At 40.0% G+C, this 144,179-nt stretch overlaps 1 protein-coding gene and 1 long non-coding RNA gene across 2 annotated transcripts; one reads left to right on the forward strand and one right to left on the reverse strand.

Moving 5' to 3' along the window:
* Positions 1–45,167: 45,167 nt before the first annotated feature.
* Positions 45,168–104,165, reverse strand: KCNK5 (potassium two pore domain channel subfamily K member 5). The gene is made up of 5 exons (XM_074236850.1): positions 103,954–104,165; positions 54,399–54,510; positions 53,557–53,723; positions 52,952–53,120; positions 45,168–50,228 (listed from the first exon to the last, which is right to left on the reverse strand). The coding sequence occupies exons 1-5, from the start codon at positions 104,137–104,139 to the stop codon at positions 49,354–49,356; spliced, it is 1,509 nt and encodes a 502-aa protein (XP_074092951.1). The 5' UTR covers positions 104,140–104,165; the 3' UTR covers positions 45,168–49,353.
* An 802-nt stretch (positions 104,166–104,967) lies between these two features.
* Positions 104,968–119,143, forward strand: LOC141523571 (uncharacterized). Its single transcript, XR_012478514.1, has 5 exons — positions 104,968–105,977; positions 114,078–114,143; positions 114,453–114,538; positions 117,862–117,949; positions 118,788–119,143. It is a non-coding gene; the product is annotated as an uncharacterized LOC141523571 (long non-coding RNA).
* The last annotated feature ends 25,036 nt before the right edge of the window (positions 119,144–144,179 follow it).

Raw genomic sequence — 144,179 nt, forward strand, 5'->3', positions numbered from 1 at the left:
CACACTGATAAAAAACATAGACTCTTAAAGTAAATACTATTTTTAAAAAAACCATAGCAGCTACCTTACAACAGGTACAGGACTTAATATGCAGAATAAGGCAGACATTTTTGGACATGGCCAATCTGGTCATTTGTTTTGTTTAATTCTGCGTATTTTTTAAATTCCTTTTTCTTTCTCAATGGCAGGAAAAAAGTGGGATGAAAAGAAAATAAATGCTTGTTAATTGGAAAATAGTTTTAAATAAATAGAATGAAGAGAATTGGATCAGATGATGGCTAAGATTCTACCAGCTCTAAATTTAAGATTTCATTATTCTATGAACCTGAGAGGCGCCTCTCCAAGACTACATATGTTACAAAACAAGTGCCAGCATGCATTAGTAGAGGGAGTTTTCTTACTGGTTGTTCCTAACATAGATGAAATCTCAGATCTGGTTTAAAAAAAATATGGTGGGAGGTTACAGTAATTTATTTAAAGTGATCATCTCTTAGGGCAGGAGGACCCGAGTTCAAATCCGACCTTAGTCACTTAAGAATTGCCTGACTGTGTGACCTTGGGCAAGTCACTTAAACCCATTGCTTTTCAAAAGAAAAATAATAAAGTGATCATCTCTTTCTCTAAGCCTTAGTTCTGTTATACAAGGAGAGTGGATGGTACAGTACATTATGAAGGGACTTTCTCTGGAGATAGAACCAGAGCTCAGCTCCTGCCTTTGATGTTACTTATTACCTATTTGATCTTGAACAAATCAAATAATCTTCTTAGGCCTCAACTTTCCCATATCTAAAATGAGATTTGGACTAACTTGTCTTTTGAAGACCTTTCCTGCTCTTAGATTTATGATTCTATTTGTGAATATATACAAGTTTCAGCCTGGAGAATTCTTTTTTTTTTTAAAAAGACAATTACAGTACTTATTTCTCTAAGAATGGCTAGGTGGCACAGTGGATAGATAGGCCCTGGAGTCAGGAGTACCTGAGTTCAAATCCAGCCTCAGATACTTAGTAATTACCTAGCTCTGTGGCTTTGGGCAAGTCATTTAACCCCATTTGCCTTGCAAAAACCTTTTTAAAAGATGGTGAGAAGAAGAATCATAGGAGAAGGGAATGGATGAAGTACTCTTCTATGCCTGTAATGTACTTCCTCCTTTCTTCTACCTCCTAAAATCCTGAAGTATCATTGAAGTATAACTCATATACTGCCTCATATAAAATCTTTCCTTATACCCCTTATTAATAGCGCTTAATCCTCCTCTCTCTTTTTTCTTTTTTTAGGATAAGATCTAGAGCTCAGAAGTCATCATGATCAATCACTTTATCTTATAAATGAGAAAACTGAGACTCAGAGAGGCTAAGTTACTTGGTCATACAATAAGTGTCTCATTTGGGATTTGAACCTAAGTTTAATGCCCTAGCTATCATCCTATGTCCTTGACAATTCTGATACCATAAGTTCAATACCTCTATGTTACAGATATTTTCACATTTACAGTCAAGTCTTGTCTTATGCAAATGCTACAAAGAGCTAAAATGAGTTCTTTTTAAGGTCCTCCTCCAGACTCTCTAGCTGAACCCTGACTTTTTTATGTGTCTCATTCTCAGAGACAACCCTCCAGAGATTATCCAGATCTTGGTTTTGAGCCAGCGTGTTGGGTTAGTAAGGAAACAGATATTCCAGCTCCCTGGAGTCTACATGTCTTTGCCCATTCTTGTCAATTCCACACCTACATTCTCTCCACTCACAAGACAACCACCTCAGTTCAAAACTACATCCTCCTGGTTGACCTCCCTAGTTTCTCCCTTCTCTACTTCTCCACAAACTAAGCTGCCAAAATCATCTTGCTAAGGAACAAGTCTCATCCTGAAACTTCATTATTAAAAAAGAAAATCTTCACTGGGCCCATGTTGTTTCTAGAATTAATAAAACAAACCCCTCACTCTGGCATTTAAGGAACCTCTCTAATTTAGCTTCAACCAACCTTTCCAAAACATTTCATATTGAATTCCATCATGCATTTCATATTCCAGCCAACGGCCTACAAGTTAATCATTTAAAGCATAAAACATCTATCCTCTACCATGGTGCTTTTGCATAGGTTAATGCCAAAATATATTCCCTTCTTATTCCTGCTCATTAAGATTAAGTTCCTCTGTCACCTACAGGAATCTTTTCCTAGACCCCCCCCCCCAATAATTAAAGTTCTCTCTTTACCTTCCAATTTGTATTTCCATAGCTCCTTACAGACTTAAAGTCATGGAAAGCGGCATATTATTTTCTATTAAGTTTGCTCCATATAGCTCAAGCCCCACCCCACTGTAAAACTGGGACCTTCTAAAAATGAACTCAGGTCTAAAAGCTAACAGAAACCTAGGCAACCAATGACACAGAATCAACAACAAGCATTTAATTGGAATGGAAAAGGAAATGAAAAAAAATTAATTAGAGATCTCAGGAACCCTTCTCCTAAACGAGTAAATTCTCCTGACCTTATAACTCCAACATTATCCCAACCCTAGCTTCCTATGGGCAGGCAATGCATGTGTGGGAAGGGGGAAAGTGAGTTCTTAGCAGCTTTGAGTCTCCAACATATAGTCATCATTCTACCCACCTTGTAGCTCTAGGTAGCTCTCTCTCTGTCTCTCTGTCTGTCTCTCTTTGTCTGTCTGTCTGTCTGTCTGTCTGTCTGTCTCTCTCTCTCTCTCTCTCTCTCTCTTTAGTCCTTTACAAAATATTAGAAGATCTTGGCAGTTTCCTTAACTAGGCTAAACTGCCTCAGTTTCCATTTCTTCTTCCTACTTACCCCCAAGGAATTCAAAGTTTCAGTCCCAACTTTTACTGCCTGGATCTGCATGAGAAATGAATTTCCTACCTAGATAGAAAAGTGTTTATGAATCACATACAGGGAAATAGAATACAGAGTTCCCCTCCTCTACTCTCCATTACATAAGTAGCTGTCTATATGGTATTCCATCCCCTACCTGAATATAATTTCCTTGAAGGTGGGAATTATTTGACTTTTTTCCTTTGTATCCTTGTAGTGCTTTATCACAGTGTATTCTCTATTTAATCTTCTTGAGCCTCAATTTCCTCATTTATAAAATGAGAGGGCTTAATTAGACGATTTCTGAGACCCCTTCCAACTCTAGAGCTATCATACTGTGATAAAATGGTAAGCCTAAAAAAATACTCATTTGTCAAATTGAATTTTATTCTTCATTTGCAACTTTAGTCCAATTCAACAAAATTATAGACAAGGTATTGTTTTAGGTGCTAATGCTGCAATGAAGGAAAACTAAATAGCCCCTCCCCTCAGGGAGCTTACAATTGACACAAAAACATAATAACTACAATACAAAGTAAGGTATTATAGGAACAAAGGAAAGATACAGGAAAAGTTTTTTAGGAAAATATGAGGAAAGAGAGATCACTTTCAGGGGCCAGGGAGGTAGGGTAAGGATCAGGGAAGAAAGGCTTCATGGTAAAGATGGATTTCTGAGTTGGATATTAAAGGAAGAGAAGGATTTAAGCTGTGATGAGAAAAAAAAATTGTTTCAGATGGGGGCAGTCAGGTTTAACTGGAATGTAGAATGTATGAAGGGATTGGTGGGGAGGGGGGAGGGGGAGCAATGAATTTTAGCCAAGTCAAAGTTCTCCCATATTCATCCTTCCTCTTTTATTCTCTTTCCAACCCCTTTTACATCCACCTTAGTTTTTGCCCCAAGTATTATTTTTCTTCAACTTCCCCCAGGTCTCTCTACTTCCAGTCTCTGCCTGGGTTCTTAAGTTTTTGAACTGTGCAAGTCATTTTAGCTTCTCTAAATCCTGATTTATTCATCTATAAAATAAGGAAAATACTTATTAACTTACTTCCTTGGTTTTTGTGGGGTATTTTTCACATGATTGCCCCCCCCCATGCTTGGAACTCTCTCCCCCTTCATCTCTGCCTTCTGGTGTCTCTGGCTTCCTTCAAATCTCCACTAAAATTCTATCTTTTACAAGAAGCCTTTCCCAGTCCTCCTTAAACTTATTGATTTCCCTCTGAGACTATTCTTTTTAGTTTGTTTTTTTTGTTAGCAAATGATTCCCAGGACCCATGAAGGGACTTGTATCCAATATACCACTTAAATGCATTTATGGTCTAAGAAAAGGTTTGAATGGGAGACAAGATACTATAAGAGAGCAGAGAGGTACAATTTTTAGCTGCTCACTGGGGAGAGAAAGGGGGTGAGATAATACAGTTTCTAGAGGCTTTCAGAAGGGGAGGAGGATTTAAGGGAGAAGACATCTGCAGATATGATAAATTAGGGAGTAAGGTGTCTGGAGAGTCCCAAGTCTACAGCTACTTCTCAATTGTCTTGAGCTAAGCAAGGCCTCTCTGACCTCTGCAGCTATCTTCAAGTTCACCTAGAGTCTACTTAGCAAAGGATCACTGGTACATTAAGAAGATCAGAATCACAGGTATATTAAGTCTCCAAAATCCTGTTCCCCTGCAAATTCTAGCATATAGTATAGTCATTAAAGAACTCATTTTCATACTTTGTTTTAGTTTTTTGGGAGGCAATGGAGGTCAAATGACTTACTCAGGGTTACACAGCTAGTAAGTATTTGAGATCAAACTTGAACTCAGGTCCTGACTTTGGGACTAGGGCACCACTGAGACTACTTTCAATTTATCCTGACCTTATCTTGTTTTTATATTGTTGTTTGCAGTCCATTAGACTGTGAATTCCTTAAAACAAGAACTGTTTTTTCCTTTTCTTTGTATGGTATTTAGCACAGTGCCTAACAGAAATGCTTGTTAACTTTATGAACTTTATAAACCTTAAATTGATATATTAGTTATTATTATTGTTCATCCTGCTGTATTGTTATAATCATGTCACTCCATTTTAACAGTTTCCTATTGCTCAGCAAAAGGAAACTACTCCTCAGTCTGGCATATAAGGTTATTCATAACCCGGTCCCAACCTACCTCTCCAACCCTATCCACTACTGGTCCTTTACATTTTCCTATGTTTCAGCCAAAGTGGAATCCTCAGAGTATGTGGTGTACTTTCCCACCTTGTTCTCATACATTTACATCCAACTAAAATGCCATTCTTGATGTCTCTAAAAAAGTTCAAGTCTTGCCCATCCTTTATTACCCAGTTTGAATGTTCCCACCTCCAGGAAGCCTTGACTACAACCATTTCCCAGTTCAAAGTAATTTCCCCCTTGTATGAATTCTTAGAACATCTTACTAATTATACTTACTTTTTCCAAGACAGTATTTGTGACTATATCTATCTTCCCCTGAACTAGACTATAAACTCCATAAGGGTAAAGACTATGCCTTATTTTTCTGTCTGGTCTTGTACTCCTGCCACTTAATAGGACTCCCATAAGCACATGCTAAGTGAATTAACTGAGAAACTGGGGCCCCATCTCAGGAAATTGCCCCATTGCCTTGGCAGCCTCAGAAGTGAAACTTTTCCAGGTCCCAAAAAAGAAAGACCAAAAACCAAAGCAGACAGCAAGCAGCCAAATGTTCAGTCTGACTCAGGAGAATAAAACAAAATGAAATAAAGTCTAATTAGTTTGCTTTAAAAATATATTAAATACAAGAGGAAAACACAACATTGGCCCTATTGACATTATTGCTGAGTCTGAGAGGGGCCAGGCAATTATATTAAGGGAAAACAGATAAGCTTGCTGGGTTGCCAAATAAAGAAGCAGTCATAGAAATAAAAGGGAAGTATTCCCCAAACAGGAGATAGAACCAAATCATTTATCAAGTCCTTTTGAAATGTACCCCTACCTGATCTGAAGACAAATAAGGCAGTGATTTTTTTATAATGGTGTTATCTTCCAAGACTTGGTTTCTTTGCCTGGTAGCCAATTTAGAGTGATCTATCTATTTTAAGAAAACTTTCAAAATCTATAAAGTTCTTCCTTTTCCCTATGCCTTTGTAGTCACAGTCATCTGCTTAAAGAATTTGAAGTGGTTCCTTACTCTCTGTTTTAGGAAATGTGAAGAGAACAGGGTATTAGAGAGAACAAAGCAAAGGAGAGGATAGTATTCATTTTCGTTCTGAAGTCACGACACATTTTGACTGGTCTGGTATTTTGTTCCCTCAGAAACTAAGATTCTTGGGGGGCAGCTAGGTAGCTCAGTGGATAGAACACTGGCCCTGGAATCAGGAGTACCTGAGTTCAAATCTGGCCTCAGACACTTAATAATTACCTAGCTGTGTGGCCTTGGGCAAGCCACTTAACCCCACTTCCTTGCAAAAACTTTAAAAAAATAAAAGAAAAAAAGATTCTTTCTTAGATTCTCTCTACCTTTAAGGGTTATTTCTTCTTCTCCTTGCTATCTTTTCTCCAGATGTGAAAAAGGGAGAAGACACTCAGTTTTGTTTCAGTCAGTGGATATGGGGTTAGATGCGATCACCATAAGCAATCCTTTCTACTACAAATCACATTCCCAGTTTACACTCTCAAGCCCAGAGGCAAATCAGATCTTTGACATGCTATCCCTGGAATATATTGACAAAACTAATTCCCTGTGGTTGAAATCCCATGGGAGGAACCCACAAAAATGTCTCCATAAGAGGCAAAGACTAGCAAACCCAATATACCATTTATTGTTGCTGAGTTTCAGTCATGTCTCAGCAGATACTGGAATGGTTTGCTGTTTTCTTTTCCAATTCATTTCATAGATGAGAAACTGAGGCAAACAAAGTTAAGTAACTTGTCTAGGGTCACTAAGCTAGTAAATATCTGATGCATGATTTGAATTCATGAAGACTCATGAGGATGAATCTTCCTGGTTTCAAACCCAGTGCTCTATCCACTTTTCCATTGGGCCCCAATTTTTTCAGCCTCATCTGCTGCTGCCCCACTACACAAATAGTACTTTGCCCAGATATAAAGAATGAGGGAAAGAGAGTACTTGTTTTTGTTGATCAGTTGTTTCAGTTATGTCTGACTCTCCCCATTCCCATTTGGCAAAGATATTGAAGTAATTTGCCATTTCTTTCTCTGGTTCATTTTTTAAAGTTTTTGCAAGGTAATGGGGTTAAGTGATTTACCCAAAATCACACAGTTGGGTAATTATTAAGTGTCTGAGGCTGGATTTGAACTCAGGTTCTCCTGACTCCAGGGCCAGTGCTCTATCCACTGTGCCACCTAGCTGCCCCTCTCCAGTTCATTTTAAAGATGAGGAACTGAGGGGAAGAGGGTTAAGTGACTTGCACAGGGTCACATAACAAGTAAATGTCCAAGGCTGGATTTGAACTCCCAAAGATGAGTCTTCTTGACCCCTGACCCAGCACTATATCCATTGTACCACTTATCTGTCCCCAGTATCCCTGTGGGTATTCAAAAATAACATAGTTTATTCATTTGAATAAAAAAAGCTATTTAGCTTTTTTAAACCCTAGAATTACTTATTAAAATAGTTTTGCATCATAAAGTTAACTAGCATTAAGCCCCTTTCTATAGAGGTTTTTCGTCACAGCAGCTCAAGAAGACCATTTATTAAGGATAAGGCCACCCATTCCAGTGAAATCATGGATCACTGCAGTATAGAAAAGGTTGTTTTGTGTTTGATTTAATTCCTGTTACCTACCAAACTCTGCCAAAGAGAGCATACTTTGATTCCTTATTTATGTCTCAGATTATAATTGTCTCTTATTTATCTTTGAATCTCCTCTAGCACCTTGCATAAAGTAGATTCTCCAGTGTGTTTTGAATGAATGAATAGCAATTGAAGAGGTGTAGAGACCCAAGGAGGGCATTCTAGACAAGGGTTTGATATGACCAAAGACACACACACACACACACACACACACACACACACACACACACACACACACAAGACTTTTAGCTTTTTAGCTTTTCAGTTATTCATTTAAATGTACCATTCATGTAGGGAGCAGCAGGACATGAGGCTGAAAAAATTTAGCCCAACTTGGAAAGGCTTTGAATGCTATACTAAATAATGTAGACCTTACTAAGTGACAAGGGACACACAGATTTTTGAGTGGTAAAGTGACATGATTGAAAAATAGTGTTTGCTTCTACAAAAAGTTTACTAAAAATACCTTTGAATGGCCTGGAATAAAAAGATTAAATGTGCAACGATCTGACACATGACTCTAGCAATAGTCTAGATAATTGAGTGGTTAATATTTAAATGAGGGTGGCAGCTGTTAAAATGTAAAAATGGATTCTCTACCTTAATATGTTGTGAGTTATAATATTTTATTCTCACATCAACCCTGAGAGGTAGATGTTATTATTATTCTCATTTTACAAAAGAGGAGATTGAGATATCAGAAATTAAGTGATTTACTTGGTCAGGATTTCAAGATAGAACGGCAAGATTTGAACTCAGGATTTTCTAATTCCAAGGGCAGCATTCTATCTGTGCCACACCTCACTGTCTCCATTTTATTCTACTTTGTTTATTTGCTACACAGGTTTTATTTTCCTTTTTTCAATGGAATGGGAAGATGGTGAAAAGAAAAAAATAGATTTTTATTCATTGAAAAATTATATTTTAAAAATAAGAACGTTTACCTCATTAAAAATTAGATGAAAATAGAGATAAATGTGAAATGATGGCTAGAGGCAGAATTCTTAACCAAACAAAGAATAGAAATGATCATAAAATACAAAATAAATCATTTTAGTTACTTGATATTAAACAGTTTTTATGTGAATAAAATCAATGTTGATAAAAAAGAAGAGAAAAGAAAAGAAGAAAAGAAGATTCTTTCTTAGAGTCTCTCTACCTTTAAGGGCTATTTCTTCTTCTCCTTGCTATTTTTCTCCAGATGTGAAAAAGGGAGAAGACACTCAGTTTTGTTTCAGAGGGGGGAAAATTCAAAATAGATATTTCTGATAACGTTCTGATATTCAAGATATGTAACAAGAAAAAAATTCTAATAAAGTATATGAACCTACAAGCTGTCAGTAAACATTTTTAAAGAATGTTTCAGTTAACTAAAAACAAGAAAAATATAAATTTAAAATAACTCTGAGGATTCACTTTATACTCATCAAATAAGCAAAGATGACAAATATAAAAATTTTAAATATTGAGAGGAGGGAACACTATTGGGAGCATTATGATTTGGTCTCAAATTACAAAAAATAATTTATATTATACTAGAAAAATCTCTAAAATATATATCATTTGATCAAATTGTCCTTTGAAAACCTTAAAACATGTTACAGATTGTTTTTATTATTTTACCGTTACTGGGGATTTTCCCCCAAGAATATAAAAGTTCCTAAAAATATAATAACATTAAAATGAAACTCTTCATATCATTTTCAAAAAAATTGGAAAAAAAGTAGATGCTTATTATTTGAGAAAGAGATAAATAAGAAGATAAAAATAGGGGAAAGGTTCTATAATAATGTATTGATGCCATATCATTTGTGAGAAATTGGAAAGAAAGTGGATGTTCAATAATTGAGAAAGATGAATGAATTGTGACATATGAAATAATTGGAGTAGCTAAGTGGTACAGTAGATAGCGCATGGAACTGTAATCAAGAGCATTCAAATCTGGCCTCAGATACTTGCTAGTTGTGTCACTTCACCCTGTTTCCTCAGTTTCCCCATCTGGCAAATGAGCCAGAGAAGGAAATGACAAACCACTCCAGGATCTTTGCCAAGAAAACTCCAAATGTGGGGTTATGAGGAGTTGTTGGACAAAACTGAACAGCAACCATATAAAAATATTACTAGTATAGAATATTACTACTATAGAAATGATAATTATGAAGAATTCAGAAAAACCTGGAAAGCCATATGAATTGGTATAAAGTGAAGTAAGCAGAACTAAGATAATACTTTACCCAGTGACCATAATACTATAAATAAATATAAACCATACTGAAAGTCTAATGCAATGATCATCATGATTTAAGATTAATGATTCTGCCTCTCAACACTTAAGTGGAAGAATGAAGGTGCTAAATGAGGCATATGCTATCAGAAATGGCCGATGTGTACTACTTCACTACTTTTTTTTGTTTCAATTTCTTTGGGGGGTTGGGATGGTTTGGGAGATGGTAAGGAAGAGACATTAGATAGAGACAGATGTTTAAAAAGAACATCTTGGGGCAGCTAGGTGGCACAGTGAATACAGCACCGGCCCTGGTGTCAGGAGTACCTGAGTTCAAATCCAGCCTCAGACACTTAATCATTACCTACCTTGGGCAAGCCAGTTAACCCCATTGCCTTGCAAAAACCTTTAAAAAAAAGTACTTTCTGTAGAAGTAAAGAGGCAGAAAAAACTAGATGCCCATAGATTGGGAAATGGCTAAACAAATTATAGTACATGAATATACCACATGTATTTGTGCCAAAAGAAAGTTCTAGGATGAATCATCATGCTGTGGTTAGCAATGAATGAAATGAAACATTTCACTCATTGTTAAGACATGATGAATATGATGATATTGAGAAGCATGGAAAGACATATGAATTGATGAAAAGTAAAGTAAGCAGAGCCAAAGACAATAGGTGGGGGGAAGGAAAAGAAACCATCTATAATTACAACAATGTAAGTGGAAAGAACAACAATCACAAAGTAATCAACACTAAATGTTGCAAAATTACAAAGATCTAGCTTGGCTGCAGAGAAGAGATATGAGTGATATCTCCTCCCACTCCTTTGTAGAAGAGATGTGGGACAAGGGAGGGGAAGGAAGATATTGCATATTTTTTTCCTAATACATTGATTTATTTTACTGATTTTTCTCTCTCTATCTCTGTCTCTCTCTGACTCCTTCTACTAAAAAAATTCTTTGTCATCAGGGATAACTGTCCAAAAAAGAAGGAAAGAGAAAACAAGTAATATAAAAATTATGTTAAAAAGAAAAAGTACTGAATTTAGGGTCAGGACTTGAGTCCAAATCCCTGCTCTGCCAGTTGCTAACTGTGACATTGGACAGGTATCCTCACCTCAGAATAGGTTTCTCTATCTATAAAACAGGGCTAATATTGTCATATAGTGGCAAGAGCACTGACTTTGGAATCATAGGACTGCTATTTACTTCTTATATGATCTTGGGCAAGTCTACTCTCTGTACCTCATTTAAAGTAACTTTAATTTCTTCAAATAGAAATGAAGATGTTGTATTAAATGAACTCAATGGTTCATTCTACTTTTAAATTAAAATGGTCAACTCATGCCATCAACAGTAAAAGACCAGGAAAAGAAGCTTGCTAGGAAACTTTGACATGTTGATTTTGAAGTATCAGTATGAAGATTTTCAGCAGGTAATTGAAAGGAAAAAAATCAAACATTAAACCCTGGCCATGTTCCAAGCACTTTACAAATATCATCTTTTTGATCCTCACAACAAACTTAGGAGGTGGTGCTATTAATATTTGTATTTAATAATTGAGGAAACTGAGGCAGGTAGATTGAGTGCCATGGGCAGAGTCACAGAGTTACTAAGTATCTGAGGCTTGGTTTGAACTCAATTTTTTCCAGGTCCAGAGTTCTATCCTTACTAAAGCTCATGAGAGAAAGGTGAACCTGAAGACATCAATTTGGAACTATATGATTTCAGATAATAATCAAAGTCTCATGGGTAAGTGAAATCTCATTCATTTGGTCATTCGCTAAACATTTTATTAAGCGCCATGTGTCAGACAATATGACTGATGCTAGAGATAAAAGGACAAAAACAAATTAATCCATGATCTCAAGGAGCTTTCATTCTTCTGGGGGAAAACTATGTACAATGAGATAAGGAAAAACACAAATAAATAAAAGTAATTGCTGGGATGTACAGTATACTATTGCCTAGGAGTATCAGTAAGACTAGCATGGATATGGTAACTGGGCAGAGTCAAGTCTTTAAAAAGCAACTGTCCCTTTTTGGATCTATTTCTTTTTAATCTTTGTATTCTCAGCACTCAGCATAGTGCCTGGTTCTTAATTAATACAATGTTGATTAATACTTGTTGATTGATTTGATGGATGCAGATAGGAGGTGGTATGTAATGGATGGGGAAACAGCAATTAGACAGTTTGGCCATAGAAAGAATAGTAAGGTAATAATGTTCAATGATACTCAAAAGGTAGTCTAGAGACATTATAGAATCATTTATAAATGTACTTGATCCTAGAGAAAATAGGGAACCATCGAAGTTTCATGAGCAAAGGCATGTTCATTCCTGTACTTGGCATTCCTTAGCATTTGAGTTAAGGATAAATTGGAGAAGGTAAGAAAATATTAAAAGAGAGAGAGAGAGAGAGAGAGAGAGAGAGAGAGAGAGAGAGAGAGAGATACCTAGAAAAATTAAAAGTACAGTCTTGCATTAAGGAACTACTGTGAAGCCCAAAAGGCTGTGCCATTTCTCCAAATCCCTTTCTCTAAGGGTCCCTCTCTGTTCTGGATCCAGATGCCTGGAATCTCAGGCAGGATCAGTGCCTGGAAACCTGATCACTAATAAGAGAAGGACTATGCTCCCTTTTTTCACACTCTTTGGTTTGTTAAACCAAGAGGTCAAGGACAAATAATTTAAAACTTGATTTTAAACTCATGTCAAAGGCTCCCTAAAATAAGGAGTAACAAACACATAACATTAATAGCATGAATCAGGTAAAGGACTAGTATTTATTTCCTTCACACAGAGGAAAGCATGTAAGTTGCCCAGTAGATAGAGAAAGCTCTGGACCAGTCATCAGACTCAAAGGTCAAATTTGAATTTGAGTTCAAATCTAACTCCAGCTCTGTGACTTGGGCAAATTTCTTAACCTTTATTTCTCAGTTTTCTCAATCATAAAATGGGTTTCTCAGTTTCCTCAATCATAAAATAATATTGCCTACCTACCATGGTGGTTGTGAAAATCAAGCAAGTTAATATTTTTAAATATTTAACATAGTGCCTGGAACAACATAAATATATAAATGCCAGCTATTATTATTTCTATAAAATGCTAAAACACAAAAGACTTTCACAATTTTGAAGTGACAGAAAAACTTTAAACAAGATTCAATACTTAATTTACAACTACTCTAATAATCTCTTCTAAGAAATTAACAATTAAACTTCATCATATCATAGAGCAATTTATGGGCTCATCAAATAGAAACAGTCACAGTTACCTTAACTCTGAATTATACGAACATCTCCTGGTTGGTAGTGAACAAACTCCCCTTGCTACCAATGGATCTTTGGACTTCTTGCACCTACAAGGTCACCTGCTTAACATTCCATCTGAACATACCATCTCAAGATTGATGATTGGCTATCCACCAAGAAAAGGAAATACAAAGTAGAAAAGGTAGCCAGGGTCCCAAAGCTATGTCTGCCTAGTGTAATCCTCATTCTCTAGTTGTCTTACGAAAGTGGTTATACCCTTCACTGGAAGACTCACTGGAGTTAACACGATGCCACCTGGAGATTTAAAGGAAGCCCTTTCTTTTAACTGACACAATACCCCACCTTTCCAGTCATTCCCTTGTTGTCATAGGACAGAGAGAGATCAAGAAACACTGAGGGTTTTCTGAGACATATCAAAATAGACAAATCTTTTCATCATGGCTCACCATATGACTGGAAGCAGCCAGGTAGCTGTCATTTCCCCAAAGGCCCAATAACTGAGTCCCTAGAGTCCCCAAAAGTTTCCAGGGGAGTTCTAGGCACACATTTTAAATTATTCGAATAAAGTATGTTGCTTCTTAATACAGAGGATAATTCAATCTCCTATACAACTGTATAAATAAGGAAATACTATTAGCATTAATATTAGCTTATTAGTAGTGCTAGGACAAGGTGAGTATTTCAGGATGATGGGAGTGGGAAGTGTGTTGGGAGCAGAAAACATAATCCCCATAAGATAATTTGCAGGGATAAGAATTTGTAGGGATGGGGAAGATGAGGTAGGCTTGCCAAAAATCTCTCTATCTTCAGCAGGGGTGGGAGAAAATGAAATAAAGCTCTGACATTGAGAGAGTTATCATGGTAAGGATGTTTTTCTCTTTGTTCTCTTCCCTAATCATGTTTCTCTTTATAGAGAGAAAACTTCACTGGTTTGAGGGTCAAAAAGATTGAGTTTGAATCCTATCTCATCACTCTGTGTTACCTTGGATAAATTACTTTTCCTCTCTGGGTCTCAGTTTCCTTCTTTTTTTATTTATTTAAAGCAATGAGGTTAAATGACTTGCCTAAGGTCATACATTAGGCAATAATTAAGTATCTGAGGCCAAATTTGAACTCAGATCCTCCTGACTCCAAGTCCAGTGCTCTATCCACTGCACCACTTATCACTTTACTTCTGTCAAATTTCAGTAACTTCTAAGTCCCTTTCCAACTCTAAATCTAGGATCCCATGGTCCTTTTTTTCCTCTCCTTCTAACTTTTCTTTTCCTTTCCTGCCAGTGAGATCTTAGGCAAGTCACATTTCTCCTTTGTCACAAGACGCAGGCACAAGAGGCAGAATGAAGCTGATGCTAACCATATGTAGCTGGTTCTGGTCTGCTAATTCCAGAGGAATTGTCTATGCAGCTAGAATTTTTTAAAAAAATTGATTGGAAATTTTTTATTATTATATATGTTGTCTTTTTTTAGAAAATATATTTATGGGGCAGCTAGTTGACGCAGTGGATAAAGCACTGGGCCTGGAGTCAGGAGTACCTGGGTTCAAATCCAGTCTCAGACACTTAATAATTACCTAGCCTTGTGGCCTTGGGCAAGCCACTTAACCCCATTTACCTTGCACAAAAAAAAAAGAAAAAAGAAAAAAAGAAAGAAAATATATTTATTTTTACCTTAAAGATAAAAGACACCCCAAAAATCACATGTCTATGTACACAGCATAACTAAAAAGAGAACTCAAAATAAAATCATGAATTTCTACTTCACACTATGCTTTTTAAAAAAAAAACCTATATAATAAATAATGCACATCATTTTCAACTGGCAGTACTTTTGATAGGTGCTGGTAGAGACAGTCTTATAAAGGATGAGTTTTCCCTTAGACTGTGAACTCCTTGAGGACAGGGAATATCTTTTGCTTTTCTCTGTATTCCTTATGATAAGCACAGAGATTGGTATATAGCTGGCACTTAATGTTTCCTGACTAACTTCTCTCCTTCAGTATGACCCTGTGAAAATACCCTAGATCCTTGGATTCATCATTTGTCCTTTCAATTTAGGTAGAGGAATTGGATGCTTTCTTGGTGGGTCTCAGTTTCCTCAGCTGAAAATGGGAATCAGAGGGTCACCAAGCTTCCTTCCAGCTACAACATGGTAGTTGATAGACCAAATCCTGATGAATTTGTTCTCATGAGCCAGGCATGCCAGAGAGGGTGCTGCAAGTTTGACTCTCCCAAGAGTTAACATAAGTAGCCTATCACAAAGAAATCCTGATTGTTTTCCTCCAACTTAGTATCCTCCAGTGGAGAAGAAAACAGTAGGTACACTGCCCAATTTTAACCACTAGATGTTCTCTTTGCAAACTCTAACCACACGAGGGCAGCAATGATTTGTATAAAAAGTAAGCATCTGCAAACAAGATTTGGGGCTCAATAGAGCTGGCTGGAAGGCTTTAACTAACTGTAGAGTTATAGGCTAGAATTTGCAGTTAGTTGTTGTTATTCAATTGTTTCAGTCATGTCTGACTCTTTGTGTCCTCATTTGGGGTTTTCTTGGCAAAAATACTGAAGTAGTTTGCCAGTCCTCCAGTTTATTTTACAGATGTGGAAACTGAGGCAAGCAGGGTTAAGTGATTTTCCCAAGTAAGTATCTGAGGTCATATTTGAACTCAGGAAGAGGAGGACCCCAGTCTCAGTGCTCTACCCACTGCCACCTAAGTACCCTTATGATTGGATTAGAGACCATCTTGTCCAATTTTATTATATGGATGAGAAAACTGAAACCCACAATGGGGAAAGAATTTGCCCACTGTCACAGAAGTAATAAGGATCAGAGGTGGAATTGAAACCTAAGCACTTTTGATTCTAAATCCAATCTGCTTTATACTGCCCTACTATGACTCTATGCAGATGTAACATCCCTACTCCCTTCATCTCGTAGTCATTTCCTGCAACTCCCTCTCCCACTGGTTACTTAGAATCCCCAGGAGATGACTGGTACTCATATCAGAGTTCTAGGATGATGCCTACTGATCATCAACCAGATTTATTTAGAGCTTAGAAAAGATATTTACTTAGTGGATTTAGTAAGGGCAGTTGTTACAGAAATAAACCCTTCAAACCAGGAGTACCCACCCCCTTAGCACACATTAAGTCCCTGGGACTCAACCTTGTAGTAAAATGGAAGTCAAGCATACATGTTGAGAATTTGTATGCTAAAGTGAGGAACACCCAGCTGTTCATGGAAACTTATTTCTCCCATTGTAGAGACCTCATGAAATTCTTAGGAGTAGTTCTGCTGAGTTCCAAAGATCAATACCTATCTGGAGTTCATGGCCTGTACTTTTCTCTGATGAGCAGCTGGATGGCATAGTATGTATGAGTGAGTGTCTGGAACCAGTAAGACCTGAGTTCAAATTTGACCCCAGATAAATTCTAGCTATGTGACCCTGGACAAGTCACTTTCACCCTATTTGCTTTAGTTTCCTGAACTGTAAAATGAGCTGGGGAAGAAAATGGCAAACCACTCTAGGATCTTGGCTAAGAAGTCCCCAAATAGGTCTATAAAGGGTCAGAGACAACTGAAGACTCAACCTTTCTCTGACATAAGAAATATAACTCCATGAAGTCAGTAATCAGGGGCAGGTAGGTGGTGCAGTGGATAGAGCACCAGCCCTGGAGTCAGGAGGACTTGAGTTCAAATCTGGCCTCATTTATTTAATACTTACTGAGATGTGTGACCTTGGGCAAGTCATTTAACCCCATTGCCCCCCCCCCTTTCTAAACCTGTCTTTTGGTTCTTCTATTCCTGGACCATTTTAAACTAGCCATCATGGCCTAGTCTCCTCTCACTGGTGTGACCTGTAATGGATCTCCTAAACTCTCATAATCACCTGTAAGCAGGGGTATGCTAGGGACAGCTGGAATTTATTAGGGAAAGCCTGTTAAATTTTTAGTGGAGGGGCATTTTAGAAATTCAGTAAAGGCTACAAAATCAAGGTTTCATTACCATTCTGTGAATTGTGGCTTAAAAAAGGTTTCTAAAGAGCTGATTGTTAAACATTTACCAACATACTACTTACTGGAGGGAGGAGTAGAAAGAGAATAGTAGAGGAAAGAAATTCACTCTCTTGATTCTTATGATTCCCTCTTGGGGATTTGGCTGCAGGCTGTCCACCATTAGACTGGTCTGTTTTAGGAACTTGTGATTCTACTCCAGTTTGCCTGGTTACACAGCCCAGAGGTGTGTCTAATTCTCTTAGCCAATCTCAAAGTATTTCCTGTATGACTTCATCTCTCTTTATCCAATGATCAAAACATTTTATTCTTGTTTCATACCTATTTTTTGACTTTTGATTAATCCAATCCAGTTGTCTGGCCTTCTGTAATTACATTAATTGAGGTAGCGGTGTACTCCTCCTATGCTCTCCACCCCCACCACATTTAAGAGGTTCCTGGTATTCTAACTCTCTTCCTCCTGTGTAAGAGAGAAAATATAGTAAATTAAATAAGGGCTCGCTGCGTTCAAGGAATTTGAAAAGGAAGAGGAGACTGAGTATAGTTCCTTCTGCCTATTTCCATTCTTGCATTTGGTGTCAAATACCTCTACAAATGAGTGATTATGTGGCAACCCTGCCTTAGGCATTAGGAAGGGGGAAAAGGAAACCTACACACAAGACTTACGTGTCTAAAGGAGATTCTTTACAGATCATTCTTTACAGCTGGCTGGATATAGAGATGGAATATTGCAGACTTCCAAATCAATATCAAGTTTGGAGCTATTGAGACTACAGATCCCCAAATGTTTCCTGACTTTCCCTTTTATTATAAGAAAAGTTTGGTTTCTGACATGTGTTAAGACATATTTTCTCCTTTTCAGGATTTCTGAGATGGTGATTGATAGGGACCCAGTCATTTAACCTTGCTCTGCCTACCTCAGTTTTCTTATTTGTGAAATGGGAATAACAACAGTACTTATCTCCCAAGGACTGTTGTAAAGATAGGATGAGATGATATTTGTAATTTTTTTTTGCAAGCTTTAAAGTACTATATCATCATCATTTACCATCTCTAAACATAGGGGTTTTGGAGGAGGAGGGTTGGTTTTTGCAAGACAATGGGGTTAAGTGACTTGCCCAAGGTCACACAACTAAGTAATTATTAAGTCTTTGAAGTTGGATTTTGAACTCAGGTCCTCCTGACTCCAGGGTCACTCACTGAGCTACCTACTTGTTCTGACTTAGGGGATTTTAAGTACAACATAAGGCTGAAGGAGAGGATAAGTGTACACAAGTTGATTGTTCCCTGACTTACCCAAGTTTAGCTAGCAAGGGAAATTGGAGGATTTTTTTTTTATTATGGCAAGTAAAAGATGAACAGTCTAGTCCCAGATATACATTTTTCTACAAAGCATTGATTGGGCAAAGATGAGGGATCTAGCCTGGTTTTAGGGGTAAAATTCAAAGCTAAAATTCAAAGATTAGTTTGCACCCATGGTATAAATGCCAATTATCTGTCAAGTGACAGAAGAATGACCTTGGACTGTTCACTCAAGCAAAAGATCAAAAGTCTTATACATGGGCTTATTTTCCCCCCTCTTCAATTCAACAGGTGAATGCTAACTCCTAAGGGGAGGAGAAATAAACCTCTCCTACACAAAACTCCTAACAAGGGGATAAAAGTCTAACTTGTCTGTGGTTGTTGAGTTGTTTTTCAGCCCTGTCTGACTCTTCCATGTGGGATTTTCTTGGCAAAGATACTGGTGCGCTTGCCATTTGCCTTCTCCAGTTCATTTTACAGTGGAAGAAACTGAGGCAAACAAGGTGAATGACTTATCCAGAGCCACACAACTATGAAGTTTCTGAGGCTGGATTTGAACTCAGAAAATGAGTCAGGAAGACTTTATCCACTGTGACACCTAGAATCCTTTGGCTCATTTCCTTCTCTCTTGAACATAAAAATCTAGAGGAGACAAAAAACATATGCCTCTTTTAGGCATATGCCTTTTGCATATGAGATCCCTGCAAAATCCACTGATTAGCCATGCCAAAGTCATTAGGAGGGGCTATACTGCAATGTAAAGGATGTTTGTCCAGAGCTTGATATCAGGGATTTCTTGGGACAGAAAGACCTTCAGGATATGCCTGACCTTGGGGCACAGAGATGCACCAGCAACCAGAGACTGCACTCTTCAGTCCTGGATTGTGTCCCAGAAACACTGTTTGGTGGCAAAACTTGATTGTTTCTTCCAAGGATTTGTGACATTAGTAAATGTGTATTAGGGGTGTGATACAGTGGATAGAGCACTGTATAGAGTTAGGAGGACAGGAGTTTGAATGTGGCTGAGACACTTGACCCTAACCAGCTATGTGACCCTGGGCAAGTCACTTAGTTCTGATTGCCTCACAGAGAGAATTATCTCCAATCATCCTGATTCCATCAGGCCACCGGACCCAGATGGCTCTGGAAGAGAAAGGGAGGCTGGTGACTTAGCCCAGCACCAGCTCACTCAAATCCAATTCATATGTTTGTCATGGCATCACCTCCACGATGTCCTAGTCTTCTTCCAGAATGAAGGACAAACATCATTATTTGGGGAGGGTAAAGCACAGAGGAAAGTATGATGAACCAGGTGATCAATGGCTGGTGGGAATTACCCTAAAACCACAGGTCAGACAAAAAAGGGGTTGTTGAGAGGTAACAAACTTTAGAGCCTTTGTTGCTATGATGATATTCCCCAACCCTGTTACCTTTATAGGGAGGAAGAATGGACAAGAATTGTATAGCCTGGGCCCTTAGGGACAGGAAGGACTATCCAGATTAGGGTAACTGTCCTGTTAATGAGTAACTCTAAACCTTTCTTCAACCTTAAACCTGATAATCTCAGATCTAGATTTATATTCCCTGTGGTTTGGCAAAGGCTTCTGAAGGCTGCCTCATTGTCTCCTTTTTTGGTCCATTTTATTTTTGCTTTTTCAGTTTATAAACATTTACTTTTTTCTCTCATTCCCCACCTCATTTATGGGGGTGGGGGGAAGGGATCTTATAACAAATAGATAATGAAAGAAGACAAATTCCAACATTGTCCACATCTGAAAATGTACATTTTTATTTTGTATCTTGACTCTATCACTTCTCTGTTGGGGGGGGGGGGGGGGGGGGAGTGAAGAGGAAGAGAGGGAGAGAGGGAGAGAGAGAGAGGGAGAGGGGGGGAGGGGAGGAAGGAGAGAGAATCTTGATTTATAATTTGTACTCTGAATTATGGTTGGTCGTTTCATTAATCAGAGTTCTGATGTTTTTGTATTTACTATCTTGTTATTGTATAAATCATTCTCTTGGTTCTATTCTCTCTACTCTGAATAAATTCATATGAATCCTCCCAAGTTTCTTTGAACTCATCCCTTTTCTTATGATATAATAGTGTTCTAAGGGGTGGCTAGGTGGCGTAGTGGATGGGAGCACCAGCCTTGGAGTCAGGAGTGCCTGGGTTCCGGTCCAGTCTCAGACAATAATTACCTAGCTGTGTGGCCTTGGGCAAGCCACTTAACCCCATTTGCCTTGCAAAAACTAAAAAAAAAAAAAAAAAAAAATAGTGTTCTAATGCATTCATGTTATTCAGTTGTTTCATTTGTGTCCTACTCTTCATGACTCCCTTTGGGTTTATTTTGGCAAAAATTCTAGAGTGGTTTGCCATTTCCTTCTCCATTTTATTTGATAGATGAGGAAACTGAAGCAAACAGAATCAAGTGACTTATCCAGTGTCTCACAGCTAGGAAGTCTCTAAGGCTGGATTTGAACTTAGAAAGAGGACTGTTCCTGACTCCGGGCTCAGTACTTTATCCATTGCATGTCCCTGCTGGCAGTTTATTTAACCATTTCCCAACTGATGAACATCCCCATTAGTTTCCAGTCCTTTGTCACCACAAAAAGAACTGCTATAAATATTTTTGTAGTTTACAAGTCTTTTTCCTCTTTCTTTGATCTTTTTGGGACATAGTCATAGTGGTGGTATCTTTGAGTCAAAGAATATGCAAAGTTTAGTCATTTGGGGGGCATAGTGCCAAATTCCTTTCCAGAATGGCTGGACCAATTCACCAGCAGTACATTAATATGCCTGTTTTCCTGCAGCCCTGCCAGCATTTGTCATTTTCCTTTTTGTTAATTTTTGCCAAACTTATGGGTGTGAACTTCAGAGTCTCTTTAATTTACATTTTTCTATTAGTGATTTGGAGATTTTTTTTTCCATATGACTGTTGGTAGCTTTGGTCTCTTCCTTTGGGAGCTTCCTGTTCATTTAACAATTGGAGAATCAATTGTCTAGTCTGAAGAGTCACTAGAGACTTTAATCCCAACAGCCTGAACACTTACAGGAAAATAGTTTAAGTATAGAATGACTGGGAGGGTGCCCAAGCATATCTATACATACACATATACACAGAGAACAAAAAACTCAACCTTAGTCTGGAAGAATTACACTCTAATGATGAGATATGATCCCTACACTCCTAGAGTTTCCAGTCTGAAAAGGCTTCCCTCAGGGATCCCTCAATCTGAAAAGACAGACAATTGCTACTCTCTGGACGGTCCCAGTGAGAGGGGTAAAAAGACCTACATCCACTCACATGCAAATTCATAGATTATCTATGTAAAACAAACAACCCAACCACAAATACAGATGAACAAAACAAACACTACATCCATATTACTGGAAGTCTGAGGGGAAGAGTGAACAAAGATGGAAACTGGCTAAGGCAGATCCTTAATTTCCAGGTTGAGTTTCTAAGTTAAGATTCCTTGACTCAAGTACAGTAAGATAGGATTTATCTGCATCCTCTGGGGCTATACTCCTTCATCAAATGATCAGAGATATAAAGCTGGAAAGGACCTTAGAGATCATGAGAGCTATAAAGAATTGTGTGGCTGGTTCAGTCATGTCTAATTCTTTGTGAATCCTTTTGGGGTTTTCTTGGCAAAGATATTGGAGTAGTTCCTCTTTCCTTCCGCTCAGTTTTACAGATGAGGAAACTGAAGCAAACAGAGTTACAGCTAGTGTTTGAGGTCAAATTTGAACTCAGTTCTTCCTGCTTCTAGGTCTAGTACTCTATCCACTGTACCAGAAGTTAAATTTCTGCCTTTGTCTCTTCCTCTCTGTCTCTGTTTCTCACTTCTCTTCCCTTCTCTTCCCTTCCCTTCCCTTCCCTTCTCTTCTCTTCTCTTCTCTTCTCTTCTCTTCTCTTCTCTTCTCTTCTCTTCTCTTCTCTTCTCTTCTCTTCTCTTCTCTTCTCTTCTCTTCTCTTTTCTCCTTTCTCCCTCTCTGTTTCTCTTCCCCTCCCCTTCTCTTCTCCCTTTTTCCTCTCTCTCTCTCTCTCTCTCTCTCTCTCTCTCTCTCTCTCTCTCTTCTCCCTCTCCTCTCTCATTCTCTCTTTGTGGCTCTTTTTTTTCTCTCTTCTCTCTCTTCTCAAAGAGCTTTTGTTTATGTGATTTATATGTATCAATATTTGCCATATTTGAAATTAAAACATCTTAATATTATTACAAAAATATGTAGTTTGGCTTCATGGATACCTTTCAGGGACCTCTGCCCTTTGAGAATTGATGGTTCTAGTCCAACCTGCCTCATGATATAAGAGCCCTCCATAGCATTCTTGAAATGTAGCTAGCCTTTCCTTGGATTGATGGGGAATTTATAACAATTTCAAATGTGGAACAACTATTGGACCCCAAAAAGTTTCCTGGTTTTTCTACGAATTTTTCTATAAGGCTAAAGGATTCCCTTTCCTTCAGCCTGAAGCTCTTCTGGTGAGGGGAGGGGGGCCAGGTGAGGTTTACATAAGAAGCCTCAGAGCCTTCCTGAAGGGATCCGGGAATTCTTCCTTCTTAAAGGAGATTTTGCTCTAAAATAGCTCCATTGTGCTCCTAGGTGGCGCCAGGGAGGTGGGGAGGAGGCGGTGGGAAAAGGATTGGTCAGGGAAAGGGAGAAGGGGAGGCAGGAGAGAGGAAAGCTGGTGTAGGCCCTGGGTGTAAGTAGGTGTGTACCAGTTCAGAGCTGCCTTGTTGGATCAACAGGGGCTGGTGGGCTGGCACCCAGGGACTGGCACCCTGCCTATAGGCCTTGGCATTTCCCACGCCCCAGGATTATAAATTGGCCAGAATTCCTGTGGCAGGGCCCAGTTATTCCTGAGCCCTGAGATGGAAAGTGGAGGATTGGTGAGGGGTGGCTCCATTTGTTCATTTGGAGGTAAGGTACAGAGAGGCGTTAGGAGGTCTTAGCTTCCAGAGCATCTTCCTCATCTCCACCCTCAGCACTCAAAAAGAGAATAAAAGTACTGTTACAAATGAATAGACAAGTGGGCTGGGTAATAAGATAACCTGCCCTTCTATATAAATACACACTGGTCTATGCAGACATAGATAGACACCTCCCCCCAACAGTTGCAGAAAGAGTTAACAGTCTGTCAAACTTTTAGACTTTCATTTTCTGTTCTAGAATTAAAAAGGATCTTAGAAGCCATCTTGTCCAACCTACTCATTTAACAGTTGAGGAAACTAAGGCACAAGAAGTCAATTAATTTGTTCAAGGTGACACAGGAGGGAAGAATCCAGGTCCTCTGTCCTTATCTACTATACCACAACTATCTGTGGAAATATAAACATATTCATAAAGGAATATCTATACATAAAAACACAAACATCTATATAGTTATACCCTCTGACACCTATAAATTGGGTTGGGGACAGAGTAGCTATAAAATAAAGGGGGGTGGGGTGTTGGGCAATGACCTTGGATGTCCCTCCCAGCTCTACATCTAAGATTCTGTGAATTTCTGATGTAACCTCCCTCCCTCTCAGCTAACAGGAGATTGAAGGGAAAAATAACCCTATCTGAACACATGTGCAGAGAGATGGCTTATGTCCAAGGTTGTCACAGCTGCTGTCAGTGGCAGAGTGGAGAAACTGCCTTAGGAGGGAGGGGTGACAGGGTTGCAGAGAAGAGAGGCGTGACTTGGGAGTCTGTGCCATGCCTAGTGGCATGAAGCCAGGTCCAGTGGCTTAGGTGATAATCCTGGGCATTGTGCTAGAAGGCAGCATGACTGAGTCCCTAGGGGAAGAAACAAAGAACTATGCTTCTCTGAATCAGAACCCAGGATAGGGATCCCAAGACTACTGACCCAAGTACAGAAGCAAATGCTGAAGGAAGGGAAGAAGGAGGTTCTCAAAAACCCAGAGATCTGCGATTAGGTGCTAGGTAGACAGTGTCTGAAGTTCTTGAGAATAACCTGGATCCCAAAGAGGGAGAAGGCTTACTGCAGTGGAGGACTCTAGGTGCTTGTTACCTCTGGCTCCAGATGAGACTTTACCCAAAGCCTCTCAGGTGGATGGGTATAATAATAATAACAATAATAATAATAATATAATTGTTATGGTAGCAGAATGTTTTGCATGTATGTATTATTTAATTTGGTTCCTACAACAATGAAGTCCAAATGGCTTGCCCAAGGTTAAACACCTGGGATGAGGCAAAACCAAGACTAGGATATAGGCCTTCTGACTCCAAATCTAGAGCTCCAGCCAGTCAATAATCATTTATTCCAGACATGGGGTATTGCCAGACACTATGCTAAGTACTGGGGATATGAAGAAAGCCAGAGAGAGAGAAAAGAGAAAGAGAGGGAGAGAAAAGGAGAAAGGAGAAGTGGAGTTAGTGAGGAAGAGAGAAAGCGAGAGAAGAGAAAGAGAGAGAGAGAGAGAGAGAGAGAGAGAGAGAGAGAGAGAGAGAGAGAAGGAGGAGGAGGAGGAGGAGGAGGAGGAGGAGGAAGAGAGAAATGATCTAAAGGAAAAAAGAGAGGGAGAAAAAAGAAGGAAGAAGGAGGAAGAAGAGAGGGGAGAGGAGAGAAAGAGAAAGGGGAAGAGAAAGGGGGAGAGAAGAAAAAAAGAAATAGAGGGATGAAGAAAGAGAAATAAAAGAAAAAGGGGAGGAAGAGAAAGGGAGAGAGAGAAAGGAAAAAAGAGAGGGAGAGAGAAGAGGGGGAGCAGGATAGGTAAGATGGGGAGAGAAAGAGGGACTAAGACTGGTGTGAGAAAAGACAGAAACAAGAAGCTTTGTGTGTTAATGCTATCTCTATATGCACAGAGCCTGGAACATAGAAGGTTGTTTAATAACTATTCCATCACCTTTCAGAGTAGTGAGTTCAAATAAAAACAACTTTAAAAGTTTTACTGATATCTTTTGTTTTTTGCAGTCATTTTCTAATGTGTCATCCCTCCATGGAACTATCCCTTGCAACAGAGAAAAATAGCTAATCAAAGGCATTCAATGCAGCTTTACCACCTAATGACATATACAATATTCTGCACCTCAAATGTTGTTCAGGACTGAGATTGGTCAATGAGTACAATTTAATACAAAGAACATTAACAAATGAGATATCCTTTGTGAAGTCCTTAGCACACTGCCCCATAAAACAGTAGCTCAATAAATACTGGTTTCCTTCTCATTAAGTACATCCCAAGAACAAGTCATTTGTGTTTGAAGCCTGGGAAAACAAATGAAAAACAACATAGTAGCCACCCTGATGAGTTTACTATCAATTGGGATGGAAGGGAAGATAAAACATTAATAAATAAAAGTCTGTTACAAGATAAAATGTGATAATAGAAAGTAGTGATCTAGACAAAGTTCTATTAGAAATATGGTGAGGAAAAGATCACTCAATGAGGAAGAGAGTCAGGTCTCAAAAAGGAGGTAATCCTGGGCTTCAAAGAAAGAAATGGATATTTATGAGGTGGCACTTTGCACAAATTTCTGGAATCAAGAAAGATTCAAGGTACTTAGAATTGTATCCTTTAGATAGTAGGGGAGCCAAGGTTGGTTGTAGAGCAAAGGGAATGGCATCTTCCCACCTGTGCATTAGGAAGATAATTTTGGTAGTTTGGATGGATTAGAGAAGGTCATGGATTATAGAAAAAGAAGGGATTTTAGACCTTATCTAGCTCAATGACCTGATTTTAGAGAGGATGAAACTCAAAGCAGAGAGGTTAAATTATTTTCATCACAGTCATACAGGTAGGAAGTGATAGAATTGTAAGTTAGTTAATTCCAAACCCAACCTTTTTCCCACTGCACCTAAACTACAGGAGAGACTAAAGATGAGGGTACCATTTAGGAGGCTGTTATAATAACCCAAATTGAAAGTACTGGGAACCTGAAGTAAGGTGGTAGCAGTAAGTGGAGGGAAGGAAATACACACTGTGGAGGGAAGGGACAAGGTGAGATTTCCAGCCTGGATGAGTGGGATATAAGTTAATGGTGCAACCAACAGAAGGAGGGAAGGTAGAAAGGGTGACAGGTTTTCTATGGGGCATATGTTAAAGTTTTAATAACAAAGAAATGTCCAACAGGCAATATTAAAATGCAGGACTGGAGTTCCATGGAGATATAAAATCCACAGACTTCCATGAATATGGAGATTTATTACTCAGGATTACCCATCCCCAACCCTCTCTTCTTTCTGGGTCAAGTGACCCAGTTCTAGATGTTGTTGCCCTAGAAACAAAGTGTTTTTACAGAGTTGAACTGTTAAGTAATTTGATATTTGTCATTTGGGGTAATAGTGGTCTTTTGGGCTACAGGGAGGTGTCCTTATTAGGGTTGTTTTATCATTTGCTATTTGCAGAATAAGGAGAAATTTGGGAGTCAGATAGTTCACAGTAGCAGCAACAAGGATAATGATAGCAGATAGAGACTATCACAGCCTATCTCATAGGGGACTTCTAGATAAGAAAACTACCAATGGAGAAACAGCACTTTCTCTACAGTTTATATTCTTGAGAGTTCTCTAGATCACTGAGAGTTCAGCATCTTGACCAGGATCACACAGCTAGTTTATACCAGAGAATGCATTTAAATCCAAGTCTTCCTGACTCAGATGCCAGCTCTCTAGCCTATTCCATACTACCTCTCATGATAATTAGTAATAATAATAATGGTAATAATAATTTATCATTATTAAGGAACTGGTGTAGATAAAGAGCTGATTTCTCTGAAGAATGAAGATCTGGATTCAAGTCCTGTCTTATATTTACTGGTTCCATGACCCTGGGTAAATCATCTATCTCTTATTGTCCAAGTCAATGATCTAGGACTGTCAGATGTAGAATAATTTCCTCTTCAAAACTGGTAGAGATGATCTCTTTACAAGGCATTCCATAACTATGAAATCATAAGTCTTTCTGGACAATATCATTATCATTGGCATTTTAATAGAGCTTGAAAGTTTGCATAGCATTTTAAATACAGGATCTGGTTTCAGTTTTACAACAAACCTTATGGTATATTACCCCCATCTTTTGTATGAAGAAACTGTGACTTAGAGAGATAGGGATCTGAGAAAAGGCATTTCTGAGCTCTCTCTAGAAAGATCTTTGTGTTGCATGACCTTTTCTTTCTCTCCCCCAGGAGAAGCAGGATAAGGCTTCAGAACAATGGGACTCATGCCTTGCTATAAAATTATAGCAATTTTCAATTGATGCTATAAACCCTTTCTCATGGTTAGAATGGCCAGAGCACTTGGACATTCTATCCCCAAAGATAAGACTAGGAAGGGAGATGTCCAACTAACTTTGGAAAGATTTATGGATTTCTCAACCTGAAACCATATCTTGCTTCAGTCTTACTTTGCTACCAAAAGCAATAGTTATCATTGAATGAATGCCAAACTAAGGAGCCCAATTATGTCGACCTCAGTAGAAAAAGGAAAGATAAAAAGAATTCCAGTAAGGTAGTGATCTTAGAAAACCAAGTTGATTCAAGCCCCACAAAAGTTCTGGAGACTTGGTGCCTCTAATTGTAGATTCCAGAATCAGAAAAAGTTTGGAAATTATCTTCAGTAGAGTCCTTACAGAGATAGGTAACTATGAGTGTAGAATTCTGAACAATCAAGCAGATTGCTTGGCTTTATTGAATTATTTTTCTCCCTGTCTTATTTCATCTTTTTTACATAGGTAGTGTTGGGAAGGAAGGGGTTTATGCCCAAAAAAATGTGATATAAAATAAAGGCAAGAAATTAGGAAGAATAAAATATTTTTTAAAAGAAAATAGTTTTTGTTGGGAAAATTGTAAGTTAGTATGGAAAAGACTTAGATTAGACCAATACCTCATACCCTATACCAAGATAAGATCAAAATGGATACAGAATTTAGACATAAAAAACAATATTATAAGCAAGCTTGAAGATCAAGGAGTAGTTTACCTGTCAGATCTATGGAAAGGGAAGCAGTTTATGACCAAGGAAGAGATAGAGAACATCATTAAAGACAAACCAGATAATGTTGATTAAATTAAATTTAAAACTTTTGCACAGATAAAACTACTGTAACAAAAATCAAAAGAAATGCAATAAATTGGGAAACAATTTTTACAACTAGTATTTCTGACAAAGGATTCATTTCTAAAATATACAGAGAACTGAGTCAAATTTTCAAAAGAAAAGTCATTCCCCAATTGACAAATAGTCAAAGGATATGCAAAGGCAATTTACAGATGAAGAAATCAAAGCAATCTATAGTCATATGAAAACTTGCTCTAAATCATTACTTATCAGAGAAATGCAAATTAAAGCATCTCTGAGATACTACCTCACACCTCTCAGACTGACCAATATGACCAGAAAGGACAACGATCATTGTTGAAAGGGTTATGGGAAATCTGGGACACTAATACATTGTTGGTGGGGCTGTGAATTCATCCAACCTTTCTGGAGAGCAATTTGGAATTACACTCGAAGGGCAACAAAAATGTGCACACCTTTTGATCCAGCAATACTACTACTGGGTCTATACCCTGAAGAGACGATGAAAAATGGTAAAAACACCACTTGTACAAAAATATTCACAGCGACCCTGTTTGTGGTGGCAAAGAATTGGAAATTGGGTAAATGTCCTTCAATTGGGGTGGTATATGTATGTCATGGAACACTATTGTTTTATTAGAAACCAGGAGGGATGGGAATTCAGGGAAGCTTGGAAGGATTTCCATGAGCTGATGCTGAGTGAGATGAGCAGAACCAGAAAGACATTGTACACCCTAACAGCAACATGGGAGTGATGACCAGCATTGATGGACTTGCTCATTCCATCAGTGCAACTATCAGGGACAATTTTGGGGTATCTGCTATGGAGAATACCATCTATATCCAGAGAAAGAATCGAGAAGTTTGAACAAAGACCAAAAACTATTACCTTTCATTTAGGAAAAAAAAAAAGCCCTGATATCTTATTATATAATTCTGCTATCTCTTTTACTTTATTTTTCTTCCTTAAGGATATGATTTCTCTTTCATCACATTCAACTTAGATCAATGTATACCATGGAAACAGTGTAAAGACTAACAGACGGCCTTCTGTGGTGGGGTGGGGAGGGAAGGAAGATTGAGGGGAAAATTATAAAACTCAAAATAAATAAAATCTTAAAAGAAAAAAGAAAATAGTTTGAAAAGAAAATCCTTGTGACCAAATGTAAAATTTCTCTGACCTGACTTCTGAATTGAGACTTTGACTCCTCCCAGAAGAAGGTAAGCTTCTTGAGGAGCAGGTTTTGTCTTTGTATTCCCACTGCTTATTTCATTCCCATGCACAGTTTATCTTTTTGTTTTTAAAAAAGACATGTGATTTTTAATGTTGCAGGGAATTCCTTATTAGGAAACTCCTATAAAGCAGATAGGTATGTTCTTTGAGATCTATAGGTTGATAAGCTGATGCACAGTGAAATGTTCTGTGTACAAAGTAACAGCAATATTGTAAGATGACCAGCTATGAATGATTTAGCTATTCCAGAAGTATAATGATCCAAGACAGGAAGGACTTATGATGAAAAATGCTATCCATCCCAAGAGAAAGAACTGGTGGTGTCTGAATATGGATTGAAGGAATTTTTTTTTATTTTTCTTGAAGGGTTTTTTTTTTGGTCTATGTTTTCTTTCATAATATGACTACAATGGAAATGTTTTACATGACTATGTATGTATAACCTACTTGTAATTGCTTGCCTTCTCAATGGGGGAAAGTGCATCTGGAGGAAAGGAGAGAATTTGGGAAGCAAAAAGTTTAAAAATAAATGTTAAAAATTGCTTTTACATGCAACTAGGGGAAAATAATATGCTAAATAAATTTTTTTAAAAAGAAAAACATTTATGGGTTTAAGTGGCTGCCCGGGAGCACTGAGAGGTCGCTTACTGCATGTCACTTAACCATCATGCCAGAGGCAAATCTGGAACCAAGGTCTCAGACCAGTTGTTTATCCACTATGCTAGACCACTTCTCAAACAAAGTCATATGAGAAATAAGAAATAGAAATTCAAACCTGAGTCTGTGGTCTTTTCACTACAACATGTGACAGAGAGGCCTTCTCTGCCTTCTAGTTAGCTTTCCTCTGAAGAGATGGGAAATGTCTTTCTGGTTTTTCCCCTAGGTAGAATTCAGTTGACTTTCCTGTCCTGTTTTTTGACCTTTCCCACTGTACCCATATCTAATCATTCCTCAGTCTGGACTTCGGTTTGTGCCTGTGGTCACTGCCCCTGAGTGATGTGCTAATCCCAGTCATCTTCTTAGGGGTTCCCTCTTTTGCTAGGAGTGGTTTGGCCTTAGGATTTTCTTCTCCTGCCTTAAGTAATCAGCTGTCATAGCCTCTCTTGATACTTTGGCTTCCTAGATTCAGAGAGCTTTCTACACTGGAACATCAATTACTTTTCTCCCCAGTTCTGCTGCTGCCACCATCATTGAATGCTCAAACTCAGTATCTACTTTCCATTTATCTTTATACTCCCCTCCCTTCATTCTTTATCATAAGAAGGCATGATTGAATGTCTATTGATGTAGAGGGGTTGAATTAGCCTATAGCATAATTGTCAACCTCACCATGCAAATGACAGAGTACCATAAGAATCAATTAAAATGTAATTGGGGGGGGGCGGCTAGGTGGCGCAGTGGATAGAGCACTGGCCTTGGAGTCAGGAGTAGCTGAGTTCAAATCCAGCCTCAGACACTTAATAATTACCTAGCTGTGTGGCCTTGGGCAAGCCACTTAACCCCACTGCCTTGCAAAAACTAAAAAAAAAAAAAGTGTAATTGGGAAATGTTTAAGAAAATAAATAAAAATATAATATAACATAGGCTATATTGAATTTATAGTTTACCAAGTCATTGAACAAACTGCACCTCCTTCTATTTGAATCTGATACCACTGATATCAACATCCCATGGAACAAACTCAGAGTTGCCATTCTGATCAACCCATGTGAGAACTTTTTAACCTGTTTCTACCTTCCTATTGATAAAATGACTTCAAATTTTGGTATAACCTAATAAACTATGAGTGAGTTCCTTGCCTCCCATTGGCAAAGTGCTGAGTCAGTTAAAAAGAAGAGTCAGATCCTGTTCTGTCTGTTGCCTTTTGTGGCAAATAGTATACTCTGTTTTTAGATTCACAGTGAAGGGATGGGGGAAAAAATGACTTTCCTCCAGTACTGTGTGCCCTGAACCTCTGGACTTAACAAAACAAACACACATGGGCTCCTGTTGGCCTTTTTGCCTTGGATTTCTTTTCCTGGGTAGGTGATGAACATTGGTAGTGAAGATAGAGATGGCTAGGTGGCTCAGTGGATAGAGCACCAGCCCTGGAGTCAGGAATACCTGAGTTCAAATCCAGCCTCAGACACTTAATAATTACCTAGCTGTGTGGCCTTAGGCAAGCCACTTAACCCCGTTTGCCTTGCAAAAACCTAAAAAAAAAAAAAAAAGGAGTGAAGATGGATGGCAGCAGGGGAAGCTTTGTGTAAGAGTGGGCAACCACTGATAAGATAATTGGTCCAAGTCAGGCCATTTCACCAGCTTATTGTCAAACCAAGATGAAATGCAAAAGGCTTGGTTAGCAGGCTTATAAATTTCTGAATGTTCTGATAAAGTTTAAGTATCAGCCTCTAAGCAGATTGTAATCGTGGTTATGAATTGCTGAGTACCGTTCTGTTAATATGCACTTGTAAATCTTTTATGTTGAATATTTATTGTGTATAGGAATAAATTACCTGCCATATACCTGATTTATATTGTATATTGAATACCTATTTTACTTTCCCCATTTTGAAGAAATAGTAAATGAGTGCCGTGCCATAAACAAGAAACAAAATATTTCTTAGGGTTTTAATGAGCAAAAGTTTGTGAGAAAAGGGAATCTTGGCCCCTTTTTATTAGATGAAAGGTTCCCTATGAATGAATCTGGTCCAAATGACATGTTTGAGTATAGAATCTGGAGAGATGCAGCACCCCATCTTCTCTGAACCCAGCAGTGGTTTGTCAAGGTTAGATTTACAAGGGAAAAGACAATATACAAATTCAAAAAAAATGCACTAACTTAAGGTAATTATAAGTTTCAACAAGTCCCAAACAAGCAAATCCTTAAACTTCCTAAACTGTTTTTGACCCTGCTAGTTTTCCAGTCTTAGCTCTGCTCTCTTTAGCTCAAGATCCCTACTTCATCATTGTTCCACCCCTAGTAACCCCCAAAGAGAAGGAATCGAGCTCCAGAAGACCTCCACCCATCTGAGACTGATCTATTTGAGTACTCAGTATGGAAGTCATTGATCCATTACACAATCTCAGCTAATCAGGAAGCCTTCTGATTACATGACCAGACTGTACGTGTTCCATCCACATTCCTGCGTCATCACTGATTAATTTATCCTCATTTCCCCTTCCTCCAATATCCCCCAAGCAAAAAAATGCAAACAGCCAAAAAACAGGGAAAGACAAAACCAGTAAAGACTGGGCTCCTCTCACTTTCAAAATAGAATATGACTCCCCTTAAACAAACCACAGAGGCAGTCAGGCATCCAACCCTCTTTATTTCTCAGCCTCCCAAAGAAAGCAGCTGAGAGTCTGAAACCCAAATGACTCCATTTTCCAGGCTCAGCCCCTTTCTCTACAATTTTGGTCCCAGACCTTAATGCCTTCATCAAGATCATGTGAGATGAGAAGTGAACGTCTTTCTAAGATATGACCCCAGAATGAAACAAGTCTAAGGCACAGTGAAGGTCATTTGGTCAATCTCTCCCGTCTTACAGATAAGGCAACTAAAGTCCAGGAGGTTAAATGACTGCTCTAAATGACACCTCTTCTCACCTCACCTCACCTCACCTTGAGTCTAGGAAGTTCTTCTACTGAGAAGTAGAGAATTCCTCATTGTCTCCAAAAAGTTAGAAAGATCATGTGGGCTGCAGAGCTCTCCTGGATTTGAGCTGAGTTGAACTAAATCTAATGGCTTCAGGTACTATTTCCTCTACCTTCTTCCTAAATTCCCTGTCAATGGAAATCCTACAGGCAGTATTGGTATGGTCTATATTAAGAGGCTCTATTTTAGCCAGATGATATTGGAGGGCAAGCAGGGAATTTGAAAGGACATTTCAGATCTCTTATTACTTTGTTCTTTCTCTTTGTTTTTTTCTATGGGGCATAATAGAAAAAAAGAGCCACAGAGTAGGGGAGTTGGGGAGTGAGGGGGTATATGTATGTGGGCGCAGTCCTAGCAGGAACATTCAGTGAGGGGGTGGCAGGTGAGGCTCAGCTCTTTTTCACCTTCCATCCCCTCAACCATACATCCCCAACTAGCACCCTACCCTGATACTAGCAAGCTGTTTGAGAGCAATCTCTGGTTGATTTTAATCATAAAGCCTATACATCAGTGTCCATCCATGTAGCCATGACATGGCTGACAGCTTGTGTATTTGTTCTCCAAGGACCAATATAGAGAGCAGGTCACCACGTCAGTTCTTTTTGGTGGGGTGGTCACAGCAATAAATGAAACTCATTTATGAAAACATGGAAGGATTTCTTGAAGCACATGTCAATAAATGTGCATGTTTATTTGTGTGTAGGGGTCCTAAATCATATATTCGAATGTTTAGGTTATTTCTTGACTGGATCTATGATTTCATCAGTGTAAAGAATTCACAATAATAAATTTCCTTCACCAATGCAGTTAGGCACTCTGGTCAAAAAAAATTATGGGATTGTCTCCTCATTTCTTGCTTGACAGTACTACCTCAAAATTTTTCTATCATGTCTCAGGAATTTCATTGCTAGAAAAAGTTCCTTTTTCTGTAAGTTTGGTACTCTATTACCCTCTATCCCTCTGAATGGAGGATGGAGTCATGCATTCTAAAACCTTGATTTAAGGTGAGAGCAAAGCTCATAACAGCATATTTCTTACTGGCTTCACTACTTTAGGATTTCTCTCTTTTCCACCATGTGCCCCTGGTTCCTTCCCCACCCCTTCCCTTTTAGCTTTTTACCCCAGTAGATTGTCAACTTCTTGAGGTTAGAGATTGTTTCTCTTTTGTATTTCATCTTCAAGCCTTAGAAGAGTGCCAATCATTCCATAGGTTCTGAATAAATGTTCATTGACTGACTGACTTGAGTTAGATAATTAGTGTGCATCAGAAGTGAGACTTTAACCAGGTCTTCATAATCTTCCAGGTCAACTCTCTAACCATTATATCATGCTGTCTCAGTATTCCCGACTTCCTTCAAGTCTTGCTCTAAACTCCACCTTCTATGTGCAACATATATAGCTACATATACTTATCATTTGAGGCAGATAGGTAACTAAGTAGATAGAACTTAAGTCAGGAAGACCTGAGTTCAAATGTGACCTCAGATACTAAACTGTGAGGTCCTGGACATGTCACTTAGCCTCTGTTTGCCTTCATCCATTGGAGAAGTAAAAAGCAAACAATTTCAGTATCTTTGCCAAGAAAAGCCCACTTCCTAGCATATTCTGGCACATAATAAAGAATTAATCAATTCTGATTGTGTGCATGTCTAAGTAAATGTACACATGTGTAAACACATGTACACATATATGTACATATTTTGATGAAGGTGTGCAGTGGGTATGGATGAAAGCCAGTCTGCTGTGGTAAGCAGAGCTGGCCTCTGAGCCTGGAAGATCTGAGTTTAAGCTCTGCTGTTAATAAAGTACATTTATATGACCCTGGGAAAGTCATTTGCCTTCAGTGCTACAAACAATTTCCTAATATAAAATGAGATCATATATATATATATATATATATATATATATATATATATATATAATGCATTTTGTGAAACCTTAAAAAATTATGTAAATACTAGATTTTATTACTGTTGTCATTATTATTAATAAACTTGTAAGTTGCATAATGGTTACAGTAGTAATGGGTTTTTCTCACAACCAGTTCTCTGTACTAATGAAAGCAAAAAATGAGAATATATGTAGGTTTATATATTTATGTACCTTCCAACTTCCCAATGACTTTGTAAACCTTTTTCCTGTAATTACCCCTCAGTGGTGGTAGCTCACTCAGACCTAGGTTCTAGAATTCCCTTCCTTCTATCTTCTTCAGGAAACCTTTCCTAACTCCTTTTAATTCTAGTGTTTCTCTTCTCTTATTTATTTCTTATTTATCCTGTCTATAGTTTGTTTGGGCATATTTGTTTGCTTGTTGTTGCTCTCATTAGATTGTAAACTCCTTGAGGGTAGGGACTGTCTTTTGCCTCTTTTTATATTCTCCAGTGTTTAGCACAGTATCTGTTACATAGTAGGTGCTTAATAGATGTTGATTGGGTATCCTCCTTCCCATCAAAACTTATACATACTATGTTCCATCTCTGTAGGATTATCCTTATAAATCAATTCATGCTGATACTTTAGTGCAAGGATGGGGAACCTCTGGTCCAGGAGTTTGGAGCTGGTACTGTCAAGGTAGCGGAAGGCAAGACTTGAAATCCAATAAATATAGGAACTTCTTAAGGGTGAATTAATTAAATGTTTAACTATTGTACACTGTGAATGATATTATAAATATCCAAATAGCCCTTGGCAGAAAAAAATGTTCCCTGTATTACCCTACTTTAGTGGGTGGCATGATGCAGGAGTTCTCTCTCCTAATGGGTTTCTCTTCCAGGTAATATATGTGAGATACAATGCCTTCATACATAGAAGTTTTCTCTAAAGGAAGGAATTTCAGGCAGTTGGGTAGGAGAGACAAGTTGGGGTCAGGAAGGGCCTTTGATGCTGCTGTACCAGGGAGGAGTTTCTCCCCACCACTTCACCCCCTCCTGCCTGTATGAAGGGCCAGACCAAGCTGGGAAGGTCAAGATGAGGATAGGAAACCTGGTACAGACAGGCTGTGTTTTCTTTACCTGCTTCTGTGCTGGGGGAGGCTCCTTACAGCCCAGTCAGGTAAACAGCAACCACTGGCAGGAGTTCTCTTTCTCACTGGATTGTCTGACCCTTTCAAGGCCAAAACCAACACCAAGTGGATTCCGGAGGCATGAGTACCGCCCACTGTCTGGGCTGCTCATCTTGGTCTGGTGGGTTGGTTCTTGGCTTTTTCTCACTCTTTTCCCGGTCTTCTTCAGTCTTCCTTTTCTTATTCTCATTCCTTCTCTGTCTCCCTCCCTTTCCTTCTTTCTTTCCTCTTCCTCCTCCCCTTTCTTCTCCTTCCTGTTCTCCTTTTTCTTCTTTTCTTTCTTCTTCTCCTTCCCTTCCTCCTTCTCCTGCTTCTCTTCCTTTTCTTTTCCCCTTCTCTTCCTCCTCTTCTCCTTTCCTCCTCTTCTTCTTCTCCTCCTCCTCTTCTCTTTCTCTTGCTCCTCCTCCTTTTTCTTCTTCTCCTTCTCTTCCTTTCCCCCTATTCTTTTCCTTCTTTTTCTCCTCCTTCTGCTCCTTCTCCTTCTTCTGTTTTTCCTCTTCTCTTTTTTCCTGCTCTTACTGCTTCTTTTGCTCTTCTCCTATTCTTCTTTCTCCTCCTCCTTTGTCTTCTTCTTCCCCTTCCTCCTCCTCTTCCTGCTTCTCCTCTTCCTTCTCCTGTTCTTCCTTCTCCTTCTCTCTTCCTTCTCCTCCTCCTCCTTCACCTGCTCCTGTCTCTCTCTCTCTCTCTCTCTCTCTCTCTCTCTCTCTCTCTCTCTCTCTCTCTCTCTCTCTCCCTCTCTCTGTCTCTCTCTGTCTCTCTGTTATCTCTCCTCTCCGTCTGTCTGTCTCTCTCCCCTTCTCTCTCCCCTCTTCCTCCTCTAGTTCTTTCCATTTCTTTCTATCTGAATTCTAACTAATTTCATATGTCCTCCCAACATTCTTGAGAATGAAAGCGAGAAAGAAGTAGGGTGGGTGAGTCAGAATAGCTTCCTATTTTATAAACATTTTATGGGAATAGGACTAATAGTTTACCTAAGGTCACATATATCTGAGAATTAGGTCTAGGAACACTGACAATGAGAGGCAAAAAAGAAAAGAAAGAGGAAAAGAAAGGGAGAAGAGAAAAGAAAATAAGAGATGCAGACAGATACAAACTATTAAGTCAATTCAATTCAATAAGTATTTTGGATAGAGTATTGGCCTCGAAGTCAGGAGGATGGGAATTTGAATGCAGCCTCAGACATTTGACACTTGCTGTGTGTCATTGGGCAAATCACTTAACCCTAATTGACTCGAATCCAGGGCCATCTCCAATTGTCCTGATTCATATCTGGCCACTAGACTCAAATGGCTCTGGAGGAGAAAGTGAGACTGGTGACTTAGTGCAGCCCCTCTCACTCAAATCCAATTCATGTGCTTGACTTAGTAGCACCTCCAGGAAGTCATGGTCTTCTTCAAGAATGAAGGACAAACATCATGAATTGGTACTATGTGCTAGCAATGTGCTAACAGATAGACTCAAATAAAACAGTCTCTGATTTCAAGGTGCTTAACTTCCGTTGGTCTTTCCCAGTCTACCTTTATTGGGAGCATAGCAGGGGAGGCATTATGAAAAGTAATTATGTTAGGATAATTTAGGAATATGATCAGAATAGGATTTCCTTCCCTGCCCCCCCACCATTGAAATGGTTAGACATACTCCCAGGAAATCAGAGTGCAATATCTTAGCATGGCTTCCTCTCACTCAGGTAAAGGATAATTTCTTCTAATCTTTCTGATTTGCCTGTTCTGAGGGGTTCCTTGTTCTTATAGGGATTCTTGAAGGTAGTTGGGGAAGACCCTGGGATTGGAATCCCAGATCTGCACCTATCTGTTTGGGAAATTTGAGAAGAAGCTTTAAATTTCTACTTTAGGTCTCTGTTTCTCACTATGGAGAGAAGACTGCTTATCTTTTTTTTTTAGGCAATTTACTTAGGAAATGATTGTATATATAAAGATGGTGGAGAGAAGTGAGATCAGTGAAGCAGTTCTATTATCCATTTCCAACCCCACACGTCACTAGCTCCTTCTTGGCCGGCTTCTACCCAAAATCCAGGAATGATGGTTATTTCAGGTGACTTACCATCACCACAAAGGCTGTCTATCAGTCAAAGTCTTTGTTCCTGCCCCCTGCAACTCCAGGCACAGTGGAGTGAAGATGGGGGGCTGGAATAGGAGTTTGTGATGGGAAGTATTCCTATTCACCCCCCATGACTCATAGATTCTCATTGTTTTCACATTTCACAAGACCCCTTCCTCCAGCCCCCCAGGAGACAACTTTCATCTGTTCTTTTGTTTACTCTATTGGGGGGGGCTATGTCCTTCCCTGACTTGCCCCCCCCCAACCCAGCTCTATCAATCCCAGGGGCTGTAGACTTCCTTGCCAAGGACTAGAGTGGGGGTGAGTGCGTGTGTGCGTGTGTGCGTGTGTTCGTGTGTTTGTGTGTGTGTGTGTGTGTGTGTGTGTGTGTGATGGGGAGGGGTTGGGGTAGATGTGGCCGGAAAAACCAGTCTCAAAATAGCCCTACCCTCTTCTCTTCCTACTTTAGAACAAAACTGGTGGTTGTGGATAAGGGAGTATTCCTGCTAATGGGGCTACCTTATGAAACTGAACTGAAGTATTCTCAGGTCCCTAGGAGGTAGAGGGGACAATATGAAGGTGTGAACAACAGCAAATAGGATGATTCTGGATTTAGTCTCATTCTATCTTTAAAGGCTCTCATTACCAGACCAATACCTTGACTGCTGCAATAGTGCTGAACCAATTTTCTAATCTCCTCTCTCCCTTCTAATCATAGCAATACCATAAGAATCTTCCTTAAAGCCATATCCATGTCATGCTATTCAAAAACCTTCAGTGGCTCCCCATTGCCAACCAAGTTCCAATTCCTTTATTTGGCATTCAAGGCTCTCTGTAAATGAGCACCACTCTACCTTTCCAGCTTTATCCGATATTAATAATATTAACTAGTATTAACTAGTAATAATATACCACATTAAGATTTTCAAAGCAATTAGTATCTCATTTGATCCCCCAATGGGAAGTATGTGTCATTTTTGTCTGATTTCATAGATGAGGAAATAGAGGCAGAAGTTAGGTGTCCTACCCAAGATCACACAGCTAATGAGTGTTTGAGGCTGGATTTAAATTCTGCTCTTTCTGCCTCCCAGTCTGTCAGTTTATCCATTCCTATATCATACTACCCTGACTGTCTTTCCCCAACCCAGCCTAATCTACCTTCAACACTCCAGCCTAACTGAACCACTCTCTGTCCCCCATTTATGCCCCATGAAAAGAGGATCTGGTTGGGGGGATTCCTTCTTGAAGAAAAGATACTAAGAGTTGATGATGCTGTAATGCTGAGAACTTTGAGACGTATTGAAGAAGAAAGAACATAAGACTTAGAACTGGAAGGGAAATAAAAGGCTTATGTAGGGTCATCCCCTCCTTTTATGCATAAGCAGAGAGATCTGATGGAGCTTTCTTATAACTTTGATATTTCTCTTCCTGAGACAAGTAGCTTTAGGTTCATTTCTTTAGGGAAGGGAATCAGGGGCTTGAGAAGAGAAGTAGGTGGGTTTTTAGGATGTTCTTCATCTTACTTCAATGGTTGGCAGTGAAATGAATCCAAAATCAGTGGACAAAATGTTCTAAGCACTCAACAGCTAGATGAATAGAGTGCTGAGTCTGCAGTCAGGAAGACTCATCTTCTGGAACTCAAGTCTGACCTCAGACATTACTGTGTGACTCTAGGCAAGTCACTTCACCCTGTTTGCCTCAGTTTCCTCATCTGTAAAACAGGTTGGAGAAGGAAATGGCAAGCCACCTCAGTATTTCTGCCAGAGACCCCAAATGGGGTCATGGAGAGTTGGACATAATTGAACAACATTCAACAAAAACTTGAGTTACATGGAATTGCATTTCTTGCCAACAGAGAACTGGGAAGAGGTAGTAGAGGGAATTTAGGACAAATGGAAGGAAGTCCTGTTGACACAGCTGGAATAAATATATAGAACTCACTACACCTCCAAAGGTTGTGTAGGATGAAAACAAACAAGGGATAGAATCACAAAAAGTCAGAACTGGGATGGGCCTGAGAACAAACTGTTCAAACAGAGCACTGAGTGCCAAAACTGGAGGAGGTGTTAGGATACAGAAAACAATAAAACCTCCAAAAAAGAAAAAGGACCACTCAGAGATACCTTCATTTTACAATTTTGTCTCTTAGAATCCCGCACTTCTTTCAAAGCTCAGCTCAAGCTACAACTCCTACATAAGACTTTTCTTCTATTCCTCTCTCCCACTCCCTATCCCCACCCCCACCTCCGATGCAATGCTTTTTCCCCCAACTCTAAAATCACCTCTCATCTACTAGGTATTTATTTTATATTCAATGATATGTGCCCATTTGTTTCCCTGTCAGGATGTAAGCTCCATGAGGGTACGTAATGATTAATTTTTATCTTTTATCTTTAGTATATAGCCAATTCTTGGTACATAGTAGGTGCTTAAAAATGCTTTTTGTTCGATGAGAAAACTGAGACTTGGAGGTAGAAAGTGATTTGCCCTATGTCACACAGAAAGTTGAGGTTAGAACTGAAGCAAGACTTGACTTCCAGAATGGAATCAGGAGACAAAAGGATAAAATCCTTTAAAACACCTGAAGAGCCAACCCCATGATTAATGCAATAAAGCCTCTCCACAGTCTGGTGGATTACTGGTTTACACTGACCAGAAGCAACTCACTTTGGAATGGGATTTGGCATCAGGTTACTGATGAGATTAAAAGATTAAGATCCACTTCCTGATATCACCAGGAAGCAGCTGATTTGAAATGTGATCAATGGAAAGTAAGCTGTGACCTTAAGAGGTGTGATACATAGTGAAGTATGTTGAAATGAGAAAGGGGGATGGTGTACTGATAGGAACAATCAGAAGAACAATGGTCTTTGGAGTGTCATGACCTGCTTGTCCTCCTGGTTCACCTCCAAGCTCTCCCACTATTGCCATCTTTCAGTAATCCTTCTTACTCCTTTGATAATCACTCAATCTTTTTCTTCCAAATGATCAAGATTCTGCTGGCTTTTGGTTACCAACTTTTCAGATACTTTCTTTCTTTAATAAGTTCAATGCTTGGTTCATAACCTCTCTTCCCCAATTCCTCCTCCAATTCCATATGTACCGACACTCCCTCAAACATACTAACCTGAGTTTCCTCAATTTGTTCATTTCCCATGACCTATTTCTCTACTCCATCTTAGCTACAGAGATGGTTATACCCTTAATCTTGCTATTCCCTGCAGATGCACTACTTCCATTTTTCATGAGCTCCAAAATTTATTTATCTTATCACAGTTGTCAATCCACTTGCTCTTTGCATTGCAGCTCAAAACCCTGTTCTTTATCCTCACTGTGACCTCCTGGTCATCACCCCCACATTAGGTATACTCCTCCCTTCCCCATCTTGACCTTTGATAAACCAGTACAATTCTATCCTGTCATCTTCTTTCAAAGTCCTTTGTCCCCTTTGTCCTTTGCTCTTGGCTAAGCTTCAATCCACAATTATTGTCACTTTCCACTGCCTTTGCCCCTACTCACATGATGCTAAACAAAGATGTCAAAACCATGCTGACTGGGTCCATTACAAATTTATTTGCAGAATCTCAATTTTGTCTTCAATGCAGCAAAGCAATCCTTTTATAATCCCCTAATTGACTCAATCCCTCTAACTACATAGTTGGTTTCATCCTTCCCCCCAACTTCCCACCTTCTCAGTTTACCTCAATGTTGTTCTGTCACTTAGTCGTATCTAACCCTTTATGATCTCACAGATCATAGTACTCCAGGCCCTTCTATCCATTGCCATTACCCAAAGTCTGTCCAAGTTTATGTTCACTGTCTCCATGACACTATCTAGCCAGTTCATCCTCTGCCATTTACGTTTCCTTTCAATCTTTCCCACCATCAAGGACTTTCCCAATCACTTCCGTCACCTCATTATGTAGTCAAAGTATTTAAGCTTCAGCTTAAATTTGTTCTTTTTTTTTTAAACTATTTAATGGTTTTATATTTCTTTTTCAAACTACAGATCATTATGGAGAAGCATAAAATTGCAAAGAGAAAAGTTAAAGAAGTCTTAAAGTTGAACTAATCCTCATCTTCTGAGATGTAGAGAATGCCCAGTTCTCTTCATTTTGCTTAGTTTCCCCTGTTGACATTAGAGCCTCTGTCTTCTAAATCTCATCCTTCAGATTTACTCAGTCCTATCTATATCTTTCATGGGTGTTGAGCCTATTGTGGGGTTTCTTTAGTAGTTGTTTAGTTGTTTCAGTCATGACTGATTCTTCATGACTCCATTTGGGGTTTTCTTGAAATACATATTGGAATGGTTTGCCATTTCCTTCTCCAGTTCATTTTACAGATGAGGTAAATGAGGAAAACATGGTGAAATGATTTGCCCAGGGTAACACAGCTAGTAAGTGTCTGAGGTCATATTTGAACTCAGGAAGAGTTCTCCTATAGGAGTTCTCTATCCCCTAAGCCATCTAGTTGTCCTATGGGTTCTTTAATCAAGGTCAAAATTGCATGGGATCATAGAGTAAAAGCTGTGATCTCAGAGTCCATCTGTTCCATCAGATAAGGTTTATCAAGGCTGTTTGGCTGCTTTAGAATCTGTTTTCCAATCCTAGCTCTGGATGTTTGCCCCACTGACTTGGAGAAGATCCCCTTTCTTCTAAACACAGCACAACTACCTTTTTACAGGAAACCCTTCTCTTAGGTCCCCAACTGATAATACCTTTCTTCCCAAACTACTTTGTGTATGTGTTTGCACATATATATATATATATATATATATATATATACGATACACACATGTGCATACATATATGTTCACATTTATAGGTGAAAATATGCATATGGGGGCAGCCAGGTGACAAAATGGATAGAGCACCGGCCCTGGAGTCAGGAGGACCTGAGTTCAAATGCAACTTCAGACACTTAATAATTACCTAGCTGTGTGACCTCGGGCAAGTCACTTAACCCCATTACCTTGCAAAAAAAAAAGAAAATATGCATACATATGTGTGTATATGTGCACACATAAACATACGTTATATACTTTATTTCTATTAAAATGTAAATTCTTTGAAAGTAGGGAATGCTTCTTCCTCTGTATTTCTATCCTTGACACATAGTAGGCACTAAAAAATCATTGTTGATTAATTCTTATGTGACTCAACCATCTAGTGTGATGGAGAGTACTAGACAGACCCAAATGGAGCTAGGAAGATCAGATGCTTATTGGTTGTATTATCTTCAACAAGCTTCTGTGCCTCAGTTTCCTCATCTGCAAAATGAGAGGGTTTGATTGGATGATCTCCAGGGTTCTTTCTAAAAGTTCTAAATTTAAGGTTTTTATGAACCCTAGAACCAGGCAGGGATTATTGATCAGGATAGCAAGCAAGAATGACATGTGCTTCAGCAGTTCATTAGAGGAACAATGAAAACTTCAGACAGAAGTGAAGTTGGGAAATATTTGGGCCCCTTCCTCTCCTTTATAATCCTACTTTATTGCACTAAAGGAATGGGAACCCTCCAAGACTCCAAAAAGCTCTGCATATAGATCACATCCAACAGGTCCACTTGCAGGAGCATCTCCCTTCCTTACCCCACCCCACTCCTTGAAGTTTTTGTAATGAAACGTCTGACAGTGCCAATTGGACATGGATATTAATATACGATTGCTTCTTTTGTGAGTTTGCTAACACCCGCACACCCACACAGAACACAAAATTCCCAAGCTGGGCTTCGGATGGACACCCTTGGGAGAAGATGAAGGGGTGGAGCAGAGCAAATGAGTCATCTGATTTGTGACCAGCCCGTGGCGTCAGCTGCTTGGGCTACTAGACAGGTTTGAATGTGTAATTAGAACTGACTTGAATCAGTCTTTCTCAGTTTCCCAAGTAGCTTTCCCTGATGAACCCCACTATTCATTTTCCTTACTAAGTATCCTTAATAAGTATGTGCAAACACATACACAAAGTAGTTTGGGAAGAAATGTAGTATCAGTTGGGGACCTAAGAGAAAGGCTTCCTGTAGAAAGGTAGTTGTGCTGTGTTTGGAAGAAAGAGGACTTTCTCCAAAGTATGCTTTATTCAACACTTCACACTTTTTGAACTTGAACCTCCTTTCATTCCTTCCTCTTTCCTTTCCCTTCCTTTGTTTCTTCCTGTCTTCCTCTATCTCTAGCTTCTCTATTGACTTTCTGATTCTTCCATTTTCCCCCAGTTCCCATATACTTCCACAGAATTTCTTGAGGGTAAAAACCAAATCTATTGACCAGATGGAGAGCTCTTCAAAGGGAAGGATTGCCTTTTCCGTCCTCTGCTCTACAGATAGGTGTCCAGAACAGTGTATGAATGACCTGACTAGACAATCTTATTTTGAGGGAAAGAAACTGACTGTTTGCCTTCCTTTTTTCTTTCCATTTATTTTATGGTATTGATTGCTAAGGTTGGACCTGACAGATTCTTTTTGTTGTAGTGTAGTTGTTCAGTCATGTCAGATGTCCCATGACCCCATTTGGAGTTTCCTGGAGTGTTTTTTCATTTCCTTCTTCAACTCATTTTACAGATGAGGAAAGCTGCAGCTAACATGGTGAAGTGACTTGCCCAGGGTCACATTGTTTAAGGTCATTGATCTCAAGATGAGTCTTCCTGACTCCTGGCCAGTGTTCTATCCACTGCTGTCATTGGGCAGGAGGTGGGGAGGGTTAATATCTAGAAATGACTGGTGAACAACAAAAAGCATTAATATAATTTATTGAGACAAAAAGACAAAGGAAGAGAGATACAGAGATATCAGACATTCAGTGTGGGTGAGAAGTAATTGGTATCTGGACAAAGAGAGGTGGAGAGAACCCAGGTGTGTTTTCTTCCCTCTCTTAAGGCAAGGACCACAACGTGGTTGTTCCCAATCTTACCCAAGAACTCAGCACCACCCAGGCAGCAGTAAATGCCCTCCCTTTAAACTGGAATACAAATGAGTTAGCAACATCTTTTTAGTTCCTTAGGGCCCAGCTTGTTTTCTTGTCTTTTGCCTAAGTATCTGGCTTACAGTAGATGCTTAATAAAAGCTGTTGAATTTAATCCCATTTGGGACAGGTCCCTGTACTATTCCCATCTCTTCCCAAAGATCATGGGCAATCATGGGCAAGTCATAACTTCCCACACTTCAATTTCCTCATCTGCAAAAATAGGGGTGACTCACCCCTGAATTAATGTCATATAATCCTAGCTAGTCTCTGGGTATCTAGTCTTTTCCTCTTCTAATCCATCTTGTGTGATGGCAGATGGAACTTGTTAAACACCATTTTGATCTCTCCCGCCTTGCTCAATTATTAATAAGGGCTCCCCTTGGTCAATGGGATCGATCCTAATAATTAGATTTCTGAGATACTTCATCATTTAGCTTCACCTTCCTATACAACTATTATCCTCTACTAGTTCCCTGATCTCTAGTCTGCCAAATTCCATCTTTTTTTGAACACACAATTTAGCTCATCTCTTCCAGAAAGGTGGAAGCTTTCTTTCTTGATTTGCCAGATACTGATATAGTAGGTGCTCATTAAATAGTTGACCCATCAGTCCTACCCTATTCTTACTGTACAGGTTGTTTTTGAGCCAAGTTCAAACAAGTAGCCTTCTCTGGTTTCTCTAAGTGAAAAAATGATTTAATACTTACTTTTCTCATGCATGTTTACACTTAATATTAGTAACTTGGGCATGTGCACCCCTCCTGCTAAAGCCAGGTCTTTTTCAGGAAACATAGTAGGTGTACAATTCTGTTACATTTTGGTCACACCACACCTTCATTTTGCTTTCCCTTGACAACCAGAAGCTCTCCCAGTTTCCTAAAATTCTTAGCTCCCTTTAGATGTCACCTGTTTCTGGCTATAGATTCACATTCCTTCATTTCCCAACCTTCCCATTTGCCCCCCCAATTTGCAAACATCAGGCTTAACTCTCCATCTCATTTTTTTTATTGAAAAAATGTTAAAATAAATTACACTTGACATTGACTCTGCCAATATTTACATACAGTGTGTAAGATTCCAGGGGCAGTCAGTGATAGGCAAGGTGATGAGACCATAAAACAAAGAAAATGCCATAATTATCAATCATATGAAAAGATGAGGACACTCCTTCCCATCCCCCTCAAACACTTGGAATTGAGGGTGGAGATGGGGGGTGGCATTTGAGGATCCACAGATCAGGGAGTTTCTAGCCCATTCACCCCCCCCCCCCAAGATGGTTCATATTTCTATGATGCTTCCAGGTTTACAAAAAAAATCACATTCCTCACAACAACCCTGTGAGATAGGTAGTGCCCCCATTTACAGTAACCCCATTTTACTGATCAACTTGAGCTACAGAGTCCAAAGCACTTGCCCAGGATCACACAGAGGAATTAAGTGTTGAGGATAGAATTTGAACCCAGATTCTCTTCAGATTCTCAAGTCCACTTTTCCACTACAAGACACTGCCTCCCACCACATATCAACCTGGGAGAACAAAGCCCCTCTGGGTCTTTGCATCTGTGGGTGATTGATTGGAAAATTGAATCAACCAGTTTCAAACAGAGTTAAGAACTAAAAGTTAGCCCTGGAAAGTAACCAGGGCGAGGAAAATAAAACCAAAGCAGCCTAGACGGCTCTCTAAAAGTGCTGTACATATCACTCGATCTCCTAACATGTTAGAAGGACTGAGCCATGGGGAAAGGAGGAGGGCAGGAATGTTCCCTCCATTGCTTTCCATTCAAGTTAAGATTCACTGACTTGTCAGATGGGTTCTCAGGGCAACCCAAACCTTCCTCTTTCTTTTGGATTTAAGATGCCATCAGTAGCCAACCACAGACTCCAGATATAGTTATTTTTAAAACTGCAAAAAAAAAATTATTTAAGAAATATTTAATTAAAAAAAAAACTATCCACAGAGAGCAGAAGAGTTCTGTCCCAGGGAGACATTGCACAGACACTGTCAGCCCTATCATCTCCCCTCACCACCCCCCATCCCCAAACAGTAAGGGGAATAGTTTTCTTTACAATTTTATATTCTAGCCAGGTTTCCCCATCCTCTTAAAAAAAATTAAAAACAGCAACTGGGGATTCCAGTTTGTGGAAGTTACATTCCTTCCAAGCCTATTAATATGCACTTTATTGCTTCCCAAAATGGAGCCAAGATCAATGAGACCAGGAGATCTGAACAGTGCTCCCCCTCCTCTGATTTTTCCACTTCTCCACTTCATCAAATGCAGGTAAGGTATACTATGGAGGTGAAAAAGGTCATGAAAGTCTTTGCTCTAGGGAAATGTCTGACAGAAACCAGACTCTGAGTTAGGATCTTCAGAGACAGGGGGCATTGGAGAGATGGGTAATAACATTCTGTTGAGGGCACTTAAATTCCAGGGAGTATGGAGTGTATGTTGTCATCTAGAGACTTTAGATTAATCCAAGAGTTTTGGTCTATCTAGCCCATCTGTTTTCTGGCCTCCCCAACTAAATACTCACTGGCATGGGACAGCAAAGGGGAGAGAAAGGAAGGTCTTGGGATACAGAAAGCTAAAGATAAGACCCAAGGTCCTCTTCTTCTACCAAAAACTTCAAGCTGATCTTCCAAATAGGAAGAGCTACTTGAAATGGATTCCAGGTTTCCCCATTCACTGAAGCAAACATTTAAATCCCTGGGGGTGGGACATACAAGGGTCGGAGTGCCAGAGATGGAGGGAGCAAGAAGCAAGTGGAGATGCAGATTCTTCTCTCCTCATCATTTCTTTCTGGGATTGGGGAGGTGGTGGTGGTAGAGAAGAAGACAAAGGAGGGGAGCTAAGACAACCAAAAAAGCCAAAGTTATAAGGAAAACACTTGGGGGATCATGGGGCTGGAAGGGTTCTTAAACCATTCCATACATAATTCCTTTTTCATTAGTCCCATCATACAGATGATGAAAATGAAACTGGAAGGGAAATGATTTGTCCAATGTCACCTAGGTACCTAAATGGCTAACACTGACTCCAGATTCAGCCTATATCCCACTACTCCACACTGCCCTTTATCTTGGTCCATCTGTTTCTCCCAAAACGGGTAAGTAATCCAAAATAGGGAAATCCGTGGTGATCCAAGACTTAGTTAACCCAACACTACTGTCAGTGAATTCACAAAGGGCCATTTTGGGGAAGGCTTGGTTTAGCTTGTGATGATAAAATATTGGCAACAGGGACCATGGGTCTGGGAGTGTTTTAGTTCGGATTCTAAATTGGACAGTCAATCTTCACCTTTTCCAAACCCCTAACAGCCCTTTTCTCATTAGAATGGGGGGTTCTTAACCTATTGTATTGAGCTTCCATTGTAATACCACTTTACCCCCCACACACACCCTTACTTTATCTTGTTCCACTAATTGTCTCACATTGTGTTGAGATCTGGAATCCCCAAATTGACCTTAAATTGTCTTGAAGACAAGGACAGATTGTCTCTAGTGCACTGCCTTTTAAGATATGAGTCCTACTGCTGGGTACCATACTAAAATCAAGCATTCTCTATATGGGTCCTTCCAGGATAGGAGATCCTGTCAAACAACTCATTCATAGATGTTGTTTGGCCCCACTATCATCTGTACACCATCAAAATTACAAATATAGTAAAACAAAATGAAACAATCAAAAAAGCCCAAAAAAAAACCAAGTTCCAGGAACCGAATCTCTTCCAACTTCAGGATCGTATCTGTTCAGCCATGATATCAAGGAAGCATGTGGAATCAGTCAATCTCAAAGTGGTCAGGCAGTGAGGGGGGTATGTGTGGTTGGTGGCATCTGGCCAGAGGGTCCAGAAATCTCAGCCACGGGATACCCCTGAAGGGAGATGAAGGGAAGCAAGAGGCCACAGGATTTGTGGGACACGTAAGGGGCAGAAAGAGGGGTCTCACGTGCCTCTGGGACTGTTCACTTTATTATATTCGTTCATCAACTGTTCATAAGGCACAGAGAGTTCAGATTCTGTGCTGGTAAAAGTGGAGTCATCAGAGGATGGGAACTCTCCCAGATTCAGTGGCATCTCTGCCCCGGGCTCCTCCCCCTCTCCCGGTTCCTCCTCTTCCTCCCCAGCTAAATTGTCATCCAGAGAGGATTTAGAAGTGTCCTCATCTGAGAGGCCTCCTTCCTCATTCACAAAGGTTATGTTGGCATTCTCAAAGATCAGTGGGCGGCAGTCCCGGGCATCCCAGGCTTCACTCTCTTCCTCACTGATCCTGTCTAGCTGGTTGACAAACACAGTTGAGGTGGTGTTGGTGCTATCACTGGGGGAACTCTCTCCAGTCTCCCCACTTTGAGACCTTGACACATGGCCTTTCATCCTAAGTGTCTGGGATACCTCTTCATAGCTGGGCACACGGGTTTTGGTATAGATTGCCATTGGACCCACAGGAGAAGCTGGGAGAGCAGACCTTACACTTTCAGGACCCACTGCTCTCTCTCCACCTCCTCCAGTTGTCTTCAGACCCTTCTTCCCAATCTGCTTGATAAGGTCATTGTAGGTCTCCTCCTTCTTGGATAAAAAGCTGAAAATATTGACATCTTTGACCCCTCCACTGGATGCCATCTGTAGGCCTTTCTTGGAGTGGGGGGAGCTTTCAAAGGACTCTTTCCGCCTCCGCCGACGTTTCTTGATGGCTTTGTGAACTTCCACAAACATGCTCACCTTCCAATTCACAAACAGGGATAGCCAGGCTAATCCTAGGTAAATCCATAATTCTACAAAGTATCGGTAGAGAGGATGGTAGTTGGCATCAGGATTGACCCCTGGAAGAAGAGATAGAGTCAAAAAGGTTAAATAAAAAAAGTCAGCCTTATCACTAGATTATAACTTAAAAGAGTTGGGAGGAACCTTGGAGACCAACAAGTCCAATACCTTCCCTTTTTGAGAAAACTGAAATAGAGTTTAAGTGACTTGTCTAGAGTTACAAAGCTAGAATCTGATCCCATGTCTTCTTGATATCAAGTTTAGTGCCAATTCACTATATCATCTGAATATCTTTAGTTCCACAGATCAAAATTCCACTTTTCATTCATAAGGGAGAAAAAAAGAAATTTACATACTTGTGGGGAAGGTAGTAAATTGGAGAGGATATGAGACTACAGGGTTGAGTTGCCAAAGTCTTTAACAACAACGCAACTGCAGCCAACCACTTTATGGGATTTTCCCACTCTTGTCAGTTTTACCTAAGCCTACCCATTCATCCAACTTCTTGTTATGTTCAACCTTGATCAAATTGTTTTGGTACTCAGCACATAAAGCCTCAACCAACTTTACATCCATAGGTTCATCAGTTAGAAACAAGAACACAAAGATGGGTTTGTCTAAGGCTTTGGCAGCTTCGTGAACAAAGGTTTCCTGTGTCCCTTCCACTTTCAATTTATAGAATTTTCTCATTCTAAAAGTCATGCCTGAGCATCCTAGGATTTAGGTGAGTCAAATGATATGGTTGAATCCAAAATGATTATGAAAATCTATGGATAAACTTCCCAAACTTCCACAACAACTTGGTCTTTGTTCTCCACTCAACCAAAGCCAAGAATGTGAAAAATTTTTTGATAAGTTATCTCTATTCTGAGCACCTGAGCAAAGTCCTGCATATTCACAGATTTTAGACTTGGAAAGATCACCAGAAACTGTCTAGTACAAACTATGAAACATTTTCAGGGGATCCTGAAAGTCAGAATCACTAAACATTTTTGCCTATTAAAATATTCCTTCCAATTTACCTAAAATACTCTTCCAATTACCTATCTGTGGGAATCTTTTCTTCATATATCTCATCCAAAACAACTTCCCAAAAGATTGAATACAGAAGGAGATGGAAGAGTCTAAGTGTCTTCTTTTAAAGTCAGATATGAAAGAGATTTACATAAATGTAAAAAAATGCCATCATCTTCTTGCTATATTTATCTTGGAAAATAATTATCTAGTTCAAACCATTCTTTAACAAGAACCTCTCCTCTCACACAACCCACACTAGTAATCCTCCTTTTAAGTACTCCTCCTTGAGTCTCCTATACTCTGCAGTTCTTTTTGATCAATTCTTAACATGGCAGAAGGCTTCTCTGGAGGTTTTCTGGCTTATCACATTCACATCCATCCACAAACCTCTTCCTAAGCTCCTTACCTCCTTCAAGATATGACTGAAGACTCCAACACATTCCTTCTAATTAACCTACACTTGACTTTGTTGACCCTCTGCTCCAAGTCCCTTCTCACTGCCTTGGTTTCCGCCTAGCATCTGAACATGCTAATATCTATTTAATGTGTAAGGGTCCTTCCTATTTCCAATGAGTGCATATCACACACAGATTGAGCATGGTTCCTTTTCAAGGTTCTCCAGAAAAGGGATGAAGTTCCCTGAATGATGAAAAATTTTTTTAATTAAAAACATTTTTCCAAGCATTTATTCTTCCCCTCTTCCAAAAAACAAAAACAAAATGTCTGCAACAATCAACAAGCATGTATTTAAGGATTTACTATGTACAAAGATCTTTTGCTATGTGACTAGTGACACAATCATACATAGTCAAATGAAATAAATTCAAGTTGGCACAAATTCAAAATTGAGATCCATTCTAGTAGCAAAACTCAGTGACTCTGAGCTTCCTCTACCTTAGTACTCATCCCTGATCCCTGAACCTGGATGATAAATTAAGCATTATCTAGGACACTGTGGGGTGGGGGGGAAATTCCTATTTGGATATGGGTTGGACTAATTGCCTTCTGAGGAACTTTCCTCTTGAGGTTCAGTAGAAGCTGTGACTCAGATGACCTATTCCTATCACCCTGGCCATCTACACTTTTATAAGGAAAGTCGGTATGGAATATTCCCTTTTTCTTTCCTGTCTTCCTCCTTAGTGTTCTACATAATAGCCCTGTGCAAAGGTGCTTACACTAGAAGAAGTTCAGAGGTCTACCTAGTTACAAAGAAAAGAGATAAGCACCAAATGGAGACTCAATTCAGAAAAATAAGCAATAAACAGATAAGATTAAAATGGTGTTTTGTACAAGACAAGGGTCAAGTACATTACAGGGAAGAAGGGGAGGATGGCAGGTACTACAGAGATTTACTATTGAGACAAAGGGCCCAGAGCTTTGTCATCAATCTGGATTAGTCTAGGAAGAGGAGGAGGTGCATATCAGCTAGATGGCCCAGTATTTTGTTTGATATAAGGGGAGGGAAAGGGAGGAAGTTAGAAGAAGGGGGTATCAAAGGAAGAAAGGGGGGGGAATGAGAGAAAGGAAGAGGGAGAAGGGAGTAGGGAATCTGTCCAACCAGCTATCAGAATAGGGGAAGGAGAGAGAAATGAAGAGAGAAAGAGAAAAGAGAGAGGCAGAAGAGGATAAGGAAAAACGACAAAGCTAAAAGAAACTTTGAATAGGGAAATGGGTAAGATATAGGGAAGGAAGAAAGAGAGAAGAAATCAAAGGAAGAATTGGAGAGAAAGCAGAATAGAAAGGGGGGGGGGGGGTTCCTACTCACCAGCCACATAGTCTCCAAAGCCAATGGTGGAGATAGTAATGAAGGAATAGTAGAGGCCTTCGATGTAATTCCACTCCTCAGTCACCATGAACACAAAGGGTGGGATCACCAGGTGCACCAACACCCCCCAAATGATGAAGATGGCAGTACATGTTATCTGAGCCTTCCTCTGTTTAAAGATAGAAGTCAGTTTATTCAAAATCTAGGAGACAAATTCCAGTACTCTCTGATGGGACTTCTCCTAGGCTGGTCCATGAGAGGGTCATTGGTTAACCCTTTTCATCAACTACTCACAACATGGATGGTAGATTCCTAATTCTAGAGTCAGAAGGTTTGAGTTCAAATCCCACATCTCCAGGGGAAAGGAATTTTATCACCAGGTCTCTGTTCCCTCATTTGTTAAATGAAGGAATTTCACCACACTATTTTAAGGATTCTGACCTTCTATGATCTCTTTCCAGTGCCTTAGAATTGGGGAGGTGGGTGTGGGTACTCCTCACAGCTCGAGCAGGAAATGGCAATAGGATTGGTCTCCCCTGTCATGCCCCAGCCAAGAGACCAGACTCATAAGACCTGGGGTCACTGTTCCCAAGGAGTATACATACCAGACTCACACCCCTCTTGGTGAGGAACTGCCCCAATCTCTTAGCCCGTCCTCCGAAGAACTTTCCCAAGGCATTGATCCAGGTCAAGCAGAGGGGAACCCCAAAGAGGCCATAGAAAATGCAGAAAAGGCGCCCAGCAGGGGTCTTGGGGGCTACATTTCCATAACCTTTGGAAGGAGAAATAAGAAAGGTCAGGGAAAAAAGAAAACTCCTTTCTATAAAAGAATTTGGTGAGGGAAGGTTGAGAGGAATGGGTATATGGCAGGAACAGATGAACTAATTTGAGAAGACTCCAAGACTTGATCAGCTCCAGCTATGAACTGAGTGATACATGTATCCCTCTCTTCCTCCTAATCCCCCCAATAGTTCTAGGCCCACTCAAGCCTTCCTGGATTTATACAGTTCATGTATCCTTCTGTCAATCAGAATCTCTGGCTAAGATTTAATCTCAACACCTGCTGCTAATTATTTATTTTGATAAATTACCCACATCTAATTTATCACGGGAGCTCTTAGAGGGTGGGGACAGCATCCTTAGCTCTGCCTTCCAAATAAGCAAGGGCCCATGCTGAGGTTCAGTAATTCCTTGTGAATTGTGTCAGTCACTCTGGGAAAAGTCCTTTCCTTAAAGTGCACCAGAGGGCATCAAAAGGACAAATGGTGACTAATCTTTTTGTCTGGTGATTAAGAGCTACTAGACCTTGCCTGGTCCTTCCACAAGCTAAGGACTGAGCTCAGGACACAGGATAGAGATGAATGTATACCTTTGGAGAATCCCCAAGAAACAGGAAGACAAGAGGTATGGGAGGCTCATATTGGCACCGACACACAGAATGACATACCAATGGTGGTGATGACTGTGGCAGCAAAGATGACAGCATTTGGCCAGTTCCAGTTATTGAAAGTTTGGTTTCCAGTGATAGCCACACCCTGATCAGCAGCATCAGATACAATCTGGGGGGAGAGGAGAGAGGAGAGAGCAAAATGTTGAGAATTCAGACAAGGAAGAGGGAGACAAAGGGAGACCAGGCTCAGACAGAGCTTTTCAGGGAGAGCGTCCTGACCTTGATATCTAGAAGCATTCTTTTGCTAAAGAACTTCATCACTTTTCTTTAAGGCCGGTAGGTTTAGCTCAGGTCTACAATGATAAATTGGGTCAGGATAAATGGAGAATAATCACTAGAGAGAAGGCACTAGCATAAAGAGGGATGAGAATTTACTCTGTAGAAGGTGAAATTCCAGGTATAGGGGACAACCAGTGAAAATACCTGGAGAAACAGCAAGAAGATCAAAATCACTGGATCCCAAAGAACTGCTGAGGATGGGCAAGTATAGTAGAAGAAAACTCAAAAAAGGGAGGAAGTGCTCAGATTATAAAGGGTTTTGAATAGCAACAGCTGATTTTACATTTGATTCTGGAAGGGATTTGAAACCAATAGTTTACTATTGGATAGAGAAGTGATACGGTCACTTTAGTAGCTGAGTGAAGGAGGGACTGGATTGCAGAAAGAATTATGGTTCAGAGACCAACCAGTGGATAGTAGTCCAGATATCAGCTAAAAAGGTCCTTGAAATTTGGGAGCAACTAGGTGGCACAATGAATAGAGCACTGGCTCTGAAATAAGGAGAACCCGAGTTCAAATCCAGACTCAGACACTTAATTTTAATTGCCTGTGTCCTTTGGCAAGTCACTTAAACCCATTGCCTTAAATAAATGATTTTTTTTTAAATGCCAAAAAAAAAAAAAAGAAGAAATTCCATCTTTGAAATTTACCATAACCTGGGTGACCTTGGACAAATCAACTGATCTTCCTACACCTCATCGCTTTGACACATAAAATAACTGTGGACAGACCAGTGATTTCATTCCTGGATTGAAATTTCCTATCTTTAAATGGGGAGATCTTAAGCTTTACATCATAAAATCATATGGAGAGCACTCTGTAAAGCTGAAGGCACTCTAAATTAGTGAGCTGTCACACTAGTTATTACTGGGGCAAGGGTCTGGGAGGGAGGACCTGGTATTTGTCTTTCAGGGAGGTTCAGAAGTAGGTCCTGATAAGATGGAGGAGATGTAGGTGAGAGGCAACTTAGGAGATCCTTGCTTCTGGCACAGGAGGAAAGAAAGGCTTAGGAATATCTAGAAAGATCATAGAATTTAGAGTTTGAAAGTACCTTAGATATTAACTTAGTCCAAATCATTTTTCTTTGATAACAATAGCTCGAATTTATATAGTTCCTTCACTATGGTGGATACTGTACTTAAATGTCTTACAATTATTATTTCAAAAGAAACCTGGCAGGAAGGTGCTATTATTCTCTCCATTTGATAGATGGAGAAAATGAGGTTGATACAGTTAAGTGACTTGTCCAGGGTTAGAGTTACCACTTGTCTGAGGCAGTTTTGGGGGGGCAGCTAGGTGGCATAGTGAATGGGGTCCAGAGTCAGGAAGACTCATCTCCCCAGGTTTGCATCTGGTCTCATATACTTACCAGCTGAATGACCCTGGGCAAGTTACCTCACCCTGTTTGTCTCAGTTGCCTTAAAATGAGTTGGAGAAAGAAATGTCAAACCACTCTCATATCTTTGCCAAGGAAACCCCAAATGTGGTCACAGAGAGAGGGGCACAACTGAAAAAAAAACAACTGAACAGCAAGAGGTCATATTTGAACACTCTATTCATTGCACCACCTGGCTACCACTAGCAATGGAATGCCAACCCTGCAGGATGAGTCCCAAATGGAAAGAGATCAACCAAGGTCTATGATGAACTCCAATCCCAGGGGTTCAAGATATAAACTCCTCTTTTCCTCTTTTAAGCCATCCCCAAATAAAATAGCTCAGTCTACAAAAGACTGGCTAAAGCATCAATCAGGAAGTTCAACAAAGGAAAAGGCAGAGTTTGAGGGGAGGAAGAAGGAGGGATATAGAATTCAGGGTGCAGAATGAGGTCGCAAAGAACTTTATCATGCTTCTCCCACCACCACACCCCAAGCTTATGTCAGCTCCAGCTCCACTGACGTGCATGGGGGAAAAAAGCAAAAGGGTGGATTTGTTGGATGGGAATGTGAAGTTTACAGATACAGTGAGGGAATCCATGTAAATGGATACAGTCTGTTCTTTAAGGAATTTTCCAATTTGATATGTTGGTCCCAACAGGCTATCAGCAGTGTTTATCATTCATTCTTCTACAGAGAGTCAACTGCTCAGTTCCTAAGTATGTCTAATGGTTAGGAAGACGGGGCAGGGATAGGGAAAAAGGGAGATTTGCAGTTTTCTTCTCCAGCTCATTTTACAGTTGAAGAAACTGAGGTAAACAGTATTCAATGACATGCTCAGGATCACACAGCTAGTAAGTATCTATAATCTGAACTTCCTGACTTCAGACCCAGTGCTCTATACTGAACCCCCTATAGCTGCCTTTTATGACATTATTATATATTAATGTCAGATTATGTTTGTATGTTATTAATATACTTTAATAACAAATATTTTAAACATACATGGAAGAGAGAGGGAGGGATAAGTGCAATGCTTGAGGCAAATGACATAATAGGGAGAAAACAGAACTGCTCAACTTTGGAATTCCTACTTTTCTATCAAGGAGGATCTTCAGGATGGAAGGGGTTGAACAAATGTATTTAAGAGAGAATTGCAGCCCAAGACAGGTAAGGAGATAGCCTTAATTTAAGTCTCCAGGATAGAACACTTACAACTTAGGGGATTCAGAGAACTTGGCAAATATGACCAAAGAACCAGTGACCTTTAAGGAAACAGAAAACAAAACAAAACAAAACTGGAGAAGGATCAGAAAAATCAGAGATAGTTTAATGTTCTCGTTCTCTCTCTCTCTCTCTCTCTCTCTCTCTCTCTCTCTCTCTCTCTCTCTCTCTCTCTCTCTCCATTCCCCAAGCTACTACATACTGGTGTGTTTGAGTTCTAGGAAAATAGCTGTTTAAACAAATAATCTGTTAATATTTAGATAGGAAAGTGTTGATCATTTGAACCAACAAGTTGAATCAATGTGGATTCACTGATATGGGTGAGTTTGAAAGAATTTTAGTAGACAGTCTTCCTGCTAATGTCAGAGATTGATTACTTTTCACATTCTCTATTTTTCCACCAGCAGACTTCTCTTCTGACTGGTCAGTCACTGGTCTGGACTTACTAAAGTACCTTTACTATCAGCTCTGCTTCTAACTTATTTTTTCATAGCAGCACTAATTTTACTTTTATTTAGTTCAAAATCCAGATAAAGAGTCTGCTAACTCTAGGGACTTCTCACTTCCTTATCATCCAGTCATATCCCCAAGGACATCCTTACCCCCTACTTTACTGATTCCCTTGTTTTGCAGTTTCCCTTTTTAGGTTGTCTTTCCCTCATTAAAATGATTAAGTTGTCTTTTTCTCTTTTATTTGTAACCTAGAACATAGCACAGTATCTAAAACACAGTATTGAATAAGTTCTTTATCTATCATCAGGTGGCCAAGCTTCTGGTTATGAGCTAGGCTGGTACTTGGATGAGAAACACACCCACATTCCACTACAAGGCCTGTATTTCTAGCTTGCTGGGACCTGTTGGTACTCTCCACTGGCAAGGCTATGAAGAGGCACCAGAGGTAGGTCTATAGTAGAGATCACTTAGAATAGGTCATACCAAAGAGGAAGAAGAAGGGTTTAATAGAATGAGTACTGGATAATGAAAAAAACACGGATTTTAGTTTTGGGTAAGTCACTGAGGTCACCCTTCCTTTAGATTAGGATCTCCCAATTCCAAATCTGATAAACCATGATCTTTTTCACCCACCTCACTTATCTGATAGGTGGCTGTTCATGGGATTTCCTCTGTACCACCCTGACTACTTCTCAAAGAAAAATGCCTTAGAATCTGGTAGCTAAGCTTTACTCCTTTTGGATTTGGGCACTGTCTTCAGTTTAAATATATATCTCACCTAGGAGGAATAATGCTTTAAACTTTCAGCAAGTAATTTACATTTTAATATAAATGAATTTCTGATTATTTCCTTGTAACCTATTTGAACTAGAGGAAGTGTGATGATGAGAGAGCCCAGAGATCTTGAGTGAATGAAAGAGATAATTAGTGCCACTAAAGGGAAGAAATAAAGGGAATTGGGGGAGACCACTGAAGACCCTACCCTTAAGTAACATGGTACTGAAGAAAACCAATAAAACCCTGGGTTGAGAGTCAAAAGATGTGGGCTCAAGTTTTGGCTCTGAAGCTTCCTATGCTAAGTCACAAACTCTCTGGTATTGATTTGTCTTTATAAAGAAGTTGGATTCCATGACCTGTTACGTTCCTTTTACGATCAGATTGATGATTCTTTGATTATTCCAAGCTAAGTGTTGAAGGACTGAAAAAACTGGTAGATTCCTTTATCCTTGGGGACCTGGCTCCTTATCCGAGCCAGGTCCCAGTAATTGGGCCAGATTTCCTCTACACATTCCTAGTTTGTTATTATAATCCTTCAGTTCCTTTCCTTATCAGGCTGGTATAGATCCATTTGCTGTCCTTATTCCTATTTTTATCATTTTATTTGTGGTTCTGACAGGCCTCAGAAGGGGGTCGAGGATGAGAGAGTCCCTGGAAACCTTTGGTCCCACAAAGCAGTCACTTCTCTCAGGGGCCTCACATGTCTTCATTCTCATGAGACCTGGGGTCAAGTGACCCTATGTTGGGGTAAGGGAGCTTCCCCATTCAGGTTATGGTCAATCCTGAGACTCCAAAGGAAGAAGGAGTCTTTCAATAGGTCTTGAGGAAATTCAATTCAACAAGCATTTTTATTAAGTATCTGTGTTAGGCAAGGAAGACAGAAAGACAAGAATAGATATACATCCTAGGCAAATCACTTAACCCTGTTTGCCTCAATTTCCTGAACTGTAAAATGAGTTGGAGAAGGAAGTATCAAACCAGTCCAGTATCTTTGCCAAGTCATGAAGACTCAGACCCAAGCAATAACAATCTTCAAGGAGCTTACTATTCTAGCATGTAGGACTAAAAGGAGGAGATCTAGCTTAAATCCTTTATAAAGAAACTGAGACCAGACTTGTTCTATGATACCATCTAATAAGAGGGTAAGGACCACAGATCTAGAACTGGATAATATCTAGTTCAATCCCTTTATTTTGCACATGAGGAAACCAAGGTCCAGGAAGGTTTAACTGATTTTTCAAAAACCATATAGGAACTCAAATGGAGCTAAAACTTTGGGGTTTAGGAAGGCATTTATTCACTAATCTTCAAGGTGGGTTATGGAAGGCATGTTGATACTCAACATATCTCTGTGGAGTAGCTATTCCCATTTTACAGATGAGGAAACTGAGTCACAAGCTAGTGTTCCAAGGCAGAATTTCTGTCCCTGCAATGCTGAAATTGGAGGTCATAGATTCTTTGGTTCCCCACATCATTATCCTCTTACCTGATGATCTTTCAAGTAAGTTTTCTGTATTGCTAAAAAACTGGTAGTCTGCAAAAATTCCCTCCCCCTCAATTTCTTCAACTTGATCATTATTCCATGTGTGTCCATCATATTACCCCAATTGGATTATGCTCCTTTAAGGACAAGAACTATGCCTGTAGCTTATGTGTATCTCTAGCTGCTGATACTACTGAATATGGTATGTCCACTAGCAGCAGATTCATACAGCAGACCTTTTGATCAATCAACAGAAATCATAAGAACTAGAATATACCCAATTTAAACCTTGCTAAATGCTTTGCAAACATAACCTCAATTGAGCCTTGCCATGACCTAGTTTGGGGCCATTGACCTATCCCCATTTTTCAAGCTGGTAAACTGAGGATGAGAGAATTCAAATGACTTGCTTTTAGTCACAAAGGAACGTATCAGAGATAGGGTTGAGGATTCAACTGAGTCCTCCCTGAGTCCAAATGACACACTCAACTCTTAAGCTCCTTGGCTAAAATTGGCAGCTAGATGTATGCAAAGACTATCATTGTTGGGAGGAACTGATGATGTCTCACCAACCAAGGTGCTGGGTCTACTATTGGGCTCCCCAGTCAAGGTGAGGGAATGTCATAAGAATGCTCATGGAGTTTGGAGAGATAGTTAGTTTGGAGATAGTTTCAGACTCCAATGGGGAACTAGGAGAAAGGATGCATGACCCTAGAGAGTTGAGCCTCAGTTTCTTCATCTGTAAAATGATAATGCTACTCATACCAAACTCACCCTAAAGCACCATATAAAGGTGATGCATTACTAATTTTTTTTTTTGCCTTAGCTGCCAAGGGAAACTTTTTATGAAATTCTCTGCTTATAATATAGATATCAAATCTCACCATTTTACAGAGAGAAGGAAACTGAAATCCAGAAAGGGCAAATGACTTTGTCAAAAAGTCAATCAAAAAGTGAAATTATGACCAGGGCTAAAACCCAAGTTCTGGCTGTTCTGTGCCACATGCCTTTATATTCAGAAAGCACTTAAATGAAAACTTCTGTTCATCTATTCCATCCATTAGATCACAAACCCTTGAAGGCCAGACCTGTCTTTCACCCTTTATTAGATTGACAGTAGGTCATTAATAAAAGTTTACTGTATGACTGAATGAAGGAATCCATCCATCCAAACCCCACAGTTGCCTCAATCTAGGGGAATTATAGCTAGTAATCTCAGTGTAGGTTAAGGAAGTCTGAGAGGCACTTTTAGATAGAGGACAGATGCTGGTTTTAACTGTGTGGGAAGCTAAACACCATGACCCCTGCTGCACAATCCTTCAGACTAGTCTTTTAGTTCAATATGCCACGGCGCCAGACTGACTTGGAATGAAAGAGGTAACCAACCTAGAGAGTAACAGAGGCCTCTGTGAGGTTAGACGACAGGGTGGAGGGTTGAACTGGGGTGTGGAAGAGACAAGCCACAGACAAGCAAACACCCTGTAGACGGCTTGTCCTTGCCCCAGCCCAGGCCTTGGGGTTAGAGAAGCAGCCCTCCCCAGGAAAGGGCCCAGTCAGTCTCACTTACCCAAAGCTTTCTTTAACTTGGCTCTCAAATTTACACAAATCAATATTTTCATTTTCTGCAGAAGCTTAGAGATTGTACTAGGGATGGGAAAAAGCTAAATGGAGGACTTCAAGACAGACTAGGTTTAACTTTCATTTCTGGAAAGAGCTCAGACTTATTTCTTTGCTTTTCCATGGGGTCCATAAACCTTAGCTAGAGTCCATTCAACCTCTCTGAGAGATAAGATTTATCCTATTGCCATGATACGCCAGAGCTAGCCCATTGATCCCAATTCTCCAGTACTTACAAACCCAGTCTTCCTAAGAATGCCTGGGATATATTTGCTATCAGCAAATGTATTTTTCTATGTGTCTTACCAGATCATAGATAATTACCAGAAAAAAACCAAACAAACATTTGATTCACCATGGAATCCTCATTTTACTGAGACAGCAAAGAGTTAATTAACTCCTCCTGAATCACATGGCTAACTTGAACTCAGATCTTTCCAACCTTAAATTCAATACTTTATCCACTCTGAAAGAATCACTTCCTACAGGTCCTTCCACTTTGTCAAATCAGAGCTTTTGAGCAGGAATCAATCAACAAGTATATATTAAGCATCCATTATGTGCCAGATACCACAAAGAACACAATCCCCACTGTCAAGGAGCTCACATTCTAAAAGAATAAACCTTAAAGGGCACTGCAATCTCAATTTACAGGGGGTAAATACTCACACAGCTAGTAAGAGTCTGGGGCAGGATTCAAATTCATGTCTTCCTAAATTCTAAGTCCACTGCTCTACCACCTGTCTTTTTTTAGGGGTGGGGTTGGGGAAAGGTAATAAGGTTAAGTAACTTGTCCAGGGTCACAAAGTAAGTATCTAGGGCCAGGTTTGAATTCAGATTCTCCTGAGTCCAGGGCTAGTAATATATCCATTGAGTCATCTAGCTACCCCCAGGATATCTTACAGTTATCTTCCTAAAGAAACTCATTAGTTTTTCCTGAGAGGGAAACCCCAGTATCCTTAATTGACTATGGGAGCACCAGAGCTTGAAGGGACCCTAGGGACTTTATCTACCATACATCCTGGGAGGCACTGTGGTCTAAGTAGCAGAACCAACTCTAGACTTAAGTCAAAAGATTGGAGCTCCCAATCCTAGCCATAATATTAGGAATACTATGGAAACTAGACCCTAGACAAGGTCTAAACTCTCACCTGTAAAGCAGAAATAACATATCAACTACCTCTCTACAAACCTAAAAGCCCGGTCTAATAATTTCATCTCTATTGGCCCTAATTTGGGCAGTTAGGTGGTGCAGTGGATAGAGTACAGGTCCTGAGTCAGGAGGACCCGAGTTCAAATCCAACCTCAAGACACTTAATAATCAAGTCACTTAACCCCATTGCCCCTTAAATACAAATTTTTTTAAAAGTTATTTCTCCAAGTTTGAAATCTAAGTTTCAGAACAGATTCCCACAGCTAGATGGTAGCAGAAATGGGATTAAGACCCAGAGGGCAAACAATGTTTTCCTCACCCTCACACCACACTTCATTTCTCCATGGAAGAAACAAGGACTTAGTGAAGCACATGACTTCTTCCCAATGCCAATAGAGGTAGGCAGGGACACTAACTATGGCATCCTTCTTGGGGGGGAAGAGTCCCTAATACAAGTTTGCAACGGCTTTAGATGAAGAAACTAAGGTTTTAAGCATAAAGACTTGCTTGATTTCCCCCTAATTGAGGTTTTGACCCAGAAACCTAGGTTTAAATGTCTCGTATGTTTATTCTGCTTGGCTCTCTTCATACAGCCTTAACCCCCATATACATGAGACACCCAAGACCAGTAGTTCTACAGAAACAGTTGCCAGGAGAAACCAAAGCACATAAGCCTGGTTTGTGTGACTCCAGAGAAGGCAGGCAAGGCATCTAAAATCTTTTCTATTTGCCCCACCAAAAATTCACATGTTCTCCAACCCTAGCTGGCACTTGGGGGTGGGGTGGGCAGGATGCAGGCCAGGGTTTCCTCTTGTTCATTTGTGCAGTTTTGTTTCAGCTGAATCCTGTGGCAACAATTCTGACAGCCCGGAGTGTACTGGGGTGGCCAGCAAGACCCAGGATTAGGCTCTGATTTCTACCAGGACCCTAAGCTGCTCAATACAGCAAGGGAGGAAGGGAGGGAAAGAGGGAAATCTAATCAGCAAATATCCCACAATGGTGCTGGCCAGGCTAGGGGATGTGTAAGCTGCCAAAACTAATACCAACGAGTCTCTCCCTGTGGAGAGTCAGTCCCACTGGAGTCATAGAAGGAAAAGCAGGGCCAGGAAGAGTCAAAAGGAGAAAAACCAAGAAGATATGGAGCAAGGTATAGTGAGAAAGGGACCAAGAAGAAATCCATAAGGGCACAAATGAAGAGACTCAGGGGAGGCTGGTGCGTAAAGACTATGGGGTCTGGGGGTAAGTATACAAGACCATAAGGGAAAGACTCCAGGGGAAAATGAACTGAGTTCTCCCTAAGTTTCTTTCCTTTTCTTCTTAAATTTTATTTATTTAGGACAATGGATTTAAGAGACTTGCTCAAGGTCACACAACTAGGCAATTACTAAGTGTCTGAAGACTCCAGGACCGGTGCTCTATCTTCTGCACCACCTTAGCTGCTCCTCTCTCCCTAAGTTTCTGAAGTCAAGTGATACTTCATCTTTCCTTCCCCTGCACAAGTCACTGGTCTGGTTATATCAAGCAAGAAAAGATTATATTCTTGGGGAAAGCATACCTGCCCCATGACCAGATGCTTCTGGGCTTCAGGGCTAATAGCAAAGAGGTCATTTAGCCCTGAAAGAGGTAGAGAAGGACAACTCTATCCAGACCCTGACTAATTAATCCTCTATTCTTCAAGATGGTCTTATCTTTCACACTTTGTCAAGGAGTTATGAATGTAAGCCAGGAATTACTTTTGTTTTATTCTTGAATAGAATAAAATAGAATAGAACCTTGAATATAGTTGTTGCTGTTCTGCTAGATTTTTTCAGTGTTACCTGATCCCATTGAGGGTTTTCTTGGTAAAGTGGTTTGCCATCTCCTTCTTCACATCATTTTACAGATGAAAAGACTGACCAGGATCACACACACAGCTCACAGATGAAGGCAGATTTGAACTAAGAAAGAAGAGTCATCCTCATTTCAAAAAGGCATCACTATTTTTTTTTAAATGCACTTCAAGCTGCTTGTAGTCTATCCTGTCATTCTAAAAATCACTTGTCTATGACTTGGTATTTGCTTATTAGAAGCCAGAAGCTTTAGAGTCCCCAGGGTCTGTCTTATAGTAGATATCACTTAACCTCTCTCTACCTCAATTTTCCCCAATTGTAAAATAATAGCACCTACTTCAAAAGGTTTTCTAGAGAATGAAAAGATTTATTTGTAAAGCACTCAGCAGAGTAGGAACTTAATGCTTCATTTTGATTGTGAATTGAAAATAAAATAAATTTTAAAAATAGATGTGCATTCCTTCCCTTTCCCTTTTTAAAATAAAAGCTTTATGAAATTTAAATTTTGCTAAGGGTATGGAAGTAATCTCCCTTTCCATCAACCCAGACAATATTTATTAAATACCAATTGCAGCATTGTGCTAAATGCTGGGGGGGGGGGGGGGGGAGATAAAAAAAAGAAGCAAAATAAATTTAAAAAAAACATGTCCTGCCCTCAAGGGGCTTACAATCTAAAGGGAGTGGGGAGGGCAACTTGGCTCATGTTGCAATCTAAAGGGAGTGGGGAAGGCAACATGCAAATAAATAAATAAATACAAAGCACAACTATAGAGGATAAATATGAAGTAGTTAACACATGAAAAGTTTCCAGTCAAAGAAGGGATTTTCCATTCCATTTCCATTTTTCATTCCAGAAGGAGTTTAAAGAAAGTCTGTGGTTGGTGAAGAGAAGGTAGAGCATCCCAGGTCTGGCGGAGTCAGAGAAAATGACCTGACAGATGCAGTGTGTTGCTCATGGAAGAGCCAGGAAGCCAGTGTCACTGGGTAGAAATGTACATGTGGTACAGGAATAAAACATAAGGTTGTAAAAAATAGATTACGAATGGTTTTTAATGCCAATCAGAGCATTTTTTTCTTATTTACTTCTGAAGGCAAAGGGGCCAGAAGGTAGCAGCAGACCTTAAGAATCTCCAGAGTGTAGGGAGGCCGTAGGGGAATTTTCCAACTGCCACTTGAGCTACAGGTCACCAGAAAAAGAAAGAGAGACGAGTCATTTTTTACACCAAAGGAAGGGAAGATGGTACATATGAGGATGAGAGAAGGTGGCAAAGAAGAGAGAGAGCAGAACAGAGAGGAACAGAGCTGGGTGCCGATACTTTCCACCTTTTATGAGGGCAATGGGAGCTAGCTCCGGGAAGCTTCTGATCCAACTCCAGCCACAGGGCAGCCAAGCCTGACCAGTTTCCTATCCAGCCAAGCAAGTCAGAACAGGCAGAAGCATCCAGGAAATGCCACAAAGCCCGCCTCCTCAGTCAGCTTCAAGAGAACTGACAGCAGCAGGTCACTAGCTGAAGAGTGGAACTGAGAAGTCGAATTTTAGACCCAGGCATAACTTGCTAACAGGTTTAGTATTGGGGGCACAATTCCCACCCCCACTGGACCCCCACATCAACCCACACTAACTCTGCTAGGGTACTTGAAAGAAGTAGAGGCTTCCTCTTGGGAACTCTCCATTTCTTTTATTGTCTAGGTACCTTTCTTTTAAACCATCCCTGAGGGTGAACCCTCTGAAGCCAGAGTGGCTCACTTTATAGGCAGAGAAGAGAATAACAAAAGATTCTAAAGGGGAAGATATACAAGAAGGCGATTAAGAGAGAGAGAGAGAGCTCCAGACAATCAACTAGACAAAATAAACAGATATGCCTAAATTGATCTGGTGCATTACAAAGCATTCCAATAACGATTTTGATTTTTGTATTAAGGGTGATAGTCTTGGCAGATTATTAGTAGTTAAAAAACTTCTATCTTTATATTATATATGTAATCCCACAATCCCCTAGGAGAGTTCCCAAGAGAACTTGGTTTTAACCTCCAGCCCTTAGCAAGAAGCCAGACACTGGTAAGTACATGAGTTTTTTAAATGACAACTAATTTTGCAGTCAAGATTGTTGGGACTTCTACCTCACTTAAATGCAGATTTAATGGTCTGAGAACCCCAAAAGGAAGCAAAGAAGAAAAACATCTGAAGTGACTGAAAATATTCTAACAAAAATGATGCTAAAAAGCTTTAGGGTGAGGGTGGAAAGGAAAATGGGTGAAGGTTTTAAAGTTCTGAAGTTAAGACAAAATGGGAGATAGAGTTCCTCCAAAAAAAAAAAAAAATGCAGGTTCCAGAAGAAATTCAGTGGGAGAAGAGGACAGGCTTTGTAGATGAACAGTCCAGGTTGAAAAGATCCATTTCTCATTCTTCTGCTGTAGCGTGCACACCCCAAGATATGGTTTGGAGTAGGATAAGGAAGGGGTAAAGGGAAGATTTCTAAGCAAGTCTCCACCATCCAGGTCAAATTTCTTTACAAAGTACCACAAGAGATGCTCACTGGTCAGGGAATGGCTCAAGGTATATTCAGTCAGAAAAATGAAATTTAACACTACTGTAGTTAGTTACAAATAATGAGTGAGACTCTTTTAAGAGATACTTGGGGGTGGCTAGGTGGCGCCGTGGATAGAGCACTGGTTCTGGAGCCAGGAGTACCTGGGTTCAAAAGTGGCCTCAGACACTTAGTGATTGCCTAGCTGTGTGGCCTTGGGCAAGCCACTTAACCCCATTTGCCTTGCAAAGAAAAACTCAAAAAAAAAAAAAAAAAGATACTTGGGGAGATTTGTATGAATTGATAAAGAACAAACTGGAGAGCAATTTAAATAATTATAACACTGTAAAGGGACAGCTAGGTGACACAGGAGATAGGCCAGACCTGGAGACAGGAAGATATGAGTTCAAATGTGACCTTACTAGTTGTGTGAACCTGGGCAAGTAACCCTGTTTGCCTCAGTCCCTCATCTGTAAAATGAGCTGGAGAAGGAAATGGCAAACAGCTCCAGTATCTTTGCCAAAAAAACTCCAAATGGGATCACAAAGAATCAGAAATGACTGAAAAAAGATGACAACAACCACTATAAAGAAAAACAATTTTGAAAGACTTAAGAACTCTGATCAAAGCAATGAATCAGGATGAAGATTTAGTCATTAATTTTTTAGATATAGTCCAAGCAGGAATTCTGTTTGAATGAGCAATTTTTATTGATTGAAAAAATATTAGAGCAGACAAAAGGCAGACCAACACTGGTGGAAGGATTCTGGGGGGAATCCTGAAGTTATTGAAGTGTCTTCATCCTTTCAGTGCTTCGTTCCCTTACTGGCATTGCTATATCACCTCTTTGAGTCACCTCTCCAGGCTTTCTATATCTACTCCCTCACCCCTAATCGAACCAGGCTATTAGAAAGTAACCTAAAATTCATTTATGCTGTTATATGTTTGTATGAATATATTCCTTAAGTAAATGCTAAAAGTCCCTTCCTGCAAAAGAAAAAGACAATCTGCCTTCTCTAGTTCAGATACTTTTGAAATTGCCTGACATGTCCTACCCTCTTCCACAGGTCAAGATGATCTCTAATATACCCCAACTGTTTCTGCTCAAGGGATTTTTCTGCAAACACTCTCCTCTTCTCCATATATATATATAAAATCTCAGCTCCTCATTTCCTCTTTTTTTCCCCATAAGATTTCAGAACTAGAAGGGATTTTAAAACTCAATCAAGTTTTCAGACAAAGAAACTGAGGAACACAGAAGGGAGGTCATTTCACGGGATCAGAGATTCAGAACTGGAAAGTACCTTAACAAGGCCCATTCAGATAGTAGCTAGGCAAAATCAGTACTTTTAGGCAAAATCAGGTTTTATTCTCCGGTGTGAGCTGTCTCATATGTCTATTTTACTCCTCAGGTCTTAAAAATAATGCTCAGCTTGCTCACCTTTGCTCTACCCTGCTCACTCTGGGGGAGCCCAGCACCAGCCAGAAAGGAACTGGCCATTGGATCCCTAACCTCACTTGAGGGCAAGCCAGGATTCCTTTCCACTTGCCTGGGACTGCCTGTAGGATTCCAATTCCCCCTCTTTATGAGTTTCTCAACCTAAATTGAAAACCACAGGAACTAGGTCGACCACAACCAGCAAAGGGAGGAAATACACACCCCATGTCCCCCTTGCTACCCTCCCTCTTCTACTCACTCCCCTCCCCTCCACACCCAACATTGGCCTTCCTCCCAATCTACTAGGGTGGGTAGGGTACAAGGAAGGTTACAACCATATTCCCAGAATAGATGTCGCCTCCTCCCATTGGAGTTTTCTCCCTGATCTCAGCTACTTGTTCTTTCTTCCTCCTTTCCTTCCCCTCCTCTCCATTTTGCACACTTCTTCTAAACAGCTGCTTGCTCTTTAAGAGGTTGATATAGGGACCTAGAGTCCTACTAGCTGCCATATATGTTAAGAAATCTAGACAACCTTGAAGTCATCTCTGGGACAAAGCTGCAAAAAACTTCTACATTAATGCTGCTTCCTCCTCTCTCCCTTACCTACTCCACAAATTCAATGCCATCTTTCATTTCTTTTCCTGCGCTGCCAGTCCTATCCCATCCTGACGCATCCTGTCCAATTCCAGGTCCTCATCTCTCAGCAATGTTATGAGAGCCCAGAGGGAGATTGTTGTATTACAAGCCTAGGGAATGAGTACCATGCCAGATGAGAAAACTTTTTCAGCAAAAACTCATGGATTTCCGAATTTCACATGCCTGGGAATCACTGTCCAATTTCTGGTGGAACAAAGGGGGACAAAAAAGGTGGGGTAACTCCCTCATCAACCATTGTTTCCAGGCTTGCAGAGTAACCCTTGGCCCCTTCCACTCCTTTCCAATATCTCACTGTCCGTGAGAGTACTGAAATGAAACCTTTACTGTCAGTGATGACCTGGGTGGGATACAGGTTTGGGTTAAGACAAACAAAACCAGTTGGCTTTGCTTTGGGCTCAGAATGGGAAGTCAGCAGGAGTTCCCAGGCCCCTAGAGGGGAGAGGGGAACAGGAGAAGCAGCACAAACTGGAAATCCCCAAGTATTATAACACAGGTGATCTGTCATTTTGGACCCTGGATCCTTCATCACCATCTCTCTTTTCCAGTCCCTCAGCACATTATCTAGGTCTAGTGGAAAGAAAGAGCAATGAATACAGAAAGTCTGGCTGCTCAAATTGAGGCAAGACATTTTTGTCTTTCTGTCAATTTTACTATCTGTAAAATGGGCATCTAAAAAGACTCACTAGGTTATTGGGAGAAAGTCCCTTACCAAATGTCTAGAGAAATATGAGCTCTATACAATGACCCCTATTGGATGGGAATAATTCCCACCCCACCCAACCCCATTTTCCTTCCTAAGACCTTTCCTTGTCTTAATCACCCACTCCCTCATTTCTAATTTGTTTGGGAAGGCTCCCCAGGAATTAGATTTTTCTAGAGATGCTGGGATGATGGAGGAGAGAAAGCTACCTTGACAGACTATATGCTCAGAAGGGGAAGAAGATTGTGGGTGGGAGCTAGAATGTACAACTCTATATAACCCTATTTATTCTATTTCCAGAAGGTTGAAAGGTAAAGTTCATTTAGTCTAACTCATTCCTTCTATGGAGACAGCTAAGTGACTCAGTGGATAGAGAACTGGGGTCTGGAGTCTTCCAGACCAAGTTCAAATTTAGATTCAGATATTCATTTTAAAGATGGGCAAATTAAACTTAAATCTCTGCCTCTGTTTGCCTTAATCCACTGGAGAAAGAAGTGGCAAACCACAGTATCTTTGTCAAGAAAATCCCAAATGGAATAATGAAGAGTCAGACATGACTGAATGACTGAACAACAATTCATTCTATTTGAACCTGAGGCTCTAAGCATGTAAACATAAGATTAAGGTAACATCAGTAAATAGTAGAGCCTAGGCTTCTGGGTTTAAGAGAAACTTGGAATCCATTTCTTTCCCATCTCCAGGACCCCTGATAGTCATCAACTTCACCCCTTCCCCATCAGGACCTTGGACTCTGGAACCACCCTGAACTCAGATCGATCAGCTTTAATCTTATCTTGCCCAGAATTCACTTCCAGACCTCTTGTCCTTCCTGGTTTCCCTTAAGTGTTGGTCCTCCATTGAAAATCGAAGCTTTTGGAGGGTAGGGTCTGTCCTTGTCTGCTCTTATTACACACTTTGAATGGTTAGCTTAGAAAACACAGAAAATACTGAATAAATTTTCTTATCAATCTATTATTTATACAAGCAAATATGGTCAATAGAGGAAGAACACTTTCATAATTTTCTGAGAAGGGAGAGAAGAAAGGTTTTTGGAGGTGGTGAAGAAAACAAATGAAGATTCTAACTGGTGATGGGAAAGAGATTCCAGATAAGGAAGACCTCTTCAACATAGAAGCTAGCAATGGAGTGTCATCTCTGGAATGCCAGGAAATAAGATATTGGGTTAATCTGACTGGAATGGTGTGAAGGGAAGTAATTAATAAAGGTAGGTGGAGGAAGTCAGATTGTAGCAGGCTTTAAATCTCAGTCAGAAGATCACATTTTATCCTGGAGGCAATAAGGCATTATTTTTTGCAAGGCATTATTAAAGGGTTTTTTTTAATAGAAATAATGTAATTTATTAACATTTTGGCAGTGGGGCAAAGGGTCCTTGAAAAAGGAAGGAGACAGGGAGACCAATAGTTTAGAAGTGATCCTTCCTTTCCTTGGAGAGGCAGAGGATCACAGGTATGGAATACTGCACAAAAAGCCAGGTAATTGTTATCAGCTGTGTTAGGTTGGTTACTTTTGCTCAATTTATAAAGTGAAGATAATTAATTGCAAGTAAGGTGGCAAAATACAGGACTAGGGACCCCAGGTCACAGAAACTTCTCACCCATCCTTCTCTCTACAGTGATATGTAGACAGTCCTCTATTCTTTTGGCAAGGGATGGGAGGGAGTGCTGAGAGTCATCTTCAAATGACCCTTTCATCCTATGATGGTTTCCCCCTTTATGCTCTCCTAACTGTGCAGTTCAGCAAACCCAAAGCTACCCAATACAACTTGGGTGTTGGATATTCCTAAATAAGACTGAAAAAAAGCCTCAAAGGCAAATGGGAACTATATATTAGGATTATCTGCACTTTGGGTTCACCTGTGTTCTACTGCTTCTTATCAGATTGGGAGTTCTCTGAGGGCAGGGACTTCATTCTTCCTTTATTCTATTCCTTTTTTTTTTACAGATTATCTGACTCCCCAAGAAGATGTGGTCAGGAAAGATGTATTGGAAACAGTGGGAAGAAAAATTAGAAGGAAGGAGAAATAGAATCTACTTCGACAAAATCCTCAGATAAATGACTTACAATCCATTTTGGAGGTGAGGTAGAAATCACATCATATATATGAAACCAGACCTGTAATTTCATTGGCAACGGAATCCAGGTCCCTGGCTTAAGAAACTCCCTGTACAAATGGAGATCAACATCATTTTTGAAATTTATTGTTTTAGAAAACTGCTCAGGGGTGCAAATTGAAGAATAATTTTTTTTTTCACTATTTTTCTTGCTTGTTTTTTTTGCTACTTGGCTAAGATGAAAATATGTTTTGCATGACTTCATATGTATTACTGAAATATTTCTTTCCTTCTTGATGGGCAGGAGAAGGACCAGAGAAAAAGAGAAAATTTGGAACTCAAAGTTTAAAAAATTCTAAAAGAAAATGAATAATAAAATTTTTAAAAAATAAAATTAAAGTTGCTCAGAGTAAGACTAAGAAGTTAAGGGAAATATCTACTACATCCTAAGTCACACTGCCAGTATGTGTCCCATTCTGGCCTTGAACTTTGACTGGCTGCCTATCCACTATAGTCTTCTTCATATTGTGCATATATACATATATACATATATATATATATATATATATATATATATATATATATATACACACACACACATATATGTGCAATGATTGTATTAGAATGCATGTCTATGTATGATTTCATGTATGTATATGTCATATACAAAATTATTCTAAAGGTAATTTCTGGGGCTACCCTGTAACTTTTTTCAGTGAGAAAATAAAGTATAAGAGAGAAAACCTAACTCCTCCAAAGGTTCCAGTAGGTATAGGAATGACTGACTGCCATAGCACACAGCAGTAGGGTCAAACAGAAATAGATCCATGCTGGGAGTATGTTGAATTTGAAAAGGAAAAACCACCATTATTTGTTCAACATTCCCCAATTACATTTTAATATGGTTCAAGCAGCTATTTTTAAAATATTTTTTTCTGGTTTCTAGTGCCTTGTTTGAGATTTTTGATTTTTGAAACCTGTACCTCAGGTTGTGCTAGGAATGAACTAAGACTAGGATGGAGTCATGAGCACAGGAAAATATTTTTTAAAAGGCAGTTTCCACAGGTCTTTCACACAGCCATACTCAGGATTTTTAGGCTCTAGGCTTACAAGATTGAAAAGGTCAAGGAGTGACTTCGACATCAACACTCTAAACTTCATAAGGGCAGGGGGTTCTATTTAGTTTTATTGGGAATTCTGACACCTGGCCCATCACAGTTATGAAGTCAATTGCACATGGACCAGTGTAGCTCATTTCCATTTTGATAATTGTTGAGTTCCCCAAATTCTGGAAAGGTGAAAGGGAAACTAGTCTATGAGAGAGATGACTTTAATATGAACTGCTTCTGAATCAGGGACAATCCAATAGGTACCCCAGGGTCATTGATGTTGGCCCTTATCCCCCCCCAAGTATGGGAAGAGGTGGGGGGGGGGCATTACAAGCAACAAAGGGTGGACCTGGGTGTGAAGAAGGTATAGTCAGTGCCTAGCCTGATACTTCCTCTTCTTTCCTCTTATCATCCTTCACCCACCTCCAAGTCAGAACCCCCAAAGGTCCTCTCCCTCATGACTCAGCTTCTCCACTAGACTTTGGAACTCTATCATTTCCGGGCAAAGGTTTGAATGGGGAGGATGAGGAAGGAGGAAAGAGTTCAGGTTTTTCCAAAATCCTGCTCCCAGCCCCAAGTCTACTCCAGGAATACGAATATCAATCTTGGGAGTGCTTTCCCTCTAGTCTGCCCTGAAACACTTTCAAAGAAATCCAAAGATCTGGATCTACCTACACTTCTGCCCAAAGCCTGTTCATGCCCCTTCCACCTGTGGTGGGTGCCTACACCATATTTAGGGGGAAAAGTGGGGGTGGGGTGTTTTCAAGTTAAACTTCTGTGGTTTCCCCCACTCTTCCAAAAGTCGACAATCCTGAACACTCAATACCTACATTGGGTAGGTTATTTTTTAATGCCTGAGGCTAGCTGAAATGACTCTTCCCCTTTTCCCCCTTTCTAGGTCAATGAAGAAACTCTGCTCAAGCAGAACTCCTTCCAAATCAAGGATGAAGGAATGGGTTTTGAAGGGGAGGGGCAGTGTTGGTTGGTGGTTCTGGGTAATAAGTAACCATTCATCCTTGAAGGCTAAGACTTATGTGATAAGAGATTTATTAGTCCACCCATTTATTATTTTCTTTTAAGCTCACTCTAATGGTTCAACTCTTAAGTTTCTCCACTAAAAAAACACACACACACAAAGTCTAAAAATGACTGGGAAATAAAAACATCCCCTCTTGTTTATAAAACAGCTCCTGGAACGGTTTGAAAGAGGCCGCCAGAGGTCATCTCAGTCACCCCCCCTGCCTCCAATTCAGACCCTCACCTAACACTATTCCTGGCAGGGATATTCCACAGGGTGCCTGCCTCCCTTCCCCACCCCACCCCAAGACCCCTCCCCACTGGCTAACCACCACCTGTCAGGAAATTCTTCCTTATTGTCTAACTCAAGTCCCTTAGGCTGCTATGCAGACCCATTTCCTCTGGTTCTGTCTTTGGGCAGAGAGGGACAGCAGCTGTTCTCCATCGAGGTTAGAATAAATTGTACACGAATCTATCACATCTTCCAGGAAGGCTTGCTTTCGAGCTTGTTTTTTTTTTTTTAAATTTGGGATGGAGTAATGGCTATCCATCACTGTTTCAAGATCACAAATCAGAGATCATAATCATTACATGGGATCTCCATATTCTTCACTTCTAGGGCAAGAATATCCACTTCTAGTAGAAAAGAAGAGGGAGACAGGGCACTAAACTGTAAATAAGGATTACGGCTGCATATTGACAGAGAAAACCACACATTAACATTATCTCTGTTCTGCAAAATTTATTTTGTAAATATTTTCCAATTATATTTTAAATTTGGTTGAGACTGAACTCTGGGAGTGTTGCAGGCTAACCAGTTGAAATCTCTGTATTAAGTTACCAGGGGTCACAGGGTTTCAGTCCAGTTTCAGCAATGAACTTGAACTTCAAAAATTCTATATTGAGTCTTGGTAGACAAGGTCACAGGGTTAAGGAGGTTCACAATTTATAATGGAATCCTCTCATGTTGGAAGGCAGCTAGGTGGGACAGGGGAATGGCATGCTGGGTCTGGAGGTTTGCTGATGTTGTAGTTGTTGTTTTCCCAAGGGAGATAAAGGAATAGTAAGTAAATCCTGGTTTTCTGTCATAAAAAAATTAACTCCCTATTTGTCACCTAGGGCAGCTAGGTGACAAACTAGAGTGTCAGGCCTGGAAATCTCATCTTCCTGAGTTCAAATCTGGCCTAAGACACTTACCAGCTATATGACCCTGAGCAAGTCACTCAAAAGTATTTGCCTCAGTTTCCCTATCTGTAAAATGAACTGGGGAAAGAAATGACAAATCACTCTGCTATCTTTGGCCAAGAAAACCCCAAATGGGGTCATGGTTACACAACAACAATCTCAGATGTTGGAGATTGATTGGGAGGTGGGATAGACAACATGGGGAAGGATTGGAGGCTGACAGTCTTCCTTGATGGTTCACCATTCCCTAACACCTGCAGCTACCTACACCAGGAACAGATAATTGGAGAAGGGGGAGAGTAAATAAACTGAATGCAACCAATCTCCTTCCCTAATTCCCTAAAAATTTCAAGTCAAACTCACCAATTTCATTCTACCCAGTCTTATCCCCACACTGTCTGTCTCAGGAGTGGAACGTGACCAGGTTACTAAACTATCAAGTTATTCTATGGAAAAGTACAAACTGAGCCCTGGTCAAAGCTGACTGTGGGGTGGGGACAGAAGGAAAGATGGAAACCTGGTCCAGCTCTCCTACCTAATCTTCCTCTGTCACCCCTTGAGATAGGGGACTGGCTGGCAACAGGAAATGAAAGACATTTCTCCTTCCATGGAATCCCACTGGGAAACTTACCAAGTCAAGAGAAGAGAGCAGATTCCAATCTTGTATTTAACCCTTTGCCATCCAACCCAGGTCACAAACAATTTCTTCCCAAGTTTTCTAGCAAATGCAGCACCAGGGAACAGTGTGAATGGTGATGTGAAGAGCATGGAAATTTACAGTCCAGGAATCTGACCCTTTTATTATGTACAGACCTGATATCCACACTTTTGATAATAATACCTCACCCAATTCAACATTTTAAAGTTTACATAATTTAATACAAGTTTTATTCCCCCATTTCACAGACAAAGAAAGAGATCTTGTGATTTGTCCACAGTCATACACAGCCAGGAGTCACTGTTGATTTTTCCAGAATTTCCAGAATGTCTAATCTCTTTCATGAAAATCTATAATAAAGTTATTTTTAAATATCCAAATCCTGGTGCCACCACTAACTAGATGACTGGGCTTCCTATAAAACCATCTACAGGTTCTGTTTCTCCATTTGTAAAAAGAAGAATGGGTGATCTTTAAGGTTTTACCATTTGTACCAACAAAGATCATACCTCATTTGTAATTGCTACTGCTATCATACTCAGTCCTCACAGAACCTTGAGTTAATGAGCTATTAAATGGGTGGGCAGTAAGTGGTGCAGTGGCTAGAGCACTGGCCTTAGAATCTGATTTCAGATACTGGACTCTTATTAGCTGTGTGACTTTGGGCAAGTCACTTATCCCTGACTGCCTATTTACAGGATTATCTCCAGTCATCCTGATTAATATCTGGCCACTGGACCCAGATGGCTCTGGAAGACAAAGTGAGGCTGGTGACTTAGCACAGCACTGTGCCCCCCAATTCAATTCACATGCTTGTGAATTCAATTTATATCACCTTGATGATCTCAAAAACATAATTATAAAATGGGTCTAGTTGTTCCCTGATGCTCTACTCATCATACCCAGAGAAGAAGCTAGGGAAGACAAGGCAAGAGATACCTTTAGTCTTCTCCCTCATATTTCAGAAAGGAGCTGGGGCTCATCTCCTTTAATAAAGGTAATTTCTCAGAAGGTTAACACATTACTTGTCACTGCATCTGAAGATGTGACTTCTCGACACAGAACACCTAGTCAGGTATCACACTGTTTTGGATCACATACACAAGACAAAAATATGCTTTGCCTCCAAGAGCTCCAAGTATGGGTAGTTCACTTGCATTAAGATTGAATTCAACTAAGGGCCAACAATACAAGATTCAGTGGCAAATCTCTCAATCTTAATGGGAGAACTGGGGGGGGGGGGGGGAAGCATCCACAGAATTTGAGGCAAAATATTTAGCTTTCATGGGCAAAATAGATAGTATAAATAACTAAGTTCTCCAGCCTCATGTCCTCACCAAAGGGTAGTATGGGAAGCATCTTTGTATAGGTATCTCCAATCTATAGATGAGTATACTGAAGCCCAAATTGAGTTGGAAGCAAGACTGACAGTACATCATGAGTATTTAATAAATGTTCGTTGAATGTTTATTGAAAGAAGTTTGGGGTCCTTTGGTCTCCAGATTACTGATGTAACTAGGCTGCTAGGATCACCGAGGACCTACTTGACCCAAGACCGGATCTAACCTCAGACACTTACTTGCTGTGTGACCCTGGATAAGTCAGTTTCCTCACCATTAAAATGGGCATAATAATAGCATCTATCTCCTAAAGTGAGAGAGAAGAGGAATGTTATTCTTGAAGGTGATGACTCTTATGAGGGAAGAGGGATTTTAAAGATCTAGTTTCTCTTGGTGTCCCCAAATTTCCACTGACCCAAAGGCCTTAGAGACTGTTTTGATTGAGATTTGCCCTTATATTTTGTTCTATTGGTTTTTTTAAATATGCCCTTATGTTTTGAAAAGCTTTACATGATTTTCTAGTGATGGCATCTGACTTATCAAGTCCCAAACAAGGCTCAATTATTAATTCTCAACCCTTTTTCCCCCTCCTTGTTCAGTGGGTCTTTAGGGTTCTGCCTTGAGCAGTCCCCTAGCAGAATTTCCTTCTTTTCAGTCACCCACTAATTTCATTTCTCCTACATGTGGAAAAGTAGAGTAGAAGGGAAGAAGAATTCACTATTCATGGCCAGGGGAAAGAAACGGAAGATTTCTCAAACTTTCCATTCAGACCCACAAAAAAAGAGACTCTAAATCAGGGGTTGATCTTTTTTTGGGGGTTGAATTTCTTCTTTGAATGTTTTTTAAATGCATATAAGAAAATATATAATATTACAAAGGAAACCAAGCATACTGAAATAGTTATCAAAATGCTAAAAACAAACAGAACCAGGCCAAGTTCATGGACCCTGGGTCAGGAACACCTGGCTTTAAGTAGTCCCAGGAGAAAGTGGTCATTTTCAAATTTTGTAAAGCAGAGCAGCAAAATATAGGATTAGATGAAGCAATCTGGGGCCTGAGGTCATTAGGAATTTAGGGATAGAAAGAAGCCAAATTTTAATGGGGAAACAAACAAAAAATCCACCCTCTCTCCTGAGAGTCATGTCACTAAGAAGAACAAGGATATCCTGATCACATATCAAAGGACTGGGAAGCCTTGGGCCCTTTTCACCCCCTAGAAATTTTACTCATAGATATATAGACACACACACAGAAACAGACACACACACACACACACACACACACACACACAGTCTCTCATTCTCTCAGTAACCTGCCCAAACCCCCTCGACCCCCCACACTCCCTTTGTAGTTCCTCATTGTCTTATTTTGCTAAAAGAAGAAACAGCAGTTGTTTATGAAGTTAGCTCCAGGTGGAGTGGGTAGAGAATTGTTCCCCCTATTCCCCGAAAAACCACACCACCCTCAACTGCCTAAACCTCAATCTTAGTCATTTACCCACTCAACCTCATCTTCCCGCCTAAACTGAACTAAAATGATTCAGCAATAAATCAAACTAAGACTTCAGTAAAAAAGCAGCCATGCTGTAGGTATGGATGACTGAATGAAATAGAACAAAGTTCATTCCCACCTGCCTCTGTCTTATTTTCAATCCAGGAGTTCCTAGCCTGCAGTCTTTAAATTTCTTTATTTTTTTTTTTTCAAGGCAAGTGGGATTAAGTGGCTTGCCCAAGGCCACACAGCTAGGTAATTATTAAGTGTCTGAGACTGGATTTGAACACAGGTATTCCTGACTCCAGGGCCAGTGCTTTATCCACTGTGAAACCTAGCCACCCCAATTTCTTTATTTTCTTTGTAATCCTATGCATTTTAATTTGTGCATTTAAAAATATTGTGAGGATTGCACAGGCCTCACATAACAGCCCAAAATGATTAACTCTGCTAGGAGAGGATTGGCCAGTATATGGATGCTATTTACTCCAGAGAAGACCCTAATCACTCTAAGGTACATTCATCTTCCCTTTCTCTGACCTACAGCATCTACTGTCCTTATTATGCAATTAAAGTCTTATAATTGCTCACATATTGTCCTGAGGACCTCTTGTTCTTTCTTCTCTCTCCAAACAAATTATATAAAAGTCCCAGGAAAGGGACTTTGGTCTTCTGTTCTTTTTGCCTCCCTGGTTCTGCTAAATAATTGATTTGAAATAAGCCTTTGAAACTCTGAAGAAAAATGTTGATTCAACACTATGGCAAAAGATCATATTAACCTGCTCACAATTTGCTTCTTCTAACCTCTCCAGGGCTAGAACCAAAAAGCATCCTGTGGGTGGAAATCATATCCAGGACCACCCATTTAAAGTTGTCCAGAATCTTTATTTTACAGTTGAGGAAACTGAGGCCCAGAAATGAAAAATGACTCATGCAAAGTCAAGCAGGTAATAAATGACAGAACTGAAACTTGAACCCAGCTAGGTGGTGAAGTGGATGAGGCATGATGGCTTGTAATGAGGAAGACTCATTTTCTTTTTTCTTTTTTTTTAAGGTTTTTGCAAGGCAAATGGGGTTAAGTGCCTTGCCCAAGGCCACACAGCTAGGTAATTAAGTGTCTGAGACTGGATTTGAACACAGGTACTCCTGACTCCAGGGCCAGTGCTTATCCACTGCACAACCTAGCCACCCTGGAAGACTCATTTTCATGAGTTCAAATTTGACCTCAGCCATTTACTAGCTAGATGATCATGGGCAAGTCACTTCACCCTGTTTGCCTCAGTTTCCTCATCTATAGAATGGGTTGGAGAAGGAAATGACAAACCACTCCTGTATCTTTGTGAAGAAAACACCAAATGGGATTATGGGGAGTCAGAAAAAAATTCCACAACAACAACTATAAAAACAACTTTAAAAGACTTAATTTTGATTAAGGCAATGACTGAGGGTATAGAGTTGGTCTTTTATTTTTGAAAAATTCATATTTATAAATTTTATATTCCATGTAGGAATTGTTTATTTGAATGTTGTATTGGTTACAGGATTTTTTTCTTTCTTAGTAGGTAAAAAGAAAAAAGATTTTTGTTGATTGAAAATAACATTGGAAAGAGCACTGGGTCTGAAGTTCCTTGGAGAACCTAAGTTTTAAGTCCCACCAGTTTCACTACCTTTTAGGATGATGGGTCAAACAACTTAGCTAGGTCTCAGTTTCCTCATCTGTAAATTGAGAGCTTAGGACTGAATGGCATCTGTTTCATGTCAACAAGTTTTCTCCCAGATGACCTAGTCCATTCCTTATTTTACAAGTGTGAATAAAGGAAGAAAACTGAGTCATACTCAGAATGAAAATACTTAGTTATGATGTTAGCTTGCTAGAAAACAAGATATAACAAGGATACATGTCAGTATATGACTGGTTGGGCCCTTTTGGAACAGATTAGAGACAGGCCACAGCATGTAAACAAGGACAGCCCTGATGGGTCAGGGATATTGGTGATCACACTGTCCTATAAGCAAGAGAGCAAAAGGAACAGGTGCCCTTCACAAATTGATCAATCTACAGTAAGCAGACCCTAGGTATTTCTAAATACACCAACCAAGGGCAGGCTAGATAAGGATATACACTTGTTCCTTTAATGATTTGTGGTGAAGATACATGCACAAATTCATTTCCTACCCATTCCTCCTTGACCAGACTAGGAGACAAAGAAAAATGAAAGTCCAGAAAGAAAAAGATTTGTCCAAATGGTATCACACAGTCATCCAATGGCATGACCCTAATGAAGATATGGGTCTCCTGTCTCCATAACCACTTGCTTCTTTCACTCCCTTAGACCCAGGTTAACTCTGCTAGCTTGTCTCAAGGCTCACAGGGGATGAGATCACCAACCTAATGCTTCATCATCGCACCCTGGTTCTTTTCCCTTCAGGACCAGAAAATGCCCAAAGGAAAGAACCCTCAGAGTGATATAACAAATCAAATACTTTATATATATCTGAAGGGTTTTTTTTTTCTTCCTTCTACCTAGGTAAATAGATTTGGCCTGGAGCCAGGAAGATCTGAAGACTCAGAACTCAGACATTTACTAGCCCAAGTGCAAATTCCACTTCTGTCACTCATTTACCTATGTGACCCTGGGTCATTTCTCATCTGTAAAATGGGGGTGATAGCATCTCTTTTCCAAGGTGACTGTGAGAAAAATAAGTCTAGCAAATAGTTGTACAGGGCTTCTTTTAACAGTTTGGTGACTTGTATTTGAATCACTGAGGATCCTTCATTATGGATCCAAGGAGCTCTGGTCTAGTCAAAGGAAGTGTTTGTGTGACTGGCTGTGCTGTGGTTGACTAGTAAATAACCATCCCAACTTGTTTCCCTGTTCCCAAGTTTATATGTGTGATTGGAAGAAAGAGACAAAACAGAAACTCAATCCAAATTTGGAAATGTCCCTTCTGTAAGGAGAACAAGGTAACTTATCTAAAAACAAATCAAAGAAATGAATCTTCCGCCTTCCAGGAGACCCAAATGCTGCCGTTGCCCCCCAAGATCCCACCCATGCCCCCCAAGATCCCACCCAATATCTTTCTGCTATTAGTAAATTTCCAGATCTAACAACTTGGGACTTCTTTTCACAGGTAAGGGGGTTGAAATTTGAGGAGTTTCTGCTAAGAGACAGATGCCATTTAAACCCAATTTCCTAAGGCTCCTTTTACCACTTATACCAATATCAGGTCTACAAAAAACAATCTCCCCCATTCACACCACCTCCAAACAGACACAAAATTGTTGAGTATAGCATTCCATAGCAAATTTACAACCTATCCAGACACAGGAAGGGCAACAGAGGTTAGTAGGGTCATTAAAGGATGATTTTCTTTGTGGTGAATTTTTGAAAGAGAACTGCCTCAGAGTAGGACTGGAAAGAATTTCCCAGGTTCAGGTTGGTTTGTCTAAAAGATAAGAAATAATCATGGTGAGGGATGGAAAGCAGATTCCCTTCAAGTGACCTGGCCTTCAGGAACCATTCATAATACAAACTACCTTGTAACTAGATTTGGAATTGGAGGAATGGATTCAAATGTTTGCTCATTTTATACATGAGAGCTGTTTGACTTTGGTTTAATTACCTAACTTCTCCGGGTCACAGTTACCTCATTTCTGGTTGTTCAGTCATGTCCGACAAATGCACTGATAAGAGTTTCCTCAACTGGGATTTTCCTATATTGATGTTCAATTATTCACTCATGGCAATGATTGAAAGTTTGGCCAATTTTTAATTTGAAATCTGATGACTGCCATCTCCATGCCTCCTGATTTTGCTTTTGTTCAGTCATCTCAGTCATCTTTGTGACCTCAAGCTTCTTGGCTTCTCTAGCTCATTTTAGAAATGTGGAACTAAGGTAAATTGGGTTAAGTGACTTGCCCAAGGTCACAAAGCTAGCAAATGTCTGAGGCCAGATTTGAATTCAAGGAAGATGGCTTCAGGTCTTGCAGTCTATCCCCTGCCATCTAGCTACCTAGCTGACTTCTAGGTCCTTTCTAACTTGAATTCTTATAATTTTTCATTTTTCCCATGCCTATTTGCCCAATTAGACTATAAATTCTTAATAGTTTACAAGTGTTTCTATCAGTAAGGATATTATTCTGTATAAGATCCTTAAAAGATTTCTTTGTTTTATCTCTAAACATCTAGGACTTTGTATCAGTAAGAGTTTATTAATTCTTACTTTAGTCTATATTCCTATTTAGAGTTAGTTAGGTTTATAGGATTGCTTTCTTCATTTGGGATATAAAGAAAGTCTTAATGAAGAAAACAGCACATCAATGACTATATACAAACACACACCACAGAAAGAAGACAGTAGAATGAAAGGGGGTAGGGAAAGACTTCCTCTGTAGGTAGGATTTTAGCTGATATTTGAAGAAAGCTATTAGAAACCTGAAGGCAGAGAGGAGGAGTGAAAATGTAAGGAGTCAGAAGACTTACTTCTAGGGTGAAGAACAGCAAGAAGGCTTTCAGGGTGTGTGATGTATGCTGAAGGGGAGGGGGGGAAGAGAAAGAGGCAGATCATAAAGGGATCAAGAGTCCAACAGAGTATTTTATAATTGATCTGGAGGGGATAGAGTCAATGGAGTTTGACTAGGGGAATTATATAGTCAAGACTATTTAGGAGGATCACTGACATAGAGTATGAATTGAGACTTGTGGCAGACAGACCCACCAGCAAAATAGTCTAGGTGAGATATGTTAAAGGCCTACTCTGGATGACAGAAGTCTCAAGGGAGAAGAGGAAGCTTCATATTACAAAAGTAAAATCCACAGGACTTGGTAACTGATTGGATGGGGGAGAATGAGAATGAGAAATTGAGGCTGACATCCTAGGTTGCAAAAATCTTGGATGACAGGGAGAATAGTGTAATAGGGTAACTAGGAAAAAGGGACAATTTGGGGAGGGATAAGGGGAAAAGATAACTGAATTCAGTTTAGGATCTGTTAAGTTTAAGTTGTCTGAGGATCCTGTTTGAGATGATCAGTAGGCACTTGGAGAGGCAAGAGTAGAAATCAGGAGGAAGGCTAAATAAGTTAGATTTGAGAATTATTAGCATAGAGATAATAACTGAATCCAAGGAGCTAATGAGATCACCAAGTGAAATATAGGGGGCTCAGAACAGAGTCTCTGGGGGACACAAGATGGGGATGACTAGAGTAAAGTATACAGCAAAGGAAACTGAGGATTCCCCAGATAGATAGAAGAGAGTGATTGATTGGCAACATCAAAGTCTAAAGAGAGGTGAAGGATGAGGACTGAGAAAAAAGTAACAATGGTTAATTCTGGAGAGAGTAATTTCCATGGATGATAAGGTCTGAAGTTAAACTAAGAATTTAGGGTTAGAAGAATAAGGAAAAGGGAAGTAGAGGAACCAGTTTATAAATAACCTTCTCAAGAAGTTTAGCCAAAAAGGGGAAAAGAAATATGGGTGGAAAGTTATCAGGAAATAGATAAATCAAGTGAGGGTTCTTTAAGGTTGGGATAGCATGTTTGGAAGCTGTAAGAAAACAGCCTGTTGATAGAGAAAGAGGGAAAGAAAAGTGAGAGGATGGAATTTATGTTTCTATAAAGGGTCACCTCTGTACACCTGATCTGGGACCCCCACTGGCCTACAAAGGCAAATAAATGCACCCCCTTCTCTGTTCTAGTCAAGCTAATTCAGTTAACAATTCAGTAAATATTTCTTTTAAAAAAAAATTTTTATTAAAGTTTGTTTTGACAACACCATTTCCAAATCTTCCCTCCTCAACATTGTATCAATGAATAAAATTGGGGCTAGGGGCATAGAAGGGAAAGCCATTTTCCAAGAACTTGCTACTCTGCCCTCCATCTCACATCACCCAGATGTACTGTGCAGAGATGCACTCTGAAAAAGGGATGAGAATCCTGAAGAAGAGAAGGGCAGATTTCCAAAATCAACATGGTGAGGATGCATTCCATGGCCAGGGAGGTGAGGTGTTTTATTTGAACAGGAGTAGCACATAAAGGGATGGGACAGATGATAGTGACCCTGGGGGTTGGAAGGTGGAAGAGGGTTGGTAGCAGGTACCTCCTCCCAGTGACAGGAGACAGGACAGACAGAACTTACAGGGCAGGAGTCATGGGAATAAACTCTTGTCATAACTAGAAATAAGGGGGGGGGGGCCTCCCTTATCCCTTGGTAAGGGTAGACTGCAAAGCAAGTAGATTTCCTGCCCTTTGACATGGGGGACTGAGGTATTTTAATATTTCTATGATGGGGGCGGGGGGGGAGGAAAAAAGTAGAGGGCAAGTTTGTACAACCTCCCAAGGCAGACTAGTCCCATTAATATTTAACTTTCATAATAAGCCCAGGAACTGATACACAGCAAATAGGTTTAACTTTAAATCTAGAGGATTCAACTGAATTGATAAGTGATGAGGTCTCAGATCTCTGAGAAATGCTCTCTAAAGTCCCTAAATCGAATCACTTGAACTTTGAATGAGTATGGAAAACAGTTGGACCTAATCCTTGCTTTTTGTCCCAAATCTGGTGTCATTGTGGAAATCAGAAGACCAGGATTCAAATCCTAACTCTGTCACTTAATACCTTGGTCTAGTCAATTCATTTCTACAGGCCTCTGTAAAATAAGGTGATTGGATTAGATGATCACTAAAGATCCTTTTAGAGCTAAATCTATGATCTTACTTCTGGGTTGTGATGAGAAAGACACTTTATAAACCTTTATGGGAGTCACTAGTATTACAAGAAGACCTGGACAGGACTGATTGCCTTCCTGCTATAATGTCCTCTTATTTAACATAGCCTCCCAAGTTGAAATTGGTACTTATATTGACATATTTAAAGGTGGTAATATGGAAGAACCCCATGTACCTTTCTGTTTCCCAACAGTACTAATCATATAACACCTATCAGCAAAGGAGACAACTGATAGAATGGATATAGTGTTCAGACTAGGGCTTGACACAGTGGAAGGGTCAGTCTGGCCAGGGAGAGAGAGTAGCAAGAGTTGCTCCAAGTAAAATAAGAATTTAGCTAAATGATAAAGTCACAAGAGACTTTCTGGAAGAAGGAAGAATTAAGTTGCTATTGCAGAGAGAAGGATTTTGTTGTTGGAGGAAGCAATCCAGGTAGTAAGAAAAACCAGGCCTGCAATGAGATATATAAATTTGGAGGCTCTTTTCCAAAACCCCAAGATCACTCAAGCAACAGGACAATACTTTGAAATGAAATAAAATTATTTCAGAGGAAAATCCTGGGAATATGATTTTGTTCAGACATACACCCAAGACACTGTCCTATTCCTTAATCGTTCCCCAATAAAATAAAATAAAACCCACATACCTCCTAATTGGTGGAGTGGCTAAGGTTTTATCTGGTACAGAGAAAGTAATATAGGACCAGAACAGACTGTACCACTGACCCTATGTGGTCTCAAAAAAGTCACTTCTCTACAGGGATTGATAACTTTTCTATTAAAAAAGTAGGGTGGAGGGGGCTTAACTAGACATATTTTAAGGAGTATTCAGAACTGATATTCTATTATCCTGTGACTTGGAGAGGCAGAAGAGATAGTACAAAGAACACAATCCAGGCAAGAGTCAGGAGACTTGGAGTCAAATTCCAGTTAGGTCATTTCTAAGTTGCATGACCTTAAGTAAATCATTTAACTTTTCTGGAAACCTCTCAGTTTCTTCAACTGTAAAATAGAAAGGTAGGACTAGGTAGGATTTCTAAGGTTACTTCTAGGTCTAAATCTTAATTATGCTCCAATATTGCAAGATGACTTTTATAGTAATGATAGAAACATCACTATTTATTGGGTTTTGGAAACTTTCCTGCCCTATTTCTCCCTCTCCCTCCCACCTTGGTCCAATCTAAGTTCCTCTCAGAGATAACCCCTCAATTGCATTTAATCCCTTCAGGGCAGGGGCTGTAGAAGGTTTTTTGTTTTGTTTTGTATCTCCAGCTCCAGTACAGAAGACATTTAAATAAACACATGTTGAATGAATGCATGAAGGAAGACCCTATGTTACCTAGGAGAAGGTTAGGAGGGGACTTGACCAAAGCTCCAAATGTAAGGTTTGGAGGCCTCTGATTTTACCTAGCTTGTTTGAAGGCATCTTGCTGACAGAGCAGGGTCAGCTGGGAGTCAGTAGGGAGATTCTTTGTGAGTAATAATCATAACCTTGAAGTCACACTATCCATTAAGCTGGACTATTGAAAAGCAGTTCCTTTACTGGAATTAGGTCTGGGTACTACTGTCCACTGATCACTGTTGGGGCATGAGAAGATCAAGTATTATTTCAACAGTCATCACAAATCATAGAAAGGATCTCAGAGTTCCTCTAATGACCACCTCCAGCCTTGTTCTGCAGACAAGCAAACTGAAGCCTAAGGAAATTCAATTGTCCATGGTTACATACACATCAGAGGGAGGGTTTGAAAACAGGTCAACTGCCTCCTGAGGCAGTGCTCTTTCCATCTTATCACAATGCTCCCCTCCAAGCATCATTTCCCAATCCAGATCTCCCCAACTCCAGCTGCCACCTTGAATGATCCTTTCTGATTGCTCCTTTTCTCAAGCATTCTTTCAGGTGGAAGGTATGTGGTTAGCAGTCATAGGACTTAAGACCCAGAAGAGGAGATACAGAGACACGTATGTTACAGGGTGAAAATGTTTGGATGGGACATATAAGAATTCATGTAAAAGACCAACTCTGACCCATAAGGAATTTTAGGGTCAAAAAAGATTTATCTAAGTATAGCTGTGGTTAGCAGAAGAAACCACTGATTCCCAAGCAACCTAAACAAACTAAGCATCTAAAGCCATGCTGAGAGGTTGAGCAGTAAGGAAAAGCATAGAAGCAACGTCAACGACATAAGCCACTGAGAGGAGATTTGGAGGATGATGAAAACCCATAGTGGGTTGCCCTCCAAAGGAAGAGGAACAATCTTTCAAGAAGGATGTAGGGGGACATAGATGGGGACAGGTAGCTCAGAGAGATGAAGTCTTTAGGGATATGTAAATGGGGGGGCTAGGGGAAGATATATGGTCAGTACAGAGCACAATATTATTATAAAGCATATTTTTCTGTCCAATATTTTCCCTACTTCATAGAGTCATTGCCTGCCCTCTACTCCATTATAGATGAGGAAACTGAGACCCTCTTACTCCCCAAGGAGAAATGACTTTCCTCCAGGTCACATAGCTATTCATAAAGGTATGAAGCTCAACCCTTTTTAAGTCACTGACTTCTTGTAAACAAACTATCTTCCATCCCAAATACCAAAGGAAGGACACAGGATTAGAAGTGGACAGAACAGACAGTCACAGGCTTTGTTGTTGCTCAGTCATTTTTCAGTCCTGTGTGACTCTTCATGACCCCATTTTGGATTTTCTTGGCAAAGATACTGAAGTGGTTTGCCATTTCCTTCTCCAGCTCATTTTACTGATAAGAAAACTGAGACAAGGAGCGGCTAGGTGGCACAGTGGAGAGCACTGGCCTTGGAGTCAGGAGTACCTGGGTTCAAATCCGGCCTCAATAATTACCTAGCTGTGTGGCCTTGGGCAAGCCACTTAACCCCATTGCCTTGAAAAATCTAAAAAATAAAAAAAAACTGAGACAAAGTGACTTGTTCAGGGTCTCACAGCCAGTAAATATCCAAGTCTTGATTTCAATTCAGGAAGATGAGTTTTCCTCCCTCCAGGCTCTGCATTTTATCTACTATGTCACCTAGCTGTATTATCCACAAGCTTATTTCTAAGTCAAAAACCATGCCAGAGCACTGGTTTTGAGAAGACAGCTCCAAACTTGGAAATCCAAAGCCCCAGGTTCTGACTTCACACCCCTGATTCATAAAAACAGGAACAAATCATGTCTATTCCTCTACCTCATGAAGGTAGAATCCTTAAGCACAATATAATATGTTCAAGAGAAAATGCTCATCTCTTCTTAGCTATTTGCTTAGCACAATAGGTGCTTAATATTTACTGAATGACCAGGAGACTATGGATGGACCACTGCTCATGCTGTCTGACACATGGCTAGTTAGTTCAATTTTAGAAGGAATGGTTTGATAGGAGGGACATATTCAGAAACTAATGTGATATCAAGCCTGATCAATAAAAAAAATACATTTAAATGCAATTGGTTATTTGGGGAAGAGAAAAGAGCAGGGATACCCCACTCCACTGTAGCATTTGCATACTTCTTGCTTAGGTGACAAAGGTGACATGGTTTAGATGTGACCCAAGGGACTTCTTCATATAATAAGTAACACACTGAAATTACTCTGCTTTTGTAGTCAAAACATTTGGTCAGCAGCAGGTGCCCTTTTTTGATTGCAATGGGGAGAGGGGACGGAAACTGCCAAAACTGGGTAAGGGGAACACCTGCCACACTCGGGAGGCAGCAGAAACAACAAGAGATATGCCCCATTTAGTAGAAATGCCCCAACCTCTTCCTCCTCAAAAGATTCTGGAGATTAAGTAATTATTTCCCAAGGAAATAAGGGATGTGGCCCTGAACTCCCCACAAGCACCCCCAACCTTCAATCTGATCTTACACAGTGCTCACTTGCACTGGCCCACACTCCTTATTCTCTCTTTGGAGGGACTTCCCCACTCAGCACTAAGTTTTTACCCCAGAATCCTCTCTTCCATCCCTACTGTCTCTTAATCTATCAATCAATATGTCTTTACTATAGATCCACTGAGGCTGCAATAGAAGATGATGAAAAGAAACAGGGTCTCTAATAATTTAGGGGCCCAGAGTTTCCATCTGAGGTCTGCTACTAATACTGACCTCCTCTTGTAACTCAGAAAAAAATTCCTCTAATTGGTTTCCTTCTCAGTCAAGAATGACTTGAGTTAGATTTCCAGTCAAGTCTCTCTCATTTCCCACTCAACCTCTCTCCCCAGGATAAGTCTTAGACAAAAACAAGAGCTTAGGGTTGAACTCCATCATGTCTGAAGCTAGAGAAGGAGGGAGGTCAAAGGAGATGGAGATAAACCAATACCAGGCATCCTTTTGCCTGATTCTCTGGTTGAGCTGGGGTAGGAAATTACTATATCTAATAACTATATCTAGAACTAGAAAGGATCTCAGCCTCCTTACCCAACATTTTCATTTAATAGAGGTGCAAATTAAGGCCTGGGGATGTTAATTACCCAAGGTCATGAAAATAGTAAACAGCAAAGTGGGTGTTTGAACCCAGGCCCTCTGGAGACTGCTTTTTCCACTATATAATGCACATTCCTGAATTATTAAATTCATAATTATAATAAGAGAGAATAACAATGAGAGAAATTCAGTACTTACCTTTGAGGGCTAGCTTCCAGTCCTTTGGTGAGGGACAGAGAGGCAGCTGAATAAAGTCCTAACTTGCTGCTTGGATTGGGGTGGTTGATGCCCCTGTCCCCCATTTCCAAATCTACCACTGCTATGACCACCATCCCAATCCCCCATCCCTATCCTTTGAATTCTGGGGATCTGCTACTTAAAACTTATGTGACAAATCACAACCTTTCTGGGTCTTCCAGTAGCTTCCTCTGTAAAATGAGTAGGGGGCTGAACTAGATGACCTGTAAGATTCCTTCCAGAGATGAATCCTGCAATAAGATAGTGCTGTTGGGCCCCTCTATCTCAGCTCTCCCCCTCCTTCCTTCGCAGGAAAGGGAAGGCATCACTCAGCTCCACTTCCCCTTTAGGCGGAGGAGGCTCCCTCCTCCAATTCCAGCTTCAGTGGCAGCTCCCAAGGGTCTGCCATGGGTCAAGGGAGCAAATCAGTAACCTCCAAGCATTCCTAACCATCACAAGGGACTCTAGATCTTCCTTCCCAGTGATCCCTTCCCTCCCTGCTCCAGGCTCTTTGGTTCGTCTGCTTGCTTGTGAACCCAGTAGTCTCCTGGGTCTGTATTAACAACAACAATAATAGCAATAATATTGCTTTTATGGATCTTCACTCTCATTTAACCAAGAACATACAAATAGTACAAACTCAACTCCACTCAGTAGGTGCAAATGCTTCAATAAACACTCAAGGTTTATAATGTTCTTTTCTCATAATAACTGATTGAGAAAGAGGGTACCATTACCCCCCCCCAATCTTACAGAGGGAGAAATTCAGGTCAAAAATGAAAAGACTTGTCCTGGGTAACAATTCTAGTACTAAGTTGGTAAATATGCATGAGGATCCAAAAAAAGGCAAAAGACAGAATCTTCTAATTGGGGAGGCACCAGCAAAGGTTTCTGTACAAACAAGTTATATACAAGATGAATTGAGTGCAATCTCAGAGAGAAAGAACTAAGATTAAGAAGAACAAGCAAATGTTTCTTGTAAAGGCAGATCTTAAGAACTGAAAGAGACCATGTAAGATAGGAGATGGAGATGTGGAAGAAGAGTTCCAGAGAAAATACTAAGACAGGAAATAGTGAGTGTCCTCTTGTGAGAAAGTACAAAGAAAGCCCAGATCATAGGATCATAGAAGATGGAAGATTAGAAAGGCAGGACAGCCATCTATAGCCCCTTTATTTTAAAAATGACATACTAAGGCACCTGCATGCCAATGAGTGTATTCTATTGTATCAAGGCTAATTAAGATTTGGGCCCAGAATGTGAACAGAGAGTTCCAGATTTCAAAGCCAATCCCTTTCCATTAAACTCAAAATCTCAAAGGGAAAAGCCACAGTCCTTTCCAGTAACCTTGAGTGCCTTTGGCCTCTTCAGACCACCCAGAGCAGTGTTAAGTATTCGTTAATATTTGGCTCCTGTTAGTCAATTCTGTGCTTTATCATAATAATAGCAGTAGCTAAAATTTATACATCTAAGTTTGCAAAGTACTTTAAGTCTATTTTCTCATTTGAGCCTTATAACCCAGCATCATATCCATTTTATAAATGAAGATACTAAAACTTGAAGGAGTTAAGAGACTTGCCAGGGTCACAAAGCTAGCTAGTCCTGAGGCAGGATTCTAACTTAGTTCTTCCTAATCTAGGTCTATCCATATAGAGACAGAACTAATTTCAAAGTTTCAATGCATTTCTTCGTGGGCATAAATCACCAAATTTTCCATAATCCCAAACTCCCTTGGAGTGTTCACCTTTTAGAGAACCTATTTTCTTTTGGTCTGGGTCATTTTGCTCATGCTATATTTGAACATCTGGCTAAGTTTTTTCATAGATTGTTCATACTGTGAGTTAGTGGATGAGCAATTTGACTATCTATATGTATAGAGATTGCTCATGCATGATGCCATTTAGCTTAAAGCTTCACCTTGGGGCATGGTGACCCTGACATCTGGTCACTAACCTGCAAGCTCTGACAGACCTTACATGCAAGCACAGCACACGTAAGCAACTTTCTGTTTGAAGCCAGGAGGACATGAGTTCAAGTTCTAATGGGTTTCTTAGTACCATATGATCTCAGGCACATTATTTTTCTAAATCTAACCCAAAAACTCCTCAAAAAGAATGGGGAGGTGGTACTAGATAAATTTCTAATGCCTCTCCTGTTCTAGATCTATTCTTCTAGAAATCAGTGATTTTTTTTTTTGGCAGTTCTTCATGTGAAATTCCCTGAAGGCAGGGCTGTGCGGAAATCAATCAACAAGCATTTATTAAGTGCCTATTAAGTGTGAGACACTTGACTTAAGCATTGGGGACATAAAAACAAAAGGGAAAAAATTTTTTCAAAAAACTCCATTCCAAGGAGGGAAGACAACCCTACTCCTTTACCCCCAAGGCTTTCAGACCTTGACTGAGATGAGTCAAAACTCCTTTTCCTTCTAATGAGATGGAGAACTGCCAGAACTTATGCTCAGCACTGCCCCTATCTTCTCTAAGCCTTGCCATCTTCTTCCAAGTCCTCCTCATTCCCCCTTGAGTCCTTTAAATATCTGTTACCCCAAAACTTGGGTCTTTCCCATCTGCCCTACAGTTGGACTTCAGAGTGAGATCCTTATGTGCTGAGACTGTCTCAGTTTTTCCATTCTTATCACCAGTACTGCTGATATTGAGAAAGACTGAAAACAAAAGAAAAAGGGGACCAAAGATCAGATGGATAGCTTTCATCATGGAAACAATGAACATGAACAGATTTTGAGAGACAGAAGGGCTTAGTGTGCTATGGTCTGTGAGGTCAGGAAGAGACCAATAATACTAAATAACAATAACATTAGTACACAGTATAGACTTTATAATAACAATAACTAATATTTATGCAGAACTTTTATATGTTAAGCACTGTTTTAAGCACTTTACAATTATTATCTCATTTGATTCTCACAACAACCCTGGGAGTTAGGTACTCTTGTTACCTCTATTTTACAGATAAGGAAACTGGGGCAAACAGAGGTTGAGTGACTTATGCAGGAGTTGTGTGATATCTAGCTACCCCTAAATGTTTTTTTCATTCATTCACATATTCATAATGAGTATATACAGATAACTTCCAAGTTGTTTAGAGAGAGGATACCAAACATGAAGCAAAAATCAACATCAAAGTGAGGTGGGACAAAAGCTTTTACTCTGGGGGTGTCTCCAAACCATCTACTTCATGGCTATATAGATCTCTTAGATCAAGAAACTTAAGAAGGTTTTAGTGAACTGATATAGAATAACATGAATAGAATATGAAGTACAAATGATATGATACAAGAGAAACAATTTACATGACGCAATCTAATCAATTAATTAAGTGATTATTTCTGAGTTCAGAGGCATTCTTGCCATTCCTGAGAAGAGGAGTAAGAGATTACATACATTTTCAGATGTGGTTGATGTGTTTTATTTGACTATATTTGTCAGGGGAAACTCTAGGAAGGAAAAACAGTCATTCATTGAGAAGTGAATTATTTGTTTTAAAGGACATCAATAAAACATTTAAAATAAGAATGTAACTGAGGGTTAAGTAACACTGAAAGGCCAGGAGTCAACAAAGAAGTCAGATCTTTGACATCCCTGATCATGACATTAGCTCCTCCTTCCCAGACCAGGAGAAGAATATCTTAACTTCCCCCAAAAAAGCAAGGCTTGCTACCCCTAAAAAAAGGTCCAACTAGCTACTGATTAGGCATGTCAGGGCTAATGGGGAAACAGAAAGACTGAAAGATTAGGATTTAAAAGAATTTACATAGTCCAAGCTAAACATCACTAAAGAAAACCTAAGTATTTAGAATAAGAGATTTTAAAAAGGGTTACAAGATTCAAAACAAAGTCTGAAGCAGCTTAAGAGATTGATGATTCCAACAGACTCCAAGATATATTAGGAGAGAAGAGGAGGTTGGTTGGTGGTTTGTCCCCTTCCCCTTATCCTCCTTATCAGAGTATGACCCAAGCACTCTGACCATGTACCAGAAAGACCAGTATCTCAGATCACAGGGGCTGAGGATTCCCCCAGGAACAGAAGAGTTAATCCAAGCCCAGACCATGAACAGAGAAAATCTTTCATCAGTTTCCCCCAGGTCATTCAGCCAGTAGGGAGGAGGCCAAGAGAGAAGGAGGGCAAAGAGATGCACAAAGCCTCCAATTTTCCAAGGGTTTTCAAACTTGCTTTGAAAGAAAAGATAAGTTTCTCAGGAGGGAAAAGGAAAATTGTGGGTGGTTCATCTGTCCCTGAAAATAAGGGCAGGTTGGGGGAAGTGGGGGTGGGGTGGATCTTTACAGTTGGGCCATAGAGGGTTTTATTGTTGATTTTAAAAGGCTTTGAAGGCAGCCTCTCTCACCCTTGTGATTTGACAGAACTCGTGGTCTAGCAAACAGCTGATGGGGTGGAGCTGGGCCACTGTGGGATTGGGAGAGGATATATCTTTCAAGTTAGAAATTTGTTCCACCTCTTTTCACAAAACTTTCTCCTGTACCCCTGGGGATGACCCAACTCCTTTAGGCTCACCCTTTCTTTATTACAAAAGCAACAAATCATACTACAGTCTCATTTTCAGTAAGACCCAGTTCAAAATCCACCTCTGGTATGAGTTGTGAAAGTTATAATAATAACTTATAACTTATAAATAATAAGTTATATAATCTTTTACCCTCATCGGCCTAAAATTAAGAATGATAATATCTGTATAATAACTACTGTATGAAAGATATTGTGGGATCACAGGTAGAAAAGGTAACCTCCTAACTCTGTTAATACTGGCTATATTCAGTCATTTCAAGGGTGTCCGACCCTTTATGATCCCATTTGGGGTTTTCTTGGCAAAGATGCTGGAGTAATTTGGTGTTTCCAGCTTATTTTACAGATGAGGAAACTGAGGTAAATGGGGTTGAATGATTTGTCCAGAATTTGAGCTCGGGTCTCCTGACTCCAAATCTTTTCTCACCCCACCACACTGACTCCCCCAAATAAGATACTGTAATGATCATTACTCTTCTCTTGCAGAAGGGGAAGCTTGAAGTTTGAGTCTTTCTCCAGGATAAAGACATCACTTCTCCTCTCCTAAGGGTTAAGCTTATTTAGAAATAATTTCACACAAGTTTCAATCATACAATCTTCACAAGGGGCAAAGAAAGGGAGCAAGAAAAATATTTTTTGCACAAAGGAAATATTTAATTTAAAAATAAAAATAACTTTTCTGTATCTACATAAAAGGCATGATGATTTACTTGGTGTAGTTAAATCAGGAAGACCAAGTTTGGAATCTCACCAAAAACAAAACTAGCTGTGTGACCCTGGGCAAGTCACTTAACCTTGTTTGCCTCAGTTTCCTCATCCTGTAAGATGAATTGGAGAAGAAAATGGTAAATCATTCTAGAATCTTTGTCAAGAAAACCCCAGATGGGGCCAAGAAGAGTAGAATATGACTGAAAACAACTGAATAAATTGGTTGTCTAGTGAAATGGCTAGAGCCAGGCTCATTCAGAAAGGCTAAAGTCCCACCTCTGACACCTAATAAATGGGCATATATATTGCCTCTCAAAGTCCCAGATAACTCTCCAAGATTTTAAGTAACAGAGCAATTGCAGGTTTAAGGAAATCATTGGTCTGGTTACCAAAAAAAAAAAAAAAAAATGCTGAGGTTACAAGATGGAAACCAATCAAGCCCCAGGAGCTCAGGGAGATGCAACCGGTATATAGATAATTGATACAAGATGGAATGAGACAGGCAAAGGGGAGTCAGACAAAGCATTTAGAAAAATTGAGTCACTGAAGCTGAAGGCAAGAGAGTGATCAGTCAGGTAAACAAGGTCCTGGACCTACTGGTCTCTTATGTTCTACACACACACACACACACACACAGACACAAGGTCCTTCAACCCTCTGATCTACAGGAGCTCCTTCATGTCCTTTGACTTTGGACATGAAGCCAGTAGTCAAAGGGAAAGAGAAAAAAAGTTTCCGTTAGAAACAAATTACTCAGTGATGGGGAGGGGGGGGCGGGGGGAGAAGTAGGGGAAGGAAGGAGGAGGCGTCCCCATTACTACCTCAGCCTTGCAGAGAGATGCTGTTAGTTTATCAGCTAGTTATATTTAAAAAGTAAAGAAAACAAAGCAGCTGCCAGTAGCAGTAGGGGTGGGAAATTACCTTGTGTTCTCACAGTGACACCTCTGGGAAGGGGGGAATATTCCACATTAGTATGTTTTTTTGAGGGGGCAAAAACAGCCAGAGTTCAAAGGAGGGACACCAGTATAGTTTCCAGAGCAGCTGTAGCTGATGGAGGGCCTTTTTCATTCCTTCCCCTTCTTCCCTTCACCAGGGTCCAGATAAGAAAGGAGAACAGATTCATCTCTTGTTTGCATCGCCCTCCCCCCCACTCCTGAACTCCAAAGATCTGGGCCTTCTGGGAGAGACACCTCAAGCCCAAGCCTGAGGAAACTCTCAAAATGCCTTTGACCCTCAATGAAATACGAAATTTTCAAGTGTTTAACCAAAGCAATACCAAGGAAAGAAGGAAAGAGATTTGTTCCCCTCAGACTTCATGCCTACCCCCATCCTAATCCACCATTCCACCTCCTCTAAGAGTCACAAAGTTTCAGTTTGAAAAGAGGGTCTTTGGCAGACTGATCCTGGCATCATAGGTACCTGTCACATAAATCTTTCTTGACAATCTCTAAACTAACCCCACCCTCCCACCTACCCCATTCTGCCCCCACCCATCAATGCCACCACCAAAAGAAGGGAAAAAAGGGAGAGTTCATAAGCCTGTCCAGATCAGACAGTAACCCAGCCAAGCTCAAAGATGAAAGCTCTTGGCTTAAGGTCAGGGTCACTGAAGCAAAGCACCCAAACCAAGAGACTTTGTTTAAGTTCCAGACTATAAATAAACCATGACCCTTCCCCCACCTCCTTTCCTCAGGGGCAACAGGCACCAAATTCCCGACCCCATCTATCCTCAATTGAGGACAGAAAGTCTCCTCTGAAAGGCATCACAGGGAAGACTAGATTTGGAGTTATTGTCTGAATTTGAATCTTGACTATTACTTTTACCTAGGAGATCTTGAGCAAATCATTTCATTGCAGTTTCCTCATTCATAACATGGGTTGGGGACTAGGGAAAGTTTCTAGTTCTATGGCTGAATTACTCCATCTAAAAACAGTTAAATACTCTCTCCTCAGTAATTTCCTACTGGGACTTAATTATGATGTTCACTAGGTAGTTTGAAAACATTTATAAATTCTCAAAAATTTAAAAATCCACTTTTTAAAACAAAAACACAGTAAAATCTCAATAAGTAAAACATTCCATCTAATGATTTCTCTCTTATCACATTCAACTTAGATCAATGCATACCATGGAAACAATGTAAAGACTAACAGATTGCTTCTGGGGAGGAGGGAAGCAAGATTAGGGGGAAAATGGTAAAAATTAAAAATGAATATCTAAAAGAAAAATATTCATCTAACTAGTTTAAATTAACTCTTTATTGCCCTCAGTTATGAGAAGAAACTAGTGTTTTGTTTTCTAAACATTAACTTCTATCATTATCATCCCTGAAATTGAAAATTCCTATTCAAGATAAAGAACTTCAAATGTCTCCCAGTTAAAAAAATAAAAAAGTCCTAATCATTCTTGTGCAATGTAAGAAATTGGAAAATGTTCCAATGCATCGAAAATTTCAGAGTTGAAATGACCATTAATTATCTAATTCTTTCATTTCCCTGAGCAGTCCATGATGTCAACAGGAGTATTCCCTCCGGAGATGCTTGCAATTCCTTCACTGTAAAGAATTACTGTATAAAAGTGTCAAGAACCACTATGATTGTAACTGGCCTAAAGTCTCTCAAATGAGCATCAGGGGTAAACCCCGATTTAAGATGATAATGTAGATGTCTTCCTAGCTAACCTATTCCCCAGCACAGCATGGGGGAAATACAGCATCTATGAGAGGTTGCCTTGCCCTTGAGGAGTTTACAAAAACCTAGCTGGAGAAACAAGACTCACATATGCAACAATTAAGACAGATGTGTAATTAAGTACTAAACTGTGGTATGAACAGTAAGTGCCATGTCAAGAAAAGAGAAGACTGTGGGTCACTGGAAGAGAGAAGAAATGCTTGGGGTAATTCCATCCAGACTTGCTAAAATAAAAGGGACATCCCAACAAAGAATAAGTACCTATTTAGATTCTCATTTACTAACCATACATAATAAAAGCAATTAGAATATGCCAAGCAAGTACTTAGGAACTTTGGAAAGCAAGTTAATAAGTTTAATCAGTTAATCAGAGAAGGTTGCCTCAGGCAAACCTCTTCCAGGCTCCTACCTCAAAGTAATCAAGAGAGGGAGAAGGGTTAATGCTATTGTAAAGTCCATTTTTCAGATGATGAAATCAAGGTACAGAAAAGCAGAACCACGTCTAGAAATCAGGATATGCTTTTTCCCCCCAAATGTCTCTGCTGCCTCTTTCAATTTAGTAATAAAGAAAAAGTGGAGAAGAGGAGGAAGGCAGAATACCTAAAATAGGGAGAAGTAGCTCTTTTTAAGGCAAGAAAATCGAGTATAAGAGCAAGGAAATGAGGAACACTACTTAAAATAAAATAAGTGTTTAGAGTCATAGATTTAGAACTGGAGTGGCCCTTACCTTAAATGCACTCTAGCTACACCCCTATTTTATAGATTAAAAAAAAAAAACTTGGGCAGAAGTAATTTGCCCAAGGTCAATCAATATTTCTTAAATGCTAGGTGGTCAGGCCCTATGTTAATCAGTGGGCATACATGCAAAGAAAGGCAAAAGACAGTCCAGGCTCTCTAGGAGGTCACTAATCTAATGGGGAGATAAGATACAAACTTCTACTTACAAAGTACACAGGATAAATTGGAGATAATCTTTAGAGGGAAGGCACTAGAATTAAGCAGGACAGGGAAAGGCTTCCCAGTAGGAGATGGGAATTTAGTTGGGACTTGAAGGAAGCTAGGGGAACCAGGAGAAAGAGAAATTTAGGCAAAGGAAACCCAATTTAGATACCCAGAACCAGAAAATCAATTTCTTGTGTGAGAATAGCAAGGAAAATGTCTTTGGATCATGGAGAATATGGAGGAAAGTAGAGGAAGCTAGCTGGAACAATGGATAGATCCTGAAACTGGAATCAGAAAGACACCTCTTTATGAGTTCATTCTGCCTCAGATACTTACTCAGTTCCTCATCTGTAAAATGTTACTTAATCTGCCTCAGTTCCTCATCTGTAAAATGTTACTTAACCTGCCTCAGTTCCTCATCTGTAAAATGAACTGAAGAAGGGAATGGCAACCATTGATCATTCCAGTATTTCTGTAAAGAAAACCTAAATGAAGGTCTTGGGAGAGTTCAATTCCACTGAACAACTATATGGAATCAGATACAACAGAACAACAATGTGGGGAAAGTAAATGAGTAGACTATTGAAAATTTCTGAATGCCAAACAAAGATTTGATGTTGATCATGTAGATGACAGGGAGCCAGTGGAGTATGAATAGGGAAGTGACAGTGGTCAGACCTGCAGCTTAGATGAACTAGGTTAGAGACTTATAGAAGGAAGACCAAAACTAGCAGACTTCCAATAGTTCAGGTGTAAAGTCAGGAATAAGAACATGCAGCAGAGTGGTGGCAAGGTTAGAAGAGGAGAAGGTCATGAAGATAATACCTAGGCATGGATGACTGGGAGGTCAGGGGTATTGCTGACAGTAAAAGGGATGTCTTAGAAGGGGAAGGAGAGTTGTGGGGAGAGATACTAAGTTCAGTTTGGACTATGTTGAGATGTCCATTAGACATTACTATGAGATGTTCACTAGGTAGTCTAAGAAGTAAAACAGGGGCGGCTAGGTGGCACAGTGAATAGAGCACCAGTCCTGGAGTCAGGAGTACCTGGGTTCAAATCCGACCTCAGACACTTAGTAATTACCTAGCTGTGTGGCCTTGGGCAAGCCACTTAACCCCATTGCCTTGAAAAAAAAAATCTAATAAAAAAAGAAGTAAAACAGAAGAAGGGTCAGCAAAGAGGTTCAGGCTGAGGTCACATAGTAATATGTAGCTGACTTTGGGTTTGAATCTAGCATTTATTCCACTAGAGCATATTCAAATCATAGTACCAGGAAGACAGGAAAGTTTTTTAGGCGAAGGTGTATCAAAACTTTAAATAGCCATTTGTAAAACTGTTTGCAAATCTATAAATGATATGCTTTATGTGACTGAGGACAAAACTATTGCTATGCTTATTGCTCCCCCTACTCCCTAACCCCACCCACACTTATTTCCCCCCTCATATTTCTCAGTCTCCTCCTCTCCTATGGACTTAGATTTTAAGTGCCATTGGAAAGGGTATGAACTTTACATATTATAGGCACTTAATAAATGTTTCTTAAATTGACTGTGAATTACACAGCCCAAAGCAACTACCAGGTGGTGAAATAGCGTTTTCAGTCAGGAAGTTGTTGCTGAGTCATTTCAGTTGTATCCAACTCTTCCTGACCCCATCTGGGGTTTTCTTGGCAAAGAGACTGAAGACCTTCTCCGGCTCAAGTTTTACAAATGAGGAAACTAAGGCAAACAGGGCTAAGTGACTGCCTAGGGTCACAGACTTTCCAAGTGTCTGAGATCAGATCTGAAATCAGGAAGGAGTCTTTATGATTTTTTTTCCTCTATCCACTGTGCCACCTAGCTGACTATATTCTAGGATAGCACTCCAGGTAAAATACTAGTTATTATTTCTTATGTTTGAGGCCCTGGGGATACCAAAAGAAATCCCAAACCCAGTTCCTTCAAGAAATTTCCATTCTACTGAGATATAACAGTTTTGAAAACTTGGCTCTTAAATGCTCTTGTTCAGAAATGACTAAGGGGCCAGATGGACAACAATGCCCAGTTACCACCCAAAGAAGAGAATTTTCTTTATTCTCTTTCTAAATTATTTTCTTAGCTCAAAGGCACTGCCTAAAGCACAGATCATAAAGGAGAGATAAGCAGGTTTGCACAAGGAAAACTGAAGTTCCTGAAATACTTCACTTGGGTCATTTATAAGGGGGGGGGGGCCTTAAAGAAGGAGGGGGTCAGTAGGTGAGGGGGAAGGCGAAGAGAAACAGTGCATGTGGGGCGTGTCCATGATGTTCTTCAATCACATTATTCAAAGCCCTGGGCCATGCCCAAATTCTTTTTTCAAGCTACCTGCCCACTTTATACTGAGGGCCTGAGCTCTGTTTACAATCTTAGCAGGATCTCCGAATTAAGAGGCATTATATTTGTTCAAACACCTTAAAGGAAGTCAGTCTGCTGCTGGTACCCAGCTGCCTCCCTCCCTTTCCCTTCATGTTTTGAAATTTATTTTCCCACATTCAGCCTTGAATTTTTTCCTTCCTTCCCTATCACAGTCCTGTAGCTGCTAAAAGGGAAACGTTAGAGTAGAGAACAAGGCTTTATAATCCTTCCTGATGTGCACCCCCCTCAACCACCACCAAAACAAAGAGGTAAAGAAAACTACATGAAAACCTTGTTTTCCAGGGAAATTGTTTCCTCAAGGGAAATCATCCAGTGATACACTCTTCCCTCTTCCCCTCCAAGTCAGTTAAGACCAGTAAGGTACTTGAGGCTAACAGAATCACCCTTAGGAACCCCACTATGTGAACCTGGTAAGGGTTCACTACCAATCCCTGGTTCCACCAAACTCTCTTCCCCATGAACTATCCAAGGATCTCAATTATGTTGCCCCTCCATTTTGGACCCTTAATTTCCATCTCTGACATCTTAGGACCTGGCACATGAAAAACTGGGCAAGTTACTTAACCTGCCTCAGTTCCTCATCTGTAAAATGAACTGAAGAAGGAAATAGCAACCATTAATCATTCCAGTATTTCTGTCAAGAAAACCCAAATGGGGGTCTTGGAAGAGTTCAATTCCACTAAACAATAATATGGAATCAGACGCAACAGAACAACAATGTGAAGAAAGTGAGTAGACTATGGAAAATTTTTGAATGCCAAACAGAGGCTCTGAGGTGATCATGTAGATGATAGGGAGCCTTGGAGTTTGAATAGGGAAGTGGCAGTGGTCAGACCTGGGGTTTAGATGAACTGGATTAGAGACTTATAGAAGGAAAGCCCAAACTAGCACACTGTTCCAATAATTCAGGTGTAACGTCAGGAATGAGAACATGCAGCATTCTTACCCCAACTGAACTAAAGAAAAGGCAGAAAGTTCTCTGGGGACTCTGTCTTGAGAAGGCATGTCTACAGGAGCCACTTCTGCTTAGTGCCTCTACTCACCCACAAGAACCAACTAGGTCACTATGACATTTTCTGAAGAAACTACTGAAGTCCTAAAGTTGGAAGAAACGTCTGTGGGGCTTCCCCAACAAAGTTGCTTTCACAACCATCTGTTTTTGTAGGTCTAATAATCCCAGAGGGGAATTGAGCTTATTCTCTCTACTCCTTCCCTCTTTTGTAGATGGGGAATCTAAGGTTCGGTGTGCAATTTGTCCAAGGGAGTAAATTACTAGGGAAAACAGGTTTCCAGCTTCAGTCCCGATTCTTATCTTTCACAAACTCCCCCAGCAGTCAGCCTAGTGCTCTGCTTTGCAGTCAGACCCCCTTTAGCTTGTCCACAGGCACAGTGAGAGCTGACCCCTGTGCAAACACCCTGCTAGTGGTCTCTCCCTGCCCCCATGCTTGCAGACTTAGCTAGCACCCCGAAAGATAAGCGCCACCCAGAATGGGCGGCTGGCAGCTCCCACAGGTCAGCAGGATAGATGGGGTGTGTACAGACCAAAGATTAGAGCCCCTCCACCCACCTCCCATTCCCACCTTCACCTAGTGCTACCCACCCTCAGTCCCCGGGGTCTCCCTCAGGAAAGGACCTGGGGAGGAGGGGGGGCCTCTTCCTGGAACAAATTCTATCGACCCAGGGGAGTAGAAGTTTTAGGAATTTAGGTGGTTTTCTTTTAGTTCTGTTTTGACTTTTTTTTTGCACTTTAACCTCTCCCTTCCCAAACAGTAGTATTTTTAAGCCCCAGTGTGTGGGGGAGATAAGGCGCCTCAGGAAGTGAAGCCACTAACGTCACACTTCAGCCTCCTCCAAGACTCCCCAGAGACCCCACTTCTCAGAGGATGTCTCCCTCCCCCCCGCCTGCCCCCCGATCCCCACGTCCTACCTGCTCCCCAATTCCCTTCCCCTGAGGCCCCTCTGGCGCCGACCAGCACGTGGGGCATAATGGGGGAGCCCAATCCCCGGAGCTGCACCCGCACCCCAGCCTCTCCCGGGGGCCAAGGAGACCAGACCGCGCAGGGTGCGAAGCCCTGGAGTGGAGTGGGGAGAGGGGGATGCGGGGAGGGCTCAGTCCCAAGCTTTTGTCTTCCCTCCCAGCCCGTCCTCCGCGGGGGGCCGCAGGCAGGCTCCGAAGGGCCAATTCCTGGGTCGAGGAAGGTTCAAACCCTTCCAGGTATTCTGGTAAATAAGAAGCTTCCAGAATCTTTGCATTTCCCCCCAACTCCCCAACAGTAAGCAACACTGCACTGCAGGCTCTTAAAAAGTGAGGTGCTGGGCTGCTCCCCAGACGGGCAGTAAGTAACCCCCAAATCTAGCCCGTCCGGGAAGGTCGGTCCTCCCAGCTCAGGAGCCCCCCGCCCCGGGCTCCCAGCTCCACCCCAGAAGAGAGGAGACCCCCGGGGCGGGGGGAATGCTCCTCTCGGCCCCCAGAGCTGCGGGGCCGGCGGGGCCCGGGCTCACCTGCAGGATCTTGTCCAGGCCCTCCTGGCCCAGGTTCGGGTAGTCCTCCAGCAGCTGGGACTTCTGCCAGGTGTAGTTCTCCTTGGCCGCCTTCCAGTGCGGCTCCTCCAGCACCTCGAAGATCGCCGCCCCGATGGACAGGTAGAAGATGATGGCCGACGTCAGCAGGGGCCCCCGGTCCACCATGGCTCTCGGGCCCGAGCGGTCCCCCCGCCCCGGGCTCCCCGCCGCCCGCCTGCACCGTCTCTGCGAACAGCTGTTTGAATTTGGAGCTCCGCATGCGCAGTGCCCCGCGGCCGGGCTCCTCGGCCGGGCTCCTGGGCCCGGCGCCCCGAGCGCGGCTCCCGGGGAGAAGTTCCTCCGCCAAGTGGAGGGGCCCGGGGTCCGAGAGGGGCTGCGGGGTGGGGGTCGGGGGAGGGGCCTCGATTTACACCGGGAACAGAAGGGGGCTGGGGGGGGCCCGCGTGGGGACCCTGGGGGGGGAAGCGCGCGCCGAGGCCCCACTCCACGCGGAGACACGTGGGCTGCCCGGGCGCCGCCGGCTCCTGCCTTGCACTGCGCGCGCCCCGCCGGCCCGCGCCTCTTTAACCAGACCCGGCTCGCGCCGAGCCCGGGGAGGGGCCAGCCCGGCCCGCCCCGCCCCGCCTGCCTGGGCCAGCCCGCCCGCGGCGGGAAAGCGGCTGGGGCGGGGGAGCCCCGGGAAGGTGGGATTCCGGGCTCACCTCTGAGAACCCCGCACTGCGGGGAGCTTAGGCTCTCCTCCGCCCGGCTCCCGGGGCTGGCTGGCTCGGGGGCTCCAGCCCCCTGGGCAGGGAGAGGGCGGAGAGGGAGCCCGGCCCGAGGAACCTGCCTGGGGGCAAGGGCATCCCTGCTATTATTTTTGTTAGTCTTGGTGCTTCTGATTGTCAGCATTTCCCTTCTCCTCCATGGAGGCTGGAGACCTGCGGGAGTGGGGGGGGCCGAAGAGGGGAACGATGGAACTGAGAGGGAGAAGGGGGGTGGGCCAGAGAAAAAGGTGGAGGACCCAGTAGAAGTAGGTGGCTTCCAGCAACCTTAAAAATCATAGGGGCGGCTAGGTGGGCCAGTGGATAGAGCACCAGCCTTGGAGTCAGGAGGACCTGAGTTCAAATGCAGGCTCAGACGCTTTTAATAATTGCCTAGCTGTGTGACCTCGGGCAAGTCACTTAACCCCATTGCCTTGCAAAAACCTAAAATAATAATAATAATAATAATAATAATAAACAGTGCCTTGGGAACAGTTGGGGAATTCTGTTTGATATACAGCTTGAGTCCCAGTTAGCTGAAGAACTTTACCTACTAATTGTTGCCTTTGGAAAGCTGGAAGGCTGGTGGTTTAACTGCTTCCCGTGTGACTATGGAAAATCAGTTAATCTTTTTGGGTCTCAATTTCTTCATCTGTTAAATAAGGGAAGGTCCGTTGCCTGGGGAAGCTAGTACAGTGAATAGAGAATTGGGCCAGGAGTCAAAATTGCACCAGAGTTCAAATTTGACCTTAAGCAATTTTTAAGCTTAATGACTCTAGACGAGTCACTTAACCCTGTTTGTCTCGGTTTCCTCATCTGGAAAATGAACTGGAGAAGAAAATGACAAGCCACTTCAGTATCTTTGCTAAGAAAACCCCAAATGAGGTCACAGAGAATCTGGCATGACTACTGTAGTAATGTTCCTCCCTTTTGCCCTTTTACAATGGTGGAGAAGAGGGTCTCCAAAGTCTCTGTTTGCTCTAAATTCTATGATCATCTTGGAGAAGAGAAAGAAGGGAGGGGGTAGAAAGAAGACATGAACTAAGGGGTAGCAAGAATGGGAAAAACATCTCACTCCAGATTCCATCTCCATTTAGTTGCCAGGAAAGCAACTTTTTTTTCAGATTTTATTTATTTTGAGTTTTACAATTTTTCCTTTAGTCTTACTTCCCTCCCCCAACAGAAGGCAATTTGCCAGTCTTTACATTGTTTCCATGGTATTCATTGACAGCAAAGCAAGTTTGACAGCTAAAACTAAAGGTAAGCTTGCATGCAACAGTCTCCAACACTTCTTTCTGTCTTTCCTCCTAGCCCAAAGCTAATATTAGGGGGAAGACTTCCCTATTCCTCACCCTCCTAATGCCTCACCTACACTGCAGACCAAGGTCTTCAATTATCACCTTTTATCCTGTCTTCTGTCATTTAAAAGGGACATTTCCCATTCTCTCTAAAGCTCCTTTCTTGGAACACAGAGTTCAGATACATGTTTCTGAAAAATCTCTGAAGCTGGTGTGAACAGTTCAACCCAGCAGGAGTGGGAAGGAATGTAGGGATGGCACAAATTTCTTTTTTGTTGGGGAATGCCTTTTCAGGGTCTTGTCCAACTCTTGTCTCAGTTGGGGGGGGGGGCAGAGGAGGGGGGAAAGTGGAAAGGAAAAAGAAATTCTTCATTGTGGTTTTTGTTGTTGCTTCGATGAGACCTAAGGTGGAAAAGAGTTTATTGTTGTTTTTTTTTAAACAACCAGCATTTATTAAAACCTCACCATATGCCAGGCATTGTCTGAAAGTTTGGCCTGCTTTTTAGTTGACATTTTTAGAAGATCTGATGACTACCATCTCTATGTCTCCTATTTTTGTTGTTCAGTTGTTTTAGTCATGCCTGACTCTTCGTGACCTCATTGGGGGTTTTCTTGGCAAAGATACTAGAGTGGTTTGCCATTTCCTTCTCCAGCTCATTTTACTGATAAGAAAACTGAGACAAATAGGGTTAAGTGACTTGCCCAGGGTCACACAGCTCCTAAGTTTGACTGAGGTTGGATTTGAACTCAGGTCTTCCTGACTCCAGGCATTCTGTCTACTATACCACCTAGCTGCCTCTATCTCCTTTTCCTCCATATCTAACAGCTATCATTTCATTTATATGTGGTTTTAAGCCTTACAAAGCACCTTACAAATGTTAGCTTATTTGATCTTCACAACAAGGTGAAGTTACTCGCCCAGGGTCATACAGCTAGTAAGTGTCTGAAGTGAGATTTATACTTCTCTATTTATCTTTTCCTCATTCTCCTGCTTTTTGAGTGTCACCCTTTCTCTCCCAACATTAGTCCCCTCACACTTTTTTTAGCATATTTTCCTACACATTCCCTTTCAGCCTTGGCTCCTCTTTGTTAAAGCAGTATCCTGACCTGCCCTTTCTGTTCAGTTGCCATGATCTACCCTGAGCATTGCCACAACTCAACTTGCAAAGTTTTCCAGAACTATCTCAGTTAATATTTTAAATTGTTATTTGTTCTTGAAGAAAACCAATTGGCATCAGGAGACTGATGTCTTGCCTTGAAAGTGAATTGGATTTAAGTGAGACAGAGCTGGACAGACATCAACCTCACTCTCCTCCAGAGACATTAGAGTCCAGTGGCAAGACACAGATCAGAAAGACTAGTGATGGAACCAGATGCAGTGGGAGATCTTGGCCTTTTTAAACAAAGGTCTTTCCCAGGTTTCAGTTTGTCTTCGGTAATGCCCAATCAGTAGTTAAAGACTAGGGTAAGAATTGATGGTCTGTTTTATTTTCATAAAACTATCAATCTGGGAGGGGAAGACCCTTAGAACAAATTTACTCTCACTCTGAGTCAAACAATAAGCAAGTGAGGCTTGGGGCTGGGACCTATTATTGGTCAATTAATGAGAACCAGAACCATTTGGGTTTAAACATGCTTTTAAAGGCATGATCAAATAGTTCCTTTTTAATCTCTCTTTACTGAGAAGAGGAAAAGATCAAGGTGCTTCATCACTCCCTGTTCCCTTGAGAGGGGGTAGAAGATTGGGGTGGGGGGCAGGATATTATGAATAGCTGAGGAACTGAGCAAAGGCCTCATATGTTGTAGTCAGAGATTTCCAAATTTAACCTAGTGAATAGATCTGAACAAAATTGAGTTAGAGACCAGAAAGTGCCTCAAAAGGAAGGTAGTCTGTGTAGTCAGGTATGTCTGTGTGGTGTGAGGTAGTGATAGTGGGGAAAGCCTTGATCTGGGATAAAAATTCAACTGTAATTTGATATGTACAATTTATATGCTGGAGGACATATAAAGACATAGTCTTGCATTTAAAGATTAGATGTAGGTTCAAATTCTGACCATCACTTAATAGTTGTATGATGTAACTCTATGACCCTCAATTTCCTTTTCTGAAAGTTGAAGATAATACCTCCTTACCTGTCTCATAGGGCAGAGTTGTTCTGAACCTAGAAGGCTGAGCCTAGAATCAGGGAGACATCTTTTGAGTTCAAATAGCCTGTTTGCCTCCGTTTCTTCATCTGTAAAATAAACTGGCTTAAAAAAATGACAAACCACTCCAGTATCTTTGCCAAGAAAATTCATGGGTTACAAAGAGTTGGCTACAACTGGACAACAACAATCTTAAGTCTATGAACATCAATTTCCTCATCTATAAAAGGAAAATACCTCCATACTTGTCCTGTATAATTGTTAAAACAATCAAATGAGATACTAACCTTCATTGTAGAGAGGTTTTTTCAGCTCTTCAAATTTTTCTGGAATTCTCTCTCCTAACTTGTCCTCTTCTCCCTACTCCAAAAATCATTAGCAAGCAACCGTCTCTTTGTTTCAAAACAGGTATAATATCTACTCAACAATCCCCAAACTGTAAGAATGTTTCTTATTTAGTCTCTAGGGTTCTCACATTAAATTCATATGGAATTATGGTAGCTTGGCTAGGGTTTACCATTTCTTATATGCCATCCCTTCAGGTTTCTTCAACCAGGTTTGTGGATGTTTCTCCCTGCCTTGAGGATCTTTAATGTGAATCAGGTTCTGCCTATGATATACGTGTTAGGTCCATGGGTACGATTGTCCTTTGTATAAAGAGATAACCCTGCTTCTCTTGGCTGTTGTCCTTATGTGACCCATAGTCCATCTCCCCTACACCTACACTGTTGCTATCTGATGAATTCTGCCTCCCAAATTTCCCAATGGCTCAGAAAATTTTGATTTCACTGAAAGAGGCCCAACTGTAGAATGTAAGTATTAAACAAAATGATTTCTAAGTTTCCTCCCCACTGTGACTCTGTCTGCATCCTAACTATGTTGTAAGGATCTTCTCTACTCTGACATTCCACATTCTGTGCTGTTACATTTTATATACTGAGGGCCCTCCCAGTTCTGAGTCTGTGATTCTCCATTGTTTCCCCTGAACTTCAGGACCCTCTGACAGTATTTGTCTTGACCCAGCTGCTTGTGCCCGCCCACCTCAAGGCCCCTACACAGCATAGATCCTGGGGGCCAGAGGGAATGTAAGGGAACCTCAGACAATGGGTTACTTGTCCATTCAGAAGAAGGAGGGGAAGGAGGGAATTCACTGATTGATTGGAGGGGGAGGAGGACTGGCTGGAGTAAAGACAGATTTCTGCCTAAGGAGCAAAGGTCTAAGTCTGAGCCGGGCAATAAACAGAACTTTGTCACAAGGAGGACTTGGGCCTTGGATTCCTGAGCAGTACATTACTTACAGGATAAATAGTTGGGAATGCACCATGAGTTTCAGGGACTTGGCAGGAAAATAGATGACTCAGAGACAGCAGTGCTACAGGCCTGGGGCAGAGAGTATCTGTCAGTCTTGGAAGGACCTAGAGTTGAAAGAAGCTTGGAGATCATTCAATTCAATTTTCTCAGTTTACAGGTGATGAAACTGAGGCCCAGAAAGGGGACAGATACAAAGTAGCAAAACAATGATTAGAATTCAGGATCTCTCAGCTAGGTGGTTCAGAAGATAGAGCTCTGAGCTTGGAATCAGGAAAACTCATCTTTGTGAGTTCAAATTTAGCCTGACATTTACTAGCTTTGTGACCTTGAACATGTCACTTGGCCCTATTTACCTAAGTTTCCTCATCTGTAAAAAATGAACTAGAGGAAGAAATGGCAAACAATTCTAGAATCTTTGCCAAGAAAATCCCCAGTCACAGAAAATCGAACATCACTGAAATGACTGAACAATTCTAAATTGAATGCTTTCTCCACTATCATAGGAATTCAGAGAGAATCCATTTAAATCAATATTTAACTTTTCACCCACCTCCTTTAATGTCAGACTAAACTGAAATCATCCTGGGCCTCACCCCAGTATAGTCTTGTTATCAGGAAGAGCTGGGTTTGAATCTTGCCTCCTACATTTACTGTGGTCATGGATAAGCCAGATCTCTCTGAACCTCAGTTTTTTCATCTGTAAAAAGGAGATATTAATAGTTTCCCCCCCACAGAGTTATTTTGAGAATTAAATGGGGTAATATATATAAAATGATGTACAGAACTCCAAATACCATTTAAATTTGAGGTAAGTAGATAGATGACAGATTACATAGATGGTAAAATGGTACAGGACATGTCTTTTGACATGCACATAAATTGGATTGAAGTGAGGAAGAATTGTTGACCATCTCTTTCAGAGTCATTGAAGTCAAGTGGCAAGACAAAAATAAAGATGACTAGTGAAAGCCCGAGATGATGTAGGTCTCCTTGGCATCTTTAATGTCTGATCAAGCTCCAAGTACTCCCTATCATCTGCTTCATCCATCTTCATTGTTGTTGGAACAAATTATTCCAAGATCTGCCCATTTACCGGGAGAAATCTTAACATGTATGGAATAGACATCTCACTAACTCACAGACCATTTTGAGAGTTGTTGATTACTCTCAAACTTGTTTAGTACTTCTGCCAAAACCATTTACTGGAGTATAGCCACTGCATATGCTACAGCTTCTTGGAGCCACTGGTAATAGCTGGGTAGCAAGTAGACATCAAAGGTGGATAAGCAGCCCTGCCCTTACAGCAAAGGCACTATTTTTTTTTATTGGTTTACTGCTTTTTACTTTTTTAAATAATATTTTATCCCATCCCAATTACATCTTAAAAACAATTCTTGACTTTTTTTTAAGTTTTGAATTCCATATGCTATCCCTCCCTCATTTTCTCCTGTCCCTACTCCCTAAATTATACATGTGCAATCATGTAAAATATTTCCACATTAATCATTTCATATAAGGAGACCTGAATAAAAGAAAGAAAGAGAGAGAGAGAGAGAGAGAGAGAGAGAAAGGAAAAGAAAGAGAGAGAGAGAAAGGAAAAGAAAGAAGGGAGAAAGGAAATAAGAAAAACAGAAATAGTATGCTTCAGTGGGGTATTCAGATAATATCATTTCTCTCTCTGTATGCAGATAGCATGTTTCATCATGAGTCCTTTAGGATTGTCTTGGATATCTCATCTAGGAAAGGAATAGGACCTTGGTTTTATTTTGTTGGTTTTTTGGAACTGGGGCCATGATTAAAAGGGATGCCTAGGGCATTCATATTGTGCCACTAGAGGTAAAATTCTTGAACCATTGCAAGACAGACCAGAGTGAAAGCATTTGCCAAGAATGTTTTCATTAATCAGGAATTAAAGTTGGAGGTTCGAAGGTGATCAGATACCATGGTAGTTCTGACCATAAATGATGCTGTCTAGCTATCCAGTGGCGTTATTCTCATGATCTGTTGGGTAGCTTCTGGGAAATCAAAATCTTTGGTTCCAGTGGGAGTATGGTTGCAAGCCTGAAAGGAAAGAGCCGAACTGACGATTAGACCATCGATAGACAGACTTGTTGCCAATTTACTCCCAGAAAATCACACACTGGCGCTTTGCCTGGCCAGACATCACCAGAAGTTCTGTTTCCTATCAACTCAGGCCAAAAGGTGAAATGGTTCTGGAAAAGGGAGTGAGAAGAATATCTTTGCACAACCCTCCCCTCACTATAATAAATATATATACAAGTCATGTCATCATATATATGACGACATGATCTTCGATCATGAGGAATAACTGCTATTACTACTGGCCAACAAGTACTAGTCTTAATAACTGTTTATATACATATATGAAGACTGAATGAGTCAATAGAAATTTTAAAAAGATAGAGAGATAGAGTGAGCATTTTTTAAGTGTTTGCAAAGTAAAGGCAGTTCAGTGGCATTTGCAATGGAGTCAAGAAGACCTGAGTTCAAATCCAGTCTCATACGCTTAGTATCTCTGTGACCTTAGGCAGGTCACTGAACCTTGTTTGTCTCAGGTCCTCATTTGTAAACTGAGTTGGAGAAGTAAATGGCAAGTCTGTGCCAAGTATCTTTGCCAAGAAAACCTCAAAATGAGGTCATGAAGAATCCAACATAACTGAAAGCACTCAACAACAAAAATGTGATTTATCACAAAATTAATGTCAATGGACCACGATGAACAGAATTTTCTGGAAAAATAATATGTGCATTTATGAAAATTGAAAAATAATGCCTTTCCCTAAAAATATTGTAGTCTGGGGCAGTAGGTAGCACAGTGGATAGAGCACCAGCCCTGGAGTCAGGAGTACCTGAGTTCAAATCTGGTCTTAGACACTTAATAATTGTCTGGCTGTTTGACCTTGGGCAAGTCACTTAACCCCATTGCTTTGCCTATATATATATATATATATATATATATATATATATATATATATATATATATGTGTGTGTGTGTGTGTGTGTGTGTGTAATTGTAGTCTAAGAAGTTATTTAACATACTTACCTTTAAGTCTTGTCTTATCTCTTATATCTTATATCTCTTGCTTTCCTTACCATTAGCTAGAGATAAGGATCTGAACTGCTACCATTAAGTCTATTCCTTCATTCCTTTTGATCTGGACAGTTGTAAAAACCTCCTAGCCAATTTCTTCTGCAATCTCTTGTTGTTCTTATTCACTCTTCAATTTACTACAAATCTGTTATTCCTGGGTCACAAATATTTAAAAAAAAATCCCTCATTTCTTAAAATTCATCAATGGCTCCCCATTCCCTATTGAATCAGGTCCAAACTCCTAATCTTGATTTTCAAGGACATCCCTCCATAATCCAGCTCCCACCAACCTTTCCACAGGTAGTAGAAAGAACCTTGGATAGGGAGATAGAAAGACCTGGGTCCTAATCCCCATTTAGGAAACTGCCTCGTGACTCCAGGCATATCACTTAACATTTTTGTAATTCAATTCCTTATCTATAAAATGGAGGGATTGGATGAGGAGCCTCTGAAGTTATTTATAGTATGATCTTTATCTCCCATTATTTTCCTTAAAGTATGCTATAGGCTAAACCAGACTACATTTCATCATCCAATCATGTAACACTTTGCTACATGATTTGTTACATCTACCACTTTATCTTTACTCACACACTCTCTGATTTCAGGAATGCCCTCTTTTCCCATCTCCACCTATTTTTTTAAAATTTTATTTTTCCTCCAATTACATGCAAAGATAGTTTTCAACATTCATTCATTCTTTTACTAACTTTTGAGTTCTAGTTGGTTTTTTTTTAGGTTTTTGCAAAGCAAATGGGATTAAGTGGATTGATTGCCTAAGGCCACCCAGCTAGGTAATTATTAAGTGTCTGAGGTCAGGATTTGAACTCAGGTACTCCAGGGCCATGCTCTATCCACTGCTCCACCTAGCTGCCCCCCCCCCCCCGCCCGCCCCCGCCCAAGTTCTACATTTTTCTACCACTCTCCCTTTTCTCCTCTTTTCCTAGGACAGCATACAATCTGATATACTGTGTTATATGTAAAATTATGTTTAACATATTTCCATAATCATAATTTTGTGAAAGAGGAATTAGAACTGAGCGGAAAAAACAACCATGAGAAAGAAAGGAAAAACATAAAAGAAGTTTAAAAAAGTGAACATAGTATGCTTTGCTCTGCAGACTCCATAGTTTTTTCACTCTGGATGTGGATGGCATTTTTCATAATAGATCTTTCAGAATTGCCCTTGATCATTGAACTACTTGGGGGGACTACATCCTTCAGAGCTGATCATCTCACAATATTGCTATTGATATGTACAGTGTTCTCCTGGTTCTGCTCACTTCACCCACCTTCAGTTTATGTACATCTTTGTAGACTTTTCTGAAGTCTGTTCCCTCATGATTTCCATAACATTCATATATCTTAACTTGTTCAGTCATTCCCTTATTGATAGCTATCCCCTCAATTTCCAGTTCTTTGCTATCACAAAAGCAGCTACTGTAAATATTTCAGAACATATTGCTTATTTTTCTTTTTCTCTGATTTCCTTAGGAAACAGACCTAATAGTGTTTGCTGGATCAAGAGAGTAAAGTTACTAGGACCTCCCAAGATTCTAGGTAAATGCATGGGGCTGTACTTGTAAGACTGTAATCAATGAGCCCCCACTGGTGTATTTTCTATTAACAATCAACCAATAAATACTTCTTCTGCCAAATATTTGTTCTCTTCCATTAGCCTTAGAGATACTACATGTTCCAGGTTCTCCTCATCCTCAGGTTTCTACTAAATGCTTGTCAGTTTCTATTCTTGGCTCTTCATTCTATTCCCTAGTATTTTATATGAATGCCCCTCAAAGATTAGGATCATGAATTTAGAACTGGAAAGAATTATTCAAATCCACCTAATTCAACTTTCTCATTTTATAGATGAGGAAACAAACTAAGAACAAGGTAAAAACACAGAGAAACAAAGAGCAAGCACTTTCAGCTGAGGAAAACCAGGATATTTCCAAGTAAGAAAGAACTGATAAATAGAAGTATGTATAAAATAATTTTACATATCTAAACTTACTTTTGTCAAATAGTAGCCATCTCTAGGGTGGGAGAGTGGGAAAAAAGGATAAATAAATTTATATCATAACTTTATTATATATTTTCAAATGAATATCAAGCTGTACATAAAAAACTTACAGTTTCATATGCAATCACTTTTCAATATAATATGTTATGGAAATATTTGTTTTATTCATAAATTAAAAATAAAATAAATAAAATTTTAAAAAGAGATATCTAACCTGAGTTTTGAGGAGAAGGATTTCATCTGGAAGTTGTAAGGTGAGAGTACACTCCAGATGAATTGGAGGATGATGGTGGGGTGGGGTGGATTCTCTGGTCAGTGTTTTGATTCTGCCCTAATCATCAAGATGATATTAGACATGTGCATAGATCTTTGTTGGAAGTGGAGGAAGAGGTGCAGTGATGTTCTGGTAAAGGAAAAAAAATGTTTGCAAGACACACTGTAAGTTTAATCTGAATTATTTATATTTTTTCCATGACTTTTTTAGGTCTAGTTTGTTGCTTTTCAGTTGTGTTCTACTCTTTGTGACCCCATTTGAGATTTTCTTGGTAGTTACTGGAGCAGTTTGCTATTTCATTCTTCAACTCATTTTACAGAGGTGGAAACTGAGACAAACAGGGTTAAGTGACTTATCCAGGATCATACAATTAGTAAGTGAGCCAGATTTGAATTTAGGAAGATGAGTCTCCAGACCTTGCACTGTGCCACCTTGCTGTCCAAATTGGTTCCAGCTAGAATCAAATCAACAAAATAATAAATCAGGCTCAGATTTCTAGATTTTGCCCATTTCTGAGGTATAAATGGTTCCACTGGAAACAAGAGGAGTTAGTCTCTAGGGGAGCTCTAGCCCAGTCCTGCTTTTAGGTGATTTTCAGTTTATGTGTTTTCTAGAGATCTTATGCTTCCTTGGTTTCAGAGGTGGAAACCAACTTTCAAGAGAGAGAAGTTTTCCTTAACAGTGTAATTCTTAGAGAAGAAGAAAAACACCGATTGCAAATCCTGCAACTGGAGGAATTGAGTCATATCATAGGAGACCTGGACCTGTCCAACACTCCATAATCCTACTGTGGTTGCTCAGATGATGCAGAGTAGAAGTGAAGGGGAAATATTTGTTCAGTAGTCTTACGAAGGGTCTTTGCTTTCCAGGACGTTTAATGGGTTATTTGAAAGTTTTATATTTCCTGTTTGTTTGAGTGCACCTGTAAGTCCATTGTTCTTTGTATTTTCTGTAGTAGAGGAAATAAAAGTGCTGTCCTAAATCTGATACCTTTATATTTATATTGAAATATTTGTGGGAGAGAACTCTGTTACCCCCATTTTGGGAATACCTAGATAAGAGCCATGACTAAACTTAGTTTTAGAGATTTCCCTAGGATTTTTTTCTGGGTAGGGGTAGAGTCAAAGAATAACATTGATCTCCTTTGGGGTTGAACCCTCAATTTCAAACTCATTCTCTGTAGACCCTGAGTCCTTAGTAAATCCTAGGTTTGGTGAATGGCTAGTGGTCCAGTTTGTCTAGAATGTAGAGTACCTGAAAAGGAGTTAATGTGAAATAAAACTTGCAACCTGATTTGTTTATGCATTTCAGTCATATCTCCACTGATCCCATTTGAGGTTTTCTTGGTAAAGATAATGAAATGGTTTGCCATTTCCTTCTCCAGCTCATTTTACAGATGAGGAAACTGAAGCAAAAAATTAAGTGACTTGTTCAGGATTACATAGGTAGTAAGTGCTTAAAGTCATATTCAAACTCAGGAAGCTGAGTCTTCTTCATTCCAAGTCCAGAGTTTTATCTGCTGAACCATCTAGCTGCCCTTGACCTGAGCATAGAATTTATAGATTTTTGAGTTAGAAGGAACCTTTCAGAGGATTTCCCTCAAACCTCTCTTTTTAAACTTGAGGAATCTGAGGTCAGAGAGGGGATTCAATTTGCTCTAGGTCACATAGTTGGTGATAAAACTGAAATTTGATTCAAGGTTCTTTGATCTATTCACAACCAGATTGCTTTCCCACAACACCATATTTGTAAACAAAAAGAATGAACTAGTAGAAAGTAGAGAATGAATATGTAAATCCCCAATCAGTAAACTGCCAAAAGATAGAAACAATTTTCAAAAGAAGAAATGCAAACTGTTGAAACAAACTGTATGAAATAATGATTTTAAAACAAAACAATTTAGGGGCAGCTAGGTGGTGCAGTGGATAAAGCACCAGCCCTGGAGTCAGGAGTACCTGGGTTCAAATCTGGTCTCAGACAATTAATAATTACCTAGCTGTGTGGCCTTGGGCAAGCCACTTAACCCCATTTGCCTTGAAAACACCTAAAAAAAAATTTAAAAAATTTAAAAGCCTCACCCTACACATTGGCACAGAAGATAAAAGAAATAGCCATTGCTGGAGAGATGATGGAAAGGCAGGCAAGGTCATGAACTTTGAAGGGTCTAACCATTCTGGAGAACTATTTGGAATTAATAAAAGAAAGTTACTTTTAAAATCCATGCAAATTTTTTTTTAAAAATCTTAAAAACTAAAAAAAATAAATAAAAAATAAAAAAAATCTTAAAAACTACTTCTACATGTAATTGGGAAAAAAATGAAATGTTAATTTTTTTTAAAGTTCATGAACATCAATAATCTATCCACTGAATATATACCCCTTGGAGGTCAAAAATAGAAAATAAAGGTCCCACATGAATCAAAATACACTGGAAAGCACTTTTTTGATAGCAAAACAATTAGAAATAAAGTGGGTATACATTGTTTTGGAAGTAGCCAAACAAATTGTGACATATGAATGTAATGGAGAAACATTGAGCCAATGTAAAGAATTATAGAAAAGCATGGGATGACTAGTATGAACTAGAACAGAACAGTGAATGTGGGAAACAGAATGCAATGACTTTTGTTTTTATCCAGTCAAGTCCAACTTTTTGTGACCCCATTTAGCGTTTTCTTGGCAAAGATGCTGGAGTAGTTTGTCATTACCTTCTCCAGATAAGGAAACTGAGGCAAACAGTTTTATCTGGAGTCACACAGCTGGTAAGTGCTTGAAAACAAATTTATATTCAGGTTTTCTAACTCCAGGTCCACTACTCTATGCTATGTACCACCTAGTTGGCCCTCTGGTTCTTTCAATGACAGCATCTAGGTGAGAGTCAGCATGGTAGGGGAGAGGCTTTGGATCTTCTCCCCTTCAAAGCCAATTGACCCTGTTGAAGAAAGACCCCTGTTCTTTCCTTACTTCAAATTTCATTTTAGGAAAAAAGAAGAGTAGCTTCCCAGGTCCCAGTATTCCAGTGTCCAGATTTTGAAGTCAATTCAGCATCAATGCACCAAGGAACAAGAGGTAATCTTTGGGACCTAGCTAAGAAGGATTCATCTGGCAGAGATTCAACATTTTGATGTGTTCTTGTGGAAATAGTGCTATGTAAAAAGCAACAAAGTTTGAGTCCACTTTTCCCAGAATTGGAAAAAAGAAGAGTGGGAGGTGTTCCCCAAGGTGTTGGTAGGAAATGTTTGAATTTCTGTTATTACTTTATTTTTAAAGTAAATATCCCCATTGCAAAAGCTAATTGATATTAAATGGAGCTAGAGTGTGAATTGCTTCTAGTACCCTGAGAAGCAGAACTCCTCCTGGAGCTCATCACTATCCCTGTGATTATCATCATTTCTACTTATCAGGAAATATTTTCCTAACTTCTTATCTATGTTTAACACTATCAGACCCTATAGAATTAGCTTTTCTCTGTAGTGGAAAGAGTCTTGTAGTCAGTTTCAGTCTTGCTCCTGACACTTATTAGCTATAACTGCCAGCAAATAATTGAACTTATTAAGATGATGATACCTGACTGGCTGGCATTTTCATAATGTTTTAAGTGGAGTAAATGAAATTTTACCCCTTTGAAGAGAAAACTGAGACTGAGAGAAATTAAATGAATTGAGCAGATTCATATAACTAGTAGGTATTTCAGCAGAGATTTGAACCCAGTTTTTCCTGATTCCAAGTTCTGTAATGTTTCTCAGGGATATATGATGTGAAGTGGGACAAAACACATAGACTAAAAAAACCAAACTATTAACCTGAGATATGAATGAGTGTTTGGGAATGGAAAGGGTGGAATTTTGCTTTGGGAAGATTGGAGGTATTGGAGATTATTATCATTATCATTATTATCATTCTGTAGGGAGCAGGGATCCTCTGGCCCTCAACTGAGAAGCTGCCTGGAGAAAGAGAAAATTCCCCTTTGGCAGAAAAATAAATTATTTTGTGACAGTAGGATCAAATTAAAATGTCAACCATCAACCATCTCCCATAGACTAGCAGGCTTCTATGTCCTGAGTGTTGGATAATTTGCTGCCCTTGTGTATGATGGCTTAGAAAAGTCTTGTTCCAGCTAAAGGTCTCTTCCTAAATTTTCTCTGAATAAACTCATATCCCTTACAGACATCTGGGAGAGATGATCCTATTTTTTCTCCCTTTTTTCTTTCTTTTTAAAATTTTATTTATTTTGAGTTTTACAATTTTTCCCCTAATCTTCCCCCCGCCAAGAAGGTAATTTATCAGTCTTTACATCATTTCCATTGGTATATATTGATCTAAATTGAATGTGATGAGAGAGAAATCATGTCCTTAAGGAAGAAAAATAAAGTAAAAGAGATAGCAGAATTACATAGTAAGATAAGAGGTTTTTTCCCCCCTAAATTACAGTCTTTGGTCTTTGTACAAACTCCACAATCATTTATCTGGATACAGATGGTATTCTCCATGGCAGGATACCCCAACATTGTCCTTGATTGTTGCACTGATGAAATGAGTAAGTCCATCAAGGTTGCTCATCACCACCATGTTGTTTTTCTGGCTCTGCTCATCTCACTCAGTATTAGTTCATGCAAATCCTTTCAGGTTTCCCTGAATTCCCATCCCTCCTGGTTTTTAATAGAACAATAGTGTTCCATGACATACATATACCACAGTTTGTTAAGCCATTCCCCAATTGAAGGACATTCACTTAATTTCCAATTCCTTGCTGCCACAAACAGGGCTGCTATAAATATTTTTGTACAAGTGATGTTTTTACCCTTTTTCAGCATCTCTTCAGGGTATAGACCCAGTCATGGTATTGCTGGATCAAAAGGTATGCACATTTTTATTGCCCTTTGGGCGTAATTCTAAATTTCTCTCCAGAAATGTTGGATGAGTTCACAGCTCCACCAACATTATATCAGTGTCCCGGATTTCCCACATTCCTTCCAACATTGATCATTGTCCTTTCTGGTCATATTGGCCAGTCTGAGAGGTGTGAGGTGGTATCTCAGAGATGCTTTAATTTGCATTTCTCTAATAAGTAATGATTTAGAGCAATTTATCATATGACTATGCATCACTTTGATTTCCTCATCTGTAAATTGCCTTTGCATATCCTTTGACCATTTGTCAGTTGGGGAATGGCTTGTTATTTTGAAAATTTAACTCAGTTCTCTGTATATTTTAGAAATTAGTCCTTTATCAGAAATACTAGTTATGAAAATTGTTTCCCAGTTTACTATATTTCTTTTGATCTTGGTTACAATGGTTTTGTCTGTGTAAAAGCTTTTTAATTTAATGTAATCAAAATTATCTATCTCTTTCTTGGTCATAAACTGCTTCCCTTTCCATAGATCTGACAGGTAAACTATTCCTTGATCTTCTAGTTTGTTTATAATATTGTTTTTATGTCTAAATCCTGTATCCATTTGGTTCTTATCTTGATATAGGGTGTGAGGTGTTGGTCTAATCTAAGTTTCTTCCATACTAACTTCCAATTTTCCCAGCAGTTTTTATTGAAGAGAGAGTTTTTATCCCAATAGCTAGACTCTTTGGGTTTATCAAACAGCAGATTACTCTAATCATTTCCTGCTATTGCAACTAATCTATTTCACTGATCCACCACTCTATTTCTTAGCCAATACCAGACAGTTTTGGTGACTGATGCTTTATAATATAATTTTAAATCTGGTAAGGCTAAGCCACCTTCTTTTGCACTTTTTTCATTGAATCCCTGGAAATTCTTGACTTTTTATTTCTCCATATGAATTTACTTACAACTTTTTAACTCATTAAAGTAATTTTTTTGGAATTTTGGTAGGGCACTAAAAAGGTAAGTTAGTTTTGGTAGAATTGTCATTTTTATTTTATTAGCTCAGCTTATCCATTTGCAGTTGATGTTTGCCAGTTATTTAAATCTGATTTTATTTGTGTGAGAAGTGTTTTGTAATTGTTTTCAAAAAGTTTTTGAGTCTGTCTTGGCAGATAGACTTCCAGGTATTTTACATTGTCTGAGCTTACTTTGAATGGGATATCTCTTTCTAGCTCATTCTGCTGTATCTTGCTAGTCATATATAGAAATATTGCAAATTTATGAGGGTTTATTTTATATCCTGCAATTTTGCTAAAGTTGTTAATTATTTCTATTAGTTTTTTAGATGATTTCTTTTTAGGTTTTTTTTTTCAAGGCAAAAGTGGCTTGCCCAAGGCCACACAGCTAGGTAATTATTAAGTGTCTTAGATCAGATTTGAACCCAGGTACTCCTGACTCCAGGGCCAGTGCTTTATCCACTATGCCACCTAGCCACCCCTAGGTATACCATGAGCATCCTTGCTTTGCCACTGATCTTATTGGGAATGCTTCTAGCCTATCCCCATTGCATATAATGCTTGTTAATGGCTTCAGATAGATGCTGCTTATTATTCTGAGGAACAAACCATTTATTCCTACACTTTCTAGTGTTTTTAGTAGGAATGGGTGCTGTATTTTGTCAAAAGATTTTTCAGCATCTATTGATATAATCATGATTTCTGATAGGTTTATTATTGATAAAATTAATTATTCTTAATAGTTTTCCTAATATTGAACCAACCCTGCATCCCTGGAATAATTCCTACTTGGTCATAGTATATCATCCTGGTGATAATTTGTTGTAATCTATTTGCTAAGATTTTATTTAAGATTTTGGCATCTGTATTCATCAGGGAGATAGGTCTATAATTTTGTTTCTGTTTTAACTTTTCCTGGTTTAGGTATCAGCACCATATTAGCGTCATAGAAAGAGTTAGCCAGAGTTCTGTCTTCACCTATTTTTCCAAAAAGTTTATATAGAATTGGAAACAATTGTTCCTTAAATGTATGATAGAGTTCACTTGTGAATCCATCTGACCCTGGAGATTTTTTTTTAGGGAAATCAATAATGGCTTGTTGAATTTCTTTTTCTGAGATAGGGTTATTTAGGTTTTTAATTTCCTCTTCACTTAACCTGGGCAACTTACATTTTTGTAAATATTCGTCTATTTTACTTAGATTGTCAAATTCATTGGCCTAGAGTTGGGCAAAATAATTCTGAATTATTACTTTAATTTCCTCCTCATTAATGGTGAGTTCACCTTTTTCATTTATGATACTAGTAATTTGGTTTTCTTTTTCTTTTTTTAATCAAATTGACCAGAGGTTTATCAATTTTATTGATTTTTTCATAAAATCAACTCTTGGTTTTATTTATTAGTTCAATAGTTTTCTTGCTTTTGATTTTATTAATTTCTCCTTTAATTATTAGAATTTCTAATTTGGTATTTAATTGGGCATTTTTAATTGTTCTTTCTCTAATTTTTTTAGTTGTATATTTAATTCATTGATTTCCTCTTTCTCTAATTTATTCATGAGCACATTTAAAGATATAATATATCCTCTGACAGCTGCCTTGAGTGAATCCTATAGGTTTTGGTATGTTGTTTCATTATTGTCATTATCTAGGATGAAATAATTAATTCTTTCTATAATTTGTTGTTTGATCCACCCATTTTTTAAAATGAGGTTATTTAGTTTCCAATTAGTTTTGGGACTGTATCTCCCTGGTCCATTATTGCATATGATTTTTGTTGCATCATGATCTGAGAAAGATGTATTCACTATTTCTGCCTTTCAGCAGTTGATCATTAGGTTTTTATGCCCTAGTACATGGTCAATTTTTGTATAAGTGTCATGTACTGCAGAAAACAAAGTATATTCCTTTCTATCCCCATTCAGTTTCCTCCATAAGTCTATCATATCTAGGTTTTCTAAAAATCTACTTACCTCCTTAACTTCTTTCTTGTTTATTTTATAGTTAGATTTATCTAAATCTGAGAGTGGGAGGTTGAGGTCTTCCACTAGTAGAGTTTTGCTGTCTATGTCTTCCTGTAGCTCTTTCAACTTCTCTAAGAATTTGGATGCTATACCATTGGATACATAAATATTTAGTATTGAAATTACCTTATTGTCTATGGTACCTTTTAGGAGGATATAGTTTCCTTCATTAACTCTTTTAATGCTATCTACTTTTGCAGCTGCTTTGTCTGAGATAAGGATTGCTATATATATTTTGCTCCAACCTTTTACCTTTGCTCTATATGTATGATCTCTCTGCTTCAAATGAGTTTCTTGTAGGCAGTATATTGTAGGATTCTGGTTTTTAATCCACTCTGCTATTTGCTTACATTTTAAGGGAGTGTTCATCCCATTCACATTCTAAGTTATAATTATTAACTCTTTATTTCCCTCCAAGCTATCTTCCCTATGTTTGTATTTCCCCCCCCTTCTTTCCCTTTACCCATATTCCCCAGTATTTTGTTTCTGAATACTGACCCCTTCAGTGTGTTTGCTCTCCTATATCAACCCCCACTTTCTTTTCCCTTTCCCTTTTCCCCATCTTCCTTCCCTTCCTTCTGTTAGTTCCCCCTTTTCTCCCCCTCCCCATCCCCTCCCTCCTCTTTCCCCCTTTTAATACTTGAAAGGTAAGACAAGTTTCTTAACTTAACTGAGTGTTAGTGTAGATTAACTTTAAGCCAAGTCTGATGAGAGGAAGAATCGTGTGGTTCTCAGTTCTTCCCTTCTTCCCCTCTATTACAATAGGTCTTTTGTATCTCTTTTTTTTTTTAGGTTTTTGTAAGGCAAATGGGGTTAAGCAGCTTGCCAAGGCAGCACAGCTAGGTAATTATTAAGTGTCTGAGACCGAATTTGAACCCAGGTACTCCTGACTCCAGGGGCAGTGCTTTATCCACTGCACCACCTAGCCACCCCTGTACCTCTTACTGTAATGAGATTTACCCCATTCAATCTCCTCCATCCTCCCTTCTCTTTTCTGTTACCCTTTTAAGGAGATATTTTTTTAAAATCATTCTATTTGAGTCACAGAAAAGTCATGAGTGTCCATCACTTCTAGCTAGGTATATTCTCTCTAATAGAGTTATAATTCTCAAGAGTTATGAGAACTTTATCCCAGGAGGGGATATAGTCAGTTTTATCTTATTGGATAGCAGGTTTTTCCCCCTTTACCTTTTTTTTAACCTTTTCATGTGTCTCTTGAGTCTCCTGTTTGATATCCAAATTTTCTATCAAGCTCTAATCTTTTCATTAGGAAATGTTAGAATTCTACCATTTCATTAAATGTCCATCTTTTCCCCTGGAAGAGAAGGCTCAGCTTTGCTGGTTAGTGGATTCTTGGCTGCATTCCAAGCTCCCTTGCTTTTAGTAATATCTCATTCCAGGCCCTTCGATCCTTTAATGTAGCCAGGTCCTGCATAATACTTACTGTGGTTCCTTGGTATCTAAATTGTTTCTTTCTGGTTGCTTGCAGGATTTTCTCTTTTATGTGATATTGGAATTCGGCCACAACATTCCTTGGTGTTTTCATTTTAGGATCTCTTTCTGGAGGAGATCGATGTACTTTTTCAATAACTATTTGTCCTCTGGTTCCATGATATCAGGGAAGTTTTCCATCACTAAATCCTATAATATTAAGTCCAAACTTTTATTCTCTTTCAATGTTTTCAGGAAGACCAATAATTCTCAGGTCATCCCTTCTCCATCTATTTGCAAGGTTAGTGGTTTTGCTGATGAGATATTTTATATTTTCTTCTATTTTTTGGTTCTATTTAACAGACTCTTGCTGTACCATGAAGTCATTAGTTGCCACAGACTCCATTCTTTTTTTAAGAGAAGAATTTTCTTCATTTACCTTTTGCAATTCCTTTTCCAGTTGGTCAATTCTATTTTTGAAAGAGTTTTCCATTTGACCAATTGAGGTTTTGAGAGATTATTTTCTTTTTCCATTTGTCCAATTGTATTTTCCAATGATTAGTTTTCTTGATGCAAGGTGTTAATTGTCTCTCCCAAATTTTCCAGTTGATTTTTAAACTCTTTCCTGATTTCTTCAAGGAAGTCTTTCTGTGCTGGAGACCAGATCATATTCTCCTCAGATGTTCTAGGTTTCTCTAAGTTAGGGTCTCTTTCTTCTTGGAATTTTTCTATGGACTCTCCTTTCTCTGACCTTTCTTCATTTTCCTAAGACCTTATGTTGGCGAGGAGCTGGTTTATAGAGGTTTGGTGTTGAGATCCCTAGAGGCTTTACTCACTGGATTTAGTAACTCCAAGTGGGTTGGCCAGCAGACTGATGGTTGCTTTCTAGAGTGTCTGCAACCTTAATTTGAGGCCCTCTCTTAGCCTGGAAGGGGTGGATGAAGCTGTTGAATACTTTTAACTTTGACCAATGATGGGTTTTTCCCTAGGGCATGGTAATTGTTCTCCCTATTCACAGCATAGGGAGGTCTGCTGCTCACACCTGCCTGGGGCAGAGGTGGGCTGTAGTTGTGTTTGTTCCAGGAAAAGGCTTCAGCTGAAATGAAGGTAGGACTGCAGCTCTCCCACACTGGAACTCTCCCTTCAGCTCTGCAGGCAAGCTCCAGACCTTCAGTGCCTCAACCAATGCCTCTGCTCCCTAGTTGGCCCACACCTCCATGGCCAATCAGGCTTGCCCCACTTTTAGGCGGTCAGGCTCTAGTCTGCCCTACTGATCAGGTTAGTTGAGCTCTCTGTCTCTTGCCCTCCCCATCACCAATCAGGCTGGTTGCTCTTTCAGGGTTTCAGCATCTCGCCTACCCCACTGATCAGGCTAGTGGAACTCTCAGACTCTGACCTGTCTTGTGCTCCCAGCAGAGTCCGCCCTTTGCACCCAACTCACCCATGATCACAGAGGACAAAATTTGAGGTAGATCTTCTAGTTTCTCTTTCTGGGTTTTGTAGATTGGGTTTCTGTTAAGTTTGTTTAATATTGTATATGAGGGAAGATCAGGAAGATCAGTGTGGCTGTCTTGGCCGTAAGTCGATCCTACTTTTTTAGGAGGGTTATCAGACTTAGATCCAAAGGTGGACTTTTTGACACCTCTTCCCTACCCCCCATAAGTTCTCCTTGCCTATTCATCACCATCCCATGGGGCTTAAACATTTACCCCCAGTTTAGTTTCATAGCTCTAAGTAATATTTTCTTTCACTCCAGGTCTATGGCCATGACAGACACTGAATAATCCTTAGTGACTTATGGGGTAGGAATGATGTTCTTCATCTTCAGGGATCCTGGCCCCAAACTAGTCCTTTCCCCTAGACCTCTAACTCTTTCACAAGAGGATTACTATATATCTGGCCCCCATCTCTAATCCTATCCAACTCCACTGACCCCAGACCTTCTCTATGACTCATTTATATTTCTACCAGAAGGTGTACGATGCAATATCTGAGTGAGTGAGTTCGTGACTAAAGAAATAAGAGTTTGATTTATTGTTATAATTAATTCCTCTGACTGTATTATTCATGGGAACAATATGAATCCAATTATCTGACTAGCCACAGCCGCCCTCCCCCCCTACAAACCCCCCCCCCCAAACAAACAGAAAATAAGTCATGTGTCTATTGATTAGGGAATGGATAAAAAATTGTAGGTTATGAATGCAATGGAAAATAATTGTACCATAAAAAGTGACATGTGTGAAAGCTACAAAGCAATAGGAAAAGACATGTAGAAAACTGATTCAAAGAAAGGAGGCAAGAACCATTGCAACTAACAATGTAAAAATAGCTGGTCCATCCAGGAAGAACTTGGGTCAAGATTGACATGGTTATAGGAGGGTTTTTGTTCTGACATTGAAATTGTTTCCCTAGGAAAGTGTAAACAGCTCAACTGAGGCCATCTTTGAGTCTGAGTTATGGAATTGACTCTTCAGGCTGAGGAACTGGGAGCTCTCCTGGCCCAGAGTACTACTTGACCCACTGGCACTTCATTTAAGGATGGCTGATTCACTCAGAGCTGAAACTGTCCTGGGGCAAATTTAGTTGAAGAAGTGGAACAGAGGTGATTTAGAGGACAAATCCAAGGCTGAAAGGGGACAAAGGGGTTGAGTTTTTTAATACTCATGATGCTGGGGGTGGGTAGATTGTCCCCTAGAATCCTTTGGATTCAAAGATACCCCTGGAGTCTTTTAAGTAAGGTGAGGGAGTAGAGAGGTTGATCTTCAAAAGGAAGAAAAATAGTTCCTTCCTCCAATGCAGGGACACTGAGGAAAAAGTCATTCCTCCACTAGATCTGGCACTGAGTTCACTGACATCACGTTAAGAATGACAGATTGATTCATGACCAATTTCAGAGTATCTTAGCTATACGTCTTTCTACTCCATCTTTTAAAAGAAGAGTCAGACAGATGGAGAAAGCTATAGTTGAAAGATGAAAATAGAAGATAGGGGTTATATACTTAGAGGCATAGAAAAGAGTAATAGTCCTGCACTTGGGTTCAAGTGTGCCACTATTTGTGTGACTTAGCTCTTTTATATCCCTGGGAGACACTTTCCTCATCTGTAAAGTGGGACAGTTAGACTAGATGCCTTTTGAGTTTCCTGTTACCTCCAGAGCTTTATCCCTATAATTCTATGACTTGGACTTGATTCATTTAAGGGGAGGGGAAGAGCAGAGAAGGATGAGAGTGAGAAAACTTATATGTTGTCCAAAGTCTGATAGAGATGATAGCAACTGGCACTGAGTAAGTCACTTAAATTTTTTGTGTTCCAGTTTACCTATAAAATGGGAAAAATAAAATTGGCCCTATTTAATTCAAGGAATTATTGTAAGGAAAGCACTTTTTAAAATCCAAAATCAACAGTATTCTAGATAAATTGGCAAGTCACAAGAACCACCCTTAATCTTGGTTACCTCACCTGTAAAATGAACTATATAACCTTTAAGGACCTTTTAAGCTTTAAAGTAGTACAGAAAGCCAGGAAATTGAATGAAAGAGACATATGGTGAAAAGATATGAAATCTAGAGATAGAATATTTTGTTTAAGGAATAACAAGGAGACCAGTGTCATTAGTTCACAGAGTATGTTGAGGGGAATGATCAGTCAGCTTTTTGAATCAGAAAAGTGATACCAGAATTTTGCTTTAGTAATATTACTTGGGCAACTATGTAGATCTATGATTGGGAAAGGAGAGAGAGAGAGAGAGAGAGAGAGAGAGAGAGAGAGAGAGAGAGAGAGCAATAGTGTAGGTGATGAGAGCCTGAACTAAGGTGGTGACTATAAGAGTAAAGAGTAAGAGATGGGTAGAAGACATTTGACTTGGCAACTTTGCTGTGACTTTGTGAGATCAGGGAGAATGAGAACTGGGGAATGACTAAGTTTTGGGTGAATGGAAAGACGGTGCTTTTCAACAGAAATAGGGAAGTTCAGAAGAGGGGTGGGTTTCAGGGCAGCTAGGTGGCACAGGGGATAAAGCACTGGCCCTGGAGTCAGGAGTACCTGGGTTCAAATCCAGTCTCAAACACTTAATAATTACCTAGCTGTGTGACCTTGGGCAAGCCACTTAACCCCATTTGCCTTGAAAAAACCTAAAAAAAAATTTAAAAAGTAGAGGGGTGGGTTCAAGGAAAACATAATGAGGCCTGAATTGGAGATGATCAGTTTGAGATGTCTATGGTTCATAAATATAATACATAGGTAACTGATACTCTGGAGAGAAGATTACCAGGGCTGGATGTAACCATCTGAGAAGCAATTATGTAAATATGATCATTGAACTTGGGGGGATTTGATGAGGTCAAGTAAGAAAATGTAAAGAAAAAAGAGAAGATCCAGAAGATCCCTGGAGAAGACCCACAGTTGGAGGGTGTAGCATAGTGATGAATCAGAAAAGGACACTAAAGACAAGCAGCTAGATGGGTAGGAAGAGAATGAAGAGCAGTGTTACAAAAACTCAGAGAGAATATTCCAAAAAAGAGGGTAATAATCACCAATTTCAACAAAAACTCAGAGAGAATATTCCAAAAAAGAGGGTAATAATCACCAATTTCAAAATAGCCAGTCAACCAACAAACATTTATTAAATATTTTATGTTCCAGGTACTGTGCCAAATGCTAGGGTTATAAAGAAAAGGCAAAATGTTCCTGCTCTCAAGCATATCACAGTCTAATTGGGGTAGGGGGGTAGGGGGGAGGATCAAAGACAGGAGGAGCTGGAGAGAAAAAACATAATTAAGTGCAAGCAAAATATGTTTGGGATAAATTGGAGATAATCAACTAAGGGAAGACACTAACATTAAAGTGATCTGGGAAGGCTTTTTGTAGAAGGTAAAATTTTAGCTGAGACTTATAAAGAAAACCAGAAGGTTGGATGAGAGAGACAGACAATGATGGAGTGTCTTGGTAAAGGAATAGCCAAGACAGAGTATGTTGAGGGGAATAAAATGTATGAGGTATAAGGTATAAGAATCCTGGAAATGGGCTAGAATTTAGGGAAAGGTTATGGAGGGCTTTGAATGTCAAATAGAGGAGGATTACATATTTCATTCTGGAAGTGATAGGGATTCATTGGATTTTATGGCATGGAGATGAGGGGGCAGTAACCTGATTGAACCTGTGCTTTAGGAAGATGAATTTAAAAACTGAATGGAAAATGGACTGGAGTGGGGAGAGACCTGAAGCAGGAAGACCAAACTAGCAGGCTTTGCAATAATCCAAACTTGAAGTGATCTGGACTTCACCAGGGTAGTAATAATGTTAGAAGAGAAAAGAGGGTAAATTCAAGAGATGTTATGAAGGTAAATTTGACAGGACTTAGTAACATATTGACTACGGAGGGTGAGAGAGAATAAGGAATTAAGAATGACATCTAGGTTGCAAGCCTGGTTGATGGGAGGATGATAATAAAGGGAAGATCAGAAAGAAAGGGAGGGTTTTTTTGGAAGAAATATAATAAGTTCATTTTGGATATGTTACATTTAAAGTATCTATGAGACATCCAGTTCAAAAATATCCAATAGGTAGTTAGATAGAGGCAAGAGTTTGGAGGTTCAAGATGGATAAGTAGATCTGATAATCATCATTTTTGTTGAGTTATTTCATTTGTGTCTGACTCTTGAGGACCACCATTTGGGATTTTCTTGGTGAAGATACTGGAGAGGTTTGCCATTTCCTTGTTTAGCTTATTTCAACATTGAGGAAACTGAGGCAAGCAATGTTAAGTGACTTGCCCCCAGCTAGTAAATAAGCTGAGATTTGAACTCATGAAGATTAATCTTCCTGACTCCAAGTCTGCTATTTTATCTACTGTGCTACCTAATTGTCCTTATCATCAGCATAGAGAGAGTAATTAAGCTCATTGCAACTGATGAGATGATTAAATTAAATAAAATAGAGGATGAGGAAAAGATGGCCCATGATAGAGCCCTGGGTCATCCACAATTCTTGGGAGTGACCTGATTAAAAAATAAGCATAGGAAATGAAAAAGTGGTCAAATTGGTAGCGAGAAAATCAGAAAAGACTATCAAGAGGGACAATTAGGTGGAGCAGTAGAGTGTCAGCTCTGAAGTCAGGAGGACCTGAGTTCAAATCCAGCCTCAGATACTTACTAGCTGTGTGACTTGATTGCCTCTAAAAATAAAGAATTTTTTAAAGGTTATTAAAAAAAGAAAAGAATAATCAGTTGGGATCAACAATATCAATGGCTCTAGAGAAATCAAGAAAGAAAATAATTTAGAAAAAAGCTATCTGATTTGGCAACTAAGATCATTTATCACTTTGGAGAGAGCAGTCAGACTGCAAGAACTTGAGAAGAGAGGGAGAGGAATAGAAGCCCCTCTTGTAGAAAATCCTTTCTTAAAGTTTAGTCACAAGAGGGAAGAGAAATAAGGGACAATATCTAGTGGGGGATAGATGGATTAGATGAGGGTTTCTTGAGGATGAGCTTATTTGTAAACAGTAGGAAAACAGTCATAGAAAGGGAGAGATTGAAGATAAGTGAGAAAGTAAGGATGATAGAAGGGGCAATCTGTGGGATTGGAAATGGTATCATTTGATCAGGAAGAGAGGTTTACCTTGTCAAGACAGGAAAACTTCATTTGAGAAAAGAGAAATGATCACAGATAGTGGCAAAAGGCATTGGAGTAAAATGAAGTAAGGATGAGAGAAGAGGTAACTTTTGTCTAATGTCCTCAATTTTAATAAAAATTTGAGGCAAAATTCTCTGCTGAAAGAGGGGGGAGAAGTCAAGAGAGGTTTGAGGAAAGATGAAAAAAGTTTGGAAAAGCTGCTGTGGTACATGGGATAGTGGGTTAATTAGGGATATATAAAAGAATTGCTTTGCATAGTGTGGGCCCTGTAGAGATTATGTACCCCAAATTTGTAGTAGATCCAATCAACATATTTTTATGATTTGTTCCACCTTTGTTCAGAAGCACATAATTAAGGACAAAGGCAGTGAAGGGTAGGAATAATCCAAGGTTGAAGTTTGCCAGGGAAAGATCTTTGATTGATTAAGAGGGCAGGGAACACAAGAGGACAGTGTAGAGTTGATCTGGTTCACTAAGGGGTCAAGATGAGAAAGGAAGGAGAGTGTAGCTAATGTAGGGTGTTGGCCTGGAAATAATTGAGAGGTTGAGGGATTCAAGGTCAAGCTATGGATAAAGAACAGGGTGTAGTAAGGCAGAATGAGAAAGATGGAATTACAACAAATTGTGACCAGGTAAAGGAATGATTTTCAGAGTTCATGAACATAGAAGTAGTTCATTTGTGGATAATGGCAAGATCAAGGATATGACTTTGTATAGCTGAGGTTGGGTGAGGGAGTGGATCATCTGAAATGACTAAATTAAGATACAAGGAGATTAGAGTGTTTGAGAGAATAATGTTTAAGTGTCCTATTATAAGGGCAGGAACTAGGAAGGAGATAAAGATTCTGAGCTACTAAAATCATTGAGGAAAAAAAGTGAGTGTCCCATTGGTAAACAATTTTCATTGGGTGGTGATAGATATGTGCTGAATGGAAGAGAGATTACTTAGTGATGGTGGTAGAGGGAGAGTCTAGCAATGATGATGAGAAAGGAGTGGGAAGTCTTCTAATTCTGAACTGAGTGTAGGAATGAATAAAAGTACTGTTAATGCTGGTAAAGGATGGACAGGGAGCCTAGGTCATCAGGAAGGATACAGGTCTCAGTAGGAGCCTGAAGATGGATGTAGTGGGGAAGGAAAAGATTAAAATGAAAGCAAATTTGTTACCTATGGAGCATTTCAAAGCATTGCAAAGAATATAGTGGAAAGTAGGGTAGCTTCAGAGCAGAACATGGTAAAGAGTTAAGGGGAATGAAAATTAAGGGTTGGTAGAGGGGATGGAGAACAGTTTGAATGATTACAGTTAAGGGTTTGGAATCACGGGAATGGGGAAGAGTTTGACCAAGTGAGAGTTTGTTAATCATTGAGAAATGAGTTCAGGTCATTTTTATCAATATTCTAAAATTTTTGTATCAAGATGGAGTCCTCTCAGGATTATTCAGTAGCTCAGGAAATAGACCTGTGAGAGGAGTTGACCAGAAGACAGGAGACCTGGTATAATTGAATGGCCTTTCTCCCCTTCCCCTGAAAGTTAGAGACCAGGCATGATAGATAGTGCTGAACTTGGAGTCAGGAAGACCTATTCTGAAATGTACTAGCTTGTGTGATCTTTTTGTTTCTATGTGCCTCTTTATTAAAAGAGCAGATTGACTTCAATGACCTATAATGTTCCTTCCATCCTTGATGGCTTTTATGTTCTTTTTCAGCTAGACTATGACACTATGAAATTGATTCCTTATCTGTAAAATGAGGACAATATCTACAACTGCCTTCCTCATAGGGCTGCTGAGAGGATAAAGTGAGATAATGCAAGCAAAATGCTTTATAAGCCTTAAAGCCCTATGAAAGTGAACACCTATCTACCTATAGGTGTTTTTTTTTAGAACCTATACTGCTAGGTTTTAAGGAGACTGATAGGTCCCATGTCTGACCAAACTAGGAGGGAGGCAAACTTGGTCTTCAGGAATTTGCAAATTCCCTTTCCTTGATACCCTTCTTTCTTCAAGGTGACTTTATACACTCTCATAAATGTCCCCAGACTGCTCAGAATCCCTCATTGGGGCATCACTAATGGCTCTGAATGCTTTGACCTCCAAAATTGTTCTTTCTTTTTCCCCCCAATAAAATCACTAAAATTCCATGCCTCATCCCCTGAGCCAGAAGTTGTTGAGAAAATGAATCTAATTTGGGCTGGTACTGGGAATCAGACTTGGGATTAGAATGAAATGAAATATTCTTATATCATTTTGCTCCTATTTTTAAAAAACTCATAGCATAGATGGACCTGGGGGCATCCCTTGCTTTTGCATAGCAGAAGGGAGTCCTTCAAATATGAAAAACTCTAGCTCCTTGTGGGTTTTTTTTTAGTTTCAGGAGACCTGGAAGCTATGTCAGTTTTTCAAGCCTTAATTTACTGTGCCAATTAAGTCGGGAACAGTTTCATTGTCATTTTTAAGGGAAAATACTAGCTTGAGCTACATAGTAGTAATGTTACTTCTACCACAGGGAAGATATCTGTTGGCAAGGGAAGTCCTAGTGCCCCTATCATTACATCATGTTGTAATGTCTACTAAACGTAGACAGGTGCCCTGTCTAAATGTAAGAGTGTCCTTGGAGATAGTCTTCCTGTTTCACTAGTCATTGAGAACTGGTCATATCAGGATCTACTAGATCTTAAGGCACTGGAGATGTTTACTTTAGAGGAAAGAAGCTTTGGGGAAATGTGATAGCTATCTGAAAGTTTCTGAAAGGCTATCTTGTGGAAGATGAATGAAATATTTTCCACTTGACAAGGGCAGAAGTAGGGTCAGTGTATAAAAGTTACAAGGAAACAGTAATTTTGCTCAATATAAGGAAGCATTTTATAGAAGTTAGGACTCTAAAAATGGAACTGCCTTGTCAGGTCTTAAACTCCCTGTTAATAAGTCTTCAAAAAGGGATTGGATGACCACTTGTTGGGAATGTAGAAAGGATTCTTGTGGCAGATTAGATTAGATGACTCTGAGGACCATTTCAACTCGAAGGGATTATGACTCCTGCCTGACTTTCCTCTTCTTTGGAGAGTTAGAGGGAACCAGGCCTAAGCAGACTGAACTGGTTCCCACCTCCCAGCCCAGTTCTCACAGAAGCTACCTGCTCCCCCCCCCCCCAAAGCAGGTGAAGATTCCTCCTCTTAGCCTCTCCTTTCTCTTGGTTCTAGCTGACTGAGACATGTACAACAGAATGGGGGAAGGGAGAGTCAATGATGATGATGGGTTTTTTTTTTTTTTTTGCTCCCCCTAGACTGGAAATAGGAAATAGAAGGGGAATACTAGTCACTAAAGTGGCTATCTGGAGAATAGCAGGACACTGAGGTAGCAGCACTCTGCTTTCACTATCTATTTTCACTGTCTATTTTCAGTCTCCCAGCCCTAGGTGACCTAGTAAAGACAACTCTGGACTTGAAGTCAGAAAGACCTGAGTTTCAATCTGGTCTCATACATTTACTAGTTAAATGACCCTGGGTGAGTCATTTAACCTCTGTCTACCTCAATTTCTTCATCAGTAAAATGGGGAATAATAATGCCTACCTCCTAGGGTTGTTGTAAAAAGAAAATGAGATAATTTTTATATATCAGAACAATGCCTGGAACATAGGTGTTTAAATAAATGTTAAAACAAAAAGTGCATGGGGTTCACTATGAGTAGCCCTAGCTCTGTAGTTAAAGAACACACTCAATTTAGGGGGCAAAGACCAAAGGTGTCTGAGAGAAAGAGAGTGGAGGAAATTGGCTCTTTTAGTTTCCCTTAAATGGCATTCTAATGCTCTAGCCCAGTCCACCCTACCCCCTGGAATTTAAACCCCTTTGCTTTCATCCATCTTAATAGGACCCAAGATAAAGATAGTTCACTCCCACATCCCTGGTGTATTAGCCACAGCTTCATTGACTACACTAAAACCTTTGACAATGTGGATCACAACAAAATGGGGTAAACCCTAAAAAAAAAAATGGGAATACCAGTTCATCTTGTCTCCTGAGGAACCAAGGAGCAACAGAACTGAAATTAATTTATTTCTAATGGAAACTAAACAGAATAACTAATTGGTTTAAAATTGGACAAGGAATATGACAAAGCTGTATATCGTCACCTTATTTAACCTAATATGTAGAGTACATCAGTCAAAAGGGCAGGCTGGATAAATCAAAAGTCAGAATTAAGGCTGTAAAGAATAGCAACAGAATCAGATATGCAAATTATACCACTCGGACAGCAGAAAATGAAGAGGAATTCAGAAATCTCTTGATGAGGGTAAAGAAAGAATATGTAAAATCTGACTTGAAGCTTAACAGTGAAAAAATCAAGACCTTGACAAATGCTCCAATCATTTCCTGGGAGAAGATATGGAAGCAAGTTCAGCTTTTATATTCTTGTACTCAAAGATCACTGCAGATAATAACTGAAGACCTGACTTTTTTTTAGGTTTTTGCAAGGCAAATGGGGTTAAGTGGCTTGCCCAAGGTCACACAGCTACATAAGACCAGATTTGAACCCAGGTACTCCTGACTCCAGGGCTGGTGCTTTATCCACTTTGCCACCCGAAATTAAAAGACACATGTTCTTGGAAGGAAAATTATGGCCAAAGTAGATAGTATACTAAATAAAAAACAGAGATATTACTTTGCTGAGAAAGATCTTTATGGTCAAAACTATTGTATTTCCAGTAGTGATATATGCTGGCCCATAAAGAAAGTTGAGCATCACCAAATCAATATTTTGAATTGTGGTGCTAGAGAATTAATTTAGACTATTTACTGGAAGGTCAAATACTAAAGCTGAAGCTTGAATATTTTGGGCAAATAATGAGAAGATGGGACTCATTGGAAAAGACCCTGAGATTGGGAAAGATTGAAGGCAATAGAAAAGGGGGATGGAAGAGGATGAGATGGACATTGTCATGGAAGCATTGAATATCAACTTGGACAGACTTAGAAATGTTGGAGGATAGAAGGGTCAAGCTATGTTCCACATGATCATGAAGAGTCAGGCATGATTGACCAAACAACTCATCTTTTCTGTGCCTTCTACCCTTCCCTATCTGCCTTCACACTCACCTCTTGTAAGACTATAATCACACTTCTGAGGCCTTTGTCCCCTCAGAATAAGTGACCTTCCCCCATCTTCGTGGTCTTTTGCCCTGATCTACCCAATCTTTGATTGTGAGGGAGATCAAATATAATGATGCAGGAAAACTTTTTCTTAATATGAAACACTATATATAAATATGAAAAACAACAGAATTCAGTGAAAAAAGGTTCAGCCTTGATATAGGGAAGAACTACATTCAATTATTGCCTCTGGACTATATGACCCTTGGCTACTCTCTTAACTTCTCAGTCCTCAGGCAATTTGCTGATCTATATTAGAGGAAGGAATTCCATATGGAGTATTCTCTGTAGTTATAGAATCAGAGAATCATGATTTCTTAAGGAAACAGAGGTTAGAAGGAAACACAAAGGTCATGTAGTTCAAATTCTTGATTTTACAGATGAGGAAACTGATTCCCAGGGATTTGCTCAAGGTCTCACAGGAACCATCTCCATCTCATAGGTAGGTAAGGATTCCTTTGTTTACCTCCTACTTTTTCTTGGTCCTAGCTAGAGATTCAGGATATAATAAAGATGAATAGCTAAATAAATAAATAAACAAACAAATAAATAAACGATCCTGGGACATAAGTGCTATTGTTATCTTCATTTGATGAGGAAACTAAGGGACAGAGAAGTTAAGGGACCTGTCCATGGTCTCATAGCTATCAGAAAGAGTAATCAAGTTTACATGTATTATTCCAACTTCAGCTCTCAATCCACTTTGCTATCTTGCCTATTAGAGGAGGTATACATTAACACGGGGAGAGCATAGAAGAGAAACAGGGTGCAGGCAGGACCCACGTTCAAATTCTCACCCTACTAATGACTAAAGCTCAGTTTTCTCCTGAGGAGGTCTCTAAGATTTCTTATTGCTTTAAATCTATAAGCCTATGAGATAATGAGAAACAGACAGACAAACAGATAGATAGATAGACTGATAGACAGGTTGATAGACAAAAAAGTCAAAGAGACAAAGAGATAGAGATACACACAACAGACAAAGAGAGAGGTAGGTGGGTGGGTAGGTAGATAAATAGAGATAGTAAGGTAGGTAACTAGAGATAGATAAAGAGATAAATAGACAAAGAGACAAATAGATTGTCAAAGAACTAGCTAGCTAGTTAACTAGACAGACAGACAAAGCTAGATAGAGCAAAAATAAAATAAAAGAGTAGTAGAAATAGGGGAAAAAAAAGAAAAACAGATGGATAAAGAGACAAAGAGACAGCTGAAGAGATAGGTAAATGGGTACATGGGTAGACAACTAGTTAAAGTGATTGTTAGGTAGACACAATTAAAGAGTTAGCTATACAGTAAGATAGGCAGTCAAGTGCTAGACAGGTTGGAAAAGAAAGCCAAAGAGGTAAATAGGTAGATAAATAGACAAAAGGATAAATAAAAAACTAGCTAGCTAAGCAGAGAAAGAGAGATAGACAAAGATCTAGATAGATACACAGATTGACAAAAAGACAAATAGACAAAGAGATAGAGACATACTAACAGACAGACAGAGGTAGGTAGGTGGATGGGTAGATATATAGACAGAGATAGGTAGTTAGAGATAAATAAAGAGCTAAATAGACAAAAAGATAGACAACAGTCAAATAGATAAAGCTAACTTGCAAGATAGACATAGATAGACACAATAGATAAAGCTAGATAGACTAAAAGAGACAAAGAAATAATAGATAGTCAGATAGACAGAAAAAGAGACTGATAAATAGATGGACAAAGATTAACAGATTGGCAGGTAGTCAGGTGGACAGACAAATAGAGGGATAGGTAGACAAAGAGAAAGATTGATGAAGAGGTAGGTGGGTGGTTAGGTAGGTAGACAGAGAAAGGTGCCAGACAGATAGTCAGAGGGACAAAGATCTAGGTAAGTAGATAACTAGATAAGATGATAGGTGGTAGATAAAGAGATAGTTATACAGCCAGATGGACAAAGAGATAAGCAACCAGCAGGTAGAAAAATAGACAAAGAGAGAAAGAGATAAATAGACAAAGGGATAGATTAAAAACTAGCTAGCTAAATACACACACACACACACACACACACACACACACACACACACACACACAGATAGAGAGAGAGATAGATAGATAGAGAGAGAGAGAGATTATTAAGCCCTTACTATGTCCCAGGCACTGTGCTAAACACACTGGGAATATAAATATAAGCAAAAAGGCATAACATTCCCTGTCCTTGAGTAGTTTACATGATAGTTCATCAAAGAAAGCTGGAAGTGGCGGGGCAGGTGGGGGGGGGGGAAGATAACAGGAGAAACAACCAGAAGAAGCAACCAGAAGGAGTCTTCGGAGTCAGAGCCAGGTTCTGAGAAAGCCTGTCTGGGCATGGGTGCTTTCTCAAATGGAGGTTCATTATTCGAAGGAGGAGATTCTATAGAGAAAGAAACCTGGGAGCTGGTTTTTCAATCACTAACTACAGTCCTATGCTTATTGTTTGATATAAAGGGGGGGGGGGGATAATTACTAATGTTGAGGAGCCACTGTGTGTTTGCTGGAAAGCCTGGGATAGATGAAGTTAGAAAATTAGGAAACTCGTGGTTTGTCCTGTGACATATATAGATGATGCACACGGAAATAGGAGCATTTTGAGAGACAAACAGGAGTGGATGATAGACCCAAGTGTGTGTGTAGGGGTTACCTCTTCTGCTAGATTTTCCAAGCAGGAATTAAGGTCTAATTCAGCTTTGTTTTCCTTTGTGCACCTGCCACAGGCCCTGAACTAGAAGCTATTTGTTAAATGTTTGTTGAATAAATGAATGAATGTTTACAGACCCCAGAGGACATTTCCTGGGAGAGATGGAGACAATCCCACACGTGAGAGGGAGGGACTCCAGTCTGCATGAGTAAATAAGGGTCTCCAGGTGACTGGGAAAAGAGATAGATGGCTTTATGTTCACTGTGCTTGACTACCTCAGACACACAAATACTTAATATCTGGACAGATCCTTGAAAATCATTTAGTCGAAAGCATTTGTTTTACAAGATAGGGAAACTGAGACCCAAAATAAGGAAATAACTTGCTTATGGTCTTACCAGTTGTAGATTGGGATCTGCACCCAGATGGATATTCTAACTCCAAATCCAGTGTGTTCTTCAATTCAATTCAATAATCATTTATTAAGGCATCTGTGCTAAGTGTTAGAGATATAAATAAAAGGAAGAAAAAAAAATCTCTTCCCTCAAGAAGCTTGCAATCTAATTTGGAAAGATAACATTCAAAAGTTAGTTTGAAAAGGGGGAAGAGGACCTTGGTCTTGATGTTCCATGGAGAAGAAACCAAAAAGAACTGCTGATGAAAAATAGAGAATTACTCGGAAAGTCCTTATGTTCTGAGATCTCTATCAAGCACCCCTCTGGGAAAAGTTTGCTGCCACCTCCAATCAGAGGGGAGAAGCTACTTGAGGGAGTTGTTTCTTGTTCCACTATCTCACATCTCTTTCCCTCCAGACAAACTTGTATATAGCCCTGTCTATTCATTTCAGATAAATTCAGTTTGAATAATTTCAATTTAATCAGTATTTGGGGTGGTCCCTCCTACATCACCTACCACCTCCTGCCTTTGTACAAGTCTAGAATTCTGTCTCTCCTCACTTCTACCTCTTATGGTTCCTACCTTCCTTCAAAACTCAAGTATCACCCCCCTACATGAGATCTTTCCTGAACCCTCATTCCCATATCCTTATCTCCAGGAACTATTGCCCAATTAGTTTGCATTTTTAAATATTTTAAATTTAAAATTTAAATATTATGTTTAAATATTTATATTTACTTTTCTATGTACATGTTACTTCTCTAGATAGATTGTAGCCTTAATGAAGGCAAGGACTATTTCCTTCTTGTCTTTTTATCCCCAATGTTTAAACAGTGCCTGACTTGTAGGAATAATTTGACAAACACAAGATAAATTGCTTGCGTGATCAACAATGCTTTGAGGGGGCGGAACCATGATGGTGATGGTGATGTCTTAGGCACTCTCTCATAAAACTCATAAGCTAAGGACTCTAACTAAATTTTCGAGAGGCAGAACCCACAGAGGGACCCAGTGAGGCAGTTCTCCTACTCAAGGTAACCTGGAAAAGAACAGAAAGGCTCTGCTCCCTGGGGCTGGAGGGGTGGCCCGCCAGAGGGGTGGCCCTCCAGAGCAAAAGAACTTCAGTCTCCCGGGGGTAGCCCCAGGGCACTGGGAGCCAAGGCTCACAGCAGCAAGGAAGTCTCCTGAGCTATGCCTGGGGGAGCACCAGGCTTGGGGGAATGGGGGGGGCACACAGTGAGCAGCCGCCAGCACAGCCCAGATCCAGGAACAGAAGCAGGCAGAGCTGGTAAGCAGGAGCCCCCAGGGCATGAGCCCATTGAACCTAGGGAGCGGAGTGGAGAGAGAGACTGCAGAGCTCTGCCCCTGGAACAGGACTCTGGGGTTTTGACCACATTCAGATCCTGAACACAGTCTAGGCCCCCCAATAGAACAACAGGGGCCCTCTCCACCTCAGCCCCGTGGCAGAGGGGGGTGCATATGGTCATTCACAGACCAGCAGGGAGGACAGAGCCTCACATACTGAGACCCTTGTGGGAGTGTCCCAAAAGCTCAGGAAGCACCACAAAACCAGGCTTAGGCTGGGAAAATGAGCAAGCAGAGAAAAAAGAGGAGCACCATTGAGAAATATTTTGCATATGATTCCAAGAAGGATCAAAATACTCAGTCTGAAGATGAGGAAGCACAAGCTCCTGCATCTAAAGACTCCAAGAAAAACAGAAATTGGGCTCAGGCTATGACAGAGCTCAAAAAAAAAACTTTGAAAATCAAATGAGGGAGTTGGAAGAAAAACTTGGAAAAGAAATGAGAGAGATGCAGGAAAAACATGAAAATGAAGTCAGCAGCTTAGTCAAGGAAATCCAAAAATATGCTGAAGGAAATAGCATGCTAAAAACCAGCTTAGGTCAAATGGATAAAACAGTTCATAAAGTTATTGAGGAGAAGAATGCTTTAAAAAGCAAAATTGGCCAGATGGAAAAAAGATAAGAAAACTCTCTGAGGAGAACAAATCCTTCAGACAAAGAATAGAACTCAGGGAGATTGATGAATTTATGAGAAACCAAGAATCAATACTTCAAAACCAAAAAAAATGAAAAATTAGAAGAAAATGTGAAGCATCTCATTGAAAAAATAACTGATATGGAAAACAGACTTAGGAAAGATAATTTAAAAATTATTGGAATACCTGAAAGTCATGATCAGGAAAAGAGCCTTGACATCATTTTCAAAGAATTACTACAGGAAAATTGCCCTGATATCCTAGAAGCAGAGGGCAAAATAGAAATGGAGAGAATCCACCGATCCCCCAGAGAAAGAGATCCCAAAAAACCAACCTCTAGGAATATTATAGCCAAATTCCAGAACTCCCAAGTCAAAGAGAAAATATTACAAGCAGCCAGAAGGACACAGTTCAAATGTCATGGAGCTGCAGTCAGGACTTAGCAGCAACTACATTGGAAGCTCGTAGGGCTTGGAATATAATATACTGGAAGGCAAAAGAGCTTAGAATGCAGCCAAGAATCAACTACCCAGCAAGGCTGAATGTTCTCTTCCAGGGAAAAAGATGGACTTTCAATGAACCAGGGGAATTTCAAATGTTCCTGTTGGAATGGCCAGAGCTGAACAGAAGGTTTGATCTTCAAATACAGGACTCAGGTAAAGCATGGAGATTGGAGGAGAGGGGAAAATATGACAGACTTGATGATGAACTGCATGTATTCCTGCATAGAAAAATGACACTGATAATACTCATATGAACCTTCTCAATTAAAAAAGCAGGTAGAGGGAGCTTTCATAGTTGAAGCACAGGAGAAAGTTGAATTTGAAGATAAAATATAGTGTAAAAAATGGAGTCAATAGAAAAATGGGAAATGTAATGGGAGAAAGAAAAAGGAGAGGGGGAATAGGCCAAGATATTTCATATAAGATTTTTCTTTATTACAATGAGCTATTGCAATGATATGGAAGGGGGGGAAGGCAAGGGGGAATGAGGGAATCTTTGCTGTCATCAGAGGTGGCTAGGAGAGGAAACAGCACGCATACTAACCGGGGTATAGGCATCTGTAGTAAGAAGGAGGTGGGAACAGGGGGAAGGGGGGTGATGTGAGTGATGGAGGAGAGGATGGACCATGGGGGAGAGTAGTCAGATATAACACACTTTCTTTTTTACTTCTTTCAAGGGGCTGGGAATGGAAGGCCTGTCTGGGACCATAGGGCCAGGTGGATGCTGGGCCTAAGGGGTGGTATGGGGGCTCAGGGCCTCTTGGCCCCAGGACCAGGGATCTGTCTGCTGCACCACTCAGCTACCCTACAGCAGAGTAAGAGTGAAAGGAGAGAGAAAATATAGTACATGGTGGTGGAGAAATACGAAAAGAGGGAGTTGTGATCAGCAATGGCAATGGTGGAAAAATATGGAAGTAACTTTTGTGACGGACTTATCATAAAAAATGTGATCCACCCATGACAGAGTTGTTGGTGCTGGAACAAAGACTCAAGCACATTTTTTATTATTATTATTTTGGGGGGGGGTGCAGGGCAAATGGGTCTGGGTGGACTGCCTGAGGCCGCATAGCAGGGTGATCGTTGGGTGTCTGAGGCTGGATTTGGACCCGGGTGCTCCTGACTCAAGGGCCAATGCTCTGTCCGCCACCCACCCACCCCTACTATTATTACTATTTTATTTTATTTTGGGTCTTTTTTTCTTTTTTTGTTTTTTGCAGGGTAGTGGAGTTTGGGTGGCTTGCATGTCACATGGCTGGGTGATTGTCGGGTGTATGGGGCTGGATGTGGGCTCGGGTGATCATGGCTCCAGGGCTGGTGCTTCATCCATTGCACCACCTGGCCATACCTATAATTATTACTAATATTTTTTTAATTTTAATTTTTGTTCTCTCCCCTTTACTTTATTGCTCAAGTGAGTCTATATTTATTGGGGGAGGGGGTATTTTGTTTACTCTTAAACAAGAATATTTTATTAATGTATAAAAAACATTATTTGTACAAAATGAGAATAAATATTAAATAAAAATAAAAAAAACAGGGGCGGCTAGGTGGTGCAGTGGATAGAGCACCAGCCTTGGAGTCAGGAGTACCTGAGTTCAAATCTGGCCTCAGACACTTAATAATTACCTAGTCATGTGGCCTTGGGCAAGCCACTTAACCCCATTGCCTTGCAAAAACTAAAACTAAAAATAAAAAAAAACAATGCTTTGAGAGAAAAGTTCAGAATCATGCCAAGTCCGACTCTCTGAACTCCTTGGCTCACTCATTTGCTTCCCAGTTCATTATCACCTGGTCTATCATTTCTGCTGTCCTGGGAGTAATAGAATTTACTGGAAGGGAACCTCACATTTCTTGCCTTCCTAGGAACCAGTGGTGGCATGAACATCTTTGGCCTGGCCTTAAGAAGGTTAATAATAATAATAGCAACAAGAGCTCATATCTGTAGGATTAAAGATTTACTAAGGATTTTTCTTATGAGATCTTAGTAAAGTTTAGAGCAATTATTATTATCCTCATTTCACAACTGAGGAAACCAAGAAAGATATTAAGTGATATTAAGAAAGATATTATAAGACATTGAGGAAGATATTAAGCAGCTGTCATGGACCTAGTAAGTGGTTGGGGCAAGATTTATACTCAGGCCTCTTTTGGATATCCCAGGGCCCTATATTTTGCTTGATGTTGCTCTGGATAAATTCATAACCCAAGGGTTGTTTTACTTTATTTTATACCCCAGGCTAATTTTTGCTGAGATGTGTATACTTTTATACACAGACATGCCAATTTAAGCAAACTTATCTATCAAATTCTGTTCAGCTGTCAAACTTCACCTTTCTTTGAGTGCTTTGGGTTTGTTGTTGTTTTTTTTTTCTTTAAAGAAAGACCTTACTCTTGAGACTCAGTGATCTTAGAAAAGCTCTTCCCTTTTCTTTGGTTCTCATGAATTAACACTGAGTTTATTACATCAAAGAAAGAAGTGAATGAATTACAATCATACTCTTCTTTATTTGGTAGTAGTGGAAGAAGGCAAGGAAAATCTAGGCAGATAAAATCCAAGGAAAACTCCCAGTGCTCAGTTCAGTTTCCCATTTCAATTTTTATTAGAAGGAGATATTGGGGCAGGAAGAACACTGACCTACCTCCAACTTCCCCCTTGTTCTTCCGTT

The sequence above is a fragment of the Macrotis lagotis genome, chromosome 5 (genome assembly GCF_037893015.1).
Source record: "Macrotis lagotis isolate mMagLag1 chromosome 5, bilby.v1.9.chrom.fasta, whole genome shotgun sequence".
Classification (NCBI taxonomy): Eukaryota; Metazoa; Chordata; class Mammalia; order Peramelemorphia; family Peramelidae; genus Macrotis; species Macrotis lagotis.

What these genes read in the sequence shown, in the direction of transcription:
- KCNK5 (XM_074236850.1), bottom strand. Translation starts at nt 104,139, where the DNA reads ATGGTGGACCGGGGGCCCCTGCTGACGTCGGCCATCATCTTCTACCTG. An exon ending in GCCTGGACAAGATCCTGCAG is followed by an intron (nt 54,511 to 103,953) that starts GTGAGCCCGGGC and finishes CTCTCCCCCCAG; the next exon opens with ATTGTATCTGATGCTGCTGA. An exon ending in CACAGTCATCACCACCATTG is followed by an intron (nt 53,724 to 54,398) that starts GTATGTCATTCT and finishes CTCCTTCCAAAG; the next exon opens with GTTATGGAAATGTAGCCCCC.